This window comes from Corvus cornix, chromosome Z (genome assembly GCF_000738735.6).
Source record: "Corvus cornix cornix isolate S_Up_H32 chromosome Z, ASM73873v5, whole genome shotgun sequence".
Classification (NCBI taxonomy): Eukaryota; Metazoa; Chordata; class Aves; order Passeriformes; family Corvidae; genus Corvus; species Corvus cornix.
This window is the reverse complement of record NC_046357.1, coordinates 48,699,222-48,843,400: the sequence shown is the minus strand read 5'-3', so window position 1 is coordinate 48,843,400 and position 144,179 is coordinate 48,699,222. Positions and strand designations below refer to the sequence as shown.

Sequence of the window (144,179 nt, the reverse complement as noted above, 5' to 3'; positions counted from 1 at the left end):
ATAGATGTCTGGTTTATGGTAGAAGATAACACAGCAGTAAAGTCTGGCTACAGCAAAAGATAGGCTATTGTACCTAATATTCTTAATTACAGAACTGTATAAACAGTCCTATTAAAATCACACAGCTAATCAAGATCTTTTTTTTAACTCAACCCCAAAATAATTAAATTGCATAAGAATTGGAATTCGTTTTTGCTGTGCTCACACCTCACGGACAGTGCATATTGCACTTTCTTTTGCAATAGTAGAAGTAATACAGCTACAGATGGTGTTGCTTTACCTCTGTGTTAGGAAATAACTTTAAAATAGCTTCTTGGTTTGCCTGGTTTGCTTGGTCTGTTTGTAACTGTGTAAGTGCATAACTGAAAGCAGAACAACTTAGATGAAGTAGGCATAATACAATTCTTTGTTTCAGCAAGAAAGCCAAAACTTTACATTTTCTTCTGTGACTGTACCACTCTCTTCACACTTTCCCCGTGCCCCATCCTGCACACGTGATGTCCACATGCAGCTTTGTGCACAGGTGGTGCCCGTGTGTGCCAGCAGCAGAAGGCACAGACCGTGGGCCAGCGCTGCACCCTTGGGCACCGGGGAGCTTGGCTGGTGGATTTGTGCAGATGGACAGTGCTGGAAGAGGCAGCAGATCCTGCTTTTGTGCTGCAAGATCTCAGTGCTCTGAGAGCTCATCCACCAGTCTGAACTAATAGAGAAGGGCTAGAAAACAAAAATATTTCCTGTTTTGTAAACCTGTGCATCTTGAAAGTCAATGCAATTGTGATCTGCTTGCCTAAAAAAATTGTAGTGATACTGAAAGGAATGCAAGAAAGGAACAAGTCAAGGGCATGCTTCTGTGCTGTTTTTGCCTGCTTACTCAATCAGTAATTTCTATATAAAGATCTTTCAGGTAAAATCTACAAGTTAATGAGGCACCACTTGCAGAAGAAATAGCTAGAGTTAATTTCCTAATGATACCTCAGTGTGGCCTCTAGAGTTGAATTTAACAATTTTCCTCTTATTTCTATGAGGAAAAAACCCCCATTATTTGTATGGTTCTTTTCTGAGATACCATCTTGTTGCTCTTATGTGAGAGCAGCATGTTTGGAGATTCCATATATGTATGCAGACTAGACCTGATACCCTTTTTCCTGTTTGGAAGGTTTTAGACATATATATAACAATCTTACATCTTGTTCCCCCTCAGAACATTAGTTTGAGAAAAAGTCAAAACCCTTGAGAACTGGTGAAATCCATTATAGTGTAGTACGTGATTTCCCATTACATTTTGAAAATTGTATACATAAAAAAATAATATATGTGAGTGACTCAGGATAGTCTCCAATGTTTTCCTTATCCTGTATGAAAACTTGCATCATGTATCTATACTCCACACACATTGAAGAGTCTCAGAAGTTGAAAACCTGTTAATCGAAACCTCTAGAATCAGAAATAGGTACAACAGCTTGTTGCGGCTAGAAAAGAGAAATGGCAAAAGGCTTCCTTGTATTTTTCCTCTGGGAATTCTGGCCTTCCCTCTGCAACATTGTCTGTCCAACTGTGTGGTGGGTTTTATGCTCTTCATTGTAGGAAGTTACTTTTGTTTTCTGTAAGAGAATTTGTCCTACAAAATTTTGTTGTGTCTAGTCATTCTATTTTTAGAATTTTTGTAATTCTTTGTTTTGTCCTTCCTGTTCCGTATCACATGAAGAGTTTACAATTAAAGAAGTTTTTTGAGCTTGCTTATTTAGCATGATTGCTGAATGGCAAAACATTATCCCTAAGTTATGGTATCTTTTAGTTTATTCCATGAAATCAGCTGTTTGAAAAGCTTTGTTTATAGCACTACTGAAAGCCAGCAATTTCTTCAACTACACAGTCTTACATGGGTCAGTGTAATGCAACATTTTTGCTTTCTCATAACTGATTCACACAACATTCTCTACCTTGCTAATTTGTGGGAAAGAAAATTTCAACAGCATAGCTATTGGTACAGCATAAAGAAACCATACCTGCAGTTACGTGTATTGTGATCTTTCAGGGTACTTGTACACCTTTTCCTTTTGCCTCACAGTTGGGAGTGTGGTGGGTCTCCTCAGCTGCCATCGGGATCTGTCATGTGGCTTCAAATAATTCCATAAGTTACAGTCAGCTAATGACACACAACTGACTTAGGGAAAAGGACTGGTGGCTATCAACTGTACCAAGGAGTAGCAGTTGGGTATGGATCATAATTTTTTATTGTTTAAAGGTTTGCAATCCATTAATTGTGACATTCTGGAAGAGCAGAAATTATTCACCATGCAACTTTAATTGTGTTAACAAAATATGGGGAAGTTTGGATTGGTTTTTTTTTAATCCCATGAATGTCTAATGTCTGAAGTGTGACATTACCACGTCCTTCTCTAGAACTGTTCTAGGGCTGTACAGCGTTTTTCATGCAGTGGAAGATTTAGTCTTGCTTCCGTGGCAGCTGCCTCCTTTTGAAAGCTTCTTGCTGGTACTTTTCTGGTGGTGGTGCTGCTTCCTCTTTTTTTATAAAACAAAACATTATTGTCTTTTTTGACATTTCAGAATCTTCTTGGCAGCAATTTTAGCACCATTTTCTTTGCTACTAACATACTTCTTATTCTTTTGTTATATATTTATAAAATATGTAATAGGATTTGCAACTTCTGTATCTAATAAACAAATCCTTCTGTAAACAGAGCTGTTTCAGCATGGATTGTGACACAACACATAAGCAGGGTTTTGAGCTGGACTGGGGATGTGCTGACACACAGCTACCCATCCCTTCACAATTCCCCATGTACTACTGTAGTAAGCCAGGGCCTGGCTCTAGTCTGTTCTTGCTGTGGTAACCCTCCCTTAGGGTTTAGCAGAAGTCAGTACAATTTACAGATGATGAGTTAAAAGCCAAGCCAAACCAAAAGTAGCTAGATTTTTTTGCACAGTAAAACCAGGAGTTTTTTGTTTCAGCAGAGAAGGGTGGGAAGGACCATACCCGGCTTTGTAGCTTTTAGACTTTTAGCCACTGAAGTATGTCAACCCATTTTTTTGTGTGCTGCACACAGACGATTTCATTTTCTCTGGGAATTCTGGCCTTCTTTCCATGGCAGTGTCAGTCCAAATGTGTGGTGAGTTTTAGGCCTTCATTGTAGGAAGGTACTTTTCTGTAAGAGAATCTGCCCTGTGAAATTCAGCTGCACCTCCTAATTATGTTTTTAGAATTTTTGTCACTCTTTTTTTTCTTGTTCCTATTCCATATCACATGCACAGTTTACAATTAAAGAGGGATTTTTTTGGAGCTTCCCATCTTTTTACTCACCATGGGATCCATATCAGTCTGGATGCTTTGACAAATGTCACTTCTCTGCAAATGTAGTGTCATCCATTACCTGGGCTCCAGTGTTTTGCACGGACCCTGCTTAATTTTTGCCTGCCTCATTCCATTACTTTTGCTGTCTTTCTAAGTAAAATAATTAAAGTTGATTGGGTGCAGGCTTGGGAAAAGGTGATAATGTCCTCATTATTGTATGCCAGTACAAGTCCCTGCTTAACCTGAGATCAGAAAATTACATACTTAACCAGTCTTTAGCCAGGTTGGAGTCTTTTCAGCCAGTGCATGTATTTTTAGGAAGCCTAACAACCAAAACGAAACAAAAAAGAATTTCTCAAGTCTGAATTAAGACCCTGTATGCAGGAGTAACAGGACTGAGTGAGATGTGATTTTGATTCTGTAGGGAAGAAACAAAACAAAACCACTGTATTTTTGTTATCTATCCAGTGAGGTATAAAGTTTCCTGGAGATTTGAGAAATCCTAATTTGTGGAACTTGCTGACATTTAATCACAAGTCTTATTATCTCTCTGTGTCTGTCTGTCATCTAAAATAACAAAAGGCATCCATCTAGTATGTAAATCTGATCATGCAGGGATCTTGATGCTGGCTTATATTCCTATCTCTCTACAACACTTCCTTTGATTAAAGGACCCCAGAGGCTATTGCAGTTCTGCTGGACTAACCTTATGTTTCTTCCTGTTCCTTGTCTATTCTGTGTGAAGTCTTCTGAGTGGTTTTAATCTCCTAAATGGTAATTACCCCAAACTAGTACCTTTTTTTTTTCCTTAACCTTGGAAATGTGCCTTCTTTAGCTACTCTGGGGTTGTAATTAGGATAATACTCAATTTCATTCTCTGTGCTTTGAAGGATGGAGCTTTGTACACCACAGGAGATGATAAGGCCTGTAGAAGACAGCTAGCTTCTTGAGGGATATCTTTATGGGGCCCATGGAATTACATGTATTGCAAAAGAAGAAATTGGCAGTGTCACCAAAAGCCTTTAAATAAAACAAAATCTGTCTTACCTAGGTGTGGGAGAAGCACATGGCAAAGGACAAGGACAGTCCTTATCATAAAATAGCTGAAAATAGGATAAAAGTGCTTACATTCTGAAGTAGTATTTACCCCAGTCCACAGAGCAACTTTGCTGTAGGTGAAGAATTTGTACTGCCCTACGTACTGTATCTGTTATTTACAAGACCATCCTGCCTACAGCTGGTCTTCCCCGCTTTGTGAGTGTTTAAGCCTTAATGAGTACAAGTGAATGTTACAATCTGAACAGTTTATTTATTTTTTTTTTCCTCTGTGCCCCACTGCAGAGCAGCTAACAGCTTTGGCTGTTTTCTGACTTCACTGTGAAATACACTTTACTTCTACTTGACTGCAGTAAGACATTTGCTAACTGTTAATAGCTGTTAATAGCTTTACCTCCGGGAGACCCTGACAGCCCTTCAGGCCCACACATTTAACCTTGTGACAGAGAGGTAGGTGGGAATTTGATTTCATGTTGGAGCTGGCAGTGCCATCAGGCCTTCACTTGAGAGACCACACCTTTTCTTTTGTCAGAGCAGTTATCATCGAGGTTTTGTGCTGTTCACTGTGCTAAAAATTTATTAAACGAGTAAGTAGGGAAAGATGATTCCTTAGGACAGTGGTTTTACTGGAGGCTGTGCGAACTGAGAATATGCTTCCAAGTAATTCCCCCGATTTTGCACTGGAGGCATTGCAAACTGGGAAGTGGCTGCAGAAAACCCCTGTTCTATTGCTGTAAAACTGTATCATGTAGTAGTTAAAAATACCGATCTTTTCTGAGATGTGTGTGGGGTAACTGTGGCACAAGAAATCAAACAGTTTTTCCTACAAGGTAAGGTGAATTGCTAGTCTCAGGTAGATGGCACCATCCCCTGAGCATGAGTGAAAGAAAATCAAGATTAAACTACCTGAAAGAAAGCTGCTACTTCTCATCTTTAGGCATGTATTTAGTCATCCAGTATTAGTCAGTATAATTACGGAGGCTACAGAAGTAATTCCAGATAGCAAACAGCGTTGAAATGTACAGTTTAGGCTTAAAAATAAAATGATTTAAAATAGATTTTCCTGCAAGTTAAGAGAATCCCAGTGTGATTGTCAGCCACCGCAGTCAGACGCTGCTCTGCACTCAGGGCTTTTTTGGCCTCTCCTGCTTGCTTTCTCCTACCACGTTGGCAAGCTGCAACAAGTGAAAACTCCACCCTTCTACAGGCTGGGGAGAATAAGATTCATAAACGGCAACAGCTGGCGAGTAAAATCGGCGTTCCTCTGAAGGTGGTGGTTTTCCAGACAGCCGCTGTGTGCAGCTGAGAAAGGGGCGGGATCTTTTTCAAGTACGTTAGTTGTGATTTGCTGAATTCGTAGACTTTTCCCCTCAAAACCCCAACCCTCTCTCGCTCTCGCTCTTTTTTTTTTTTTTTTTTTTTTTTTTTTTTTTTTTTTTTGAGAGAGAAAGGGAGAGGGAGAGAAGTTGACTTGCGGCTGCATCTCAGTGCGCAGTCAGCGTTAATCTGGTCCTCAGAGCCTTGCCTGACACCATGAGTTCGGAAGCCGATGATCCCAAGGAAGGTACGGTTTTTAACTTTTCGCAGGAGAGTAAATATGCACGGTGCCTGTCTGAGCATGGAGGAGAGTTTCTGCTCTCTTCAGCTTTCGGGTATTCACAGGGGAGGGAAAAAGGCCTTTGCACAACTATTTGAAGTCCTGCCGAGTTTGCAGGATATGAAGTGACCGAAGTGTTGGCACCCCGGGGTATCTGTCTGGACAGTGGTAATTACCCGCTCGTGGGCTACTCATAAGTGGAAGAAAGTGTGTTTCAAAACACTGGTAGTCAAATGTCGAAAGAGGAAGATTTCTTTCATTTGGAAGCACCGTATTTTTCAGCAGAAGAGGAAGTTGCATGGGGGAGAAGTGAAAGGTCGTTATTCTGGGAATAAGGTTGATGCCATTTACTTCCCTGCGAATGAGTGTGCGTGTGTGTGTGTGTTAAAAGAGAGGAGTGTTCCAAAACTACACCGTGCTGCTGCTGCTTCTGGAGTGGAACGTGTGGAGGGGCTGGAAGTGCTCCAACAAAAATGCAGTTATTCCCTAGTGTTGATCGGGAGGGGGATGTGAGAGGGATTCGGACAGTGGGGAGCAAGCGGGGGAGGAGGAGGGCAATTTCCTGAAAGTGCCTATATACAAAAGAGCATTTATACAGATGAGGGAACGGAGCAGTGGTGGGGTTGTACGCTGGATTTCTTAGAATAGAATTGATGTTTCATGGTTACACATAGTCCTTAGGAGACTCAAACATATAGAAATCCAGTATGGCTGAGAAAAACAACTTTAAAAACTCCAACAGAAAGCAAGCAGTAAGGCAACCTAAGCATTTTGTATTTGGTGAAAACAAGAACTTTTTGGAATGTTTCAGATGGTTTTCCCCTCACAGTCTGTACAGCTTCCTTCACTTGAAGTATAACATCACCAGGGACATCTGTCTGTTTACTTGCTTAAGAGTATTTTGTTAATTTGCAAAAACGTCTGCTTGCACTGAATCAAACTTAATGCTAATAATGCTGGTAGAACCTGGGAAGTAATGAAGCCTGATAACCTCTGTTTTGATAAGAATAATCCTCATGTTTGTCTTCTTGTCAAATGAACAGCTGAACCAAAAGGCAGCTCTTGGTTTGTTATTTTTTTTCCTCAAGAAGGTTCTGTAGTACAGATTTGTTGAAAAGCAGAACTGTAAAAATGATTTCTCTTTAGAAACTTTGAAAAAGAGAATATTGTGAACATTCTCCCTTAGTTTTACAGCAGGAGAGATCTGCTTGCATGCTATAGCAGGAAAGATCCTCTGGTTTCATACAGGAAGCTCCAGACAGTTTTACTAAACTGACTATATCTGAAATGTAGATTTTATTGTTTGAAGAAATGTCTTGCCTTCTTAGATGACTCTGGTTCTTAAAATCCCCTTTAAATAGGTTTGCTTTTCTGTGCATTTCTTCATAAACAATTTGAGATGCCAGGATTTTCATGCTGGAAAAAAAGCATTTGAAGCAGGTGTCTGAGACAGAAAAGAAAGGGTAGCTTTTTGATTAGTTATTTTTAGCTTGGGGAATATTTGGGTTTTGCTGTCCTTTGTTCTTAATGTGTTAGAATGGAAAATGAAACAGTAACCATTGTGTGAAGATGAGGTACAGATGTCACTGAGAAGGTTTTTCAGTCACTCTGTAAATGTATTCCTGCTAATATATTCACATCTTTAAAAGAATAATTTAGAAAATGCATGAGAAAAGGGGCGCTCAGTGTGTATGTGAATAAAAACTGGGATTAACAGGTAAAAATGTAGAATTGCAGCTGTTATGTTACTTTCCCTAGTCTGATTGAATATTTATGGAAGCATAAAATACTCAAAAATACAGTCAAATACTTGTGTATTTGTAATGATCCACTGTATGTAGCGTAAAATAGTCAGTCTTTCGACTAACAAGCTCTGTTTCATGAAGAAACTATATTTTTGGATAAAGAAAATTGATGCTTCACAAATTCAAACTGAATGTGTAGCTCAGTCTTTTGACACTGAGGATATATAATTTTTTAAGTGGTTTACCAAAGAGGAGGTGGTTGATTTTCTCTTTAGGTGCAAGACAAAATGTCACTCTAAAAGAAATTCTGATTTACCCACAAATTATATGGTCCACACAGGATATTAGGAGGTAAAGAGGTCTGTGACTGATTATGGAAGGAGTAGAGGGTACACTTGGACAGTTATAAAATAGTTATTTTAACAGATTCTGTACATCTGAAGGCCAAAGCTAGTGATGAAGGGTATAGTGGCTAATCTGCTACAAGCTAAAAAGTGAAAAGAGGAGAAAGCTACATGAAAAATGTTGGTTTAATGATGTTTGTAAGCATAGGCAGACTTACATGTTTTCCTTAACGCAGACACACTCAAGTGGCCAGGAGCTAGTGAAGAGGTCTGAGGAGCTCCGAAGTTCAGTTGAAGCTTCCAGGCGTGACTCCCAGACCATGTGTTGGAAGCTCAGCCTCAGTGAAAAGGAGAGTTGAGGGTGTAGTAGTAACGCTGAACATTGTGTATGTGCGGCTAATGATCTGACGCTGAAGTGAGAAGTACTTCACTTTCAGCTACTTTATACAAGGGGATTGCAGTAGCTGAAGAACATTGGGATGTCTATAGAAGTAGATTTAGTGTGGATTATTTTTAAAAATCTACATTACAAGATCCAAGATCGCTGGCTTTTACTGCAAAAATGAACTATACCCATTGTTACAATGAAACCCCAAATCGAGGTCAATTTTGAATGGCAAACTCCTAAAGATTTTCTTTTGGTAATTAATCAAATAAAGGTAGAGCATTTGACCTCAAGTGAAACCTGATTTTTTTAACAGAAACGGAGGATAAAAAGACATTGCTAGAAGACAGGCATTACCCCACTATATATTATACTAATTGCTAGTATAGGGTATGCAGCAGTATATGTGGGATTTTCAGCTTCTGCCTTTGATGTCTTCGTGGTCCATATTAGAATGGTAACATGAAACAGGTTTTTTTTCCTCCTGCCATGCTGCTCAGTAACTTCAGAACAATGTTTGTGTTCGTCTGTATCCTACAATGCTGTGGTAAATATGTGCATGTGTCTTATGGCGTCAATCTGTATTGCATTTACAGATTCCAGCAACTGTCATGCTATAAATAACCCTGTCACATTTTCTTGTTTTCATTCCTTTTGCCCCAGATGAAACAAATTGTGTGTTGAAGTCCATAAGAAGAGTATAGCAATTAACTGCATGGCATAATTTCATTCTAGTGTTGATTGGTGGCATGTCACCTACTGTGGAAGGTACCAAGTGGTTTCAGGCTTTGATTTGACTGAATTCCTTTTTGAGATCAGAAGGGAATGTTCTTAATGCTGTTGTGTTAAAACTATGTATCATGAGTGCACCTTTTAAAATACATGCCAATACCAATTAAAATGATTGTGATGTGAATGTCCTTCTTTGATAGAAGGAAACTGTATAAAGCTCTAGAAAACTTCATCTTCATTCTACAAGTCTTATGCAATATATTTAAAAAACAACAGGAGAGAAGTCTAATATCTCAAAGGAAAAGTAAAATAGTAACAGATATCAGAGTGAATGTAATATGTAGCCTGTAAAACAATGGATACTGTATTACAAACACAAGTGAGAGCTTGCATTGCACCTTTATCATATTTAGTTTTGAATACCACATTTCAGGAGAGAGAGAGATCACTGCATTCCTGAAAGTGCTTGGAGATTTTTTTTAGACATGATTAGCATTTTTTTAATCCAAATGAGATTACTAAAGAATGAGCTCACCTGTTTTGTTCCTTTTAGAGCTCAGAACAACACAGGGGTTATAAAATCACAGAGCACTCACTGTTTCAAGAAGCTAGTACTCCCTCCTGTAAGTAGTCATGGATTTGCTTTGACATTTTGCAGTCACCTCTCATGCATGAATGTTTTCCAAGCTAGAATTGTGTTCAATTAGGCAACAAATCAACTGCTCTTGTGCTCCTACAGGCTGCTTACTCTGTGTACAACATTGATTGGACCCTGTAATGTATCATCCTGCATCCCACTAACTCCAAAACTAGCATTTGTTAGAACCTTTTTTTATTTTATGATAGTGAATGGGGAAATCCAAACTGTAGAACTAGAGCACAGAATTAGTACTTAACCCCACAGATTTGACTCACCTTCTGCTCTCACCCCAAAGACTAAAAAATGTGGGGTTCCTTTGTTTCACATGCTTTTGCTTACCCTCCCTTGTAAAAACAATAATCTTCATAAAACATTAAGGCAGTGAAACGGGGGCCTTTTGTTGAGAGTTGTCTGGACAGTTCAATTCAGAAGCAGGAAGAATCACCTGGCCCCAGTATTAGAGATCTTGATTACTCAATTTGAGAACTTTTTTTTTATTTCACAGATAACTTTCTTACTACTGATGAAGAGAATGAAAAGATTGCTATGGTTATACATACCATGTACACAGCTTTGTAAATCATAGCAATGCTTTGACAATTTGGCATTTTGTGCAATCCCTTCTGTAGTTAATTAGAATTCAAGATTAATAGGACAGGGTGATGGGGAAAAAAGTATCCCTCTAGTACAGGAAAGAAGGACAAAGGAAAATAAGCTTGTGAGAGGTGAGAAAGAATTATTACTAACCAGGTGCTGTAATACCTTATCACATATGCATGAGGAAAGCGTTGCCAGAGTTACAAATTGCAGGGCAAAAGGAAAACCAAGAAGGTAAAACCATAATGAAAAAGAAACAATGGGAAATTTAGAGGAGTGAGAGTACAGTACACAGGGAAATTGGAACTGCTAGATTTTTTTTTTTTAAATGTAGTTTGGGGGATAGTTTAATGAATCTAGACACAGAAAATAAAGGGCTGTGAGGACAGGACAACAACTGCTGTGGTTCGTAGCACAGCTGCTGCAGCTCCATGGAGATGTGGGCCCTTGAATCTATCAGTGAGAGTACTGACTTCAGGCTGTTAAGCCATAAGACTCGGTAAGCAGCTCTGCACCTCTCCCCTTCAAAACTGAAAGAATGGTAGTTTTTATGTTCCTGGCCACATCAGGGTCATCTTTGTGATAACCTGTTTGTGAGTGGATCAGATGGCCACTCTGATTGCTTTTCCTACAAGCTCAGAATTTAATTAGTTGAACTGGTGGGTGTTTTTTGTAGAACACATTTGGAAGTCCATATGCAGTAGTTGTTTTCTGCAGGACACTTTGTACCTCATGTATTTATTAATCTGTGCAGCTGGATCAGATGAGGAAGCTAGCTGGTAATTTGAGCACAGGTGACAGGATAAACACGGGCTGTAGCTGATAGATTACTTCAGAGAATCACTGAAACTTAGCAGGTTAATAATTTAGTTGTGATTGTTGGGTTGAATGCTAGATTGCTTTGAGAAAATTCCATTAATATAATTATGCTTATGCAATCAAATCTTTTAATCCAAAATGAATTGCAAGGTTCACAGGCTTAGTTTCAAATAAGATACAGTCCCTTGAGCTATCTGGTTGATAGAGAGAATCATAGATTAACTGAGGCTCTAGGGAATTTCTGGAGGTCACTGAGCACAACCTTCCACTTGAGGCAGAGCCAGCTTTAAAGCTGGATCCAAATTCAAAGTTAGATGAGGTTGCTCAGGAGTTTACCAGTCATGCTGATAGTGTCTTAGAGAGTTGTGGTAGCACCACTTCTCTAGCAACCACTTCTCTAGTACTTCAGTGTTTGGCCACACTTGCTATGAAGGTGGTCATTCCTAATGAGACTTCCTCTTGATACTGCTTGTGTCTCTTGCCCTCTTCTCTTTTGCTGTGCATCCTCAAAAAGAGCCTGGCTCTGTCTGCTCTGTAACTATCTGGTAACAAGTTGCCTATGTTGGTAAGGGCCACTGTTACTTTGATCAAGCCTAGCACTCTCAACCCATCTTCAGTTATCAGGCGCTCCACGTCCCTAACCATGCTGGTGACGGTCTGCAGGACCTGCTTCAATTTGTCAGCTTCTTTTTTGGGGAGATACTGAGGAGCCCAGTACTGTTCACAGTATTGCTCTACCAGTATTTTTTCATCTTCCAGATTTGTTTGTTGTACTGGAGACTTAGTTTCCCAGTCTTCTTTCATTTATGTTGATGATAGCATTTGCTGTACTATAGTACTTACACCTGTGGGTTGTTTTCTTTGGGGACTTGGCAAACTATGGACTACCACAAATGAGACAGAGGTTAGAGACCAGGAGCAAAATCCAGCAAATCTCTGCAGAATCAAAAGAGGTATCTGGGTGAGGGAGGGGCCTTGCACAAATATCTGGTAAAGCTGTATTCTTTACCAGTACTATTTCCAAGTGTACTAACAGGTTAAATGAATTGCTTCTAAGAATAATGAGTGTTTTGTAATACATTATCCAGGACTAGCTTAAGAAAAATGTAATGCTGAAACACTAATTGTAATTTGCAATTTTCATTCAAAAACACGCATAATTTTTTTTTATCAATTTATCATTTGGTCAAATCTTCCACTAAATATTACAGTTTTGGAAGGGTTCTTAAATGCTGCTTTTTGAGAGGCAAAATGCATCCCCTCTCCACTCAGTCATTTAGTGTCACTCTAATAATAAATGAAGGAAATGAAAACTATATTGCAGGTTTCATTGCAAGTTTTGGGACTGATTTTTTGCTACAATTAGATTACAAAGTGTGGTAAGACAAAAGCATTTCATAAAGAGGTATGAAAGATTTTTATGCTATTTCATGAAACAACAACTGGTTTTCATTTTTCCATACTCAACAGAAGTAGTAGGTTAAAATCTATTTCATAATGGCTTTAAAGCAAAAATTACTTTTTTTCATATTTAAAGATTATTTTTTCATGTTTGCATATTGGTTAGGAATTCATAGATCCGGTAATATCCAGCAGTAGAACTGTTGTTAGTAGCAATTGCTGTTTATGAGTTTGTAAGAAAAGAGTGCTTAAACTGACTGTTTCAGTTATATTAATGAGTTGCACTAATCTGAACAACAGCCTTATACATACTGACAATAAGGTGTTTTTTTGTGGTCGGAAATCTGAAAGTTACAGATGTTCATGTTTTCTTGGTTTGCGTAATTGTATTTGATGAGCTGCTTGTGTTTTTTAATGCTAGGTGTACACTTCCTGTTTTGTGGACGCATTCTGTCCTGACTACAGAACAGGATACACAGTGGGATTAGCAATAAAATGCAATTGCCAAAAACTTGGTTGTTTTAACCATCATGTCAGCAAAAGCATTAGCGTTAACCCTGTTGTCATTTGGGGACAGTCTTACTTTGAGGGAGAAGGGGAGAAACTGAGAGACCTGTTCTTTGAGGTATTCATTGCACATTCATGACTGCGGGATGTTTTCTCACAAATTTTGTTCTTATTACTAAGATTCCCTGACAGTGGGAAGTAGAGAGCTCATGTCTCTCGGTGTCATGTTGGACTCAGTCTGGAGAACTTGGGATTCAAAATCTTCCCTACAGAACTGTTTCAGCAGAAGCAATATAGAGGATTGGCTACACACTGTATGAACTAATTTAATTTTCCCTACCTTTTGCAGAATTTATTATCAGTGTTTTAACTATGCAGATTAGTGGTGAAAGATCAGATATTCTGTTTTGCATAGCAATAAGGAAAACCTACCTTTCAGTCAGTTTGACATATAATATACAAATGTCAGAGTGTCTGCAGAGAATCCTGTTCCTGCTGGCAGTTTGTAGTAATGAGAATAAATTGCAGTAAAGTGGGAATAAGCACCTCGTTTATTTGAGAGCATTTATCTTTGAAAAGTTTGAAACCTGAAATTCCAGGGACATTTTCTGCGATGATTTTATGTATCTATAAAGGCCAGTAATTGCAAGTTTTTCTAAGGCATTTGTAGCTGCCCTGGGATTTCAGTGGATCTCTAAGAATGTGATACCCTCAAGTCTCTATCCCAAAATGTTTACATTCATACAGGAATTAATAAAGCACAGACTTAGTGCATGCACAGACAAGCATCCACTTAATTAACTTCAAAGAGATGTGGAGAAAACTTTGAAAAGTGCAGAAACTCCATTGTTTTAAAACCTGAGGCTTTCATGAGGAATGGTTTTTGCTTTTACTATGTCACTTCACAAAACTATTCTACAAAGATTTTATTTATAGAAAGAGTAAAATTTTGGTTTAACATTAACAGAAGTAAGCAGATGACATCGGTGAATACTTCAGCTACTGATTCCAAGGGCTATTTTTTACCAGTTGCAAATAAGAAAATGAATGGATGTTTCTGTTCACTTAAAAACATTTGTTTTAAAACATTCACTGAGAAATAGTGATGTAGACTTTATTTTAGGAACTTGAAACAGTGAATCATAAATTTGAGTATCTGTGAACAGAAGTGGTGGATACTTCAGGAAGGGGTAGGAATAACATTTGACTGGTGCTAAGATGTCCTCATCAAGCTCACAGCCTTGTCCTCAATTCTGGAAATTAGAGATTTAAATTCTGTGATGCAAGACATTGCATCCTGGATGTATGATTACACTCACCTTTCTTTGCAACAAGCAGTTGGTATCAAAATCAGTTGAAAGAGATGTAACTTGCAGTTAAATGTTGATCCTTTTGTTGTGGCTTGTTACCTAATGCCATGCAGTTGGGGAGAACAGCAGTATGATGAGGAAAAGAGCAACTGTTGACATTTTTATTTCAGTGGCATATATGTATTTGAAATTTAGATTGATGGTGTTTCTATTCACCACTTGAGGGCTTTCCTTCTCCAGGGTCAAATTTGTGTTCCCTCCTTCTTACTATGGGCAATAATCTGGGAAATCTCAAGGTACAACAACCTTTCCTGCTGCTGTATGTCCCTTCATAGTTGATCAGTGCTGTCCATTGCTTAGTTGAAAATGTCATTTGATGCCAGTGCAAAGCAAAGAAGCTAAATGGTCAAATTCTGCAGCAGTCAACAGCTGTAAAAAACAGTGCAGTCAAGTCTCATATGCTTTGGCCCAAGAAGTGAATTACAAAGTAGATGCAGGTTTTACAAATCACAGAAGATTTGAGGCTGAAAGGGACCTCTGGAGGCTGTCGAGTTTTTAGTCAGTAAATATACTTGTGACCTTTAAAAATAAATAGGTTACTACTGCTTTGCTAGATAACGAAGTTCTGTGTCTAAATAATACCACTTGCTGATGTAAAAGATAATGACCATGTCAGACATAATGTTTAACCAGAAGATTCAATTTTACAGAAGATTAAGTTGCTAACAGTATTGAAGACCTAATTTTTCTCTTATGTTTTATATTCCATTAGAACTTAATGACATTAGTGAAAGCAAAACCAAACTCTTAAAATATGTAGGGAGCTGGACTGGTGTTTTGACAGGCTTAATCGATGTTTGAGAATTTTGGTGTTGTTAAGTCAAATACTTTAAAGGCAGGCTTGGGTGGCACTAGTGGAAACAAAGAGGAATCAAAGCAAAGCCTTTGAAAGATAAACTGTGTGCTTGGGTCTTGGAGAGCCTGTTCTGAGCTGACAGCGAGGGAGTAGAGAAGTGAAGAAAAGATTCAACCACTGGTTTCACAACTGGATGTTTGGATAAAGGTCATGGTAGTTGTAGTATGGATACAGAAACAGGCTGTAGCTGCTAAATATTGGGAAAAGAACTTAAAACCCAGGGGTTAGTTTATTTTGCTCCTTGTGGGAGAATAAAGTACACATGTTAGGTGTGCAGAGAAAATTACCATTTCAGCCACCAAATGTAGTCTTTCAAAATCATGGATACCATGAGTGGCTGGTATGGAAGGGTAGACAAAGCACATATTCTCTGTAGAGCCACACATTGAATACCATAAAATTTATCCTTTGTGCTACAAGACAGGAAAAAGGGTAGTGAAAAATTAAAAACTGAAAAAGAGATGAAGGGTGTCATTAGTGTCTTAGGCCTAAAGAACAGCCAATATCTGATAAGTAAAACTCTTAGATGGCATATTTTCTTGTGTTTTATAATCTACATTTCAATGATGATATTGGAAATGAATATATCAACCAGACACCTGAGAACTGAAAGCCCTGTGAATCACTACTAGATTTTATGTAGCTGACCTGTAGCTATGACAGTCTTCAGTGCCTTGGAAGTTAGTTTTATATATATACACATATATATTTTTTTAAAAATATGTATTTACACACACACATAAAGTGAATAGTAGCAATCCAGTGTACTTTAAACATAAGAGACAGATACCAAGGGACTTCCATCCTCTCTGTAAGAAACAGTGTAGCTACAGACTGAGAGGGAGAAGAACAGAGAACCAGAACCAGAAATACAGGAAAAACATTATTAACTAGTTTCAAAGACATTGTAAGATCCCTCACAAACTTCTGCGTTCATTTGAACTCTCTGAAGCCTCTTTGACTTTCTTTACATGTCATTCAAATACATGCTCTTTGCATTTTGACAGCCAGGTTGTGACATTTCCTTGTGTTTGAGTTCCCTGTCCCTCTTATGCCAGATTGTCGTCTCGTCTGGACCTTCCAGTTCATTGTATTTTTGCAACACGTATCTTAATCTTAAATTCTACCCCTTGCCCCTGTGTCAAATTTAAGTTTCTCCAATGGATTCCAAGTTCTCCGGGGCTGCTGGCCTCAGAGGTTGTCCTTCTGTGTTCAAGCCAGGAACTCTTATTTTATATGTATATAGGTCCTGTTCCTACAGCTAAGTGTTTGGGGGATTTTTTTTGTGCGAAAACTTTCTTTTTGTCAGGATGGTTGTAAGAGCAATTAGGTACCACTTACTTAAACTTCAGGTTTTGGGTCCCACTTGGCTTAGGGAGCTTTGCACTGTTGCCTTGCTGCAGGTAGGTATTTGTTTCTAAGGCTGGACAAAATATAGAGTACCTGCATTGCATTTGATTGATTGGAAGGAAGGACGTAAGACACGCTTTATTTTCTGTGAAAAGATTTGTCAGTATTAGTGTTCACTGTGCATGGACACCTGGTAGATAGAGAGGAACCTGATACAGCCCTGAAAAGCCAACAGCTGAAATATACAGGCTGCGTATTTAACAGCACTGCATCAGTTGTTACATTCCAGCAAGGATAACAAATGGTGGCAGAGGACTGAAATACCAAATTAAGTTCATGGCACTGCTCTGTGTGACTGTCATTTTCTCGGTTTAATGCCCAACGTATTCTGAAGTATTCTGAGAGCTGTCATCAGAAGTTAATCTGATTTTTTTTTTCCTTCTCTTTAAAGCTACACTGTTAATTAAAATACATGCAGAGGTTTTGGGAAAAATGGCTTTTAGAAGGCTTTTTAAAATTTCTAAATCAGCTACAGTATATGTATCATGTGATGCACAGGCTGGCTGTGGGAAGCACAAGCATGTAAAACCAGAATAACTTGTTGGCACTGGCTGCTCCCATGGGACTGCAAAACTCTGCAACATTCTTATTGGAAATAGCATCATTCCTTGCCACTCTACCCAGCCTTAACCTTCAGGTACATTTTCTGGCAATTCTTGTCACCTCTCGATCAAAAAAATATTTTGTTTTCTGGGTTTTTTAATGGCTTGGTTTTGCTTTTGCAGCTAGAATCTTTCGCTGATGATAAAATTTTGGACGTGTTAATAGACTAATGTTAGAATTAAATAGCAAAATCCAGAAGCATATGACAATATCACATGCGTTTTGCAAACATATTGGCAATGACTTATTCAGCATTTTATTGAGTGAAAAGGAGCTGTTCTAAATGGTGTGTGCTGGCTTTTCTTTTATTTTTCTCATGTTTCTGCAGCTGAATATATGCTCACTTTCAGTATGAGTATGCAGGTCAGATATACTCTGTATTTTCAAAAATGCTTCATTACCCACATTTTTTTCTGAAATTGCTTGATTAACTGTTGCTTCAGAATGACTCACAGCCTTATAGCTGATTTCCAAATCTAGTAAGACTGCTCATGCAATATTTGCCATGCATTAGGCTTGGCTTCAGATGGGGTGTTTTTTGTTTTAAAGGTCTCCCAGTGTGAGTGCTAGAACTAGTGCACATTGCTTGAATAATTAATATTCTCATTAATACGCTCAGTTGATAACAATTATGGCAAGTGAGAATTTAGTACAATTTACTTTACCTGTTAGGAGAACTGTAGGCCCATGTTTCTTATGAAAGAATGCTTTGTATGCACTGAAAATTCTAGTTTAAACTGTTTTCTAGTTAAAATTGGTATTCATATATAAATCCCTCTTTTTAAACACAAGGTGCCAAGTAAAATATTTGATCTTCCAATAAGGACCTTGTGTACATCAATTAAAAAAGTAGAGGTATATGTGAAAGAAGCAAGTACTGTACAGGCCCCTTGTTTGAGGGTGTTTTTCTCATTCCTCCTTCTGCACTTAGCCATTTGCTCTCTAGGTTTTCCACTGCCTGATGGTGCTTGCCCAACCTATCTGCCCTGCTGACATCCTTCTGTCAATAACCTCTGTGGCTGTCCTGGTCACTTCCCACTCCTGCCCTCGGCCAGCTGTGAAGTTGCAGTCCCAGTGTCTGAAGTTGAAGAGTGAAAACTCTGAGTGCTTCTGGTCTTGCATGTCTGATACAAGCCTCAGTTTTCATCAGCTTTTGAAAAGCCAACAAGTGAACAAATGCTTGTGAATGTAGAGACTGGCCTATATACTGAAGTGGCCGTTTGAGAACTGCTGTATTTTTGGAAGGAATTCTGGAAGAATTTCTGGAAGAATTGTAAGGATTTTAACATACCTTTCACCCAGGAAACTTTGAAGCACTTAGATAAGAATCAAAACACTGACTCTTCTGTTAAAAAAGAAAAGAGAAAACAGCATTAAAAAACCTTTTTGAAACTGTGACTCACTCAGTCAAATGGTTATTAAGAAGAAGCTATATATATCATGTGGCAGCTAGAAAAATCAACTTACCTTATTCATATCTGAAGAATTAATAATCTGTATCCTACTACTCAAGTTTTTAAATCATATTGTCATGTAGTAAGTATATTGTGAAAATTGTTACAGCCCTGGTAATAGGTTTAGAATACTTCTGTCTATTTTGTACTTCAGGACTTGTTTGTTCACTGATGTGAACAAGCTCTTGTGGTTTATCTCCATTGGAGCTTTACCTGACTGAAGTCATGTATTTATATATACGAATTCATATATTTATATGCTTCTCTATTTGGTTTTTTTAATGTTTCTGCCCTGTATCATTCCTGAAAATAAGGGTAGACCTGTAAAGACCCAGAAAGCAGAAGGCAAGAAAAGATTAAAAATTCAGTAATTCTCTTATCCCTTCATATCTAGGCAATCTCATGATTTTGGAGGTGCATGACTCATGGTCACATACACTCAGAGAGCATAACACTGTCAATTCCACTTGATTTCAAGTTGCCTCTCTCTGGGGAAATAGTGCTCTTTCACTACAGGAGTCTGACTGAACATGTAATTTGTATGTGCAGGCTTTTAGCTGTAGTTCTCATACACAGTCTATAGAGAGTGTGTCCACACATCCACACAGGATTCCCAGCAGGAAGTCCATTGCCACATTTCTCAATGCTATGTGATAATCTTTTAAATGCTGCCTGAAGCTCTCAGTCAGTGCTGTCTCTTTCTTCCCAAGCCCATGTCAGTGTTCTTTGTGCCTTACCCAAAAACACTTGTCATTTTTGGGCCTTACTAGTGCAGCATGTGATGTGCAAGTCACTAAAATGAGAACTGGGTCTCAGGCAGCAGCATTTCACAGTCCTATTTTCTCTTCCTTCAGAACATATCAACACAGTGAGTATCAGAAAGCTCAGCTCTAGACTTGACCATGGAATTTAACATGGTTCACTGTAATTTTTTGCTGGGTGCCTTCTTTTCCTGCTCCTTCATTATGACAAGTTTAAAAATACTCAGTGACTCACGTAGTCATTGTCAATGTAAGTGAGACTGCGTACACTCAGCTGCAAGTGATGTTGAATCTACCATAGACTGTTGTCTTGTGGAAAAAAAAAGCTGGGTTTTTTCCAAATCCTACCTTTTTTTTTTTTTTTTTTTTGTTTAATTAATTTTAAATAGAGTTGAGACATAGGGTATGTGGTAATAGTGTAATAGTCATTTGCCACAGTATGGAGGGAGGTGTGCTAGCTTCCATGTGAGGGAAAAGTCAGCATTGCAGCCATAAATATGAGCCTTCTTGTACTTTCATAGCAGTCTCCTGAGAGTCTATTAACCACAATTGTCACTGAAAGTTTATACTTCCACCACAGTTTAAGGAAAACCTCTGTATGGTAAAATATTTTGGGAAAAACACATCTAGAATTCTACATGTCCAGTATTTATTCATTTTAATGAACAAAAAATACCATGTTAAACTAGCATACTGTGTGCTTGGCTTCAAAAATCAAGATGTTTCATAATCACTAAACTCACAACTTTCACAGGAGGCTGTCTCTAGCACCTTGTTTGGTCATCTAAATCATGAATTAGGAGATTTTGCAGGTGTTTGCATTATTCCTAAATTGATCTTGTGAATTTCAAAGTAATGGAAGCAGGATTTCCTCTGAGAGCCTTTCCTCTTGGACTACTTTCCTCTGTGGAGGTGTGGCTTTACTGCACATAATCATGCTTATATGTGTAGTTTGTGCAGAAAATGGCATCCCATTGATTTCAAAGGGTTATTTTTTGATTAGAACCTTTTAAAAAGTAAAGTGTAAAACTGCAGAGGAAAGAAATTGGAGCTATAAAGAGCAGTCATGAGGTAAACCAAACTGTGACGTGCTTAAAATTGGTGGGATTACCTGCAGGTCACCAGAGAAATGACACTATTTCAGTTTAGAGTGCAAGGATGTAACCCGTCGATACAAAAGGTGTGGTCAGATATCCAGGCCAGCTACTGCAATCACTTTCAGAAGGTGGCTACATACAGTCATCCCTAAGTAGTTGTATAAAGGTGCATTTTCAGGTGCTCATATCTGAAATTGCAGTCAGAAGTTTGAAAGGGGGTGCCTGGCAGCCTTCACATTGGGAACGCTGCCCTCCCCAGCATGACCTGTGAGTCAGGCACCTCTGATACACTGAGCATCTCCACTTGCAGATACCAGGTTAATGTTTTAACCTCTTCTTGACACGTCACTTGTACTCTCAAGTCACAGGACCTTTCTTCTCCCTCCCTGTCTGTGAATTGTCCCAGTTGTCAGTTGGCAGGAACAGCCCTAGTGTTGCACTGCTTGCTCAGCGCTGCAATTTCCTTTCAGCTCTCTCTTCGAGGAAGTGAAACCATTGTGATGTATTTTTGCATTTTGAGGTGCCAAAGCAAAATGAAGCACTGCAGGCAGGAGAAAAAGGTAGCTGAGAAGAGCTGCTGTTACAGCGAGGAGGAAAACCCCATATTCACTCTGTGATAGCTTCTGACAACGTTTCAAAGCACATGATAAAGTGTGCACTGGATTTACCAGAATAAGTAAGCCACAGGCCAGTCTTCACCTTGGGTATTTTGCTTCTCTTTTTGCTGTCAGCAATAAAAACTGCAATTACATTAGATGAACAAGTAAGTAATAGTTTTACTGTTAAGGTAGTATGTGTGTTCACTCTGAAGAAGCTCTATAATCTTACTGCTTAAACTGAGTTTTATTCAAGCTGTGAAATACATTTTAAGTCTGTCATTGGTAAGGAGGAAAAATTCTGATTATAAAATACAAACAGTTAGCAAGTTACTTTTTTGGATTGGCTGAAATCCTGAAGTATGAAATTTACATATTTAGTAATTAAATTAGAACCCATGTAACAGCATAGGAAAATGAAGCTAACTTCTGGGGTATTTATAGCAAAGGAGATAGAAAGTAAGCCATGCTGGATAGCCCCAAAACTTGGACAGATTTTAGAAAAATACCATTAAGAGTTCAACAGCTTTTGGAATGGAGCAATTCCTGTTTTGGTTAGCAGAGGTACCTACATATTGAGCTGTACTTTGTAAAATGTAAATTATGTAATGTAAGATTTTTTTGTTGTTGTTCAAAAACTGTATGATATTTAAGAAACTGCCATGTTTTCAGTTTCTCGTAACTGATACTTTGCATGTTATGATGTTAGGACCATTCCTGAGTGTTTGCATGGCTTTCTGGAGATAGGTTATGTGGATTTAAAAAGATAGAATTGTTCAGGCTGGAAGTACAGTGGAGCATTCGCTGTGATATTACTTTATAAGAAATAACGCCTACAGCATCCTGAGAAAGAATGCTTAAAAATACAGATATATTGTATCATGTAAGTTTTTCACAACTGCTATTAGTATGAACATCTATATACGTGTAGTGTGTCAGAAGGAAGACGTCATGAGCATTAATAAGAAGACTTTAAGTAAATGAAAGTTATGAAACAACAATTGATATTCCTGATTTGGAAGGTAAAGAAAAAGTTACCATTCATCGGTAGATCATTGTAAAGCATTGGCTGTTGAGTTCTAATATTTGACCACCCTTTGGAAAACTTGGATTAGTTTTACTTTAATAGTAACAGTTGCAGTTTTAAATTTAAAAACACAGTAAGCGAATTAAATATTTTCAGTTCAGAATGACTGCTCAGCATCTTTAATGTCTTCCTGTATCTTTGTGGTTGAGAAGTGTGTCTGTCTTGTGATCTTGAGTGCTTTGCCCAAGATAGTTAACAAGGGGTTCTTTGGTTTTTGAGTGTCCTCTTGTAGTAAAGATTTTAGAAAATGTGCTCAGACACTTCACGCTTCAAAACAAAATACTGATATGCACTGAAAGTTTTAAGAAACAAACCTGCTTGAAAGTTTTTGGGATGGTAATAAAAGGAGCTTGTTATTAAGTTTCTCAAAGATACTCTTGAATTAAAAATACAGATTTGTGTTTCATGTCCTGAAGGACAAGTTTCTTCTATTTGCTGGAACCCCTGAGGCACTCCGCGTCTGAACACACCCAGCTGCCCACATACCAGCAGTTAAGAGGAAACCTTTTCCAAATTCAGGGACTCACTGTCTGACATCTGCAGAGTTGATGTTTTCATTAAAGGAAAAAAAAAAAAAAAGAAAATATTTCCAGTCCCTGTGTTTGCTAAGCAAACATTTCATATGTATAGTAAATGTAAACAGATGTAGCTTTCCTTTGGCCTGTCTGAGACTCCAGGAGAGCTGCAGCACAAAGGCAGCCATTTCCTAGACAATTCTACCTGAAAATACGAACTCACGTGTGTCTTATTGGAGAGAGCCCTGCCAAGGAGTGTGCTTTAAAAAACTGTTGCTGACAACAGAATGTATGGTAAAATTTCACAAGTCAAGTTTGTGAAGGGCTGTTTGGGGTCTTTTAAGTATCTGAACAAAATTACAAGCCAGTCAGTGGGTTTATTCATGCAATAGAACATAGTTTTAGAGGTGGAAATCTGTTCTAGGATCTGCTTCACTGGTCACAGAAAGATACTTTTAAAAGGTTATGCTCACAAGTGTTATGACAATCCCTAGAAAGTTAATTTCTTGCTTTTACTCCATTAAGTATAGAACATAGAAATGTTAATCTGTTCTTGCTCTTCTGAAAACTAGTGTCTTCAGATTGCACCCAGAGAATCTCAGTGTTGTTTGCTGACCATGGATTTTTGCCTTTCTTTTATATTTCTACATGGATATCTATAGATATGTATAAAATAGGTATCTAAAAAAAAAAATTAATAGATGTGTGGTGTTTGTGTTCACTGATCATGTAAAATGCTAAGCAGGAGAAGGCTTTATAATGGTCACTTCACTGAATTATTATCTTTATTTGAGTAGCAGTCGTTATTTGTTATGGCATTGGGATAATCCTGGTTTCCGATTTCATTATGAATGCGAGAATCAGATTAGATTTGTGACTCACCTAATCAAATAGGGCAGTTTTATTGCCTCAGTTTGAAATTCCATCTACCCATATATAGAGAGATCTTCTAAACCATTTCTGTGCAGGTTCAGTTGGTATTTTCTCAAAAGTAAAACAGTCTGAAAGAATGTAAACCTAAAGAGAAAAAAGTTTTAGGGATTTAAATATGGGGTTTTTTTCCTGCAACTGTGTTGCATTATTTTTGTGACATTTAGTAAGATTAACTTACTGAATATATAAATATGGAAATATTCGTCAACTTGCTGTCCAGAGACTGTCTGGAAGTACTGACTGTGTACTTTTTTCTTCCCCTAGTGGCCACAGATGTCTTCAACTCCAAAAGTCTGGCCATTCAGGCCCAGAAGAAGATCCTTGGGAAAATGGTGTCCAAATCAATAGCAACTACTTTGATCGACGATACAAGCAGCGATGTTTTAGATGAGCTTTACAGAGTAACAAAGGAATATACACAAAATAAAAAAGAAGCAGAGAAGATCATCAAAAACCTCATTAAAATAGTCCTCAAATTGGCAATTCTCTACAGGAACAACCAGTTTAATCAGGATGAAATAGCATTGATGGAGAAATTCAAGAAGAAGGTTCATCAGCTGGCTAAGACGGTGGTCAGTTTCCATCAGGTGGATTATACCTTCGACAGGAACTTTTTGTCCAAATTGTTAAACGAATGTAGAGAGCTGCTTCATGAAATCATTCAGCGTCACCTAACTGCGAAGTCACACGGACGCGTCAACAATGTGTTTGATCACTTCTCTGATTGTGAATTTTTGGCTGCCTTGTACAATCCCTTTGGACCTTATAAAACCCATTTGCAGAAACTTTGTGATGGGGTCAACAAAATGCTAGATGAGGGGAACATATAAGTACTTGTATTAGAGGTGCTGCCTATGAGTTATTTGTAGATGGAACACTGTTGATTTATGAAGGAATAAGGGAGCATGCAAAGAGGTTTTTTACATTATGACAAATCTTTCCTAAATATCTTTATTAATTGATTTCTTATTATGCTCTATCTGTTGCTATTCACAGTCCATCTGGAAGAAAAACTGCACATGACCTTTTTTATTGTGCTTTGCCTATGGAAACAGCTTTATAAAGACAATCAAACAGAATGGTTCAAGTAGAGTAAGAGTCTTGCAAGATAGATATACAAACCAAAACAATATGCTGTCAGACAATCTGCATCTTTCATAGATTTACAGAATTAATTCTAAACTATCAGAATCCAGTAATGTTGGTAACAGATTATCATGGTGATGGTACACTCTGTAATTTCTTTCATTTACTTGTAAAATAGACATATTTGATTCATTTATAGTCTTTTATGCTCTCTGCACAGATAACAGCTTCCTAGTGTTGCCATTATGAAGCATTGAGTTTTAAATAAAATCAGTGATGCTGTCACATAGAGTCTTAACAGCAGGCTTGTGCATCTCCAGCTCAGAGGTGAAAACTTCCTGTCTGCAAGGCAGGATCTCTCAAGTAGAGATCCTTATAGACCTGCACAGGTGCTTGCTTCCTTTGATTACATGGGGATTATTTGAGGAATAAGCTACAGGAAAACAGCCGAACTGGGGAAGAGTATTCCCAAGAAACCGCTTGTGGTACAGAATTTTAACTCTGCCTATGATAAGGTAAAACACAGTGACTTCTCTGTGCAATTCCTTAAGATATTTAGAATTCTGCTAGTAGAATCATAGAATCAATCATTTGGGTTGGAAGGGTCACAATTCTTTTCAAAAAGATGTGAGTCAGTATATTTGATATACTAGTCTGATGAGTATGGTGATGTGAATTCACCAAAGTTGATAAATAAATTTCAAGCTAATTTGCTTTGTGTACAATGAAACTAGAAAGAGAAATTAGTGTTATCATTGTGTTACATACCATTTAACTAATGGAAAAATGGAATTTTGAATAAATTTTTTCTTCTTTTCATACTTCCTACCTTTTATCCTTCTTTTTCTTCCTCATCTTTTCTCTGCCTTGACATTGGGGATAAAAAATGTGACTTTCTAGACACTGTAATGTACTAAAAGCATGAAGTTAATACATTTCAAACAGCCAAAGACTTTTTGTTAGGAAGCATATAAAGAATTTGCTGTTTATTTAATTGCCAGTGTTTTTGCTGTTTGCTGTGTCCTTTTGTTTTAATGAGTAAACCAAAGAATATTTGCACTCCAAACTTCTCTTGTCTTTTTTTCCCCTTCTCATATTTTTAATTCTAAATTGTGCCAGCAACAAAAGCGTTGCAGCATCTGACATATGATTGCAGCATGACTTGTGATTTTTAAGAGAGAAAACTAAGTTTTATTCATGTTAGGTTGGTCATTAGGCTCTCAATATTTCTAGAAATGTGCCAGAGAAATGTGTTCAAAAGGTGAACTCATTTTATTGAAGCCACTGGTGTTCAGCAGAGAGAGAAGATTGATGTACTACTACTCTGGAAACAACCGGGAACTGATGTAAGGATAGTACACCAAAATTTGCCGGGAAATAAATGATTAGGTTGACATCTGAAGGAACATCATGTAAGATCCCTTCCCATGTTTTATGTACACAGAAAATACACTGTGTTTCTGTCCATCAGAAGTCATGTATAGGGATGCAACATCATGGAGAAAGTCGCACAAATTTTAAGGAGTTTAGTTTCTGGTGTATTTATTTTATCTTCCCACCTAGAAAGAGAAAGCTGTTTGTTTTCTTTACCAATTCTTCCTCCTGGGAGGGGAATAAAAAGGAACTTGACTTCTAGAAATTAAAGTTTTAGCTACAAATCCTATTTTTAAATCATGTCCTGATTTTCCCAAAATAGCATAGTTTATAATGAATGGTAACAGTTACTGAAAGGAGGGGACAGTACCTTGTTTAGAACCATGTGTATTATATGCGTGTGCTGTGTAAAACACAGAAGATTCTCTTTGGCTGTGACCTAGAATATTTTGATTGCTGAAATTTGAATTTTCTCTGGGATAAAAATTGCTGAAATAATCTTTGTACTTTGATAATTAACACCTACTTACATGTATATGAACCATGTATATTTTCAGGACCCAGGACCTTCTTATTGAGCTGCAGTACCCAGCCATTTATTGTTAGAAAAAGTGAAAATTGCCCATGGAGATTTGATTATAAGCATGAAAACTTGACAGCCAAGAGAACTTACATTTAGCTCACAACTGAGTTACATTCTTCTGAGATGCTGTAACAATGGTTCTTGTCTGGCATTCATTTTGAATTACAAAAAAGGGGCTTCCATAAGTATGAAAGAAACCAGTTGTGTTGGGTTTCCAAACACCTACCACGTACTTCTGACATGACATAGCACTCGAGCTGTATATTTTTGCAGTAAATTTATTTTACCTGCGGCATACATAAATAGTAGCTTTAATTATGAAAATTCAGAAATAAACTGACAGCATTTTTCCTTGTAGTACGCTTGTATGAAGGCATTGACCCTCTAGCAGAAACTTGACATAGTCAGGATTTTAAAAAAGGTTACAGGGGTACTGTTAAATTACAGGTAGCATAATGCCATTATATGTGGTAGAGAATTGATAATATTGTGTTTTTAAAGAGTAATAATTATTAATACATTAAAATCCAGTCACCATAGGTTCATTTTATAATAGGCTTTTAAATCTCAGTACCTCACGTGTTGCATATTTTTAATGTCTTTTCAACACTTAATTAATATGTAAAGCCTAATGCCATCAAAATAAAGGTTGAAGTTCTGGAAGTTAAAACTAATTTTATAGCCTTCTAGAGGCATTGAAAAATTTCTAAGTCAGACCTTGGATACCTTTTGCAATATGCAAACAAACATGATCTCGTCCATACAATGAAAACAAATTTTAGGGAGGTTATGGCCATTTTGTGTGGGCCGCCTTAGAAGGAATTCACTGGAACTTTTGCCACCCCTTAATTATGTTTGTATGCACAGACAAACAAAAAGAAACAATTGGGTAAATTACAAGTCTTATTCCTGGTTTTGAGTTCTCTTGAGATTTATCTCCATTTAGGAGGTACAGAGATCATCAGGAATCTGGAAGCTTTCAGCAACTGATGTGGGATGATTTGGGTTTTGGGTTTTTTTGTTTTTTTTTTTTCCTAAAAGGAAAATATCAAATCATGTCTCTTCTAAAAAAAGATCCAACCCCACCCATAAATTCCTGTAAAACAATGGAGTGAGGACATGGCCAATTGCTTTCTCATATCTCTCCCTAGTGAGATTACATTTTCCCAAGAAAATAGGGAACTGATTGTCATGGCAGTTGGCTTCAGTCACTTTCCAGCTCCTTCTAGCTGTAATGGCTATAATGTGACTATTTAAAGGTAAACTGGAATTCTGCATGTAGCTCTTAAAGGGAGCAGAATGTGCTCATTTTCAGGGTCTGGCAGAGAGAGACCCACACCACCTCATGGACAGAGAGGACAGCATTAAGAAAAGGATGGGTAAGTTGTATGTCGTATGGGCTCGGATGGTCTCTCTATGATGAGCACTGGCTGTCTGGTGACCTGGTACCACAGCTTTCCTTTGCCTTTGCCTGCCCTTCTGAGCAGTTGGAACTACTCTTAAGACAGATCAACTACTTTCCTACTGTTTTTACCTCAGGATTACATTACACTGTGTATGCATCTAAGGATGATCTAAGAGTAGATAGACTACGTTACCTGCTTCACTTAATGAAAAAACACAAACACCACTTTCCTGTTTGGTTGGGTTTTTTCTAAGGGGGGGAGTGGTGGGTTTGCAATGTAATTTGATCTCTGAAAGAATAATCTGCATCTTGATTTAGCTGTTAATACTGTTTTGGCTATAATCTGTACCCTCATCAGTGTAGTAAGCATTTAGCTGTGATTTCAATACATGTACTTCTGAGCCTTTTTTTTTTTTTTCCAGAAGTGCTTTTGAATGTATTAGAGACGATATACTTCATACAAATGAGATGAAGATGCCTGTTTGCATATCCATTTGCAGAAAAACTTTGGTACAACTGCTCAACTGCTTTTTATTGAGATTTGGGCAGGTCATGCAACATTCATGGTTAAGTGGCAAACATCCGTGCTCTGGATAAAACAACTGTCAAAAGAGATTATAGTTGTCCAAAAAAGTTCTGTAATACCTTACTTCTATGTTTTTCACATAAATGAAACTTCTTTTGGGAAGGGAAAGTTTCCTATTTATCTTAAAACCAAATTGCTGTGCAAAACCACACTGTGGCTATTACTCAAAGTTTAGACTTAGTAATGTAGTTATTTCCAGTTTGTAAAAAAAAAAGACACCAAAACCCAACAGAAGAAAACTTACATTTGGAAGAAGTTCTGACATAATTATGCATTCTAATTTTCTAATCTTTTCATGCTGAATTTTGCATACTGCAGTTGAAATTATGTTACAGCTTTGTAATTCATATACACTATTAATATTATAGGCTAACGTGATTTTTTTTAATGTCTATAAAAACAAAGGAATAGTATCTCCATACAGGCTATGTCAAAGACCTTTCTCAGTTACAATAGTGCTCTGTCTGTGTAACAAATCAAGATTTCTTATGTTTAAACTACAAATTGCTGAAGTGGCCCCTCTTTTCTCAGTACTCAGTTTTATTATTTAGAGTTCTGTTTTCTGATTTTAAAGTTGAGATTTATGGGCAAGACATTCCTGAATCAATACCCACTTTTTCTTATGAGCTTGGGAAATACAGGTGCTGATGTACATCTTCTAACCATCTGTAAATTTCTACTTGCTAGCACAGCACCAGTTTCTGGAGAAACACCCCTTATGGCACTTCTTTCTACTAGGGAGCAAATTGAAAAGAGGCGTCTTATAACTTTGGGATATACCATAATTACACAGTATCAAACAAAGAAGCAAACTATAATGATTAAGAATAATGTAATTAAGAAGGTACTTTGCTTGCCCAGCTTTCGCAAGCAATCAAAACTTATTTGCTATTTGTTGTTCTCCCCTGTGGGAAAGTCTTGGTTTGGTAGGTGGAGGACAAAGGCGGAGCTTCCTACAGTTACTGTGATTTAGATTTAAATTACTTTTACATGTAAGGCCTTCCATTGTTTACTCTCAAAATCTTAGTAGTGGATTTTAAAATCACACTTTTCATTGGCTTCATGACAAATTAATTCCTCTTTCAGTTTGTATTAAATATTTGGGTTTTAAATGTGCTTTTATTGTGTAAATAAATATGAGCTGAAACAAAATAGCAGCTGGCCTTGTGCATCATATCATGCTTCCTAGATACCTGGGGGTTTTTCCTTAGTCAGTAGGTGTTTTGTGTCCTATAAAGAAACTTCTTAGTGGATATAATTCTGAAGGTTTTCATAAATTCAGGTCACTCTAAGAGAAGAATTGTTGGCTTTTCACACACTTGTTCTCCGGTTTCCGCTAGCACCTCATGGCAACCCAGAGCTCTTCATTTGCAAGATATTTGTGGGACATTTTGAAGTACATTTTTTTTAGAATTCATTTATTGTTGATTGTTCTGGCCAAGCTGCAGCTAATGGTGGATGAAAAATGTTGTTACATTTAAGTTGTGTGAGGGTTTTGTAATACAGGGAGAATGGTGGTGCAGATGGAATAAATCAGCTCAAGCAGGGCCCACATACCACCAACCCCTCTTCTTTTGTGTGCAAGTATAAATGCACTAGTTATGCTCCATTACTGAACAGTGTTGAAAAACTACTTGGCTTTCTTGAGCAGGATTTACTCTTTTGTTTGGGGAATCTATTTCAGTAGCTGGGCTTGGCTAGGGTTCTGAGAAGAAAGTCCCCTGGCTGTTGATAGCCTACTATTAATTAAGGGTTTCTGTGACATGAAAGGACAGCCTTTCCCCATTCCAGAAGCACTGAGCTGATGTCTTCAGCTTACTTCACTGACCGGAATGGAGATACTGTGGTTTTTTGCTTTGTTTGTTAAGGGGTCACTTTAATTTTTGTGGAGAGTCACAACTATGTATGATCTGCTAGGCCTACTAAGAGATTGCAGAAATAAAAGAGACAGAGGCTGACTGGTTTATTACCCCATGAGGCTTTGAGCCAGAGGGGGAATTAAGTGCATTGGTCCAGGGACATGACATGAGATCAGCTGTTACTTTCAAGAGAGCTGGTTCTGTATCTTAAGGATCTTGATAATTCAGCAACCGAAAAATTATCTCATCCTTGGAACTAAAGTGAGTCTCTTTGCCCAACTAAAGAGCTGTCTCACTTACCGGCTGCCTAACTTGATTGCAATGGTATGGACACTCCCAAAGGTACTTTTGCTGTGCCATCATATGAGAAACTACTAGGCAAAAGTGGAAAGAAAAGCTCAGCATTTTTCTGGGAGGAAGGGCTGTGATCAAACAAAGATCCCATTAAGTTTGCTTTGCCATCCACACTGTGATAAGGACTACTGCCTGCTGTAAGCACAGGCACAGGCATTTGACTTTGGCTAAGTAAGACATTTCCAGTGTATGTGATACCGCAATCTACAATTTACCCCAAAGCCAGAACTGAGAGGCTCATGCTATAAAATACGGAAACAGGGAAGGAGGCCCTTTGTAAAACAATATCAAAGAAAACTAGTCTTTGCTACTGTTTGGAGCTGGGAGAACCTTGGCTGGGGTATTTTGACTTCTCATCTCATTTCTGATAGGAGAGCAAGTGCTGAAGAGGAGTACAATCAAGCTACAGGAAAGGCATTTATGTTCCTAGTTGGTTGACTGTTCTCCATCTTGCTTCTAGATAGAAGGCAATTCCATACTTCATGTATTCTTGACTAAAATGGTTCTTTACTTAGGTAGGGGAGGAATTCTCACCATGGAATATAGACAATCTAAACCTGTGGAGTTTTGCTTTCATTTGCATTCTTGGGGTGTTTGGAATGGAAGCTGGCAGAGTGGGTATTTCTGAGAGACGACAGGAACTCTGCTGTTAATCTGGGGGAAATGAATGTATGTTGTCCACAGAGAAAACTTCTGTAAAATTGGAATTAAGAAATGTTAAATGTCCTTTGTGGCAGCTTGAGAGAAGAGGCCATTTTAGAAGGCACAGTTTAAAAGTACTTTACCTTTTGTGCACTTTGTGTTCATTACAGGAGCTGCCTGGATTTGTTCCTGTGAGGGTACTGCAACACGATGTATCAGACAACGAAGCCTGTGGAAAGAAATCTATATGGACTGATTCTTGATAGCTGTTTCAGAGATGTTTATTTCTCCAGCCGCATGGCCGGGGCTCTGCCAAGGAACCCTCACAGTCTGGACTGAGGGTCCTTGCCCACGCAGGGGAACACAAACCAACAACAGGGAATGAGGCTGACCGGGGCAGGGAAACCCCGTGCCTCCCCCCAGGGCCCCTCTCCCAGGGCCCCATGGCAGGGGGGAAGGGCCTCAACATGGAGTTACTGTACAAGCAGAACCTCTTGGAATTTTTAGCTGTTCTAAATCTCACTATGGCTGTTAATTCAGGAAGCAACTGCATCAAATCAGTTTTCTCAGGAGGCATTTCAAGTCTTCCATCCATTCACTAAAGATTCAGCTCATGTGCAGAATTTGTTTACATGTAACTTGCTAGTAGTGCAAACATGCACCTGATTTCCACAGAATGTGACATATGGTTATTTGCCAGTCTTTCTACTTCTTGTTTTAGTTCTCGTTTTTTGTCCTTGTGGGTTTTTATTGTCTTTTTTTTTTTTTTTTTTTTTTTTTCTTCAAGGAGACCAATTTAATGGATTTTTCATGAAGAATCATTTAGGACGAAATAGTGTGGTTGTGTTGTGGGAGTAACACCATAACCTTTTGCTGGCACCTCTCTAACATCTCACCACAGGATGCATTTTCAAAGCTGTAGATGTGCATAAGCAACTAGTTTCTGCTTCAAAAGTTTGTTCTACTACTGTGTTACTTCATATCTGCTCAGCAGTCCACCGAGCCCTGACTGACCCAGAGCTTTGGTCTCCCTTAAATCCTAAGTCTCTGACGGAATCCAATGGAGAGCTTCCATAGCGCTCTGCTTGTGCCCCCTGCATGAATTTTCCACTTAATTGAGTGGTATGTGCAGCAAATGCCAAAATTAATGTTTCTTGCCAAAACAGGGATATGAGACCTCCTGTGATGTGTGTTGTTGACAACAGCTATAAAAATGTTTGCATTTACATTTGCAGTTGGTGCATAAGAATGTGTGCACTGTTAACTACGCAGTAGGCTGCTCCCCAACATCTCATCAGGAAAGCTGCCTTTCAAGTTTGGAGGGTAACAAACAGTGGATTCAATGGCAAAAAGACCCCACTTACCAATTGCTGTAGGCTCACAGAAAAATAAAAGAAGACAAGAGAATGCAAGCTGGAAGGGAAATACTGCTATATGCTGCTCCTGCAGAGGAAAGGAATTAATAGAAATATTATGTTCAAGCTATGAAGAATTCCTCAGTGGGGGTTTCTAAGTAGTTTTATCTAAACACTTTTACTGAGAGAGTAATTACTATGATGAGCCAGGCCATACAGTTAGTTTCTGTGAGATAAACATGTGACTAGCTCAGTGCTTAGAGCCCTCAATGACCAGCTCAGGGCCTGAGACCCCTCAATGACCTCTCTGCACTGGCAGCCAGAGAATGGCTGCAGAGAGAGAGAGAGGAAATGGGGAGGATGACCCGGCTGTAAGCAAAGTGTCTTTGGTCCCAGCAAAAAACATGGGTCTTCAAAACCTCAGGGACTTATAGAGCACCAGGGCTATGGGCAGGCACCATCTATTGGAGGCCATGCTTTTGCAGTATTCAGTGAAAGGTGCTACAGTTTTTAACATGGATTCAACATCTAGCTCCTGGCCACAGCAAGAAACGTCTCCCCCTTCAATCATGTTTGTAGAGAAGTCTTTGTTCCCAGTGAATAGGCCTCTGCAAATCTCCATGAGCAAAACCATTAAGCAAGCAAGTAAAGTGCTTGAAAATGATCTTTATAATCCAAAAAGATTTTTTAGCAATGTTAAAAAATACAGAATAAAAGCAAGTCAGTCAATTCTTTTATTCTCCCTGAATAAAAGTTTTTAAGGTGCTCACCATCTCCAGGAGCAGACAGTAGAAACCATTTCCGAGGGGATTAAGGATCCCACAGGACCCACAACACATGCAATCCCCTAGTTTATAAATGACTTAGAAAAGAAAAAAAGCCCAACCCAATTATCTAACCTGTTAGTCAAAAGATGCTAGAACATACACCAAATTTGTTTCAGTGCACAGCATTAAAATTTACTGTTAATAAAAAGAACTTACCTGCTCTAGGCATTGAAGCATAACAGAAAAGAAACACCATCACAGTCAGTATTACCAGGTACTCTGTGGGTTTTTTGGCAAATTTTTCTAGTGAAAAATGTTTAATATGTCAGTATAAATGTTAATGACAAACATATGTTAGTCCACACTGCTCACTAAAAGACAAAATAAAGCAAATTTGCTCCTTCTTTTTGAACTCACTTATTTTGTTACCAGTTTCAACCAGTTTAAACCCTGTCTGGCTGAGTTTGGAATGTGGATATCCTGCTATTGCTCTCACACTCACTGAAAACTCTCTATGGCACCTGATCTTGATTTGTGGCTTGACACCTACTGTGTTCATGTTTCCACCTACCGTCACCTCACTTGGGTAAGCCTCATACCTTTTTTCAGACTGAAACAGAAATTTTCTGATACCTGTTTGACTTTTGGAACAAAGCTCTTCTGACTGCTAAGGAAACCCATCAAACACCTTTCCATCCTGAGTGGTTCTTTGTATTTTGCATCTTTTTAATACAGACAAGTTTCACTTTAAAAACATAAAATATAGAAGTGATGTACTGTTTCTCCAGTGCACTTTCTTTTGTGTTTTACAGGAAAACCCCCCAATCTGTTGAGGAAACTCGTAATTGTTTTGAAGTGTGAGCTCTCTCTTGATTTTAATCCCAGTCTATGCACAAAAATAAGGTAGCTGTAAAAGTTCCTGACTTGTTAACAAGGCCTGTTTATTCAGTATGTAAAGAACAAATTCTGCTATAGAAGTACCTCATGGACTGATTTTATTTGGGCCATATAACCACTAACTTCCAGGAAAATTCAAGAGTAAGTCCGGTCCTTGAATAGCCCTTTATCTATAAAAACAGGACATGGAAGACTATGGAATGTGAAAGACTAGAGCTGAAATGGCTTCCTCAAGATCATGAAAGATCTGGTGCTGGACAGAACCAGCACTGAAAATGGACCAGGTTCTCTTAGGACTTGTTTATAGAAGTGCCCACAGATCTGAGCTGCTCTGGAGTGATACGGTTACATAGGAGATTATGCAAATAAAATTGGCACTGTAAGGATGACCACTCAGTCCTTGTGGGTATTTCCGGTCTTTACTAGACGCTGCTCTCACAGCATCTTGGAGACTTGCCTTTCTTTTCCCAGGTGGGAGCCCAATCCCACACTGTAGCAACAATAAACAAAATATTGAGTGTTGAGGCTGAACCAAAGCTCACAGATGTTAAGGCCTCAATCTGTTACTTCCTCAGGAAGAGCAATTGCAATCTGACTCACAGCTCTGCCCTCCTCCCCCCCAGGAAAGAGCTTCCTCCTCCTGCCAAGCACAGCACAGCCAAACAACAATCAGCGGTGTTCTCTCTGCAAAATACACCCAGTTGCACCGGGCCTCTCACTGCTGGGAAATTTGCTCTTCTATTGAGCTCCATTCAAATGGCATAGACAAACTTCAGAAGTTTAATTAGTTGTGAGGCTATTTAGTGCTGCGACAGAAAAACACACCTCCAGTGCAATGGGTTGTTTCTGTGCACATTCAACAATATTTCCCACACTTAAAAATTGTGATTTATTGTAGACTATTTATCTGATGCATGTTCCCTTGCCTGCCTCCAGAAATGTTTATCTTCTGTAGTTTCCAGTCGTTTCCCTGTGGGTGTTACTGTGCATGTGGGCACTTGGGGCAGTCTTACCGTAGCACGAGCTCGCTCTAGTGCCCACAGTGTGAGTTGCAGATGGAGCTTTCAAACCCCTGCAAGCCGAACCGTGTCATAAAACCGCAGACCATTCGTCTCTGTTCCTACTGTTTCTAAAGGAGTGAATACCACAGATGATTTGAGGTAAGGATTTATAATTTATTCTATTTTGGGAGCCTCCAAATAGCTGTCACTCAGGAAACTATCGCCTTTCTTTAGTGTAGACAATAAAGCGTTTACAGCCAAGAAGATAACCGGGCAGCAAAACCAATTTTTCTTTTCTATTAGCTCCAGAAATAATCCAAAGTTTACAAGAAAGCTTAATAATGAACTAAAGTTCATCTGTGCAGAGGGAATATGTAGATGATTTCCCCAAAAAATAATTCTGTGTGTTCCTTACAAAACCCTGTGTTCCCTGAGCACTCCCCAGATTTAAGCATTGTCCCTATGAAATGCCAGAACAATGACATTCTGAATAACACTGTCTCGCACAATACCCGCAGTAATATAATGATTAAGCATGTACATTCGTACTTAACTCACTGGCTGGTTCAACTAAACACAATGCACTCTGCTACTCTTCGTGCCTCACTCTGTTCCTCTGCTTCACCATGGGGTCACTCCCACAGGCTGCAGGTCTCCATGAACTGCTCCAGCATGGGTCCCTCCCACAGGGTGCATTCCTTCAAAACAGGCTGCTCCAGTCACCCACGGGGTCACAAGTCCTGCCAGAAACCCTGCTCCAGTGTGGACCTCCAGGGGCTGCCTCACTATGGTCTTCTCTACGGGCTCTGGGGAATCTGTTCCTGCAGCTGGACCACCTGCTCTCCCTGCTCCTTCACCGGCCTGGGCATCTGCAGGGCTGTTTCTTCCTCAGCTTCCCTGCTCTTTCACAAATGCAAAAGGGCGTTTTATATTTTCTTAAAAACGTTCCCAGAGAGGCACCACCAGCACCCTCTCTGAGGTGGGTCCTTTGGATCTGGTGGGAATGCTGTGCCTGGCACTGGCATCTCAGGCCTGTTCCCCATGGCCGCCCTGCAGCCCACGGGCACCTGCACCCAGCACCGCCCTCCGCACATGGGCAGCCAAAGAAAGGGCGGTGTACTGCACTTTAACTGCTCGATATAGAAAGTTCCCACAACCAGGGCTGAAAGCAGTGATTTGGATAGGGAAATAGTACATAGAGCAAAAAAAAAAAAAAAATTGCACACCATAAACTGTAGGGTTAATATAAAAGAAGTAACTGTGGATTAACTTCAAACGGAGGCGTGATGTCTTACACCAGGGCAGCCTGGTCTCACAACCCAGCCTGGCAACGGCCTCGTTGGACACGTGGATATGTCTGACAGGACAGCCCGCTCCTTCCCACCTTTCACAACCTCTTCCCTTCCCTCCTCTATCCTCTCCTCTGCATTGCTTCCTTCTCCTTCCTTTTCCTTTTCTTCCTCCATCCTCCCCTCCATATCCCTTCCTTTCTCCTCCCCAGCTCTTCCTTTCCCCTCTCCATCCCTTCTTCTCCTCTTCTCATCCCATTGTATTGTGTGGAAAATCACACCATGAAAAGCCAGTGTCCACAAAGGAGACAGAGGAGTCCTCCAACTTTGTCTGAATAAAGGGAGCGAGTCCACCGGGGCACACGTCGGCGGGGTTTTCTCTCTCGAGGTTTCAGAGGGCACAGCCTCCTTTCATCCTAAATTCCCGGCCGCATGTCACCCTCTTCCTTTCCCCACTGGCTGCGGTACTAAGAAGGTACAGCCTTCCCGAACGGCCTACCACATATCCCCCCTTGAACCTACTGTTTTACCCCAAAGTTCAGAAACTCAAGCTTGTGCAGACCCTTGTCTGTTTCGGGAGCCAAGCTGTCTGGGTTCTGTAGCAGACCTGCTGCCCAAAGTTACTAGAGACATTAAAACCCATTTCCAAGATGTTAACACCCATTCATACCTTCGCCAATAGAATTGTTTGTAAATACATCAGCACACATCTTCCCGATCACTTTTCCCTCCCCATCCTCTCCCTTTCTTTATCCCTTCCTCTCCTCATCCCATCCCATCATATCCCTTCCCTTACTTTCCACAACCCTTCCTCTCCCCTCCTTCCAGCCCTTCCATTCCCCATCCTTTTCTTTCCCCTTCCTTTCCCTTTCTCGTCCCATCCCGTCCCGTCCCACCGCACACTACAGTTCCCAGCGGGCTGCGGTGCTGGCGCATGCGCGGTGCCGGCGCGTCTCCCCGCCCCGTGGCGCTGGGAGGGCGGGGGCCAGGGCCGGGGCCGGGCAGTGGGGCCGAGCGGCGCAGCGGGGCTTGGACCGGCAGCGCAGCGGGGCCGGGTGGCGCGGAGCGATGGCGGCGGCGGGGCTGAGGTTCGACGGGCGGGTGGTGCTGGTGACCGGCGCCGGAGGAGGTGAGCGCTAGCCGGGGGTTCCTCACCCGCGGGAGGCGGCGGAGTTGCTCGGGGACAGCCCGGGCGGTGCGGGCTCCGCGCAGCCGCCGCTGCCCGCGGCCCTGGCAGGTGCCTCGGGGGCGGCCGGTCCGGTTTCGCGGGGAAAAGCGGGTTGTTTCCCTCAGAGAAGGGAAGCGGGGCTGCGGGGGAGGCGCTGTCCCTGCCGGCCCCGGCCGTGCCAAGGCTGTGCAGAGGTCACGGCCGTGCCTCCTGCTGCCCTCAGAGCTGCTGCCGTCCGAGCGCGGCCCGGCACTGCTCAAGTTGGTAACCTCTCCGAACGCGTGATTTGTGCTCTTTAAACACGGGGAGCAGCGCCGTTGCTCCCCGGTCAGCAGTGGATGTCCTGGTATCCTAATTCCTTCCAGTTGTGCCTTGGACCTAGTGGCTGAGGCGTGTGACCCGTGTGGGTTTGGCACAGTGCTGCTCCAGCAGGGGTTTCACGTGTGCCACCGGTGCTGCAGAAAGCAGCCGCCCACCTGTTGCTGCCTTCCCCGCCCGCGGTGCTCCCAGGAGCCGGCCTGGAGGCAGGTGGGAGCGGGCAGCAGAGGGGAGAGGGAAGGACTGACCTCTGGCAGCAGCAGGGCTGGCCTGCGCTGTTGGTGGTCTGTAGGCGTGATCTCTCCAGGGAACGTGGTCTGCAGTGGAATGCTTGGTTTTGCCAGGAAGTGTTTTTGTATTTGTTATTATGGCGTGGAGTTGGTTGGTTGAGGTTTTTGTTGTTTGTTTCTTCTCCCTTATTTTTTTTCCTCTCTCTGCATCCATGCTTTGACTTTTGCCTACTATCATAGTTAAGCAAAAATACGAGCTGTCAGTGTGGATGGGTGAGAGACAAAGTTAGTGCTTACGATGAGCTGCTTAGGAAACTTGTTCTACCATACTCTGAGAAGGTTCTGCCCTCCTGACAGTGGAGTTTTGCTCTCATTTTGTGGCACTGCACATAGCCAGAGGAGTCATTTTGGGGCCCTAGATTAAGTGATATCTTGTGAAGAAGATGTTTTGGTAAGCACTGAACAGTCCATCTACATCATCTGAAGGTGACCAACTTGATAATAATTCAGAGCAGGTTTTTTAATGGTGCTTTTCTGCTTTTACTGCATCTATATTTATGGGCTTTTCCGTTTATAGTAGGTTTCACTGAAGAACAGGTTAAGACCTTGCGTAATAGCAAAACAAGGTCAGTGTGGCAGTAGCAAACCTTCCAAAAAGCATTGCACCAAGTAAAAGTTGCTTGTCATAAGTGTGTGTACAGTGACCCTTGTACTCCTAGTGTTAGACTGCTTGAAAATGGTTTGTTAATAGAGAAAACTCCCCTTGGATGTTTTATTTCACAACAGCTTCTTAATAAGTGGTTGATTAAATTTAAGCCAAGATAAAGGGAGGTCCTATTATCTATGGATTAGTTCTCCTTTTGCTTTTATTTTATTTACAACACTGTAGTTAGACTGCATTACTAATAGCATTGTTCTTCAGCGTTGATTTTTTGGATGCTGGTGAACAGATCTAAGCTGGGAATTTATTTAGACATGTGTATCACTAATTTGTGTTAAAGTGATGCCTGTTTTCACATACACAGATACCTAAAAAGTGTTTCTTTTCACTTTGAGCAGATCCTTTGTGAATTACTGTTCCTGCCTGTGTTGGGCATTGTTTGTGCAACCTATCTTGGTTTTTTTAAAATTAGTTTTGATTCTGAAGCATTCGATCCTTGCTTAGCAGTTGAGAAGGCCAGCACATATAACTGGTCTGGGTTTTGTGCACTTCTCATTTGTGTGGCTTTTCAAAACAAAGACAAAAAAAGATTTTCTTGGACTTGGGTTACATGAGGCAGTATGTGTATGCACCTCACATGTGATACTCTCTGTTGCAGAGGCCTGAGGAAGCCTTAAGGAAATTTTCAGCTTGTTGCTGTGAGATAAGTGTGCTTCAAAACAGTCTGAACAGTTCTTATTTTTTCCCCCCATTGTCTTTTGGAGAACTGCTTTGAATGTCCTGGTGAGGGGCAAAGAGATACTGTTTGCATTCTGAGAAACTTCTTTCTGACTGATCATCTTGTGATCATTCAAATGGCTTTTTCTTTTGAAATTAATAAAAAAGGATCATTGCCATTGATCCAAATAACTTTTGACTGGTACAGTGGATAATATATCTGTAAATCATTTATTTTGATGAATGTTAAACACAACTAGAATCTAAGCCAGAGTGAAGATCCAAGAACCTCGCTTTCGTATGTGATGCAGAAATTACAGTCTTCTCTTAGGATAGGCAAACTATGTATGTGTTTGATTAACTGAGGTATTAGGCATTTCTTTGTATGTAAATGATTTTGTCAATACATCTTCAGTCACAGTTAAATTTTGTTTGGTTTCTTTTTCAAATAGTAACTTTAACTAGGGAAGTATCTTATTCACTTAGAATGTAATTAATTAACTTGAAACATGCCCTCCTTCAGTGTTACATCAGGACATTAGAGGTTCTTCCTTTCAAGTGTATTTTTCTATCACAAGAACAAACTCAGCAGCATACAGCTTTCCCAGATGCTTCTGTTGAATGCAGTAACAAAGAGTAAGCATGGTTTATTTGGATTTTTTTTTCCTCTTGACTGGAGGTTTTGTTTACTATTTATCTGTTTGTTTACTTTTATATTTTGTTCTTATAAAAGACTTAGAACTCCTGGGGGAAATAATGTTTTACTTTGAACCTCCAAGGTGTTTGTGTTGAATTGGTGCATTTTTCTTAACACAATAATTTTTGTGTAGCTTTTGTCTGAATTGTGATCTGGGTAACAAAGTCACTCTTGTTTTTAACTTTTTTTTTTTTTGTTTAAACTAGGTTTGGGCAGAGCATATGCTCTGGCTTTTGCTGAAAGAGGTGCTTCAGTAGTTGGTAAGTTTTATCTTAACTAACTTGATCTAGGCAGTAACCTTTGCCTTTTCACATAGCTTGCATTCAACAGTCCATGGCCTTTTTGACAGTAACCTTTGCTATTTAATGGTTTTCTGTCTTATCTTTTGCTGTTTAAATTTTGCTTCTAAGCTTTATTTTCTTATGAAACAAGTTGCCTAAGTTTGTCCAAGGGCTTACCTTTGCTGGAAAGCCTGTTGGAGTCAGATAATTTCCTAGATTTGACTTTCATCTGTGCATACAAGTCTTTACCACAATCTGAGGCCAGAGAATGTGTTGTCCTAGGTAAATACTGCTCAGAAGCTTCCAATATGACCATGTGAATATGCGAATATGTTGCCTTATAGTGCCTTTATAAATTTTATATCGTTTATAAAATTTCATAAAAATTATTTGGTTTTACTTCATTGATTAAAAATGAGTATGTGTGTAGACAACTATAAAAAAATATCTAGGTTGTTTTTTCTTTTTTTTCTGGTAATTGCCATCTTTGATACTTGCTGTATTTACCATGGACGTGAATAATTTATGTTGAGTTCTTATTTAGCAAAAATTATGTCACTAAAGCAGCCCAAATATTTTGTGTTGACTCTCTGTAGCTGGTGGTGGTCTGGCTTTCCAGAATGATCTGAAAGAAAATGCATTCTGTTGCCTGATCACAGCTAATGCTCCTTTATCTCTTGGCCTTATTGTGTAATAACTAAACAGTAAGTTAAGAATTGACTGTAAGGGCAACTTCTTGTTTCCTTTTGGAAACTTCACAGTTCAGCTTGTCTTACAGTATTACCTCTACATGCTTGTATTTGTTTCTCTTGTTCTCTTACGATTCTGAATTCAAAGAGTTGAGAAGTTACTTGTATAAACATTTAGTGTTTTAAAACTGGAGCAGATTGAGACTTATGCCTTGTGTCTTTAAAACAAATTCCCTTTTTAAGTTATGGAAATGAAGGTATGTTGTAAGAACATACCTTCAAACCAAATACTCCAGAAGAATGTTTTCAGTTGGAAGGATAATGCTAGGTTCCAACATGGCACCTTTGTCCAGTCCTGCATCTCTGTTGAGTGAGTGGCCGTTGGTGTGTTAGACTTACAAGAGCAAGCTAGGTGGAAAACTCCCTGTTCTCATCAACCAAAGGCTGCCTGCTACCACTATTTTTTGTCATTCTTTCTCTCTTTCATGCCTGTCATCAGGAAAAGTTGAAAGCAGGAGGAAAGGATCGTTTGCTTTTTTCTTGCTTCATATGTCATGTCCTGACCTGCTGTTTCTTCCAGTCTGAGGGCTCTTGTGTTGCTGTTTCAGTTTAGCTTAGAGTCATGCTTTTGAAACATCTCTCCTGATACATTATTTTATTTGTATTTTTGTTTGCATAGTGAAATGGTAGTGAATTACATGAGTCCTTTATAAAACAAACTGGAAGATGCAATCCAGAAGCACACCTACGTTGTTCATGTGTGTTTGGTTTGTGACGCTAGACTACAGCAAGAAATGAGCTGGCTTATTTTTAAAAAAACTTGCGCTGTATGTGTCAGGTCCTCAGCACCGTTTCACCCTTCAGGCTTGCTTCTGCTGCTCTGCTAATGACACACTCATAGCCTCAGAGGAATTCTTCTCTGAGGTTCAGACTATAACCATGCTCTGTCACAACTACTGCAGTCTCTGGCTCTTTTCTGCTGTATGTTTTCAACTGAAAATTGCATGATGTAAAGCTTGGGCTTAAAATAATGTTATTTGTCTATTTTGTTGTTAGGGTTTTTTTTCATTGCTCTAACACTCTCTTGGAGTTATTATTTTCAAAGCCTAGAATAGCTCAACTCTTTCTTGCATACTCATTTTTGTTTCAACTCCATTAGTGCCTGTGCTTGGCCTAATGTACTTTTTTGCCCCTGAAAATTTTCCCAAATATTTAATTAAATTTTTGTCAGCAAAGTACTATTGAAGTGTAGGATAAACATATATAAACTTGTTTGTGATAGAGAGCTGTAAGGTCTTAAAAAGACTGAATGGTTTGTATATATATTTACCACCAAATTATTCACTCTTCTTTCCCAGGACAAGTTAGAAATTCTAGTGTTGTTCCTGACTCACTTTACTTTAATATCATGGATGTTGCAGACTGACCAGTCAGCCTGTGTTGTCTATCCTAACACTTCACTACACTTAGAAATCTTCCTTAGTGCCTCACTTGAATTGTGTTACCTGCATGTTTGGATTGTTAGATATTGATCTGTTAGCTTGGAGATTCTGTCTCCTTTCTTTTTTTGCATCAGTCTGTTAAGGTACTTGTACTTACTGCTTCAGGCTGGGCATCTTTGGGTCTGGTTTGATGGTTGATTGGTTTTTTTTGGGTTTTTTTTGTCATGTTGTATCTGTCCCATTTTGATGCTCTCTTCTTCTGGACTTTGGCATGTTCATTTACATAAATTTTCTGCAGTATTTCTACATTTCTCTTTAAGTGCTGCTCACAAAGCTGCATATAGGATTCCAGATGAGACTTCTTGATCTGGGTAATATAGAATGATTTTGTGATGTGTCATGCAAGCTGTGTTCCTGTTTACATGGAGAGTTTAAAAAAAAAAAAGCATAAAGTGGGTCTATTTCATTCTGTGCTAATACAACAGACTTGCCATTGCTGTTTATCATCAAGACCAGCAAGAGCATCCTGCATATTTTGTGGCTTTCACTGTGTCTGGCTTCTTGAGGTTAGGAGGCAGAAGCTGGAATTCACCATTTCAAAAGATCATTTAGCAAAATACCAGTGTTGCATGTAAATTCAGTCAGTTCTGGCTTTCTTACAATTCCAATTTGAACCCCTTTGAACAAAACTTCCTACCATTTTTTGAAGTTCTTTGTCCAAATACAATGTTTTTGGGATTTTTTGGGAGTGTTTTTGTTCCCCTGGTAATTCCATGAAGCTGTTGGATGTGCAAATACAGGAGTGCAGCAGAGTGTGGCGATGGTACGTTCCAGCTGCTGTTAGTGATGTGTCCCCCAGTGCGGAGAGCAGCCCGGAACAGCTCTGTGTGTCAGGTGGGCCTCCTATCCCACAGGAGCAGGATCTGAAGCTCCAGAGCAGGCACTTCTCACTTTGTTTAGACTGCTGGATCTCTTATTTAGTGGTGTTGACTAGTAACAGTTTGGCTACTCTATTAAACAGGAACAAAGTCTTCATAGTCTTGCTTACAGTTCATGCAATAGTTAGAGACTGGAATAAATTGCCTGTGATTGGGGTATAATCTAGATCTTAATCTCTGAGCTACAACACAATTACAGAGGTAGCCTGGGCAGGGCAAGCAGGTTGAATACATGGTGGAGGGGGAAAAAAAGTTCTATTTTCCATGTTATTTAAAGAAGAAGAAATAATATATGTTGCACTGCTTTTAAAAAAAATAATCATGTGTCCTACTATTTTTTTGTTGTCGTCTCTGGTTTTCAGTAAGATCCAGATGCAGCAGTCTTTATTAATACTCCTTGTAACCTCCAGTGTGATAATGAGGTAAGGACAGACCATGAAGTCTTGAGTGTTAACAACAAAAATTTCATTTCTTTGTCATGCACAGTGAATGATCTTGGAGGTGATTTCAAGGGATATGGCAAAAGCTCCTCAGCTGCTGACAAAGTTGTCGATGAAATCAGAGCAAAAGGAGGGAAAGCAGTACCCAATTATGGTATGTTATTTTTCCAGATCAGTGTAATGTTTTATCTGTAGGAGTAGTGGACATGTTAAATAAAAAGTTGATGTTTCTTAGTGAAAGACTACTACCAGCTTGGCAATAACATATAGATTAAACAAATATAATATCATATGGAGTGGGAAGACAGATGCTAAAAGCAAGTGCATCAATTGCTTCTTTTAATTAAGATTTGTTCACTAATGCCCTTCTCTGTTATCTGATTTTTTGACATTGAAGTATTAAGCAGCTGTCCATCTGGAGTTTTCAGCAGCAAAATGGGAATGGATGATTCTTGCTTGGTTTGCTTCATGTTTTTCTTGCGATGGCAAGTGTTGTGCCATTTAGCCTTACTTTGTGGGATTTGCTTTAGGCCACGTGCAGATAATGGCTGAATTTGAATTTAGTTTTCACTGGGGTTGTACACAATTTATTTTTCTTAGCTCTGTGGAATTAATTGTTAATATCCTGGAAGTGCAGTGTATCCAGTTAATTTTATTTGAAAATTTGTACTTCTTTCTTACAGATTCTGTGGAAGATGGTGAAAAGCTTGTGAAGACAGCCCTTGAGGCTTTTGGGAGGATAGGTACAGTTGCTTAATTCATGTTGAAACTTGTTTGCAAAGGCAAAGCCATTATAAACAGTGCAATTAACAACACATGTATGAACTGTGTGATAACAGTAGTACACACCAATCCCGATGCCTCTGGTCAGTGAAATGTGAATAAGGGGCTTTTAGCTTTTAATCTGAATGGTCAGCTTTTCTGGGTTTTTTGGTGGTTTTTGCTGAAGTTTAAAGCTTAGTATATGATTCTTCTTTTCCTGCCCTTCAGAATTTTGGAGCTCCAGTAGTGGTTAACAATTTCTGTCACAAAACACAGAGTCTATGAAGTGTTACAACTAGCTGCATAGAATTAGCATAGATAATGTTGCTTTCTGTTTTGGAAGCTCTTCTGCTTACATAATGTCAAAATGCATTAAATGAAATGAAAAAAGAAAACCCTGAGGTATTTTATCTAACAGTTAAAGTTCTTTTTAACCATGCAATTGCCACTATTTAAAACCACTTGGTGATTTTAACTCAGGGTTAAATGGCTAAAAGTACATGTAATCAAAGCCAACAGGAACCTAATTAAATATCTGACAAGAAATTGTTATGATCCAGGTTGCTTTATCAGCTTTGTGACTCTAGTTCCTCCAGGTATCATTTGGGCTGCTGCAACAAAGATGGTGGCACAAACTGCATAATTGGGGCGCTCTGAAATTCAAAGCTGGCTTCAAAATGGTACAGGATGGTTGCATCCTGCCGTTATTGGATTCTTAAGTGGCCAGCACTTCATAGCTATGCCTCCCTGTCAGGCTTGGTCCCATTGATGTCCCTGTTGGGTTGAGACTTACCTGTCCTGAAGTATTATGTTGTAATTATTTTCCAAGGGTAGAGTTCATTAATCAGGACAAGGAACTATAGAATATATGGAATATAATGTGTATGTCCAGTGTTCTTGTCTGTATATATTTAGAAGTGGGAGGAAAATAGAAACAGGCTTGTATTTTATCAGTGCATTGAATTAGTTTCCATTTTTTAATTTCAGATATTGTTATAAACAATGCTGGGTGAGTATACCTGACGGTTTTGTCCTTTTTGAGTGTGGGCTGTCCCTTTAATATAAACAAATGTTGATCTTGTGTTTGTTTTGTTTTCCTGATGTTGCATTTAGGATCCTAAGAGACCGTTCATTTGTTCGGATAAGTGATGAAGACTGGGGTGAGTTGATTTTAAAATGGCTTCAGAATGTACTTTCTGTGTGAAAGGTGACAGGTACATCCCTCCCACTGGAACAAGAGAGAAGAGAAGGCGGGGAAGGCTTACCTTTTGCCCTGCAAGCTTAGTGACAAGCTGCTCGCGTTCAGTGTGCAAACCAGGTCTGTGCTGCAATGTGTGGTAGGTGTATGTAGTTCCAAAGGGCTTTTCTTCCCACTACTGGTTGCCAAATGCAGTAAGAAGAAGAGCCATGTGATGACACAAAATAGTTTCTATGAGCAGAACATTCCTCGGGTCAGCACTGAGTGGCTGAATACAAAACAGGCTTAAAAGACTCTGAACTAACTAGAGAGGAAAGCAAGCTCATGTGCCATGAGATGGTGGATGGTAGTTAGCCAGTGGAGAAGACTTCTGCAAAGATAGTCTATCTTCTGTAGTTCTTCTCTGAGTCTGCTTAAGTGCGGGAATTTTGAATGGTTTTGAATTCTGTACAGGAGGGCCCCATCCAAGAGGCAGTGTATGTGGGCAGCCCCCTCATAATCAGTGTATGTTCAGGCAGGCACTAAAAAATGGCTTGTAAAGAGAAAAAGAAAAAGGCCCATCATTCTTTTAGTAACAGTTTCAGAGTGTGAAAAAAGTGTGTTTTTTGTCATGAAGAAGAAACATGTTGCATTTCAAGTTGGGAGCCAAATCCTGGAATTATTAAACTGATATCAATTTGTTCCTAGATATAATTCATAGAATTCATTTGAGGGGATCATTCCTGGTCACCCGAGCTGCATGGAATCACATGAAAAATCAGAAATTTGGCAGGTAAAAATGTGTCTTCTGTTTTGTGATTTTCAGTAGGGTGTAACAGACTGATGCATGCCCAAACAGTGAAGGAAGAGTCTTGCATTCTTTTCTTTCACTTTCTCGGGGCTGAAGCAAAATAAGTTGAAATGTCTTTTCTGACTATCCCAAACAAAAGTTGTAAGACTATAAATATACCATTTCTATTAATGAGGACTGGTTAGAAGCATTTGGTACTTGTGTGTTATGGCAAGTTTAAGGGACTCTTGTTGTGCTCCTTCTTATTCAAATGACTGGTACATGCAGTTCTGCTTGTAGGTTGTGGGTGTTTTTGTTTAATGTTGGGTTGTTGTGGGTTTTTTTGTTTGTTTGTTAGTTTTAACTGTTTAGGCAAATGTACTTTTCTTAAAAGTTATGGGATTGTTCTTAGTCTGTTTTGGTATGTATTAACTCAAAAAGAGTGCAGTGAAATCAGATCTTCTAAATTTTTTCATTTTTGTGGTTTTATCAAAAACCTTATCAAAGCACTGATATGATTATATTAATCTTAGCCATACCCACATACTGAAAACTGTGTGAGCTGTTTTCTCATCCTGTGACCTATATAACTTTCGTTTTCATCCAGGGAAGTGAACTGTGAGGATAGCAGAAATCTTAAGTCTGGGAGTTGAAAATTAAATTACTTCTTCAAAAACAGCTTAAGTCTAGAGTTGCATCCTTTTAGGAAAATGCTTCCCTTGTCTTCTTTTCTGTATTTTCTCAGATAACAGTGGTAGTGAGTGCTTCTGCAGTTTATGTATAGACATGTGCCACCTGCAAAATGCTTGCTTTACATAGAGTTTGTGGCTTTTTTTCATCTTCATCATATTGAGCCAGTACTTGGAACACATCTCTTTACTTAGACTAAAAAGCATTAGATTATTGGCAGTGAGGCAGATAAAAAGAATTAAATATGTTGATCCCAGCTACGCAGTATGTTTACAAGTAGATTTGAACAGAATCTGATAAGGCTTCCTTTAAAAGTGAATATGTAGACCCATTTCTTTTGAATTGAGATGACCTGCAGCACAACTTTTGCTTGCCTCAAACCAGCTGTGAACTACAGTGGTTTTAGAGCTCTCACGTGAGTAGTTCATTCACCTCCGAAGGAATAATGGGGACAGCAAAGAACAAGACTTTCTTGTCTTCTTCTGTCATGCATTTAATGCCTATTAGAATTCTTTGAATGTGAATTCTGTGAGAATGGACCTTCAGGTATTACCAGGTAGATAACAATAAGGGAAATAATTTTCAGTAAAGTAATTTTCTTCTGAGTGCTGAAACATTATTAGCTGTAAGAATAACACCACCTGAAAACTGTTAGAAATGAAAAGAAATTACTTTTCTCTATACTGGACCCAGTGTCACAGAGTGTCCTTCCTAGTTTTGCAGTATAACTCAGAAAGCCTCATGACTTTGTTCATTTTCTGCTACTCTGACAATGCTTCAGGATTTGTCAGATGATTGCTATCCATCAAATATTAAATAGGTACCTGATTGTTAGCGAAAGCAACAAATAATCTTTTCTTATTTGCATACTTTGTTTTGTGGAATATGGAGACTATAATGCCAAAGCTGGAAAATGCTTTTTTGTGGAATCAAATCACTTGAAGAAATAACTTAATTTTTTTCCTCTCCTCTCCCCTAAGAATAATTATGACATCCTCAGCTGCTGGAATATATGGAAACTTTGGTCAGGCAAACTACAGTGCTGCAAAACTTGGCCTTTTGGGTCTTGCAAACACAATTGCAATTGAAGGTCGGAAGTATAACATCCACTGCAACACAATTGCTCCTACTGCTGGATCCAGGCTGACCCAGACCGTCATGCCACAAGGTGAATCATTTAAAATCTACATGTTCTGATAATTTTTAGTGAATTGAAGCACTACAAACTTTCTTATCTCTTAGAAAATGCAAGTTCTTCACACTTCATATACTACAAATTCATTGTTCCTACTGTATTTTTGTCTCTGAACTGTTACTTGCTTTGTCTGTTGTGAGGAATTCTTACTTTCTGCCACAAGATACGAAGCAAGTTTTCTCATTTGCGAAAGCACTTTCATGTGGCAAGGCTCTTCAATTGTAATCTCTTTCAAGATCCTCCTACAGTGGTGGAAAGGCTTGTTTGTTTCATCACATGTGCAGTCAGGCATGTGCACAAGATGTCTGCACTTGTTACAGTGTTGTCTCATTGCAAAATACTGAATTTTTGCACAACATGTCATGTGTGTACTTAGTGGTTCCATGATCAGCAGGAGATGATAGTGAACTGAGTTGCCTAATTTTTCCTTATTGCACAGGTACTAATCTTTGAATGTTTGAACAGATTTTAACAGAGTATTGCATTGGGAAGTCAGTGTAAGGAACATTTTAGGAGACAGTTGTGTGTAAGTGTAAATTTAGTATAAATAGACTGGCTGATTACTTTGGCAAATGACCAGAAGAAAGAAAACTAATTTGGAAAAAAAAAAGTCTGTAAAAGGAAATTGCTCTCAGAATATCTTCTGGAATTAGCCTATTTCATTTTGCTCCTGACCTTTTCCCTGATGATAGGCAGATTTCAAAGCCAAGGAAATCATCACATTTGTCAGACTGATAGACAGGCTATTGGAGAGTAATATATTCTGTATGTTATGCACAGATTGAATGCTTGATTTTGTCTGACTGATGTAACCTGGTTTAGATCTAAATACTCCAGGTGGTCATGACTCTAGCAGTCTTATATGTTGTAGGTTACAGTGATTTATTGCAATTTTTTATAGAAGATCCAAATACATCGAGCATGCAGTATAAAATGGAGTACAGTAGCTGGCATGTTCGGAAGATACTTAATCTACATAGGATGATAAAAACATCTCATAATTTTCTTTCTTAGTCATTTTAAGAAGAGTGGGATCCTTTGGTCTCTCTGTAAGATACTTTCAGCTCTGAGGATTCATTTGTTATCTAGTTCACTCCATCCCTGTCCAGTTTTTCAAATACTCTTAAAAGATTCGAACACCTTTGAACACAACTTTAAAAGCATTTTCAGATGTCTTATCAAATTATCCTTGTTATCTGACTCTTTGTCTTCAGGTGTCTGCAAGCACTTACGATTTTTCATTGCTGTACATTCCCATACATTGTTATATATGTTCAACTTGGTGCACATATTGTTGTTCTTGCTTATAACTCTTAAACGCAGTTTGCATCTTCTGTATGGTTGTGGGGTTTTTTTAACTTCTACCACCTATTTTTTAATAATTTTAATAGTGGATTACAAGCATTAATGCTAATAGTCTAGGGCTAGATTTTGAGGCTAAATTGTGCGTGGCATAAAGTGGAATACTTTGGAAAAGCCTAAGGGGTTTGCTATGCACTTACAACAGCCATTTTAAATGGAATTCAACTTCCTTCTACTTTTATGAAACTTCTAAAAATGATATTCTGTTTACTTTAGTTTTGCTACTAAATAAGTACTCACAATGATAAGCTTTCTCAGCTCTTCATCTGGGAAAACCTGGCTATAACCGAAAATGCTTGATGACCTTTAGCTGAGGAACAGCTATATATCTATTGCTGTTGAAAGTATAATATTCTAAAAGGTGAAAAAAGATATTAAGCAAAGTTATTATTCAGACAGTGGACAGAATATGTGATAAGAGCTGCCTGGAAAACCATACTGTTCCATGACAATGTCTCAATTTTCAGATAGCTTTCTATTGTGCCAGATGTCAATGAAAATCCCAAAATAGGATTGACATGTAAATTTAGCAGGGCTGATAATTTCCTGTACCATTTGGAAAAGTCAGCATTTCCAAGTGAGATAATTCTTAAACAATCAGCAGCTGCAATTATTTTCATAATGTCTTGTCTATATAGCTGACTAGCAGACTAAAAGGAAGATTGCTTGGGTACATCTGTGTCAGGATTATGTGTAGCTGGCTTGTCCTTGTGTCAGGCTGCCTGTCGGATGGAAGTTTAGGAAGGTTATCTGGCTTTGCAGTTGGCATGTAACAGTGTTTGCAACAGTTAAACAGGCTTTCATCTCTCTGGCTGAGAAGCCATGTCATGGGGTTTGGCGGCATATATGTATCTCACGAGTTGTTCCTATTTATTGAATCTTCAAATGTTTCTTTTAGTTTGTCCTTTTGTTTCATGACACAACACTATTGATTAAATTCTTCTGGCGCTGCTGTTCAAAAGAGGGTGTTAGATTAAATAATGTGGTGAAACTGTAGAGTACTTCTATTTCATGATTCTCCTTCTAATTTGCTCTAGATCTGGTTGATGCTTTCAAACCAGAATATGTTGCTCCCTTAGTAGTTTGGCTTTGCCATGAGAGCTGTGCTGAGAACGGCAGTCTGTTTGAGGTAAGTTTTTTTTTTACTTTCATATCCCTCTTTCCCTTCCTTTACTCCTTTCCCCAAAATCAGTTGTTTGTTTTATCTTGTCCAGTCTTAAACTTCTTGCCGAAACTAAATCACCATGTGTGAACTACATACTCAGCATAGACAGAAGAAATATTGATCTGTTGTGCAGTATTTGACAAGTGCTTCAGGCAGTAGCAGCCTTGTCAAATTCTGGTCTGTGCTCAAAATGCTACCAATTTGATTGTTAAAATTCTTATTGTACTCTTTTAAGGTTGAAAAGATACCAAATTCAAAAGACATTTTTGTTTTCTAAATTATTCAAATGTAGAAAGTAGCTTGCAGGAAGAATTAATTACTTAATTATGATATTCATTATAGATATTGGCATCAAACTGCTAACTCATATTGGATAGAAACTGTTTTGTCTGCATCATATTCAGGTGCTTAACTAAACTGTTAAATACAACCAGCAGTAGTTCAGAAATTTTTGATATATTGAGTTTGTTGTGGAGTATAGTTTTGTTTCCCAACGTTACCAAAGCTTTGCTTTGTGAGATGTCATAAGCTGATAATATTCTTTTTTTCTTGGCAGGTGGGAGCTGGATGGATTGGAAAACGTAAGTTCTTTATATTTCAGGATTGATCTTGTGTTTTGAATTGACATTGAGACTGTGCAAACTTTCTTTAGTGTTAACCTGTATACTCAAGACATTTTTTACTCGGCAGAGAAGATGAATAAAAGCCTGGGGTTCTGAAGAAACTGCTTATATTCAGTAAAAGTCACAAATTTAACTTCATGTGGGGAAAAACTGGTAACTTAGGTTTGTGCATTGTTGTGCTTTTGAACTAACAGTAACTGAAAATCTGCCTAAGTAACTTTAACTCTTGGATCCCAGGCATAATTTGAAGTAGAATTTGTGGTGCTAAGTATACATTGCTGCCTTTTCTTGATAACTTTAATATGATATAAAAGTACTACATGCTGATAAACAGGCATGTTTTTTAATTTTTCATTTCATCCTTTTTCATTGCTTTCCACCTTTACTTATGCTTCTATTAAAATGCTAGTGTATAAGCATGTAGAAGCAATTAGTCTTCTTAAATAACCATTAGCTATGCTACCTATGTATTTTCCTTAGTGACTACCTCCAGTAACCGGCTTAAATATGAATGTAAGGAAAGCTTGCAGACAATACTGAGGACTTACGAGAAGAAAAAATATTCAGTGTGTGAGATGTCTTGACTTTTTTCCTAAATCCATTGAACCTAGTGCAAGCATTATTTTCATGAACCGTTCAACTTTTCAGCCTACATGAGTATCACCAGTAGGTTGGAAGTAGGGCTGTTAATTCAGGAAGTCATTTTGTTTTCTTTTAATTTTTTTTTTCCCCACTTGATAACCATTTTGTACCTTTCTAACTAACTGCAAGTGTTCTGTGTAACTGGAACAGTGTTTCCAAGAAGTGTGGTGAACAGATTTAAAGAAGCGGAGCAGCAGCACAAAATGTCTCGGTGCACTTCACAAGGAGTTAGCTTTTAATACAGCTGAAAATCTGCAGTTTGATCAAGGAAACCCACAATTTTTCATCATTATAATGGCTATTGTTGAAGTTAATGAAATGAAACCAGGTTGTTAATTAGGTACCAGTTTGGCCTTATTCATTGCTGTTTGCTAATTAAGGGCAAACCCTGGTTAAGTATTAGAATTACAATCCAGGAAGTCTGTATCCTTGTGGAACTAATTTCACATTGGCCTTACCAGTTTCTCTCAGGTTACAGTATTGAAATACAACTTCTGAGACCATTTAGAGGTGCTGGCTACTGGTATTAATGTTATTTTATAGCAAACAAGTGATGTTCACTTCTCCCCAGTAGTTTTCCATGCTTTCTGAAGGTTCCTAAGCATTAATAGTCAAAGTCCTGTCAGAAGAGATAGTCTGTAGATACATACTAGCTACAACTTTTCAGTACACAGTATCCCTAAAACTAGTATTTCTGGAGAATAGTAAGTCTGTTTAACTACAGTGAAATTTAAAACCAGTGCTATTTCCTTTCTAAATGTTAGTTGAAGCAGTGAGCCCTTTAGTCCAGCCAGAAGTTGTATTTGTGAGTTACTTTGGAGTACTTAAAATGTTTCCCTTATTGCACCATCTTGAAGGTAGTTGCCTGGATGCAAGTTACCTAAAAACCAAAAAACTTTTGTTTGTTACTTGAACTCTCTGGCTGATGTTTCCCATTAGTGCGCTGGGAGCGATCCTTGGGTGCCATTGTCAGAGGAAAGAATCAGCCAATGACGCCTGAAGCAGTGAGAGATAAGTGGGAGAAGGTGTGTGACTTTGATAACGCCAGCAAACCCAGAACCATCCAAGGTAAGGGAGACTTCTGAGAGTTGGGGCTGTTCAGCCTGGGGAAGTGAATGTTCTAGGGAGACCATATTGTAGCCTTTCAGTACTTTACGGAGGCCTGTGAGAAGAATGGGAAAGGTGGAACAGATGTACCCTGCTGCATAGGACAAGGGGTAATGGTTTTAAACTAAAAGAGGATCAATTTAGATTAGCTATAAGAGGGAAGATTTTTACAGTGAGAGTGCTGAAATACTGACATAAGTTGCCCAGAGAGGTGTTGGATGCTCCATGCCTGGAAATATTCAAGGTCTGGTCAGACAGGGCTCTCAGCAAACTGATTTATTTGAAGATGTCCCTACTCAGGGGAGTTGTGGGAGGTGTTGAACTAGCTGCCATCTAAAGGTCCCTTCCAACCCAAACTATGCTTTGATTCTTGGTGGATAGCTTGAGTAAGCAAAGCTTAGAAGAGAATGCTTTCTTTCAAGTGTTTGCTGAAACTTCAAAATCTACAGAACTAGTGAATTCTTTTGTAAATGTGTTACATTAATAATTTACTGCTTCATTATGGTCAGATCTTTCTAAAGAAACTTTTGTATTCTTGCCTGTAGAATTAAGATATGATTTATCTTACGAGTTTCTAGAGAAGTTACATCACTGAGTCAGACTAATGACAGTGTTTTATTTGATTGTACCTGCATGCAGACAGAATAGAGTAATAGAATGTGTTTTCCTTTCAACCCTGGAATCTTGGTTTTTGGTGAACATTTCACTGGTTAAGTCTTGGAATATATCACTGCAAAGAAGTTCTTACTGTGCCTTATGTTCTTGGGGCACATCACTCCCTTGGCTGGTGACCAAAATGATTTTCTCTTTCAATGCTTTGTTTACCTTTCTTGTTCCTTGCCAGCATTTAAGAATGTAGGGCAGGAGGGAAAAAGGCATCCTTATGTACAATGCCAGTTGAATTTCCAAGATATTTAAACGCACAGTAGATGTTTAAGCTGTTGGTTCAGAAATCTATTAGGACATTTTGTTAAAAACCTTAGGGGATATGTTTTTAGATGCCTGTACCAAAACCGTAATAGGAGACACTTTGTCCTTTCTGTCACATCTTGGCACACTGGGGAATGTAACCATCCAAAGAGTAGTTCTAGGTCACCTTACTGATCTTTGGTTTACAGATACCCTGTTTCCAAATGCTTGCAAGTTCATATGTGTTTTCTGTTCTGCTATGGAATGGTATTTATAACAACATAATTCCAGCTTTATCACTTCTGATCTGTTCTACAACCTGTCATATGTACTATGTTATTTTTAGGGGTTGCTAGCAAAAAAATGTTGTAGATGGGGATTTCTTTTCAAAGTTGCTTCAGCATTAGATACGGTATTTCACAACTGCCAGTTGATGCTATGAGGAGAAAAAAGCTGAAGAAGATTTTGAACTTCTGAAGTAAAAGTGCTCGCAATACAACATGGCAGGTTTTTACAGTCAGGTAATCGTAAATGTTACATTGGCATGAATCTTCCATGCCTTAGCTTCTGTTTTGTTATGAACTTAGCCGAGATAGAGGTTTTTCCTTCCAGTACCATCATGCCACAGATACTGAATAAAAACTTGTGCATTAATTGTTGTATTGTGTATTTGTGAGAATCAGCATAAGGGTTGAGGACAATTCTTAAGTTAGCTGAATAGAATTTTTAGTTCTATTAGAATTTTTTTCTACTGTCAAATTCTCCACTTTATTGCTTGGAGGTATTTGACTGTGAAATAAATGAAACTAATTAGAATACTTGCATTCAAAATTGAAAGGTACAATAGCTAACATCTGCAAGTTAAAACTTCCTGCAGATTTCCTTAATTTGAGTAATTTGATGTTGTGAAGAGCATTTGTGTACTAAGCATTACATGCAGTAGAAAAAAAATCCAAAAAAGCAATTAGATAAAGTATTTGATTATAATGTAGTAGAAAACCCTGTAATTGGAGATGCTAATCTTTAGTAATACTGATAAGAGAGGCTTGACTTTATAACTTTGTATTCTGTACGTAATCAGAAAGACCAAATTAAGTGTGATGCAGAAACTTCTGGATGTGTGGTGCAGGTTGCAGTAGGCCACAGTTGCACCATGCACTGTGTGTTGGTGTCTTTTCTCCTTGCCTCCACAGTGTACTACTTGCTCTTGTGTCTTTGTCTGATTCTTCCTCTCATGAAAAGGGAATAAGATTGTGTTGTGGTAGAGGCAGAGGACAGCCATTCCTGTCTTGCAGACTGCGTACCGTACACAGGATTCTGTAGTATCTATGGCACAAGTTAGTGTGTTGTTCTCTTACTTAGGGAAGCAAAATTTGTATAGTGTCTGTGACCCACATGAGGCACTCGTCTCAAGTTTCTCTTCAGTTGTGAAGATGTGAGTCAGTTTCAGCTAAATCTAGTATTCTATAGGTCTGTAATTGGCTCTTAGAAATTTATGTGCATTTTTAATTCTCTTAGAAGCTATTTACAGAAAACAACTCATTGTCTGACTTGTGGCACATCTTAAAAGCTTACGTCAGACATAGAGTAAATAAATGTATAATATATCAAAGGTGTGTGTGTATATGTATGCACACTTTGTGTGTGTATATGAAGACAGAATTTGCATAAGAGGAGAAGTGTTCCAGCTTCAATGTCAGCTTTCCTTATATATATTTACAGAAGGTTTAAACACTTGTGCTGTTTCCTCCATTGTTAAGGGATATGGTTCATATGCAATGTCCCCGTATTGGAAAATGAATCTTTTGGAAACAGACGGCCTTTGTTGTGACTATTTTCAACCTTTGTTCTCCAGCTTAATCTTTTCTTTCTGTCTGCTAATGATTTGCTGTATAATAACAGGCCATTCTGAGGTGGTGAACGTTTAAGGTTTTAGAGTTCACTGATAGTATAGCCATTTAAAAAATACCCCTATACCAATAATAAAATAATTGCGTTAATTAAAATGTTTCCTATTGGGTTTGTTTCTGCCCAAATTATAGCCGTTGGTATAATTGTATATTTATTTGGTCTTAAAAAGAACCTTACTCAGTATGTGGAGTCATGTATTAAAAAATTACAAAGTGTCATAGTTAAGTCTACTGCTGAAGCATTAATTTCAGACATCCTTGTGTGTTTACTGAAAACTCATGTACCACTCTGTGCTTTCCTCCTCAGCCTTGCACTACTCAAAATTAATGCGAAGACATCCTTATCAATGTCCAAACATCACTTATCGGTGACTTTTAATGTTTCATCTTTCTTTTTGGGTAGTCTGATATTGCATTAGTAGCTCATAACAATGTATTTGATCATAACCTTAAGTCCAACTTCTTATGCCAAGCAGCAGAAGTGCAGGGGAGACTGAAACAAATTAATGTGTTGGGACATTACACTTGCATGCTGCTGCCATAGTCCCTGGAAGATGTAAAGAATATGTTAGCACCGGGGTTCTTACCTGCCAAAGTTATGTAACTTAGTAATTCAGGGTGGGGGAAAAGAGAAATTAACATTTTTTCCCCATCTCTTTATTAAAAAAATAAAAGCTGAACTCCCCATCCCCCATCACAGTTTTGCTACCTGTATTTGATGATGTCTAATAGCTTGTTCAAGCATTTTCAGGTAACCCAAAGGAGTAGGATCTTAAAAGTAGCTTTGATGTCAAAATATGAAAACCACCTTGAAGAATAAAGAAACATAAGGAATAGCGTACATTTTTTGCTGATACCTCTCCAAAAGTTTGGGCCTGGAACCACAGACATATCTCACACAGTTGATGTCTGTTACAGATATAAAGAATAAACCCAGGAGTACTTAAAAGAATATTCCATATTTGAAAATCAATAAATGCGTTACTGAATGATTCTGGTATGATCCAGTTCACGTGCTTTTGCTGATTACAAATACAACAGTAGGCCAAGGTCTTAAAAAAAACCAAAACAATTTTATGAGGCCTTCAACAACATACATTTCAAAAGTTAGAAAAGTTGGGAATTACCAACTTATCAGCCTTACCTCTGTGTGTGGGAGGATCATGGAGAACAGGGAGCTGATTTGAGACAGCCAGTAGAGATTCACCAAGGGCAAATCCTGTCTGACCAACCCAATGGCCTTCTGTGATGGAATGACTCCATCAGTGAGTAAGGGAAGGGCTATGAATGTCATTTGTCTGAACTGGTGTAAGGCCTTTGACACAGCCCCCTTAACATGTCTAAATTACAGAGATGCGGATCTGGTGGAGAAGGTGTTTGTTGGATGGTCAATGTCTCAATGTCCACAGGGAGATCAGTAATGAATAGTGTCCCTTAGGAGCCTGTATTGTGAACAGTACCATGTAAGAGCTTCATCAGTGACATAGGTGAAGGGGATTGAGTGCACCCTCTTCAAATTTGATGAGGGTGCGCTGGGCTGAGTGGTGCGGTGACACACCTGAGGGATGGGATGTCATCCAGAGGGACCTGGACAAGCTTGAGGAGTGAGCCCATGGGAACCTCATGAGCTTCAACAATGCCAAGTACAAGGCGTTGCACCTAGGTTAGGGCAAGCCCCAGTATGAAGGATGAAGGCATCAGGAACATCCCTATGGAGAAAGACTTGGAGATCCTGGTGGATGAAAAGTTGGACAAAAGCTGGCAATGTGCACCTGCAGCCCAGGTCATTTGTATCCTGGGGAAGGATACACAGGAAGGACATAGGCCAGCTGGAGCAAGGCTAGAGGAGGGCCACAAAAATGATCAAAGTCATGGGATTCCTCTCCTAAAAGGAAAGGTGGAGAGAGTTCGGTTTGCTCAGTCTAGAGAAGAGAAGGCTTCAGTGACACCTTTTTGTAGTCTTTCAGTAGTTAACTTTTTGGCAGGGCCTGTTGCAATAGGATGAGATTTAATGGCTTTAAACCAAGAGAGGGTTGTTTTAGATTAACTATAAGGAAGAAGCTTTTTGCAATGAGGATGCTTAAACACTGGAAGAGTTTTCCTAGACAGGTAGTAGATGCCCCATCCTGTATACGTTCAAGGTCAGGTATGATGGGGCTCTGATCTAGTTGAAGATATATCTGATCATTACAAGGGAGGTGGACTAGCTGACCTTTAAGGGTCCATTCCAACCCACACTATTCTGTGATCTTAGTATTCAGCCAGACACTAGCCAGCTAACCAATTTTATAGTCCAGTCGTGTCATACATTCTGGAAGAAATGACTCCTTGAAGAGGAGATTGTAGTATTCTGCACCATTATTAATGTACGGGTTGCCTTTGTACTGTTGGTCTTAATTATGACATTTTGTCAAAAATGCATGCTTTTAATCTTTGGGTCTCACCATGAAAAGTGATCTTTATATTCCTGCATGTAAATGGTTTGTGATCATGCTAAGCTGAGGAAACATTCAGGTTTGCTTGGAGGTCAAACCTATATTTTCCTGTGAAGATTTTAAAGCAATGTGAAACCTTCCTTTGATTCATGCAGAAAAAGTAGGAACAGTCTGTTACTTCTGCCAGTAGCTTTGTACTGCTTTTCTTTTATTCATTTAATGAATGAACAAAGGGATAAGGAGATTACGTTTTAAAAGGTTCTTATAAATTACAAGTCTCGTTTTGCACATTTTCACATTATGCAAATGTCATAACCTCATGCCATATTGTGACAGAGCTTGTATCCAAAGAGGAAACTTGTCTTTGACAGAAGAGGTGACAACATATGTTTGTTTCCTAGCCGTTCCTTTTCTTCTTAAGATTCAGGCCACAAATAAAATGTTATGATGATTCTGTCAGTGAGATTGGTAAGCAAGAGATAGTTTAGGAAAACAGGATTCTGCAAGAGGGCATGCAGTTACCTTGTAGGGTGTTTAGAGTAGTGCTGTGTGATAGAGCAACACGGTGTTAGTCCAAGCAGCAATGCAAGTCAGTATGGGCACAGGGGTTTTGAAGTGGAGGGCAGTAACTCTGGGTTAAGGTAGTTAAATAATGATTTTGCACTCTTCTGATTTAAACACATTTTTATTTTTCTGTGCAAGATTCTCACCACCTTTAGTTTGATTCTTTCTTATGTTTAATACTGATTTTTGCCATACTAAGCTTCAAGGAACAAGCCGTTCTTGATGGCCTGTGTTTTCCATAGCTGAATTCAGCCATGCATCATCTCATTTATAATTTTGTCATTATTCAGTCTCAGACTTACTTGCTTTTCTATCTATCTGTCTGATCCAGGAAAGAGGGTAACAGTCAGGAGACTTAGACCTGTGACTGGTATTGCAAATAATTTTCATTATAAGAAAATCAGTAGTAATTTTCAGATATTCGTTTCTCAGACAGTTGAAACGTATAGTGCTCATTATCTTCTCCTTAACACATTGATGTAGGTGTCATGGTTGAGTGGTGGGTGCAGAACTGATGGAACCTGTGTGGAAATCACTTATCCTCTACTTTGTGTGGATGCTTGTAAAATGCAGCACTGTGCTCAATTTGCAGATGTATATTTACTGTGTTTAAAACTGAACTGAGAAATACCAGTCTATGTCTCATTTGCTTGTGTGTATGTTGTGTGTCTGTAACTGGAGTGTGTCATGCATGATTATCTAAAAGTGAGTTTTTTTCAATTCCTTTGTCTAGAGTCTATAAGTGTATTGAGTGATGCTCTAAGTCAGATAGAGTCTCAAGGGAATGTGTCTATGAATGCAACAAGATCAGTGGTCTCTGCATCTGTTGACACGGTAAGTACATCTGTATACCAGATGCACTCAAAGCTGGGTGGAAACCTTGAGCAGAGAGACTTGTGTTGCTGGCCAGCTTGTACTCTGGATTGCTGTCTGCAAAAAGAAAGGTGTGGTTTAAACTGAAGCGAGGAGGCAGAATAAAAAAACATCTCCAGACTCCAGTCTCTGTTTTTCCTATTGATGACTGGAAAATGTACGGCTGAATAGACTGGATAATGCAGAATCTAACTGCATGTAAGTTCTGTTAAGCCTCTTTAATTAAGGTATTGTTCAGAAAAGCAGGAGGGCTTGGGTGTTGCTGGGCAGTGTCGTTTTGCTTTGGCTCCTTCTCTATAGATAATTTTTCCTCGTTTCAGTCTTACTATGGTGTTAAGTATTTCATTTGTGGTTTGTTTTAGAAAAAATCTTAGGCACTGCTGGGAGTGCAGCTGTATGAAGTTACACCATTTATTCTTGAAGTAGATTGCTTGAAGCAAAGTATAATGCCTTGCGTATGGGTTGCTTGTATTGCAATGAATACATTAATATTTTATGGTATACTCTATGCCTACATGTGACTGTAAAGAAAATGCTCAAATGTCAAGTTTGTGTGATAGAGAATTATAGAAAGAATGCAAGTTCAATATTAACTATTTTTAATTTTTATTTTATACTGACTTCTAATTTCCAGACAGGCATTGTTGGCCGTGAATTGGCTACCAACGTGTATACATATACTCACTTGGAGCCTATTCTGTATGCACTTGGTGTGGGAATGTCAACTAAGGATCCAGACCACCTAAAATTTCTCTTTGAAGGAAATGAAGAGTTCTGCTGTTTACCCAGCTTTGGAGTCATTCCTGCTCAAACTTCAATGTTTGATGGTGTTCCTTCTCTTCCAGGGCTAAATATTGATCTTGCAAAGGTATGGAAGAGTTAAGTAGCTAATTTTGGTTGTGTGTCATGTAACTGAAAGGTGTCTTCAATTAGTATTTTTGTAATATTGTTAAGTTCCTTTTGTTCTAGAAAAGAAAAGTCCAGTGTTTTGAATTCTTACATCCAAAGAATTAATTTACTTCTCTTGTATAATGTGTCTTCCTATGATGAGATGTATCATGAATTTGATACTCAATTTTAATTTGTGTTCACTACATTTTTTTTTAAACCACAAAAGCTTAAAGCTTTATTTGAAAATATTCTGAATTTCAAATATTCTATATTTGAAAATATACTGGGGATGAAGTTAGAAAAGCAGAAGAATAAAACTTGGTTGTTTTTTAAATTTGTTTGCTCTGAACATTTTCTAAAATAGCTGTGTATTGACTTGGGGGAGAAAGCAATCTATTTATTGTTGTTACAGCACTGTCTTTCTTTATATAGATGCTGCATGGTGAGCAGTATCTGGAGCTTTATAAACCATTACCAACCTCAGGTCAGTCTTTCTGTGTTGCTGATTTGTTTTTTCACTATGACAACAGTTCCTGTAGCCATATTGTAAATAGAAATAGGGAAGCTTTGTTTCAAACTGTATTACTGCATATAATTTTTACAAGGAGTGTGGGAGAAGAGAGGCAACCTGTTATATTCCTGAAGGAGTTCTGAAACTATGTTTTTGAGATCAAGTGTTGCTTTCCTACAGTATACTTAGTAAAGTATGCTTAATCTTTGATACAGTAGGCAAATATACTACATGTCTATGTATTATTCATCTGATACTAATTACCAGAACTGATAAATATTTCAGTAAGGTGGTATCATAAAACTTCTGGGGTGTTTATCTAATTCTTCAATGTTGATTGTGTCAGTGTGCCTGTAAGAGGATAAGATTTAAATTATGTATGTAAAGAACAAATGGACATCTTAATGAGGTGGCAAAAAACAATTACTTTTGTTCCTGTCAAAATTCTCAAGGTATTAGTTACTGCAGTAGCAAATTCTTTTCAGAGATGGCTGAGTTTTCCCAGATTACAGCCCCTGAGAGTTGCTTGTTAGACTCATTCAGGATATGCATGTGTCTGGATTTCTTCATTAGTAGTTTTTAAAAATTTTTTGAGAGTGTAGCAGAAAAATAAAATTGCAAGCTATAAATAAATGGCAGAATTTCTTGTTGAAACAAAAAAGAGGTATCTGAAAGTTACACTTACTTCAGAGAAGTCTGATAATTAGTAATGGATTGCCAGGATTTCATAAAGGTTTTTATTTTTACATTCTGTAGGCTGATTTATAAATACATGGTGTCTCTAAAGCAATAACTTCTAGTGACAAACTTCAGAGACCCCTGTGCCCAGGCTCTGAGCTGAGCTTCTCTTCTGTAAGACTGTGGTTGTCTCAGCCCTCTTGAAACCTGTGGACAATTTTTAAATGATTGGAGCTGTCTTTGAAGTTAGCAATGTATTTGAGTCTGAAAAGGGAAGTGTTTAGCTCCAAATACATGAACTATAGCAAAATTCTATTGAAAAAAAACCCCTAAAACTTAAAAAAAATACCTGAAGCAAAACAATACTCAGATCTTCAAACCAAGATTTGCAAAGATTCCCAGACACTGTTGTTACAGTCATGATGATTATGTTTACTATGACTATTACAATGATTATGATGATGTTGATAATAATAATGAAAAAAATAATAACAGCAATAATGATAGTAGTAAGAAAGATAGTTAGTAACGAAGCGTAAAGAGTGATCTGTGGGCTTCATTCCTGAAGCAAAACCTTACAGTGTGTCCATGTTCTTTTTTTCTTACAGGACAATTAACTTCAGTTTCAACTGTTGCTGATATTCTTGACAAAGGATCAGGCGCAGTCTTGCTGATAGATGGTAAAACAGTTTATGGCTTTTGAAGGGGGTGCAGTAAAATTTATTGGGCTTCATTTTTTAACTAGCTGTGCCAATAACTGCCCGCCCTTCCACGGGGGCTAAATAAGACTTTTAGCTTATTAAATCTTAGTGAGATGTGGCTCTGTAATTGTTCTTGGGCAGTTAAAATACTGAAATAAGAACACTTTCTTCCTGTGTAGGTAAATAATGCACCATGCAAAATGATCAAAGTGTAATTGTTCTTGGGTAGCGAGCATACTGAAGTAAGAACACTTTCTTCCTGTGTAGGTAGAATAACGCAGTATGCAAACTGATCAAAGTTCTTAATAATGCTAATGCTTCTTCCTGCCTGAAGGCAGCCAGTTTATATTCCGCCACCCCACAGTAAGGGGTGTGTGTCTGCATGTTTGCATGTGTTTTGTGGGCAGTTTTGCAAAGGTTAATAATATCTTTATGTTGTGTAGATTCATCTGCAAAGTATCGATCTTCAAGACCATGTCCTGCATTCCTTTTTTATGTCTACATTATTCTATTCTAAACAAAACCCATATCTTTCCTCTTATATCCAAGTTAGAGGATCAGAATGTCTCCAGAAGTTGATAACTTGCAGTTTTCAGAATCTTACTGTCATTAGATGTGATTATGCCAAGGTCCTTTGGGAAAACCAGACAGCAAGAGTAGGCTAACAGGCAGTGAATCTTTAAACACTGTTGACTTTTTATTCCTTCAGTGGTCAAATAAAATGGTAAAAGGTTTTTACTGACCTTTCCTCATAGCTGTGTTGTGGTTTCATACGGGGCTAATATGAAGCCTGTCTATTCCTGCAAAATGCAAAAGTTCTTTTTGTGAGCAGAGTCTCAGTGGTTTTTAAATTTCTTCTGGAACTGGAAATAAACATTATTAACACAAAATGCTGTGAATTCCAGTCTAAAGTGTAAGGGAGTGAAATAGATATGACCTGGAAATAGGAAGCTGAATTTTAATTCAGTGTAAGAAGTATGACTTGTTCAAAAGAAGGAACAGGAACAGGACCTTAAACTCTGGAAACTCTTCTCATACGAGATACTAATACCACTTTTTGTATGAGTTCATAATCTACTTTACACACTGGGTATTCTCAGTAGCTTTTAATGCATCATATTTTATAGTACAGTTCTGTATTTAAATAAATTGTTAATGCAGTCTTGAGATGCTAAAATAAATCTAATTTCAGCACTGTGTTGTCAGATATTTTTAGCACCTTGAATGTTGTCACCATTTTGATAGTTTATTTCTTAATTTTAATGCTTTTATGTAGATAAAGTTCATGATATTATTTGGAACAGATCATTAGTCTTCCCTGCTCAGGAAGTGACTTGCAACAATGCAGTGTGAGTGTGACCATTGCCCTCTCAGTTGTTAAAATGAGTTTTGTCATGTGTCCAGCTGAACTTGTCTCTTGTAACAACATAAGCTAGCTGTATGAAAAAGGAGATTGAACACAATATATGACCTTCCTCTTTTTTGTCTTTCAGTGAATACCTATTGTGGAAAGGAGCTGGTGTGTTATAATCAGTTCTCTTTGTTTTTTGTTGGAGCTGGAGGATTTGGTGGAAAACGAACATCAGAAAAGGCCAAGGTAAATCCACACATGTCCATATTTAAAAAAAACCACCAAACACATAAAGATTTCTGTCAGCAGTGCAAGAAAAATACTTGCTATATGAACTAGGAAGTATAAACCAGCATTTAAGCAGTGTGGCTGTGCAAACTCAGATGGAATTTAAATACTTTTGTTCTCTGCAGAGCCTGAGTGAAAATGTACTGTTCAAGGCTTGGGAAACGAGTGGTTTCATTTTGAGAGTTAGGGAGAAAAGTGAATTGCTAAACATTAAACAGATGAGAAACTCCTACATCAAAATACTTGAAATGGTAGAATATCCTAATGGCAAGCAGTGTTAGGGTTGAGCTTGCAGTTTCTAGAAAAGATCTCTAGGTGTAGCTCTTTCTAAATCAATGTGTTTGCATGAAAGACGTTTGGAAAGCATGAAGAGGGAAAGAGAAATAGCATTATAGTTTGGAGCTGAACTTTTTTTTTTTCAGAGAGTTAGCAAGTAGCAAACAATGTCACATGAACACAGTGTCTCTGTCGAAATGCTTGAAGTAGCTATTAGGGTACTTGACATTGTCCCCTTCAATACTGTGTTTGAGGGCAGTGTCAGCAGGGACTGCATGTTGTTATTGTGAACTAGAGCCCTGAGGCACTACAGTAATAATCAGTTGAATAGAGGGTATGTTAAACTCAGCGTTTTTGAACATTTTTAATGAAATACCAAGGTTTCATACATCTGAAATACTGTAGGTGATGTTCTTTGGGATTTTTGCATGTAAACTTACAAGTTTTTTTATTTAAATCGATATCAATTTTATCAAAGTTTTACCATATATAACTGTACAAATCAGGTCCTGAAATGCCTGCTGCTTCAAAGAGCCTCTGTTTGGTATAAAAAATTTCACAGGAAATTATTGCAGACAGTATATAGAGGTCTTTGAAGGAACCCTTAATTCTTCTGTAATCAGATTTTATAAACAGTGCATGTAACAAAAGCCCTTTGAGAGTTAGGGAGAAAAATGAATTGATAAACGTTAAACAGATGAGATATTCCTACATGGAGATATTTGAAATGGTTCAAGGCTAACCTGTAATGGTGACATCAGTGAGTCCAGTGTAGTGCTTTTGCACTTTTTAGTTAAACTTTTCACTTTAGGCAACTGCAATTTCTTCACTCTATTTAGTGAAGTATGAGAATGTTACATACATTATTTTACATTTAAAAATATGAAGAATACTGTTTCAGGCAGCTCCTTCCTGTGATAGAAAAAATCCTCCAGGTATAGTCTCATTAGGACAACACAATGATACAGCAATTTCAACAGAGGCATCTGCATGCAAGAGACCAGTTTCAAATGCTGAATTTTCCTGCTTTTTCCTTGCAAACCTTCCCATTAAAAAGAGTTTCATGCCCCTCTGCAAGAAGAAATGCCAAGCTGATGAGACATATGTTATAGTGTGTCTTTTTGGCACTTTACACTTCTATTGTATTTGAAAATTGTATTGCAAGTCAACAGGAGCAAATTTCCAAGGTGAGGTCTATGATGAGCAACATGGTGTTTAAGTCATATGTCTCTTCTTGAGTTGAGGGTTTCTTGACCTGCAGGTATAGGGCTTTCATTGATTATTCATACATTGTCTAGTTTTAATGGCTCATTAGGTCAAGTTGAGTTTCTTTAAACCAGCTGGAACTAGATTGGCAAGCCATGCTTGTTTTGAAAGCATGTTTAGGTAATGTTCTTGTTATCAAGTGGCTTGTGTAGGTCCACTGTGATTCTCTGAAGTGACAAGAGGAGTGCTGTTATCCAGTCTTCCACCCTGGAAGTGGTCTTGCTCTGCTGTTAATATACATGGAAGAGCCTTTTTTTTTTTTTTTTTATTAGACATGAAACTACACAGCACTTGGTTTCTTTTGATTTCTCATTTCTTTGGTAAAGACCTTACGCAAATTCAGATAAGTAAAATTACTACAGGTGAGAATCAGTTTGCTTCCTTTAATTTTGGAGCTTATGCCTGTTTCTTTCTGGACTTTTTTGTTTGTTTTGAAAACTCAAGTAGAGGAGGAAAAAAGATTTCAGCTACGTTAATAGCTTGAGTTGGTTATTATGGTTTCCTTTATGTTTGTCATGATCTAGGATGTTCTCTGTCAGTCTGTTGGTAAAATTTATATCTTCAAAACTGAACTATGAAGCTGTAGATTGCACAAGGAACAGCTTTTTTGCGGTAATGTGGGGTTTAATATGCAGTATGTAATTGCAAAAAAAGTAGTAAAAGAAAAGTGCGTAAAACAAAAAGAAGCTGGAACCTCTTAAAGGGGAAAAGTAATGCAACATAGTCCGTGGGTGAGCTAGTAAATAATTTTGTTCTTAACCGTGCCTTTAAAAGTAGTATTTTAAAAGCTTCATTTTTCTTTCTGTGTTCGAAAGCATTTTAATTTTCTGTGAGACAACTGTTTTTTCTAAGTGAATAATTCTTGCTTGAGTTGTTTTGGATAATTTGGAAGAAATGTTTTCAAACTTATCAGGTGTATCATGTAACTGTAGGCAGGATCTGATGCCTCAGGATCACTATCTTTGTAAGGCTAACCTTGATAAGAGACCTTTTCTGGATGAAATACCTTCTATTTTCCCATAAGTGTAGAAAGGATAGGAGGAGCTTTAACAAATTGCTAAATATTGTTTCTTTTTATACATAACTGGTATAATCTGGCATTAGGTATGGATAAAAGATTTATGCTGTGAAATATTAATAATACTGTTACTTTTGCTTTAGTTAACTGCAAATCCACCCAAGAGACCTCCTGATGCTGTAATTTCTGATGTCACAACAGCTGATCAGGTAAAGCTTTGTATGCTTTAGGTACGGAAATCTTTGTTTTGGTTGGAGAAAGGAGTGTTAAATGATGTTAATTAATAGTTCAGGTTTTCTGGTATACCTGAGGTATTTATATTCTTTTTTAGTTATGTTTTTGTGTGTATAGATGTGTGTGTATGTATTTATAAAGCTAAAATTTTTTCTAGCTTATGACTGTGTTCAGTGTACTGTGTAAAACACTCTTTTCTTAAGACTGACAAAATTTTATAATAGTTTATCACAAATTTTGCATAGAAGGAGAAGATCAGTGTTTGTATTCTGTTTTATTTTTGAAAAAAAAGGTTCAGGCTTCCTGAAATTTGTGCAAAAAAGAAAACAAACCCAAAAAACTTATTTTGACTCACAGTGTTGAAAAAGTTAAATTTGTGTAGTAGGAGGAGTCAAGGGAAACTTGGAATACTGACAGACACCTGTCCAGGTGTATTTCTATTTGTCCACATTCCCACTGGTTTACAGGCATCTGCTTTCTGCCAGGCAGAAACCTGTGCAAAGAAATATGACCTCTCTCAGGGTAAACATGCAGGTGTCAGACAAACAAGAAAGGAAAGTGTGGAGCTACCAACATTGGGACACTGAGTGGTGTTTTCAAAAGCAACTTAGTCATACCAGGTGGCTCTTCCTGATTATATATGGAGTAATTAAGTCTCATCCAGCTTATTCCTGTGCTTGGAGTCCAAGTTAGCCCTACTTCAGCTGGGAAAGAGAGCCAAGATTAGCATTTCTGATTCTGTCACTGATGTGTTAGCTGCATCCTAAAATTCACAGCATTGGTCTAGGAGGTACAGGTGTCTAATTCTCAATAGGCTTCATTGAAAATTGCCAGGGTGAGCAAGGAGCAGGAATGGTGAGGGAGTTCTTTTTTCCTGGGAGGTGGCTAAATGTAGTGGAAGGTTGCTCTACAGCAGCTGACCCTTTTTTAGATGAGCTACAGCATCTCTAAAGGTCCAGTATTTAGAAGTTTTTATTTTGAATGTTAGAAAGATTCTTCACTGCATGATTATATTGGAATTGATTTCAGGTCCATGAATTTTTACAAGATATTTGTGATTGCCTTGTTCATATGGTAATTTTAGTTTCTGAGCCTTAAACCCTTATGTCCAGAATTGTTGTTGTGCGTAAAATGCTGAAAGTTCATGAGATAAAATATAGTAATGACACTGTAACACGGAACTTGGGAAACTTTGCTACTGCAAAATTGATTCTTGGAAATAAAAGTAGCAGAGAGTAGCCACTTCATTTGTTTTTTTTTTTTTTTAAGATCTTCTCTGACAGGTAGATATATAAAGAGATTTATTCTCCAGTTAGAGGAGATAGAGCCAGTGGACTTTGATAATCACAAGAAAGCTTATGTACCAAATTATTCAGTAGCATCTGTGTTTCAGTGATGATGACAGGACAGGTATACAGGAGGGGGGAATGTGTAGCACTCGGGAACTTTATGGGCAGATACAGACTTTCATGTGAATGACAGCTTGGGAAAATGCTTTACACTTACCAAGACTTTACATTTGTGTGTCCCTGGAATGACACATAACTGCCCAAAATCTTCTTTAAAAAAATGGAAGCTGGCACACAAATTACTTCAAAGTTTCTGAATGTCTTAGTGTTTACATGAAAAGTGTGTTGGCAGAAATGACTGTTGGCATTCAACTGTTGATACGGAGTATAAGAGACTGGAAGAAGTTTGCAAAATAGCATTTGACTTAACTTAAACGGTACAAATGTCCAGTGATAATAGTGACATTCAGTTTTTTTCTCATACCATGAATATGTGGCTAAACTGCTCTTCATAATTAGCATTTTCCCCCTTAACTTTTCATATCATGATCATGTAGTAAACCATCTGATAAATAGACTTCCATGCATATTTTAGAAATATTTACACACCTGTTTTTCACTGGAGATAATGACTCATTACTTTGAAAGTTTATTCATTCCTAACTACTGCAGTGCTTTTTTTCCAAGAGGAAGGTCAGACCAGATGAAGCGCTGCTTAGTGAAGAGGATACTGGGAACGGAGTGCTAAATAACTGGTTTTGCCCATCACTGTGTGTTCAGTGGAAGAGAGGGTACAGCCACCTACAGTTCCTAGAAAAATCTTTGTGCTATGTGACCATTGAGAGAACAAAGTAATCCTTTTGGTTAGTGGCATCATAGCAGGAGGTATGATATATGTTTATCCCTCTTAGATCTGCACCCATTTCTGGGAAGTTCTTTAAACTCCAGCCAGTGCTTAGGAATGAGTTGCAGTACTATGATGTAAGCTGCTTAAAGGTGAAAGTGATTAAGAAAAATTTAGAAGTATCTGATCTTCTAAAAGCCTTTAAGGCTTAAAATTGCATCTTGCTGAAGAAGGACATAAAATATTTCTTCTGTATTCATGAGTTTTTCTGCAAAGAACTAGATGACAATTTTTCCATCTTGCCCTGTAGAGATGTGCATGTGTGGTGACATTTTTGTGTCTTGTTCTCTTTCTATAACCTGAGCTTTGCTTTACTAGACACACTGCCATAAATCTTTTGAATAAAATAGACCTTCTGACAGAAGATCAAGACGTCTAGAGGGTGTTTGACTATTAGCCATTAGCAAGGAATGAATCATTCAATTTCAACCCTATAGGGAATGTTTAATGTAGATACAGGGCTTTCGTCCTGACGGTTTTCAAACTGGGGGCTTAAATTAATCAATCAAACTGATTTTGCTGAATGGTTACTAAAGCAATGAAAAATAACTGGCAGGGAATGACCTGTGTCTCTGGAGAATTTTGTCTACATATAGCTTTCAATCTCTTCCTAAATGTAGTGATTTCTTGGGAACTCATTTTCTGATGACACATAAGGTAAGCTGCAGTGGTTAGTAAAATGGATAATACCTTAAGTAATGCAAGTCACTTTTGAGGAAGAAAACAAATAAGGTCTCTTGAATTTGTTGTGGACTTTTCTGTGGTTTGTTAGAGGGTTTTTGTGTTTGTTTGCTCATGGAAAAACTCACAGCGTTCTGATATTCTACATGTTTCCTTCCAAAAAATTGTTCTCTTTTTTCAAATGTCAGAAATAATATTCAGAATGTAGTGACAACGAATAAACAGCATAACAGTAGCGCATAGAACGAAATTTTTCGCCAAGTCATTTCAGTTTTACTGTTCTCTGTTTTCTCTCACCTTTTTCTGAAAGCTACTTATTTTGTTTGCTATATGGCAAAACTAAAGCTGTAGTATGTGGAATTTGCAGGACTTCCAAGTTTTTGTTAATGTCAGCTCATCTCAATAGAACATCTAGTAATTTTACAAAATATTTGCTGGTAGAAAAATTCTCTTTGCTTGCAACCGTATCATATATTTCACTGAAGCATTCTCCCGCATTGAATTCTGACTCTGTGTGCTTGTTACTTATATCGATACAGAGGAATAGACATGACAAAAAAGTAAAGAGGACCATTTAAGCAGGCTTTGAAAAACATGGTGTCTCAGCCTGTAATGCTTTTGAACCAGCTGTGTACATGCAACTGTGACCCCTTTAAGACTCTGCAATGCAGCGTCATGTGAGCTATCATGTGGGGATTTCTGCCACAGCAACTTTTCTATGCGATTTGGGTATCTCAAGCACACAGTACTTCTGTTCTGAGTCTTCCAGCATCAGGCAGTTTGGCCATTCTTTCTTTCAAGAATTTTTAAATTCTTCTTTAGAGCTGATGAAACTGAGCCTAATACTAGTCTGTTGAAGGACCTTATTTATATCCAATCATTTTTAATTTGGAAAACCATGTGTAGCGGGTTGGGTTTGTAACCGGGTGGAAACACCAATTTCGTGTAGTGGTTTGGTCCAAAATACTCATTACTGTTTGTCTTCTGTGAGATAAGATTTAGGAGAAACACAAAGCAGGCACCAAACTTGAAAGAATATAAAGAAGTTTGTTAACAGACCTAAAAGAAGAAAAAAAATTATACCACCTTCAGAACTCTCCTCCTCCCCCCGCCTTTCTCCCTTCTCCCACTGACAATGTAAAAAGACAACCCTTAAGATGTTCAGTCTGTTTACCACTTCCATAATAACCGTTCAGTCCATTTAGAAAGAGAAGTCTCTTCTTGCTCGTGCTATGAACATGTTACCACAACGAGACAGCCGCCCACTTCCAAATAACTCTGTTCAGTCCATTTAGGAAGAGGAGTCTCTCTGCTTGCATGTGAGTCCCTTCCCCCGACTTGCAGCTTTTCCCACAACTGCTTTCGAGGGTTCACTCTTGAAGGTTTTTGGGGTACAACTTTAAGGTTGAGCCGTTCAGAAACAAAAGTTCTCTTCACCCATCTCTGGGAGCATTTCATCTCTAAGAACAGAGGCCCTTCTCCTTCCCTGGGAGCAAAGGGTCCTCCTCATCTTTAGGACTATCTCTGGGAGCATCTTTAGGAACTGAGGTTTTCTCCTTTCCCATTTGGAGCAAAAGGTCTGGTCCATCTCTCCCTGTCCAAACTTCTCATGAAATTACAGCTGCGTCAGCATCTGCCTATCTCAGTGCAGGTGCTTTTGCTTACGAGTTGAACACTCCACCCCCCATATCTTCATGAAATTACAACAGGATACTCTGATATATCATAGCTTCACAACAGAATTTCAGCTTTAAGCATCTCCTCTCTCTTCCCTCAGGTTTTCAGCTCTGAAAGGGTTAATCTCACCTCAGCCTTGCAGTGGAGGGGGGGGGGAAGCCAAGCTGCTCCGGCTGCACAGAGCAGGGCTGGGGGGGGGGGGGGGTAGGTGGGGGGGGGGTTCCATGGCTGGAACAGGTCCATCGGCTCCAGGATGGCCGTGGCCCGGCCCGGCCTGGCCCAAGCAGGGCCTGGGCTGGGCCCACTGGCCCCCACAGCCACCTGTGCCAGCGCTGGAAACAAGAGAGAGCTGTGGGGGGCGGTTTGTTTATTCTTAAGTGTGGATCACAGAGGTGGTCACAACTTTAAGTGGCTTAAAGAATTGTCCATATTCCAACTGGCCAGCTGATAGTTTCTGTCAGGTCATAGAGGAAGCTGTAAGAAGAACATCACTTCCGAGACTTAGCTTGCTAACCTATGACGCCATGACAGTGTTTTAAGCGTTACAGATATCTAAAAAGATAAAAATTCCAAGTAAAGGTTGCAGTTTTTGTAGTCTCAATCTGCTTTGTGTGCAATGTTTAATACAGTTTTTAAAGCAGTGCAATACAGTTTTCAGTGATGCAGGCATGGAATGGTGTGCTTGTTTCCCTCTTCTTCAGGAACTCGTTCCACATGCAAGGAGAGAGCTGTAGGCATGAGCTGAGACAGTGTAGGAACAGTTTTCCTCTGTTATTTGTTGCAAGAAGTTATGTTCTGAGAAGGAGTTATGAGAGGAAAATGATCTCATGGTTAGAGACTGGTTGAAAATGCAGTTGTTTGACAATGGATTTTCTGTACTTTGGTTGTGGGCAGCTGTCACCCAGATATCCCAAAACACTCAGACATGGGTGCTCCTGAATCAGTGACTGGTAGGACAGGATTAGATGATAAAATGTGGAAGATGAAATTTGTGAGTAGGACTAGCGGGAGGATGTCTGAGCGTCGCAGGCTGAAATGAAATCCACAGGGGCTATGTTCTGAGTTTGTACACTGTACATCAAAAGTGTGAGGTGCTTTAGAAAACAAGGCATTCAAATGTTGTGTTGGAGAGCTGGAATTTGTTTTTGCTGCTTACAATTACAGCTTTTTTTCCTTGTAGTTTCTAATCTATAAAGCGGGGATGTTTATAAATGTTTGAGGCATTGTAATTGTACAAAGAATGTTTAAAGGAATGGTATATAGCATCGGATGGTGATTTTTCTGGATGTGATACAGTGAGCAGCATAGAAAAGAGACACACATATATATATATATATATATATATACACATTATCTATATTATTGAATATGATTCTTTATTTATTCAGAGATTTTGAGAAAGATTCAGTAAATAATACCTAGACTAATAAAAAAAACCTATGTAAAGCCTTCTGTTCCAGGTATAAATCTAGCACTGATTGACAGGATGTGAAAAATTGCTGGTTTTTAGTGGTTTGGGGTTTTTTTTCAAACATACAGTTATCTTTCATTTTCTCTGAAAGAGGAGAAAATAAATGGCCCCTGTCCTGTTTGAAGTAGTGTTATCAGGATCCTGTGAATAAGACTACAAGAGTCACCTTCCCCTTCTGAGTCATTCTCAGTCCTGCAGTCCTGCTCATACTGCAGCTACCTGAGTTTAGGTTTTCACTGTGTCAAACTCAGTTAAAATTACAGTTCTTAATGTAACTGGAAAGAACTGTGAAGACAATTATGCAGAAATCTAGCTTGTTGTAAAAGGGTGGACTTTACAATAAAAACTTATTAAAAAGAATTCTTGGAATGAAAGAGAGGCGTGGGAAGCATTTAATGAATGCTTAAGGCATTATTAAGCTAAAATCTTCTGTGAAATGTTTTCTGTCTGTTTCCAGCAGGTCCATTATTATGAGGCTTTGCTTTATGTCTGAGGATAGTGTGATAAGACCCTTACAAGCTTCTGTGTGGTTGGAATGTGAATCCTTACCTGTGGAAAGCCATCTTTTGTTCTACAGTCTTCATATGTGTTTTAATCCTAAGCGTATGTAAATATATGTGGTTTTAGAGAACATAGGGAATGATGAGGGAAGAAGCAGGAAGACCCAACAGATTGACACCCGGTTCAAAGCCAGCTATTAGTGGCAGAATTTTGGCTTTTTTGATCATGGGTCAGTTTGCACAACAGCAGGCTTGCTGTCAACACATGGGGTACACCTGTCTCAAAGGGGTAAAAGTGCTTTTGCACAGGAGTTAACAGAGCTCATTAAACGAGTTTTAAACTAGATTTGAAGGGGGAACAGGGTAAAACTAGTGTGACTAGAGATAAGCACGAAGGCAACATGTCAGTATTTGAGGGAAGGTGTGCTGGTGAGGTCCTTTAGTCTGCTGTCTCAGTGGAGATGGAATCTGTGTGTCAGCAGAGACAGAAGAGTTACTGATATGTTAGAAAACATGGAAACACTTGAGAGCATAATGTAGAAATTAGGTTTTCTCCCCCACAAAAAGGTGGTGGGATTAGTAGCCCAGCTGAAGTGCATCTACACCAATGCACGGGACATGGGCAACAAACGGTAGAAACTGGAAGACGTTGTGCAACAGGGAGTGGTATGACATAGTTGCCATCAAAATATGGTTGTAGAACAAATTCTGATTTCTATCCTGTTCTGTCCAGACTGTAGTACAGCATTGCCTGAAGGTGTGTAAATTTAAGTGAACTTCAGGCAATAGCACAAAAGAGCCTCCTCCTGAGACATTCAGGTGATTTTTTATCTATTTGTAGCATAAATAATTTGTTTTGTGATAGAGCAAATGATGTTATGCAGGTTCACAAATATGGAAAGAATGACAGAAAGAAAAGTACTAAATAACAAAGGATGATACAAGCTAAACAAAGGGATGTGAAACCTTTGCTAGGATTTGATAACCTTTTCCTCGTTTGTTTAGAAGTTCCAGTGTACAAAGATGGTACTTTCAGAACCATTGTGTAGTCAGTAATGGTAATTACTTTGAAAGTTTGTTACATGTTATAATACTAATGTCAAGGTTTATATAACCCCCAGTCCTCTGTGTTTATTCCTGTTGGGAAGATCAGGATATAATTTTTTTAATCATGGAAATTTTGACAAATAGTTGAGGGCTTGGACTATGGTAGAATTTTGTGTGCTAAGGTGATAAAAGAAGAGAAGGTACTAGTCTGGTAGTCAATTTGTTTAAACAAGATGGTCTTCCTTACCAACTTTATTACCTCCCCGTATCGATACATATCTTAGTAAAGGCTATAAAAATTGTTATTCCATTTGAAGTTCCCCAAAATGAAGTGATTTGTCCTTTTAATTAAGAGAGGCATTGCTAAGGGAAAGGCTTTTTGTATATTTGCTCTGCTACTGAAAAATTACTAATGTTTTGTGAAGTCTCTGTCAGAATATGTAAGTTGATACTAAATTTGAGAAATGCTTGATACGGACAAACAGAAAGTACATAAACAGTGTGGGGTGGGGAGGTTTTATGTGCAGTGAATTACTTAAGTACTGTGCTAAATTTGAGCCCTTGAAGCATCAACACTTCCAGTTTAACTGGAAATTTTCACTGTTCTTAATGTGAATGAGAGCTCACTGGCACATGCAGAGGCAATTGCTGCTGTTTTTTCTTCACGAGTTGGCTTGACTACTTTTTAAGCTGTATAGTATAAATAAAGTATAAATACATATGTGTCCATGTCCATACATGTATTCATATATACACACATATACTTGGTAAGATAAGCTCTTGGGTAGAGCTATTTTTCTACCCAGTTAGAAGGGAAAATACATGGATAGTTGGCTTCCTTTTTCATTAGCTTTACCACTGACCTTTATTACAATCTGCAGGAAGACTAAAAAACTGGCACAGACAGGTTTGATATCACCTTTTCTTTTGTAGTCTGGCAGAACTCCTAAATTGTTAGGAAATGAGACTTGACAGTTTGTGCTATTAACTGGAGAACAATTTAACCGTATTATGACTGACTTCAATCTAATGCTCCACATAAATGAACTCTTGTAATCCTCCAAGGATGCATCTTTGGTTGGTTGGTTGGGTTTTTCCTTCCCACCCCAGCCCCCTTCCCCCGAATGCTATCACTTGTGAAATGTCCTTATTGGAGGAAAATAGAAAGTAGAGCTAATAAGGCTTTAAAACAGTTAGTTATGTTTTCATGTTGACTGTAGTTTATATAATGAAGATTTGCCAAAGATCATGGTAAAAGAAATTTCTTGGCAGACCTGATTTGGCTGCACTGGATCTGAAAAAATCTACTGTAACTGTTTTATTCAGTACTGCCTGTGTGTTTTTTGATTGTGACCAGTGCCACTGTAGTTATTGAAAATATAGACAGACAAGTATCATTTCCCAGATTCATATTTAACTTCTAGTTAAATACATTGACCACATTTAATTCTCTGAACACAGTTGTTTTCTGTTACATTTGTTTTGTTAGCAAAGCTTGTGAACAAATTTGTTAGCAAATACTTGTTAACAAATATTTTTTACTACAGTAATTTTGAAAAGCATTTGGTAAAGGTATTGTCTCCCAAGTAGTGTTTATTATAACTCTAAATAAATGGCTAGTTCTTATTACAGCTTTAGTAAGCAACAGCTGCATAGCTAGATTTAAGTTGGGTTTTGGGCTTAACACAGAAATTTGTCTTCTTTTTATGATACATAAATTGAATTTTCCAGTACTGCAACTAAATGTTATTTAGCTAGAACTAAAATTTATTACAACAGCTCTTTTGTGAAAATAGCTTCCTGACAGTTTTTGTAAAAACCCAAATTAATTGAAGAATGAAAGAAAGACCCTAGGATTTTAATTTAGCTAGGAAATTCTTTAATAATTTAATATCTGCCATTTTTTTCTAATTCTTGAGTGGCAATTTGCTGTTAGATTTTAGACTCTTTTGAAAGAAAAATTTAGTAATGAAGGGGGATAACCTACTTCATAGAATTCTGTTGAAGAATTCTCTTTAGATTGTCAGTTTTAAATTTACTTGTTTGCAAAGAAGCTATGGGTCCCTTACTAAAAATCTCTTTCATAGGGATCTAACTTTGATATATTCAGCAAATTACTTGCCCTCTCTTTGGTCCTTTTTAGAATGTCAAACGACCCAACTGAACTTCAGTCTTACACTAACATGAAATTTCCAGTCTTCACTATTTTCTTAATAAATTACAGGATTAATTAGAAGGTAATTAAAAAAGAAAAAAGACGTTATAATAAATACACCTTTTTGGCAAAAGTAAAATTACAGTTAGAAATTTGAGATCCACTGATGTTATCCTACTGATACTTTTTTTTCTCCAAAAGGAAAAGTGTTTCAAAGCAGTAAACAGATACGTAAACAGCCATGGAGGAGTATTAGCTTACTGTTTGCCTTTCTAAGATTTGCATGCTTATGGTATGGTGGAGTTTAGGATTTTCTTCTTGTTTTTAATGCGTGGTTCCAGCTCTTAACAGAGAGCAGTGATGAGCTCTTTACATTCCACCTTAACTGAGGCTCAAAACAATTGCTGTATTGCTGCAAGTTGCTATGAGAAGTAAGAGAAAGGTAGAGCTTGGTGTTAAAGCTGTAGTTAGGGGGAGAAATGACCCGAATATTAACAGATTAAAAAATAAAACAGATGGATTATGGTTTAAAATTGTAATTAGAGTTCAAAACCTCTCTAGTTACACTGTCTGCTTCAGACTCGGTAGAAAAACAGCATTAGACATATACTGGAAAATTCTTCCTTTCGGGAATCTTTTTTTTTATCCTTCCCTTTGAGAAATCTGCTATCTTTCTTTCCTCCAAACAGAATGTAGTACAGTTTACCCTCATTTGGATAAATGCAACCATTTTTTGTAGTCCTAGTTCAAAATGCTGGGAAAAAATATTTACTGACAAAGGGTTCCAGAGGCCAAGAATGTGCTTGACTAAAATACAATTTGTTTTCAGTTTAAAAGCTTTTTTCAATTAAATCCATGTTCAATTTGTATATGTCATCATAACTAAGCTGCTAAATTCTTGGAATCTTCATTAGTTAATGTGATGTACTGATTTTCTCTGTACTTCCGGGAAATTTTTACTAGAGAGTTCTCCGCTATAATTTAGTCACTGGATTTCACTGTAATCTGTTGACCAGAGAAAAAGGTTTTATTTCAGAAATATGCACAGGTTGGCTCTCATAAGATGGACTGCTGGCTGTTCTGCATGTACAGCAAATACTAGATTTGATAATGAAAACGCTAAAGCTACACAGGGACAGAAACCTGAAGTACAGTAGCCATGTTCTTCATAGTTTCTCGGGTTTATTCACATTCACAGTATATAAAAAACACTAAATCTGTATTTCTCTACTTTGTAGTAATGAAAGAGAATATTTAACATGAAGCAGAAGTCTTCTAGAAAGTTTGGGGTGTTACTCTGGGGTTTGTTTTTTTTTGATACTGGAATCAGCTGCCCATGAATCTGCTATAAGAGAGGTGTATCACAATTTAAAAGGAAAAAAAAATTAAGGATATTTCTGATCTCTGTAAGATGAATCTGTTGTTGGAAAAACATGATTGTGTGTGTGTTATAAAAAAAGGTCATATATATACTTCTGTTTTACATTGTGGATAAACTTTTCAAGGAAAACTCTCTTTAAAATTAGACTTCAAGCTGAAGAACGCGTGAACAAATTCTAGAAAATGCATTGCTTCACTGTTGCCAAATTTTAGTGAAGGTGGATCTGTATTTCAGCCAAGTAGGTTATTTCTTCCTCCCATTAAGCACTTGTATTATTTTCCTATGGACTAAGACCACACATTTCCCTAGAGCTTTGACAATTTGCTGTACAGTAGTAATTATTTTCCATTTTACCTGCTTTGTTGTAGAGTATATAATGAGTAAAATAGATTGTGATACATTTCTTAATCTGTCATGAATTTCCAGGTGACTCCTGCTTGTTCTGACTCCTACTTGTTCTGACTCCTTCTCTGTTTCTGCAGGCTGCCTTATATCGTCTGAGTGGGGATTGGAATCCTTTACATCTGGATCCAAGTTTTGCTGCTCTTGGAGGTGAGCTGAGGGAAATACCATTGTGTTCTTATTTGGATGAAGGATAATGTAAATGTATTTTTAATCTATTTTTCACTGTGTACATATTTAACAACCTGGAAAAAGCAGTGCTTGTTTTATAGCTGTTCTCAGAGTCACCATTAAATATCTTCAAAGTTCTGCGTGACACTTCAGTTTGAAGCATTGCTTCTTGTAGCTAGAAATGGGGAATGGTGCTTGGACTTCACTTACAATGGAAAAATACTTTCTACCTATTTTCCTTTAGATCTTGTTTATTGTCACTATCCTATTTTTACAATGTCTGTTTCACAAGCAGAAATAATTGACTATCAAAGCTTCTGAAGGAATCCCATAAATTCTATGATGTATAGTTCTTTCCATCGAAATAATTTTGAGATTATGTGGTCTCAGTGGAGCTCTTTGTTCTTCAGTGTAATCTTCTCAATCCCAGTAAATCCAGGAGGGCAGGAGAGAGGGAGCTTGTTAGCACTTCTTTCCTATAAAATTGCTTAACTGCACCTCTTGCTAGTGCATTAGCTTCTTCATTTGCATAATTCAACATGCCAAAGCACCAGATCAGAGGCTGCACTAATTCTTGAAGAGATCTAATTACTGAAAAAGGGTGTTTTCATAACATCCTGTTGTAAAGTTATTTTTTCAGACTTCTTTTCAGGCCTTGCAAGTAGTAGAGTGTGATTATCCCACACAGACAGCAATTTGATTTACTTAAGAATGGTATCATCATAAACATTACATGAAACTACTAATCTGTAATAATTAGTCAGCAGTTTTCTGGTGAATTTCTTTTTAATATGCAAGTATCACTGGATGGTGTTGTTACCAAGATAAATAGAGCAGAGCTATGCTTCCTTGTTCGGATCACGCTTAACATTTCTGGCAAATTATCTCCTTTCATAAATGCATACTAATTGTTTTGTATAAATCTACGTAAATTTGTGTTCCTAAGTAATGATTGTCAAATATTAGAGTCCATGAAGAGATTTCCCTGGTTTGTTAAACCATTCTGTTTGTTAATGGTGTTGGTTTGTTAATGATGGTGATGGAGGTGAAAAATACATCTTTATAATTGAAAACCCAGTGGTTTGAGTAATAATGATAATAATACTTTAAAAAACTTACAAAAGAAGAGGAGTAGAAATCTTCTACCTGCTCACACAAAGAGCACTGGCACTTAGGGAGAATGAAATTAACTCTGTAGATGAGGTGTCGCTTTGTCTCAACATAAAACTGGTGCACTGGATTTTGGAACTATGACAGTACCCTACCTATACTAAATGCAAGTACAATCAAAGAAGATATGACTGTAGAGGTATTCCATGATTTTTTTTTTTTTTTCTAGGTATGCGAATGCTTTTTTCTTTGGGCATATTCACACACCTTCTTGTCATGTAACAATCTCTGTGAACGTTCTCTTTTACTGGCTCTCACCAGTGTGCACTGGAAGCAAGCATTCAGCATAATGCATTCAGGTCATTCCAGGAATATTGTTAAGACTTCCCATGGGTAATGTTTCAGAAGACATATATGACATGAAAACACCTGTTTATATTCCTGTGCCTTAATTCCTGTATCTTGTATTTCCAGATACTCGAAGTGAAAGCAACATTTATTTTGGTTTTGTTTTAGTCTAGATACAAAATAACTTGAATAACTTACGGAATTTTTCTTTGAGTATGCATTAGTTTTATAAAGAAAATACTGGGAAAATAGAACTGGATATATTTGGCTGTTTCTGAATTCTGAATAGAGTGGTTGGCTTCAGATTCTTGCATGGTGTATTGAACTGAGTTATTAAAGAGCTAGATGTCACTACAACATTCTGAATGAGAGATACTGAAAACTGATTATGTAACAAGAGTGCAGTAATCAGTTTTAAAATTGACTGCATGGTAGCTTTGTGCTTTCAGAACAGTGCCCATTGTACACAAAGAAGAGTGCTATTGAAAGTGTGCATACTCAAATATTTTATGGGAAAGAAATGACAGAATGATCAGGATGGAGAGTTGGAGAGGAAAAAAGGTAAAAGTTTTGGGTTGAGATAAGAACACTTTAATAACTGAAACAAAGGAAAATATTATAATACTAATGTTGCTGCTACTACTTCAAATAATAATAGAAATGACAGACAAAAAGTGAGGAATAAAACCCAAGAGAAACAAGTGCACAACACAATTCCTCACCACCTGCTGACCTACGCCCAACCCATCCCCGAGCCATGATCAGTGCCTGGACAGCTTCCCCCAGTTTATATCCTGGACATGAGGTTCTATGATAGAGAATGTCCTTTTGGCCAGTTCAGGTCAGCAGTCCCAGTTATGCTCTCTCACAGCTTCTTGTGTATCTGCTTGGTGGCAGATCATAGGACACTGAAGAGTGTTTTGCCTATGTTAGGCACTATTTAGCAACAGCTAAAACATCATTGTATTATCAACATTACTGTCGCACTAAATTCAAAGCACAGCACTGTATAGGCTACTAGAGAAGAAAATTCATTATCCCAGCCAAAGCTAGGATGGACTCCTTGTGGCTTTTTTATCTCTGTCTTGATGGTGGTTTCTTTTCATCTTCCATTTCTCTGCAGGCTAGACTTTCTCCTGTCTCCTCTTTTTATTTTGTTTGTTTGGTTTTGCTTTTTTTTTTTCCTCCCAGCTGTTGTCCCTTGGGAGAACATTTTGTGCTGTGTGGGTGCTATGAGAAGTTGTTTGGAGCTCAAGAAAAACAGACTCTGGCACACAAGAGTAGCAGATGAGTTCTGGGCAAAGCAACTAGTTTCAGTGCCAAACCTGGACAGATCTGTCTGGATTCCATGGTCTGTTGCAAGTGTGATCAATTACTGTTTACCTGCCTTGTCAGGTCAGAACAACCTGTTAAAGGAGTAAGAATATACAAGCAGCATCTTTGTAACTTAACTTTTGCACTTTAGCAAATCTGAGGCCAGTTGTCAAAGGTTTATTTTGTCAGATTTTGGCAGTACTGGAAAAAGATGCAACACAAATATAGAGCTTATCCTCTGCCAAGGTTGAGCTCCTGCTTCAAAGCATAGGAGTGTGAGGAAACTTGACAAAAATATTAATATAAGAGAAACAGAAAAACACTGCAAATTTTCCTTCTTTTTAAAATTTCTAAATAAAGATAAATTAATCCTGAAGTGGGCATTATATTAGAAGACTTCAACCAACCATGAATAGGAATTCAAAACAGAAAGTATCAAATAATCTTCGTATTGCCACTTTTTAATGATTACAATACCTCTTACCCTTGATATACATGCTTTCATGTAACTGCTTGTCTAGTGTGCCTATGCCCGTGTACTAAAACAGACAATCTCCTTATTTTTCCTTTTTTCACTTCTACAGACAGGGACTAATTCTACTTGTGAGTCTCACAGAGCAAAGGCAGTGCTAAGAGTGCAAGTTGTCAGCAAGCACTTTCCTTTGTCCAAAAGTAGAGGAAACAATAAATAGTGACAGACACTTTTTCAGTGAGATAAATTAGGTTAAAAAGAAAAAGGATTAAGAACACTAATGTAGAAAAATACTATGAATAAAGTACAGATATTAATAGAAGCTGCATTCAAAGTCCTAATATTAAAAACGCTAAAATGTTTTTATTTTAAATAGGGTTTAAGAAGCCTATACTTCATGGACTATGCACCTTTGGGTTTGCTGCAAGGAACGTTTTGAAGCAGTTTGCAGATAATGATGTGAACAGATTCAAGGCAATCAAGGTCTGTTTGTTCATTCTTTGCAGTTAATTTTCTTGATTTTTTTCTGGTTTTAGTCCCAAAAGAAATCTTCAGTGTGGGGGAAGTCTTACACATATCTTAACTTCCAGAATTGCTTTTACTTATGGCTGCATGCATTTTAATGCCTCTGTCCTGTATGCTTACTTAAATATTTAGGCTTTCTACGTTGATAGTTGACTTAATTTTTCTCTTTACTTTTTATCATTTCATTAGGGCCTTTGTGTTTAAGCTTACATATGACACACAAATCTTTTCGCAACCCCACCTTTTTTTTTTCTTTTTTTTTTGTTTTTAGGTTCGCTTTGCAAAACCAGTCTATCCGGGGCAAACTTTGCAAACAGAAATGTGGAAGGAAGGAAATAGAATCCATTTTCAGACCAAGGTCAGAACAATCTCTTCATTGTAGGCTCCAGAGAAAGATGTATTGGTTAAAAAACTGGGGATATGAGGGTGAGCAAGGAAAGATGACTCATTAAGCACACCATTGGCAAAGACTTTGTAAAGAGATGAAGTAAATAGAATGAAATAGTCTTACTTACTTTATGGTGTCACTAAGATTCTAATAGAAGTACCATTATAGTCATAGGACTTAATACCCTCATATTAAATGAGGAATCTTTCCATTCTGTTGCATTTTTTGTGTTTGTCCACTGGGGAAGAGAAAAAAGCAGTCATCCTCAAGTCATCATAGTGTGTACTTGTTTTCTGGAGTTACTCATAACTTTTTGTATACATCTTTTTGTTTTGTTTTACATTTATTTATCTTAATCGATTCCTGACAGTTTATGCAGGTAAATGTGCTACAGATTTAGCTTAGATTGAGTTAAACTTAAGCTGCAGCTACACAGAACAACTTCCTGAAAATGGAAATTTCATAGCAGTTGGACATAGTAACTACAATAAAACAGAGTTTACACTCTTACAAAGTATGGGTTTGCATTATTCTATTTTCTTTGTTCTTGCTATTAGCATTTTATGTGGGTATCCTGTAATCTTCACCTCCATGTCATAGGCTACTTAGTGGGAGCTAAGGGCAAAACTCCAGGTAAAGGGCAAAAACTAAATGTTCATCACTTCTGCAGCATTGTATGACATTGTCACTTTCTTAACCTATGGTTTGATACTGGTATTTATCAGTATTTGCTTTGGCCTGTGCAGTGCAATTTATATTGCTTTGCTGGCCAAAGTTTTGCAGCCTCATCTCTGAAAAATTGTAGCCAGCTGTTGATTAGTGAGTAGGGCAGCAAGTACAGTTGCACCTGCAGGGAGGATTGGGCAGGCAAACTCAAACAAGGAGAGTCATCATAGGAGCAGAGGATTGCTGTTTCCACAGGAATACAGCTTTCTGGGATATAAATTGACTGAAGGAGGCAGATTATGTTTGCAGACCTGATGAGCAGCTACAGAATTCCAGAATGGTAACAGTGCAGAGACTACTGTGTACGAACTCTCCATCTCTAATTACTAGTAGTAAATAGTTTGGTGTCTCATGTGAGCTTTGGAGATTACTGTAGCTATATTTAAAAGGTACTAACACCCAGTCCTGACAGAATTTCTAGAATTGATATATTAACTTTTCCATATACCATGTTAATTAATAGAGTTCATAATAAGCTTCCAAGCCCTTGTAAACAGAGTGAGTTGTTCTGTTGTGTTTAAAGGCTGAATTTGTAGTAATGCTTGGTTTAGTAATTGCTAATATGTAGAGTTTGGTGAATTTTGCTAAGGTTTTTTCTTCTTCCACAACTTAGGAGTAACTGATTTTGGATAGAAGTTACAAGGTTTAACAGGATTGTAGAAAACCATCTTAAACAGTTATGAGTTGTGCAGAATTTTGTTTCTTATTGCATGCTGAATTTTTCTGAATTAAAGCCATTGTGTTGAAATAAACTCTGGTTAAATCAAACTAAAGTGGACATACAACTTTGATAGGGTGGTTTGAATCCATTTTCACCATTGTCTGAAGTGCAGTGGCAGCAGGTGACAAGCTGTTAAGCATGGTTTGAGTGATTGTTAATGTAGTGCCATAAACTGGGCTGTGATACTTGATATTCCTCCAGCTTGGCTATTTACCATACACCTCTATATGCATAGTCAGTGCATCAATTTGCCATCTTCTGTTAGCTGCTGTAAGTCAGTATGGTTTGTCACATCCCTCAAAGAGACAATGCCAAATTGAAACCCAGTTTCTTCTCTGAATTAACTATTTCAAAAAATTAATCCAGGAGGGAATTCAGGTATTTTCCATCATTCTTTTTGTAATCTTTCTTGTTTTACAATGCTTAAAAAGCTGTTTCTACTGGAAGTTGCAGTATAAGGCATGTGGAGATAGTGAAATTGTCTAAATGGACTCTTGACAACTGAATATCTACCTCAAGGAAAAACATTTTAGAACAATGTCTTTTTAAGAACTATTTATGAAGAAATATTGTCAGCAACTTATAAACACTGGAGGTAAATAAGGTTTTTCAACTGTTTTGTGAACAGAGCATCAGCAATATATATCTTGGTACAATTTCTCCAGAGGCAAATAATTACTTTGCTTGAAGAGCTGTTTGAAAAACATGGTATAACAACTTGCCTCAAGACTACACCACATTTATGAGGTGGTTTTTTTCACTCTGTAACTTTTATGTTTTCTCTTTTCATGTCTGATTTTAAAATACCAGGAATAATACTCCTTAGATGCCCTTCTGTTGTGACTTTTTGCAAATACATCACCTCTTTAATGCATTTTTTTCCCCTCCACTACAGGTCAAGGAGACTGGAGAAGTTGCCATTGCAGGGGGCTATGTGGATATAGTACCAGCATTGGCTAAGCCTGCTCAAGAGCCTCTGATGGTAGGTGGAAGCAATAGAAGTCTTAACTTGCAGAGAAGCATAGTTAGGCTTTATTTTTGCGAAAAACACAGGAAAAATATTTATGTCTCTTACCAGTCTTATTTATTTGCAGTATTCAGAGGAGTTATGAGTTCAGAGATGTTAACACGCATGCCGTTTAAGATACAGATGTAAATTGATCTGTTTGAGAGGAAAATTTCAGTTGTTCTGATGGCTGATGTAGTATGATGTACTTGATGCTAACTGAACTCTCAGGATAAGCATTTTGCTGTATGTTACAAAACAAAGTGGGGCATGTACCAGGGAGGGCCCCATGTTTTGAGCACTTGCATAACTTAAAATTGAAATTATTTCGTATAATTTGGATCTGTATTTGTAGAACAATGATTCTGTTTTTATTTTGTAGATGTTGAAGATCAAACTCTGTGTGGGATGTAAAAGTGTGTGACCTTTCTCAATTTTTTCAGAGACACGGGGAGAGTGGCAGGGAAGCATTAGCATAAGTGAAAATGAGATAATGTACTCACAGAAGTTTTGTCATTGAATCATTTTGAAATAAGACTCTGAGAGCTGTTTGTACATGTGGTTAGGTCTAGCACAAATACGCAGTTTATACTGTGTATATTTTAAGAAATGCCCTGCATGCACGTATGCCTTAAGCCTTGGGTACCAGACTTCCCGCAAAAGAATTGTACATGCAGTTGTGAGGATGACCGGGGTTCCTAATGTGGTCTAAAAGTCGCTTAAGGCAGTGCATAATGTGTTGCCTTAATAAACTGTTACGTTTTTTCCCCACTGATTCTTGCCTGCAAACAATGAAACTTTAATCCTTTGAAGTTTATGAAAGACTGAGATAGTGACATTCATATAAAGATTGTGATCACAGAATGACGAATAGTGGATGATACCTGGGCTGCATCCAAAGCAGTGTGGCCAGCAGGGCAAGGGAGGGATTCTGCCCCTCTGCTCTGGTGAGACCCCACCTGCAGTGCTGCGTCCATTTCTGGGGTCTCCTACACAGGAAGGGCATTGGCCTGTTGGAGTGAGTCCAGAGGAGGGACATCAAGAAAATTAGGGAAGTTAAGCATCTCTCTCATGAGAAAAAGCTAAGAAAATTGGGTTTGTTCAGCCAGGAAAAGAGAAAGCTTCAGGGTGACCTAATTGTGGCCTCTTACTACCTGAAGGGAGACAAAGATGAACTTTTTACAAGAGCATGTAGTGACAGGATAAGGGGGAATGGTATCAAACTAAAGGAGAATAGGTTTAGATTAGATCTGAAGAACAAATTCGTTACTGTGAGTTTGGTGAGGCACTGGAACAGGTTTCCCAGCTGTGGCTGCCTCATCCCTGGAAATGTTGAAGACTAGGCTGGGTGGGGCTTGGAGCAACTTCGTCGAGGGAAAAGTGTCCCTGCCCCCTAACAGGGGGGTTAGAACTAGTTTATCTTTAGGATTCCTTCAAATTCAGGCCATCCTATGATTCTCTGATTTTTCCAGGAACTTGTTTCTTTTTGCTGCTTGTGTTTAATCTTCTGCTGTTTGGAATTGTTGAATGAAGTTCAAACTTTTAGAACTTTTCTGATCTACTTAGATTTTCTTGTTTTTTTAAACTTGGGCATAACAGGTGTTTTTATTTAAGCTTATTTTGAGAAATTAAGGTGCTTTGACAGAAATTTGCTGACAGGGTCAGACACCCACCAGGGAAACCGGCCTGACTGAGTGAAGATTGGCAAATTTAAATGCCATTGGGAACCCTATTATATAATGAAAAATGTTAGGTTTAACCAAAGAGGTGACAAGGTAGCATCCTGAGGAGTTTTTTGTTCTGCTGTACAGGTAGGTACAGTGAACAATTAAAGCTCTGAGACCTTCTTTGCTCCAGTTCCAGTTAGACGAAAAATGTCACTGAAGTAGCTTCCTAAAGTGTAGCCTTTTATCCAGTATAAATATTTGTTAAAAGAAAGACAGTGAAAGGCTTGCAAAATAATGCGTTTGAAAAAGTTGAAAATGTAAGTGTAGCTAATCCCACTCTCAAATTTTGTCTGCACTGGAGTTTTGACTGTGTTCATAGTGCAGTATGTTTTGAACATTTTCCATGTCAAGTTAAAGTAGTGTACTGGTAAAAACATTGTTTTGTTCTGAAAACTAACATGACATTCACCGTGGAGAAAGTGGCAGTGGTTATCCTCCAAAGGAAAAAAAGGGCAATTTAGAAACTCTTAGGGCGTTAATTAAAAAACATGTCTTAAATTGTAATGATAAATGATAAAAACTGCAAAAGCAAGATTTGAAATAATTTTAAATGAAAATTTGAAATGAAGAATATTCTGCTTGAATGTATTTTTTAGTGCTGATGGTCGCTAGAGGTAATTATTTTGTGGTAGAGAGGTAATTGCTTTTAATAATTCTGCTCAATTGCTTTTAATAATTCTGCTATAGATCCTTTACAGCACACAATTTTTGAACTAAGAGACATATTCAGTACCTTTTAACAAAGTTTCAATTTTAAATTCTTCATCCTCTTTTTTTTTTTTAAGACTGAAGGGCTGCAGAGTAACCTTGTGTTCGAAGAAATTGGTCGTCGTGTAAAAGAGATGGGAAATGAATTGGTAAAGAAAGTAAATGCCATATTCCAGTGGGACATCACTAAAGATGGAAAAACAGCAATGCAGTGGAGTAAGTTGTAGCATTTATATAACTCCCTGATGCATTTTTATGAAGTGGGATTAATTCTATTCATTCTAATTAAACTAATAGCTTGGAACTAAGCATAGCGTAGTAGATAAATATACACTGGGACCTACAGGTCTGAATGCATTCTGGGTGCACAAATGACAAGGAGGTCAGATAAAATTTGCAGTTACTAACCTTTCTAGGAACATACTTCTGTAACTTGCCTATTTAGATGTAGGCAGAGGCAAACCATCCTTTAGAACTTTTGTGCATTTCTATTTACATTTTACACATTGGATTTCCACTGCACTTAGGAAAGCATGCAAAATTAGCCTAGTAGGAGTATTACAGTAATTAGTCTGCTGGTGATGTACATGCTAACTGATCTAAAACAAATAAGTAATTATTTCTACTGAATTGTTCTTGTCACTTCAGTGAAAATGTAGCCCGATTTGTTTCCATTTAAATTTTCTGAGATCAAGGTTTAATGGAGGCATAATAATGATTTCCCATTGTTTAAGCATGGGACTAGTTGATGACAAGAAACAAAAGCCTGTAATAGCAATGGGTCAGAGCAGAACTGTTTCCTGATTAAGTGAATAATAGAATTGTGTGAAGTGGTCTGATGGGGGCACAACTACGTTCTCAAAAACCTTTTCTTCTTAAATTCTGCTTTGCTCTCTTTATAAGGATATGTATTTTTGAAAACAACCCCCAAATCTAATTTTATTGATTGGACAGATTTTATTATCTTTGGAAATTTTTTTTGGTTTTTAGTTGACATGTCTACTGGTCTATTGGCGGAGTGTAAAGTTTTTCCAAGGGAAAAAGCTTAGTCAGGTTGTAACTTCCAGACCTTTTTGTGGAGAAGTGAAAGTCTTTGGGTCAAGTCTGGTGCTTAGACTTCTTCTTTTAGATTGGTCTCAGTGGTTGGATGTAGACAAAAGAGTTTTGGGGACGATGCAGGTGAAGTGAGCTGCCTTTTGGCGGGCTGAAGGAGGAGACTCACAGTAGGTCAGATCAGGTCTGCATTATGTTTTTTTCTGTACACTGATTTTTTTAAAACTATTGTTACATTTTTACAGTAGTCTGTTCTCAAAAAATTGTATAAGAAACTGCTTGTCCTCTTACAGAGCAATTTAGAAGCCTATAATCTCACTTTATCTTTTCCTGATGTTAACCAGCAGAGATTCTGAGTAGCAAGACTACTGTTAAGTTTCAGGAAAAATACTATACATAGGTTGACCAGGATAGTTATGTTCTGTTTGCATTGCTTTTTAAGCAGTTTTTGAGGGTTAAGGAGTGATTTCCATTTGGATAGAAGTTAATAAATATTCTGAATATACCTGTGTAGATTATGCCACCTGACTGCCGATACATCAAAATGAGACAAGGGAAATATTCAATAATCCAACTCAGAAATCCTGTCTTAAAATTCATTACTGCTCTTAATCATTTCTACTCTCTGCAGTTTTCCATTTTTGCATGAACTAATGTAAATTATGGACATGGTTTGAACTTGGATAGAAGGCTTATGAAGTTTTACTTGTGTTTTTGCTTACATTTTTAGATGATAATTAGAAGTGCATAGGTTAAACTCGTGAATATTTAAAGTGGAAAACTTGGGGTTGTTGGGCAATCACTCTATACATCAATCTCGTCTATTGTTTCATGCATAACTAAATTTGATATAAGTGATGGTCATGTTTATAATAACAACCAGAAAATTATTTCAGGTTGATTGATCATTGACTTTAACTTTGGAACTGCTTTATAGATCGCCTAAATTCAGTACTATGTATGTCCAGAGAATAGAGGGACAAGTCACTGGAGGAGAAATTGGTTGAGGGGTGTTCCAAGACACGATTAAAATTTCTCACTCCAGAAGTTCTGAAACTGCAAGTTGCTGAACGCAGAACGAGCATACTTAGAGATTTAGGCCTAAGCAGTGCCCTTACCTGCCTCATGAGACCAAGTTTTATTAGAGTGGAAACAGGTGAATGTTTTTGCTATTGTATTCAGATCAAGAGAGTGCTCCTGCTTTGAATAAATCAATATTCAGTCTTTTGTTCTCTCCTGTTTCTCCTAATGAAGCAGTAGGAGGAAGGTACTGCTTTCTTCCTACTCATATGTCCCTAGCTAAAAGGGATTAAATAGACATAACTTCTGTTTGTCCCTTTACTTCTGTTCCAGTGAAAATTTTCTGTACTATAATAATAATTTGGAAAAACCTTAAAGCTCCCTGTGGGATAGTGGGTGGAGGAGCTAATCTAATATTTTAAACATTTCCTGTTGCTGACCGCTGTTGAGAGCTGAAATGAAACATTTACAGAGTCTTGGAAAAGTTACTGTGAATATTTTTACAGTGTGGTCAGTTCCATCAAGCTTATGAATTACTGCAACATCTGTGGTGTAGTAAATATGTAAGACTGAATGTAAATATCTAGGTGACCCAGCAGGGTGTCTGCAGAAAATGTTGTTTACTTTTCCCTTCAGGAGTATTGGTATGCTACTACGTCCCTTGTATATCACTCTTTTTGTAAGAACTTCCTGTGTCATCCTATTTCTGTATTTGTTTGTGTTTTCTGAATATTTTTGTGTGTCTTTGAAAGTACTTATAGGATGAAGAAAACAGGAGTTGGTTAGTACTAAAATAGTTAAAGCCCTACCAATAATCTAAACTTTCATATTGTCAATATGAAAATAGTTAGGAAAACTCACTAGCAGAATGTCAGGAGCTATGACAACTGTAGTGTCAGCCTTCACTGTCCTTATATGGATCAAGAGCCATCTACTGTTGATGTCTATTCAACTCCTATGGTACATTTTTAATGGCAAAGTATATATGTATCTGCATGATGGAATTTTTATTTTGGGAATATTTGAAAACACTTTCCTGCCATTGAAAACCATATACCCAAACAAACACAAAGCAAAATACCTCCCAAGAGGTGAGTACTTCAGATTTATAAGCAGTTGCCAACTTAATTCTTTTTGTTTGTTTGCATATCTTATGTTATTATTCAGTATTCAAGAGCATGATCTTGTACTGTCTCTTCTACCAGATGCTGGTATAATTTATTTTCCATGGTTAATGTGGAAGAAGATGGTAGTTTATGAGTTTACATTCAAAGGAAGACAGCTTTCTTGCAGTTAGGATATTGTCAATAATCCAAAAGATTTCTGAATTTATGTGATCTTTAGAAGATCTCTATCTGATCATCAGCAAGACTTTTGTAATGCAGATGAGTGCTGACAGTTCAGAATATGTAACATTGGCAGTGTCATTTGCTGACTTGAATGCTTGACTTTTTCAGTTGTTAGTGTAATGTAAGCTTCTGTGCATAATTAGAAATTTTATTGACAAATTAATTTTTTACTTTAGAAACTTAAAATGGTAGTAAGATGTTACCTTTGCTATAGCTTGAATTTATTTCTATGTCCTTATTTTGACTGGTTTTCAAACATGCTTCAGAATTTAATGTTACTCAGCTCTGTTAAGTAGAATTGCACTCTTTACCATGTATTTAAATTTGGCCTGGTAGTTATTAGTTGATCTTCTGTGTACAAGCATTTTAAATCATTTTTGTAAATATTATGCTGCTAGATTAGATCAATTCTGAACTATCTTTCTGTCTTTTCTAAGTAAAAGTGCCATTTTGGAGGGTTGATCCCATAATGTAAATAGCAACAAGAAAGCAAAAAGGAAAATATGACGTTAAAATTAATTTAGAATTTGGTTCACGTAGCTAAATATTACATACTTTTTCAGTGTATGGTCAAAATTCTTGACAACTTATCACTGAAACAACTAATATGTGAAGAGGAATATTATTGTGGCTGAGTTTTTTGTTTTGTTTTAAGCCATGACTTGATGTTAATTAATTCATTATCTATCTCCTTTTCAAGCCTCTCTTTTTAAGGGCCTCCCAGGCCTTTACAAGCAGTGTTTCTGATTCTTTTGGGCTACTTGCTAGGCTTCTTTCTCTTATTACTTTGGATATATAGTTCTGTCTTGTGTTTTAATTTTTTGACTTGTCACCTTTGCACAGCTTTTGTGCTGTTGTGATAACTGTGGCATTTGACAGTGCTGGAAACAATCCGGGCCCTGCAAGCCCATTGCTGTCTTACTCAATGATTGTAACTCCAGCATCTTCTGCTAATGTCCTTTAGCCTCTTAGAGATCTGGGAAGAAAGCAGAAGAGAGAAGGCAGCAGCCACAGCTTGAGTGCTGTGTCCAGTTCTAGGCCCCTCAGTTCAGGAACGGCACTGAGGAGCTGGAGCATGTCCGGAGAAGGGCCTGGAGTACAAGTCCAATGAGGAGTAGCTGAGGGAGCTGGGGCTGTTTAGCCTGGAGGAAAGGAGGCTCAGGGTGCACCATATCACTCTATACAATTTCCTGCAAAGAGGTTATAGGCAAGTGAGAGTCAGTCTCTTCTGCCAGGTAGGAAATGACGGGACCAGCAAAAATGGCCCCCAACCATGGGATTCATGTTGGACATCAGGAAGAATTTCTTGATGGAAAGAATAGGCTGCCCAGGGAGGTGCTGGGGTCAGTATCCGTGAGGTGCTCAAGAAATAACTTGAGTGTGGCACTCAGTGCTATGGTCTAGTTGTTAAGGTATTGATCTGTCAAAACTTGGACTTGGTGATCTCAGAGATCTTTTCCAACCTTCATGATTCTCCGATTCTGTGAAATTTGTTCTCATGTATGCTGTCATTCTGCAGGAATGACTTTTAAGGAACTATAAGGAACCAAAAATTCTCTTTTTTTACTGTATTTACATTTATTTCTAGTGTTTTAACTGCAGTTGTTAAGAGACCTTCTGATCTCTACTTTCTGCAGTAAACCAGGATTTTTATAAGTTTAAGTGAAGGGAAATTTGTGAGTTGAATTTGGCTTTTGTTGTTACAGAGACACTTCTTGATGGAGGCACTAGTATTATAACACTAGCCTGTTTAGGCAGCAGTGGACTTTCCTTTTACGGAGTGCTCTGTGGATGGTGTGAAGGCATGGGGAGGTGTAGAACATTTGACGTGCACTCAGGATATGAAATTCTGGACAGCTCATCTGCTGTTTAAACAATGTTGAACTGTAGCCCCTGACAACTGGCCTTAATTAGTGGTATTTTGCAAGCTGTTCTAAATCAAGAGGATGCTGAAAATCCTTTTAAGATGACAAAGCAAGTATCAAAACCTAAGTCGTAAGTGTAGGGGTACTGAAGCTACCTTCTGTCACTTTTTAACAAAAACCTTAATTGACACTCACCCCAGCTTTCTCCAGTTTGCTTCACTACCTAAAGCATGCTTTGCTCTCTCCTGCATATTTATTACTGTACAACAATTGCCTTTGTTTTCAGGGGTTATAAAATATTAATCTTTTTTTTTTTTTAGAGTTAAGGTACTTCATTTCAACTTCTCTTTTCATAGAGAAAAGTTAATGCTGTTGAGATCTGTTAGCTGATAGCTAATGGTGCTCTAGAACAGTACTCAGATGAGTTTGCCCATCTGTTGCTTTTCTTTGTGTTTCTGAAGTTAGTGCTGAAGGCAGGAGATGTTTCTGTTCCTTTCTAGTTCTCAGAAGAATAAAACTTTGTTATGAGAACTGGAAAGAAATCGTTACATGTAGTCGGTTGTGGATAGCTGACAAATTAAGGTGAAATTGCTCAATAATTTATGATGCAATATGACTTCAGGCAATGAAGAATGGATGATAGTTGTTTTCTTTTGCTTAGAAGATGAGCCTTATATTGCCCTTGTTTAGCCACTGTAAAGCAGAATAAAACCCAAACTAAACAAAAAAAAGTCTTGACTGTTTTTTCTCCTAGGAAGTGTAAGGCACTCTTCAAAGTCGAAACAAAATCTGTACACCAAATACTAGATTTTTAGGTTTTTGACAACCTGCTATAAAATGTCAGTGTCTTCTGTTTTGTCTAGTGTTTTAATTTCTATATATGTGAATTTTTCATTCTTTTTATTACATCTCTTACAACAGCATCTTGTGGATGATAATAATTCATAGATTCTTAATTATTGTAACACTTATGTATCCAAGCAACAGTTTGAAGGAAAACTAGCATTTCATTCACTTGAACTTCTTGATTCTACTTTTCTGCCAGATGTGTAATACTAGAATTTTACATATTTAAGAAGGCAATTAGTTTTTAAAATGGGCTTTGGCTTTGAGGTTAGTTTGTGTTGCCACACAGTAAGGGGGAGTACCCATACCCATGTTGCAAACATCAGCCGTGTGAATGGCTAGCAGAGCTCTAGCTGTAGCAGCCATGGAGGGTCTGCATGTGCTCAGGAGCAGAGGACACTGGAGGCACTTTTGGGCTGCTCCTCTTTACTGGCAGCACTGGAGCTGCAGTGGCAGTGTGGAGGGCAGACCTGGCAGCTACCCATGTCTGCAGCCACCTGAGCTCTAACGTGGCTGCCCCAGTGCCACATCCTTATTGAGCTGGCTGCCAGCTGCACTGGCAACACGCTAGCTATGGCCACAGAGTGTATCCAGCACGTGTGTGCAGACAACTTGCATAGTCCTGCATCGAGACCATTTCTTGCTACAGCAGGCAGCTGTGTTTTGTACATATATATATATAGCTTTATCTCATAAAGTTGTATTTTACACGAGGGCACTCTCTCTGGTCATTGGAAAGCTAGGATTTTTCTGCTCTGATGCTTGGAACCTGTTCTGGCATTCAGCTTGTGTCTTTCATTGCTAGTTTATTTGTCCATGAGCCAGTGCTCTAGTCTCAACTGTCTTGAATATTCTACAGGTCAAGAGGGAAGAAAATGGATTGTGTATGTTTCTAATCCTTCTGTTTGTTTTCCTGCCCTGAAAAAAAATTGAATGAGCAAGTTTCTGTGGTAATACTTCATTCTTTATAAGGAGGGGAGTTACTTTCCGATGTATTTTGGATCACTCTTTCTCCACAGTGGCACCTTTTTTTTTCACCTTTTTTTTTTTTTATTACTTGCATTAGAGAGGTCAACTCATTTATGATGAAGCCTACAAAAATGAATGGATAAAGTAGCAATAGAAGGTTCTCTGTGTTTTTGTGGAAAAGACAGTTTTGCTGTCACAGAATGCTCTGCTTTTGTGGCTGCTCAGTAATTTTTTTTCATTTTTTTTCTTCCTTATCACAAATTTTAATATTCTTTAAAAAGAATACAGAAGCAGCAGAAATAACATTTTCACCTTTTTGGGAAAGGAATATATGACTATATCGGTCCTATTTTTTTTTTATTTTTTAAATTTTTTTTTAAATTTGGGATTTCTAGTAAGGATTAACTTGATATGAGGTTAAGGATTTGAGGTGATCAGCTTGACTTCGGTGTCCAGCAAGGTTATGGAGCAGGTCATCTTGATTGTGATCACTCAGCACATACGGGACAACCAAGGGGCCAGGATCACAGCCAGCACAGGTTTAGGAAAGGCAGGTCCTGCCTGACCAACCTGGTCTCCTTTTATGACCAGGTGACCCACCTGGTGGATGGGTCTACCTCAGCAAAGCCTTTGGCACTGTTTCCCACAGAATTCTCCTGGAAAAGGTGGCAGTCTACATCTTGGAAAGGCATAATCTTTCCTGGGTAAAAATCTGTATGAATAGCTGGGGCCAAAGAGTGGTGGAGCCAGTCACTAGTGGAGTTTCCCAAGGCTCAGTATTGGGGCCAGTCCTGTTTAATATCTTTAATATCATCTTTTTTGATCTGGATGAGGGGATTGACTGTCCCCTCAGTCATTTCACAGATGACACCAGCTTGGGTGCAAATGTTGATTTGCTGGAAGGTAGGAAAGCTCTGCCGAGGGATCTGTATAGGCTGGATCAATGGACCAAGGGCAGTTGGATGAGGTTCAGCAAGGTCAAGTTTCAGGTCCTGTCCTTGGGTCACAACAACCCCAGGCAGTGCTACAGACTGGGCAAAGAGTGGCTGAAAAGCTGCCCAGTAGAAAAGGATCTGAGGATTTTGGATGACAACTGGCTGAACATGAGCCAGTGGATGCACAGATGTCCAAGAAGGCCAATGGCATCCTGGCCTGTATCAGCAATAGTGTGACGAGCAGGACCAGGGGCAGTGATTGTCCCCCTGTACTCGGCACTGGTGAGGCCACAGCTCAGGTGCTGTGTCCAGTTTTGGGACGCTCACAACAAGAAAGACGTTGAGGTACTGGAGTGAGTCCAGAGAAGAGAAATGGAGCTGGGGAAGGGTCTGGAGCACAGGTCCTGTGAGGGAGCTGGGGGTGTTTAGCCTGGAGAAACAGAGGCTTGGGGGAGACCTTACCACTCTGTACAACTGCCTGAAAGGAGGGCATAGGCAGGTGGGGGTTGGTTTCTCCTGCTGGTTCCACAGCCAGCGACATGACAAGAAGAAATGGCCTCAAGCTGCACCACAGGAGGTTTGGATTGTACATCAGGAGAAATTACTTCACAGAAAGGGTGGAGTCCCTGGAAGTGTTCAAGGAACAACTTGCTGTGGTCTAGTTGTCAAGGTAGTGATCAGTCAAAGGTTGGACTCAATGATCTTGGAGGTCTTTTCCAACCTTAATGATTCTGTGATTTTGTAAACGTGAAAGGTTTACCTTGATTATGGGTGCCGTGATTATGCAATGATTGAAGGTCTGGTTGTGCTTTGAGAGGTTACTGTTAATTGTAGATACTGACTGGTAAATTATGGTCTTGGGATTTGGCTAGGAAATGGAGAAGGAGAACAAGGACTGTAATAATGTAAGTGATATATCTTAATGTACAACAATGCAACGACTGTTAATTATGTACTATATTCAAAATAAAATGTGTCATTATAACTTTTCTGAGTCACTACACCTTTTTAATTTTTTTTTGTCATCTAAAATTGACACTGCTGAGACTGATGGATGAGTATTATCAGTAAAGTATGTCAAAATTGCTTTTCAGCCAGTACTTAGTGAAGAAGGAGAAGTTGTGTCTTGGGTATGTCAGGCTTTCAGCATTTGGGTTCCTTCTGGAGCAGTGTAGGAAGGGTAGGGACAGGAAAAAAATCTAGTGCCAGCAGAATGAAGTACAAGAAGGGATTCCTAAGGTCCAGAAGTAATTCAAAACAATTGATTAAGAACTGTAGGCATCCTAGACACGTCTGTGGTTTGTGAATTAATCTGTTGGGCTTGCTGGCATTGCTGTTTGGCTCAAAGGGAGCAGTTCCTACACTGGCATGGTGTGTAACATTGCCAGCATTTGGGTAGAGCTGTATTTTAAAAGCACACGGACAGTTAGGCTTGGTTAACTTAGTGTGAGAGCTGGTATCCACTCTCAGAGTTTGGTTTGTGTGTGCAGCTTGCACGTCATGATTCAGTAGATGATTTTCTTGATTTTTGTTTTTCTAATAATAGTCTGTGCCTGCGTAACCTACAGGAGTAATGTGTAAAGGCTCACATATGTTAGACTATATAGCTACTGTTTCGGATCACAAGGATGTTACACAGCCCCTACCCACAAACACAAATGTATAGATAATTCATCTGGTACTCAGTAACCTTTTTAATTTCTTCCCATATTGCCTGAAGTTAGTGATATGCATTAAATCTGTTCCATAAATTATAATTTACCTTAAAATCAACTGGAAAATAATAATCCAGTACGTCACTTCTCACTGAGCAATTTTGTATACTTAAGTCCCCTTCTAGTTCTGCCATAACTGGATAAATATTACTTTCAGAAAATGAAAGACTTAAATAGACTAAAGCTACTCTCAATCTTTATCGTTTCCCTTACCCTGTCAAAAAGTTATTTGGAAGAAATTTGCACATAAGAGAGTTTATGCAGAAACAAGTCTCCATGGTTAGGTGAGGGCCCTAAAATTCGTCCATGAAGAGCAGCCAACTTGACAGCCATGATTCTGTGACGAGAGACGCCATGTCCTTGCAGGACTATCCACATGAATAATGTGTGGGATGGATCAAGAGGCAAAAGTGTAAAGGAAAGATGGGAATTCGTAAAATCTGAGAATTACTTGGCACAGTACATCCTGTCAAAATACTCTTCTGAACAAATGACACAATACCTGATAGTGTTAGCTTTGTAATAGATTATTTTGGCAGGTCATTTGGCATGGGAAAAGAACACTCTGAAGCTACAGACACTTGGAGGAATTTTTGTCTTTCCAGAAGAGAAAGACAGATAACTGGCAAGGCTTTAAACACTCCTTGCATGAAGCAGAATAGGCTATATTATATTGCCTGTGGGACAGACCAGGGAAAATGCAGCAGTGTGTCTGAACACAGCTACGTTTGTCTTGTCTGACTATAGGATGTTTTTGAACTTGAGAGCTTTATTATTAACTTGAACATTTTTGCAATAATTGCACTAATTAATATCTTGTGCATCTTTAGCATCATTCAAAAATAGTTTTTACCATCGCTGCAAGAATTTTAAATGGCAGTCCTTGCTGTAAACACCCTCCCCTTTAGTACAGGAATAATTTTTTATTTTCTTTCATTGATGAAGAAGAATTAAACCTAATTTATTTTATAAGTGGCTGATAGCTCAAGATTTATGTTTAGACTGGATGTTTTATGATAATAGGTAAGGAAAGTACTGTTCTTAAGCCTGAAAATTTTATCTTTATTAAACTATCTTTACTTTTATTTCTCAGCAATTGACTTAAAGAATGGCTCTGGAGCAGTGTATCAAGGACCTGCCAGAAGTTCTGCTGACACCACCTTCACTCTCTCAGATGAGGATTTCATGGATGTGGTACAGCAAAAGATCAACCCCCAAAAGGTAAAGCCTGGGTGTCATAGACATACTCTCTTGTATGTAGACATATTGCTTGCCTTAAATCAAGCTGTGGTTCATGACTGTTTGCATTCTGAAATTCTAAACCCTGGGATGTTTTGAAAGTGCAGACCAGAGTCAATGAGGTATAAGCACATCAGTACCTTGTACTGAATTTGCCAGAAAGCATGAGGAGACATTTATGCCATCTTTGTCATGTGTAGACAAAGATAACCACAAAGGGCTAAAGCAGGGCCCTGGTAACACCAAGGCTGTGGGTTTGATACCTGTGTGGGCCATTCCCTTTATAGTTGGACAATGATTCTTCTGAGTCCCTTCCAACTCAGACTACTCTGTGATTCTGTAACATAAAGCCTGGCAGCACAAAATTAATAGTTTGTTTGCTTCCTGGTTCTTCACGGTATACGATTTGCAAGCTTAGATTTGTCAGTTTGGTCATTCAAGCTGTTTTGATTCTTGTGTTGCAGGAAGTTGATGTTTGTTGCAATGGTCTGATTTATTGCTAGTACTGCAGCAAAGAGAAATGTCAAGACAATGCATGCATGTAGATGGTCAAAATTCCCCCAAACCAGGGTATTTTTCAGGGAAAGAAAGATTTAAGGAAGGTCTAATCTGGGTCTGCACTTTTAGCTTGTTGGAGTAATCAACTGCTTAAAACTACTAATTTTACGAATAAAACAGCCTTGTGCAAAAGTAAATTAAACTGTCACAAATTTAATATGTCAGCTTACAGATTAAAGCTTGAGCAAATGAAAACTTTAATTAAACTCATCATATATCAAACAGTTCTTTTTCTTTGATCCCAAGCAGAAGTTGTTGGAGACTTTGATTGTGAAATTGGAGACTAATGATCATGGCAAATGTTTGTTATGAGTCTTACATATCGCATGAGTAAAATCCTTTGTGACCCTCTGTATACAGCAGGCATAAAGCATAAACAAGATGTTGATGTCTAATCATCAGAATGCTAAAGAACAGTGATTGCAATTCAGGAATATCATCTATGCATAGGTATTACTGTTTCCTTTGAGTTTCTGTGAAATTTTTGATTTGAAGAAGCTCAAAGAATCCATTAAAATTCTTTTCTGCTGGCTCTTTCTATTCTTTATATGAATGTATTTCAAGGTAATGGAACTACGCAAAAGCACATCTAAAGAACTTTCAAAGAGCTTTCAAACTGCAAAGCCACAGCAAAGCAAAACTAGTTTTAAAAAAATACAAACTAGATTGAAACAGGGTATACAGCTCTTTGAAGTAGGGACAATAAAAATGTAATATACCAGCATTGAAGTGAAAATACTGGTTGATGTGTAACTCTGCAAATGCAACAAAGTCTTGCTTATTTCCTATTTGTTGTAATATGCTATGTACAAAACCATTGCATTTCTTCAGCCTATGTGTGTAATGCATTTTGCAAGTTTGTGTTTGTATTTGTTAGGAATTTGAGTGTGTAGCTTACATTTTCATTAGGTCTTTAATTTTCATTATATAGCCTTTTAATTCCATTTTTTCATTTCTTATAATGATACATGGGTATCTGCAGCATGAGGGGATGATGCTGGGAGCTTTATCTTTGTGCCCTGCTGAAGTTTTGCCATCAGCTTCTGTGAAGGCATTTGTCTTACGCCTGGAGAAGTCCTCTGTGCTATATGTAGAAAGGAAGCAGAGGCCACTGAAGTTGCTTTGTATTTATTTTATTTTATTTTATTTCTTTCCCTGAGTGACAGACTTGGCCTTGTCTGCACTATAGATAAAAAAATCTGGTTCTGGATGGTATTAGAAATGAGCAGTTTTTGTTAATAGCTGATAACCATTAGGCACTGTGCACTGAAGGCTTTCTCCTGATGGCTAAATAACCATTCTTATCTTTGTTGTCTTGTTTCGTTCTAGCAGCTGTTTGGTTTGTGAGTAAACAATTGAATACATGCCTTTTTTTCCCCCCCCTCTTCTGTTCCTTTTAGGCATTCTTTTCTGGTAAACTAAAAGTGAAGGGGAACATCATGCTGAGCCAGAAATTGGAAATGATCCTGAAGGATTATGCCAAACTCTGAACTGCTTGATCGTCTACCCAGCAATGAAGAACTTTAGAAGATAAAAACTCAATTAGTTCAGAACCAATGATTTGCAGGCTAGTTAACATCAATGTACTGATTCATTATACTGCTAATACACAAGCTGATTTAATCGCTGTAGACAGAAGTTATGAAATGAACATAACTGTTACTATTGGCCCTTTTTAGTTTCTCAGCAATGGTAGAGAATCATACTTTTCTCATTGCACATCTTTATCTAAATAAAATGTATGTAGTTCTTACAATGAAGCATATATTTCTATCTTAATTCTGAAGAAAATTAAACCAATAGACTTCTTTAATATCTCTTTCTATGTGTCTGTCAGTCTTCATTCATGTTGCCTTAGGTAGATTTAGCTTCTATGAGTCTGTGTGGTTTCTTATTAAAACTAATGTTTTGTGTCTCAAGCTCTCACAATTCTATCAAAATGGAAGATGGAAGTAAATTCCATTTATTTACATTTTGTCACTATGTGGTTTTTTTCTGCACTGGAAAAAACTCTTGGAACTTTGGAACTCATATTGATTAGTCATTTTCATATGTTTTTCTTGTAAATTACTTATGAAGTGGTTAACCTTAATTCTTTAGGAGAAACTTCTTCATGTGAGAGGCATTAACACCAAAGGCGATCACTGTAACCAAATTGTTCTTCATGTAGATTCATTCTCATGAGTGCCAGCATGATGGCAGCAGGGAAAGATGGAAGTGAGTTCCTCATTTTGAACCTATGGCCAGAACTGAGTTAGCAGCTGTGGCCATATGTTTTCCTGAAGAAAGTATGCTCTTAGTCACTGATTGTCACATGAACACTTGGAAATTTGATTTCATCAGTGTGACCAACATTTTGTGTGCTCAGTTATCTTTTTTTCACCGTCAGACTGTGTTGAAACTTTTTGAAGATGGAAGAATTCAGGCCATCTAAGGCTTTTCTTCTTGGTCAGAGGAGGCCTTATTTTAGAAGATGAAATTTTAAATTTTTTTTTTTTTGGTCCCAACACTGGTAGGTACTTCCATTCCTTGACTTTTTGAGCAGACTGTAGCCATTAAGAAACCCTATGGGGCTGCAGATGAGCTTGACAGTTTGAGAATAAATTGTGCATGTCTAATAATAAATCATATTCTCAACAAATTTATTTCTTCACAGCTATACTATCAGCCAATTCTTTGGTTCAGGTGTGAAAACATGAATCTTAATTATGTCAACAACTATCCCACATAATTCACATCATGAATAGATGGGAAACAGAACAAGTAAGTTTTCTGTCTCAAAGAGGCCATCAAGTAGAAATGATCGAAGAAGTGTCCTCTTACCACTTAGCATTTACTTTTTTCACAGCAGTCATTTTCATATGTAGTAGGACTTAATAACTGCTTGTATTGCCCAGCTTCTGTTTATCAAGCAGGTTTGTGTCAAATAGGTAAAGGTGTCTTCTACTAGTTTCTCTCAAGATATTGTATGAGAAAGAGAGATTTATTCCAGCTTTATAATTTCATGCATGTACCTGGTATACCAAACATGCCATTTTTCTACCTACATCTTTCCTGCCTATAAATCTATATATAATGCCATAAAAATATGCATATTAAGAAAAAGGAACTGTGAGTAACTAACTTTGAGACTAGGAGGGCAATTACCAATACATCTATATAGGAATATGGTATTTATTGTAAGTTACGTGGTCTCTATAATTCACAACAGGTGATTTTTTTTTTCAACTCCATAAATGGTTTGAAATTTGGAAGTACTGCTCCACAAGGAGGGAACAGAGTGCTAATAGCCTTTTTTTTCCTTTCCTCTATTTAAGTGAGAAGCAAAAATATTCAGGCGAGGGAAATTGAAATCTGTTGCAATTTAACAGGTTGGAGATTACTAAAGAATGTAGTTTTACTAAACGTGTAGGTATGTGTTGGTTGGGGATGAAAGAATTACCCATTTATAGCTACTCTTGTGATTTCTACCCTGCATAGTTTCAGCTGGACCCAAAATCCACATGCCTCAGTAGTATCCCCAATTCTGGCCTTAATTAAAATCACGGAAGATACACTCCAGAGTTACACTGCTGTTTGGCATCTGTACATCCTTGGCTTTACTCTGGCCTCAGCTTTCTCCTGTGCCATGAATTGGTCATAGATGTTAACCTTGAGTGGAACAGAAAGTCCTGCTCTTCCTTTTGCTTCCCATACCCAGGCTACCTGAACACGGCTCTCGGTATTGTGATAGTCTTTTCTAGGAGCATAACTCAGGTGTTTAATTCTTTAATCTGTTTTATGGCCTGAATAGCCACTATTGATTATTTCGGCATCTTGGTTTTATTTCTAGCCTGATGTATTTACCCTAAGAATGTTCTCATTAGCTGATCCTAATTAGTAACTTGATGTGTTTACTGTTGAAGGTAAGGTCAGTCTGCTGTGTTGAACATACATGATGTGGTTTGGAGGTTTTGGCTTTTGTTTTTTTCCTAGTACTTGGAAACTTTCTGTTTATGGTTGCTAGCTTTTGGGAGTAGTATTCTCAAGAACAAGTAGTTAACTCAGTATTTTTACAAGAATCTATGGAAGGGGATGTTAGCCAGTTTGGAAGGTGGTAGGTTGAGCATGAATGATTCTCAGCTGCTTTCATCTAGAACAGTCTTTCTGTTTCGGAGTATTGTCTTTCAAACCTGTCCATATCACTTTTGTCTGGAGTGGTTTTGGAAACCTTTCCTGTCATATAACTGCAACAGTACCAGTGTAGTAGTGGCAGGTCCTAAAGACATGCAACAGCAACACATCATGTTGTTTCAGGGTAGCTGCTTCTTTGAATATTCTTTCTTTGCCAGTAATGAGTGCCTTGGATTGCAAAGCCACACTTGTTTACCAAACAGCTCAGATCAGTGTTCTTCAGTGATATTGCAAAATCTAGTAGAAAATAAGGAGGCTTTTGCAAGCATTTCAGCAGTAAGATTCTTAGCAGTGCATATACTCTCTTTAATGTAGAGTAGAAGATTGTCTGTCCTTTATTGCCATGTGTGCCGTACAGAGTTTTGATTAGTAGTGTGAAAAAGGTGATGTCTGGACATGAATGTAAAGTCTGGACATCAGATTTCATGACAATGAGATAATGAGATAAGAATTCAGTTGTTCATCTTTCTGGAACAACTGAGTTACTGCTAAACATGGCACAGTATCATTTTATTTTTCTTTTTCCTTCTCCTTACATTCATTACAGTCTTCCTGCTGGGTTGCAATCCTCCAAAAAGTAAATTGTGGCTCTACTGGCATATGTCCTCCTCAGTCATTTATGGGTTTTCTAATTAAAGAAGGAGAGCAGTAATAATGGATGGGGTAAGTTTATGCTTTCTAGTCAGTGGAATTGTTCTTAATTAGTTTATTTCACAGGAGTTCAATACACCTTCCAGCTACCATCAATAATTACAGTTAACAGCTCTTTAAAAGTTGACAAGTGCATTCATAATCAGAGAATATTAAAATGAGTAAAAGTGGGGAGGAGCAGAGGCATGAGAAGTGGTGAACTTGAGCAACTACAGACTGAGGAACTTGGATGCTTTCTCCTCTAAGGCTTATTCCCGTCTCCCTTTGAGGAGCTCACTCCTAAGGGTTATTTGTATTCTAGTTCACTGGGCAGCATTCCCTGTAGAAGGTTCTTCATCACTCAGGAGTTAGTTCATTAAATTAAAAAGCTTTATGAAAAATGGAACGATCCAGTGGTATAATAAATAAAGTATTACATGTTGGATAAACAGGCATTTTTAAATTGTTTAGTATACTTAAAAAAAAAAAAAAAGACTCTCTAATATAATGCAATATACCCCAGCAGAGGTTAATGTCACTGAAATTATGTCTTCTATTTCTTTCCACAACCCTTGGGGGCAGAGCAGCATTCAGAAGGTGATGACTTTGTTTTTACATAACACTGCCTCCTTCTAGCATGAAAAAAGATCTGTGTAGAGAAAGGCTAAGTCTCACTACAGCGTTTCCTTTCTGAGCATAATCTTTGAAAGGGTAAAGGGAGAAAAGGAAATATTAATATCTCCACATTCCTGCAATTTTTTTTATTCTACTTCAGTTGGTGCAGATATCTTCCTACTCGTGTGAGAATGAGTTCTCCACGATTCATCTGCATAAGAAATTTTGTCCTTTAGGCTGTTTGCTGTTTCTCCAGCAGACTGACCTAAAAAGCATCAGACATCAGCAGATATGAAGTCAGTTAGGAAAAATAAAATAGACTATGAATGTGGTTTCATTTATATGACTTCAATATTAGCCTCATGATACAATTCAAATGTTTCATCTGTCTGAAAATCAGTTCACTGAACTGGCATGATAGGATCTTAGATGAGTGGGTAGGCTGAGCTCTGTAAGAGGTGCATCTGTTTGTATCTCAGTGAATACTATCAAAGTTCCCATTGTCTGCTAACTTAAATCACATATTGAAGGGTCACTGTGTCTTAAAGATAGAATCAAGCAAGGTATAATAATATGTAAAACTGTCCAAATTATATGGTGTAATGGTGCGTGCATCTTTCTAAGAGCCATTTTAGAATACTAATTTTCTTATATTCCCCTATGCTACATTTGCCCTGATGATGTCAAGAGCCTGTTTTCCACTGGAATAAAAAATGTGCATCACATTAGCTGAAAGAACAGTTGAGAATACCCACATTTAAATAAATATCTCATTTAGGTTAAGATTAAATGTTTCTGAATTTTTAATTATAGAAGCATATAATCTCATACAATCATAAAATAGTTTTTAAAAAATTTCAGCAAGTCGGTGTACTGAATTTGTCATTTCTTTTTAACCAGTTCTTCCCCTCTCCCTTTTTCTGCCTGTGCTCTCTTGCATTTTTCCAGTTCTCTTGTGAAGGCATGTCAGAAGAAGCACGAACATAGGTTAGCGTAGCAGTCAGTAGCTTGTGAAGACTTGGATTTGGAACGGGAAGCAACAGTCCATTGTGGTAACCTAGATTTTGTCTGGATCTCACTCAGTGTTGGATCATCACAAGTGGAGTTGCTGTAAAAGTCTTAGAGTTATGACTCCAGCACTACTGTAAACTGAAAAAATGGAATAAGTAGAAGCTTGTGTTCCTAGATAAGTTTGTGTCTCTAACCATAGCCCACACAAAAAAGAATATGTTACTGTAAATGCTAAAAAAATAATCATAGTGAGTTGCTGAGGTTTCATTGCATTCTCTAACTAACTGAATAGTTTCCTGTTCCTGCACATTTACAAAGAAAAAGAAAGGAACATACTCATCTCATACTATGAGTCAAAGATTCTACAATCTGGTTAGTGTTTCCAAAATTATTAGGACAGCAAGTACACATAGAAAATAGAAACTGAATTGCTGTGCCATCCAATCAATGTGCCTAGGCTACATTTCAAAGCACTACGCAAGTGTTTTTCTCTTATATTGCTCTTTGTGTGCTGTTCTTTACTTGCAGTCTCTCCATTGAGATGAAGCACATCAGATTTGTGAAGCTGCCTGGCCTTTCATGGAGCTGCCTGACCCTTCTGTTCTCAGCTCCCCAGTGTCTGCTTCTCTTCTGGCCAGAGGTGGTCTGTGCTCTGCTCAGTTCACCCTTCTGCTGCGTGAATCTCAGCCTGATTTTCGTGAACAATGGGCAATGCAATTCTGGATATCTGCTGTAACCTTATCTGAGCTCATAATAGCTCTGGTGCTGAGAGCATTGTAATCCTGTTAGGAAATGATGATAAAAGGTAGCAGAGTTTCTCACTGAATATAATACATGTGGGTTTTTAGGTGTTTCTTTTTTCATGAAGATAAAATGAGTCCACCTGAAGACTGTATCAGGGAAAATACAACCTTCCTGGCTCAAAACGTACTTTAAATGAATTCTTGATTATTTTTTCAGTCTGTTTTTCACATGTGTGACTGTTCCAGTTTGGGCAAATTTAGAAATAAATCCTCTGAGAGAAGGCACAACCACCCCTCCCCCACCAGGTTCGGGAAAAAATAAATTTTCCTCGAAGGAAAGTGAAGAAGATAAAACTATTTATTTAACAAACACATGGGAAGGAAAATAATGTTAGATGGTAAAATCTTTCGCGGTAGAGGAAAAAACCTGGGAAAGTGTTCGAGTCCTCCCTTTGGTCTCCTCGGAGCTGGGGCTTGGGCCGGGGCCAGGCCCTCTGTGCCCGGTGGAAAGTCCTCCCGATGTGCTCTGATGTTACAGCAATCAAGCAGTCCAGTAGAAAAGGGGAAAAATCCGGAATTCCAGAGAAGGAAATCCAAAGTCCAACTCTCAGTCTCTCTCCGGAGAACAAGAAGAAGAAAAACTGGCCAAAAACTGACTGGAAAAAACAAGCCGGGTGCTTCCTCCCTCCCCTGCCCCAGCTAGGGAAAAAAAAACCTGCTATCTTTTTGTAACCTTGAACGAGCTGCAAACTGCTTTGAGAAAGTTTTGCTCAGTTTTTTCCTTCCCCCTTTCAGGCTCAGTTTAGAGGCATAGAAAGGCACAAAAATTAATTTCTGGGCATAGGCAGCGATATGGGATACACATCATAAGGTCACCCCAAGACAGTGACCAAGCACAACAAGCAAAACTATAAATGTAGAAAAGAAGAAGGAAAAAACAAACAAACAAAACACACTTGTCATTTTTCCTTTTCTGAATTAAAAAGAGTTTTAAGTGGGGAAATATGTTGCCTGTGTGGTCTGTGACCCAAAGCATTGATTCAGGTGACTTAAGCAAATAGATGTCATCTATCTCTAAGGCTGCCAATGTTCAACACTGACTAAGGTCCAGCTTTGCTTTACAAAATTCTTCTGATAGCTGATCTTACTCATATCTGGAGGAAAATCAAACATTTGATCATTTGTGGTCATTCTAAGTGTGGGATTTGGGGGGTGGGGGGGGTTTGTTCTGTTTCCAGAAAAGATGTTTTTATCTGCATGCCTTTTGCAACTTCAAGTGTGTTGATTAATTCCAGGCCACTTAATGAGCCTGCAATTTCAGTAGTTTTCGTTGTCAGAATGTGAGGACAATGTTGTTTATTATCAAAATACCTTATTTTTAAGAAGATACCAATTTACAGTCAGAATGGCATGCTTTTATTTACTTTTCCAGTATTCCAAAAAGATCTGCTGAAGCCACTCATCAGAGGTCAAGCGCTCAGTTAATCAAGTCCCTGCTTGATGGCGTGAGATCATGTGATGGCCTCTTGCTATTTCCTAGCAGGATTATGATTAGTGAAGGAATTTTCATTTATTTATGGCAGTTTCTGTAACCACAGTAGACAGTCTTACTAAGATAGGCCTTGAGAGTCTGGGGCACACTGGGAAGCTTTCTAGTGAAGGTCAAGGAGACCTAAGGAAATTTTTTTTCGTAGTGGTTTAGACATCAAAGTCTGTAATGTATCTTCATAGCTCTTCATGTAACAGCTCTCCTATAACAGCTTTGGACTCACATGATTGTAATGCAATATATGTAAGTGTGTTTCAACTCTAGGCTCCAATAGTAAATGTATCACTACAGCCAGTTAGAAAGTAATTTTTGTTCTCAATTTCAGAAGTCTGTAAGAAGCTTTCATGGTTTCCGAGATTTTGTAGCTAGGGTAAAAATTATATAAAACATTGTTTTTGGGGGCTGATAAAACACTATTTTAAGTAGACCAAAATGAAGACATTAACCCATACCAAGCTAACAGTACTCCCACATAGTTTGATCTTCCCCACCCCCAAGAAGAGACCAAAATTGAAAGCCCCAGTGGGGTCCAGGGTTTTGAAAAACTTCTAGGTGGTAGGTGCAAAGCCTGCTCTTTACATATAAATTTAGTCATCATGAAAACAGTCTGTCTGTAAACATTTTTGCTATGCTCTCTACTCCAAGAGGTTTAACATGTATATTTTATGGAGCACTCTGTCACTCTGTTGCTAGGTGATTGACAGAGACAACCAGAAGACATGTACATGATGTTATTTTCACTTATTTTTTAAGTATTTCCTGAAAGAGCCAGTCTGTACTTTGATGGTGTAGTCACTGATTTGATTGCCTTAGAGTTGTTGTATGAAGGGCAAATAAGAGCAAACGGCAAAATATCATAAATTCTAGTGAATTTGCACAGGGCTGATAGTGGACTGAAGAAAATTCTCTTCAAACCACCTGTGGGGTTCCTGGCCCCTCAGTTCTGCTACCCGAGAAGAGTTTGGGTAGACAGTAATTTTCACATTTTCTTCTAATACTTCTTACCTGCATTTTTAGCATTTAAGTGCATTTTAAGGATTATTTTGGAGCAAGGCAAACGTTGTGTCAAGTAACTGAAGTAATCATGGCACTACAAACCACTTTGAGAAACATCAGTTCAAGACTTCTCAGTTCTGCAATTATCATTTAGTGAAATCCTGCTGATGCAAAGATGAGCATGGGTGTTACCAGTAATTGGTAAACTCAATGCTGTAAATAATGCTTGGTTTGCTCATCAAAAACACTGGATTATCAGTCTTTGACTCCAAGCAACAATGCACCTTTAAACAATGTACTTCTTTGCCTTTTTTGGTGGTCATGAAGGAATATGCAAATGTGTACAGTTTGAGATTCTGATTTGATTAACAAGCATTGCTATGTAGATTGGATTTCATTAAAATGTACATTAACTATGTGTGTAGCCTGCATCTTGAAACTGCCAATTCCTTCTCTGATGCTTCTAATATGAAGTAGCGGTATTCAAAGACATACAAAGAGTCCTGATAATCTCAGATGGCAGTCTTGAGACTGCCAGTTAAAGCCCATTCTGATTCATCTGTTCAGCAATCTGGGAGCTTGTCTGGGCATTCAAGGCATGGAACTGGAGAGAAGGAGGGTAGGCAAATGAAGCTGAAATTTTAGTTATTTGAGGCACAGATGTATTGTCTGCATGAAATTAAGTGCCTCTGCTATGGTCCTCTCACAGCTTCATCATGTATGGAAAGCATCAGATGCATTGCTTAAACTTTTGAGACCCATGTGGTAGTATCACCATAGACACAGATATTTCATCTGAACACACATTTCAGTGTTGCCTTCCATGTAGCCACTTCTTAACAATTAAATGATGATGGAAAATATGTGTCTTGTCCAGAAATGTTGTTTGTATCTTCTGCAATTGGAATATCAATATTGCTTTCATGGTGTTTTTTTATGGATAAAATGAAAGCAATGTTCTGATAAAAACAATGACAGGCACAATGCTACCTGTTGTTACCCACCAAAAATCTGTGAAGGCAATGTTGTGTTATCCAAAAATGAGTGAAAAGCCAGAAACTCTAGGCAGCCTAATTAGTGCAGCAAGTGGTTAAGCACAGTAGGACTGGTCAGCTGTACAAATCATTAATATAGATGGAGTGTTTTAGCAATATTATTTAGCTACTGGGATAACTGAAGTTTTAAAGGGTCATCAAATGTTGTGTTTCTCTGTGTACTCTATTATGAGCGTAATTGCTTTCACTGATTGCTAATACTGTTACAAAGTAAGAGTGGAGTGATGCTAATCAATGGTTGCACAGAACCAGAAGAATAGGCTGTGATAAGAAGTTCCTTGGAAGTTTTTGTTTAATTAAAAATCCAGCTGGACAGAAAGAAGAAAGAAATCACGAGCACTGCTGTAGGATGCTTCTTACAGATTTGTAGGTGAACATTAACTCCATTCTGGCACTACAGTCTGATGGAAAGCTTTCCTTGGGGGGCTCAAACATTAGTGTTTTCCTCCAGTACAGCTCTATGTGATTTTGCTAAATTTCATTTTCATTCATACACAGCAAGATAAAACTTGAATAATAAAAAGGTTCCAGATGTATATGTCTTAACTTGAAGTAATTACAACATTATTCTTCTAGGTTGAAGTTACTTCTGGTTAAAACAGTTATTTTGTACCCTAAATTTTCTAAGTGTCTGGTTTCGAGAGATCTTAAAACCAGCTGTGATGTGTAGGTTTTTTTTTTTTGGTAGAGCTTTTTAAAAAGCTTTTCCACAAGGATTCTGGTGTTGATTTGGTACTAATAATTTTGTTTGGCAGTGCTTGCCCAGTATTTATCTTCCTGCTGGTATCGTTTACATAGCATTCATTTTCTCAACTTTTGAACTCATCTGAGTGAGGGACAAATTTGGTACTTGAAAACTACCTGACTTCCTCATGGCCACATAACAGATGAGTGCAGCAGGTTCTTAAACTAAATTGCCAAAGTTCTGCTCTACTGTGCAAAGAACTGTGAGTTTGTTTATCTTTCAGTTTCCCATTTCCTCAGGAGACCCATGGGCTAAAGATACTGAAACAAGAAGTGTGTAAGAATTCCAGTCTTTTTAAGACTAAAGGTATATAGTAACTTTTATAAAACTTTTAATAACTTTTCAGATGTCTAGAACATCTGAAAATATCAGGAATGGATGGACTGGAGTTTCTTTCCAATAATGGAAAAATAGGCTTTGCTTCCAATGCTGAATTTCTTCATTTATTACTCTGATAAATGTTGCATTAATAATAATCTCTTAAATATTTAAAATATTTTCCCAATATGCTGATGACTGTGCCCTGCATAAATGTCTCTTTAAAGTGATGCATAGATATCTGTCACAGAAGAACTAATTTAAAAAAGGTTCTTCAGCAGCAGCAGGAATGAAATCTGAGGGAAAGTTTATAAATCCTTAATAACAGGAATGCATTAAATCTCCTCCAGGAGGTAAAATGAAAATTCACCTGTTAGATATAAATTTAGTGTTTATTTAGCAAAGATGATAACTACGTTGTTGGAAAGACTAATTTGTAACAATTCAAGGTAATTTCAATGGTAGATTGACATGCAAAAATGGTGCTGAAGTGCTGCAAGATTTCTTCCTGATGTTTGTATAATTTTTGAATTCTCTCTCAAGTGGTATCATAGATGCCATGTGTAGGTGGTAATAACAATTTTGGTGGTTTCTCACTGAAGCAGCTATTGATTATTATTTTCTTCTTCAATTTTACAACTGTTAAAATGGTTCACTGAGATATGCACTTTATGTAAGTCTTACTGGGATTTTTAGCAAGTTCTTCTTGTGTATCAGCAGATAATACAACACGTGTCACTGTTCATTGGACTTCAGAGAACAGTAGTAGTGCACTAAGACCATATGCATTCACAAGAAGCAAATAAAATTTAGATAATCTGATCAAACTGGAGCTGGCACATTGCTGAGTTTAGAAAAATTCCCTGTTAGATCTAGGTAAAATTTCAGTAGCTAAAACTTACATGCTTTGTGATCAGAGGGAAGATTTTCACTGTTAAAGTGTCTTTTACAAAGTCCATGGTGTTTCTGTTGTATTCTTAGACATCTGGTTTTGTCTGTTTAAGATTCAATGCATATATGAGAGAAATCTACTGATAACCAGTCTGTAATTTTATTGCACTAAACTGAGCACGGTAGAAGCTGCACTAGGGAATGAGTAATCTTGCCCTGAAAACAAAGAAACGTGTAACCTTATGCTTTTTCAAATATCCTTTGTTAATAGCAGCAATCCTTTCTCCTGCAAAATTTTGATTGTCTTATTAAGCCCATCCTGTATCAAATACCACAGTGTCACAAGGGACTGGGTTTTTGCTTCCCTTTTATCTCCCAGCTGGGAAAACTTGAGATATGCCCCCGTTTATTCCAAGGGTGAACACTGCAAATCATGAGATCTGGGGCTTCACCTGTCCCAAGGAAGCTATCCCAATAAGTTCTCGAAGTATCTTGCTAACAAATTTAACTCTGCCCTCTTGTAAGGACATATATTCTTTCTGGTAAGAGAGAAAAATGGTGCACTTTTTTGTCCTGTTGAGATGTCTCCAGAGCAAAATCCAGGTTGGTGATTCTCAGACTTACGAAGCTGCAAGTAATTTTTTGAATAATTGCTTTTCTCATTGATATATCTTGATAGAAGACTTCTCTCATCATGATAAAAGTCAGAGATTAAGAAATACGTTGACGACTTTGAAGTCATTGAAAGTTCATGGTTTCCAGAGAGTTGTATGGACACAGCACTTTGCTTTAAGAAGGAGATAAAAATAAAAAAATGGATCAAATTATGAACCCCCAAGAGTAAACTAGAAGAGGATATAACAATATGAGCTGTTGTGAGATCGTGTTTAGTTGCTAGGGTACAGCCACATTATATTGGTGTTATCTGCACGGTGCTATTTTTCTAACATGACAATTATTAATATTCCCTGACTCCAGTAAAATCAATTTAATTGACTTATATGTTGAGCAAATTGAAAGAATCAAGTTGAAACTCTTGTGTGGCTTTATGGTAACAATATCTGTGCTATTATCACCCTCTGTTTTGCTATACTCACATTTCCTAAAGGCACTACTGTTCCCATAGCTGACCGTTTCAGAGGATGGAGAAACAGTTGTATTTTGCCATAACTTTGATTCCAAGAACATTACTTTTGTGTTAACTGTTAAATTACTTGGATCATCATTTCAATCATCATTGCTTGAAAGAAAATCTGAAAGACTAAGAAGCCATGAAATTTATATGCTCTCTTACAATGCCTTTCTCCTTCATATTTTAAATACTGTCATTAGGGAATTGTATTTTTAATCTGAAGTATTACTCAGCCTGAACGCTGGTTGGTCATGATGAACATTCTTGTACTGGACATGGTCAGATTTGTTCTGCTGTGTGTCACGGGCTGGGTGGTGTGATTAAATTATACCTGTCTGAGCTCTTAACTGTGAAGGGAGAATCTTCCGCTTTCAGTTTTGGAGAATGTAAACTATCCAATGCTGTGAAAATCCAAGCAGCTATGAGAAGGCCTTGAAGTCTTTAGATGAGAGGCATATTTTAATTGCAGTATTATGCATGCTTTTCTATTCTGTCATTTCAAACATTTTGTATAATAGATTTTCAATATTCAATACAGGATTAAAAAAAAAAATTAGGTCATATAAAATAATGATTTTTATGAATGAATCCTCTTCAAACACAGTGAAGTGCTTCCAATGTCTCTGCATTCATTTGGTGAAAAATTTGGAAGCCACTAGCAATGTTTTTTTAACATACTGATCTGGATTATGAATCCATTTTTTAGTGACTTTTTTCAGCTTTTGTTATTGTTTTTGTATTTTTTTTTAATATGAAGACAATCATAGAATCATTTTCATTGGAGAAGACCTTTCAGATCATCAAGTCCAGCTGCACACCTAACACTGCACCACTAGAACATGCTTTTAAGTGACACACCTACACAAATTTTAAATACCTCCAGGGATGGGGACTCAGCAACTTCGCTGTGCAGCCTGTTCCAGGGCTTGATAACCATTTTGATGAAGAAATTTTCCATCCTGTCTAAACCTCCTCTGGTGCAGCTTGAGGTCATTTCCTCTCATACTATCACTTCCTGCTTGGAAGAAGAACTTGAGCCCCCACCTTATTATAACCTCCCTTGAGACAGTTGTATGGAGAGTGATTTGTGCTCCAGACCCTTCCCCAGCTCCGTTCACCACCTCCCTCTGGGCCTGACCATCCAGCCAGTTTTTAACCCAGCAAGGAGTACACCTGTCCACAGCATGGGAAGCCAGTTTCTCCTGGAAATGTTGTGGGAAATGGTGTAGAAGTCTTTACTAAAGTCTAGGTAGACACAACCACAGCCTTTCCCTCACCTACTAAGTGCATAACATTGTCATAAAAAGAGATCAGATTTGTCAATTTGCTAGATAGGGGGAAACTGTGAAATTGAAGTTAGGAAATTTGTATAAAATCTCTCTGAAATTTTAATGCTATTTGATACTGGGAGGGAACCTTAGTAAAAATGGTGTTAGCTGCCCCAGACCTTGTCATATCTCTTAATATCTTTCATTCAGAGCAACCTTTTCTTCTGCATTTTCCTTTTCCTACTAGGTACAGGGGAAGACCATATTTCTGTTATACCTTTGCAGGCATTTCTGCAGCCATAGGGCTGCTTGGCAGAGGGATGTCCAGGGACTTCAGAGTGGCGTGTGTGAGCTGGTGAGAAGCAGACCTCAGAGTGGGCCATGCAGCTTGTGCTGACCTCTGTAGTCCTGCTGGCACCTGTGGCAGCTCAGACAAAGATAACCTGGTGTGTTTTTGCCAAACTGTGGTCACTGTCCTGGCTTTGATGAAGGCTTGTTCTGAAGACTCGACAAAGCTTTTTCTCTGTGGAGACAATGAGATTTATGTGTACCAGCTGTGTGGTTTGAGTCTGTTGTCCTGCTTGACTGAAAACTGCAGTTCCTTCTTTTCAGCTTTAATGCATGTGGATCTGAGATCCTACCCATGTATCTGTGAACTAACACAAGGCTTTCCTCTGATAACTGGGCTGGGCTTGCTACTTGCTGCTTGGAGGGCAGAACAGTGAACATGGCATCTGGCAGTCAGAGTTTTGTTAAGAGATCTGAAAATTGGAAAAATTGATTTGTTTTCATTATGCTATTTGTGTTATTTGTGTTATTTTAACTATTCCAGTTTGTTCTTAATTATGTCCTTGATGTTAAGCATTAAGGAGGAAGCCTTTGGTAGGATCATTCTATTGGGAAAAATGCCCTGGCTGCCTTCTCCTGACCTGATGAACATAAAGGTCTCTTTTGGTCTTCTGATCTTTATACAATGCAGAGGGAAATGCTCCTTTGGGAGCAGCAGGTGTGAAACATTCCTGCAGCACTGCTGCTGGGGTAATTTGAACACGTCTTGAACACAGTTTAGAGTGGTTAACAATGACATTGTACTCTGGGAGATGTTGATATAATTGTCAAAACATTTGAAGTAAGTCCAACAGACTTAATGCTCAGCATTGGTCACATTGTGAACATTGCTCTTTGAATATTGCTCAGGTTAATGCAGTTTGATGACAAGAATGCTGGCAATTTGTTTTCTCTAAATTAAGGAAATGATAGCATAGTGAGTTCAAAGTAATTCTGGGTTGGAGCGACTTAATAAAGTTGAATGTACTAGTGTTGCTTCTTTGTAAACCTAGACAACATCTCTTGATTTAGAAACAATTTGAAATATTTCATGCAGCAGTAGCAACACTACACAGCATATTTTCCAGCTGTTAATTGATAAGCACTATCAGCAAAGTGAGCTGCACTGTACTTGCTCAGGTAGCCAGAGAGCAGACTGACAGTCTGAGCAGCCCATAAATTTATGGTGAGGCTCCTTCCCTGAGAACAAACACTGCTTATAAACATTGGCCCCAGAGAAGCAGAGCACTGTGGTTGGTGACACACATGTTGTCCTCAGGATTGACACCTCCTCTCCGCTTGCTTTTCCTGTGTCTGTTTGCTTCCCATGCCTGTGTGATCCCACCTTGCTACTTCCAGCTTAGTCCAGCTAAACCTTGTGACTAAATACAAGATGTGATTATAGCATTTGGTCTTTTCCATGTGTGCCCTGTTGCTTCTGAACTCAGCCTTGTGATGCAGAGACATCTGAACTTCCATGATCACAGCAACATCTATGCGTACCTGGGGATTGTGTGAAACCCAATGTAACCAAAAAGAGTGATACTAATGGCATCTCCTGTTTCATGATGGAATTTTTGATATGGTTGTTTGCTTTCTCTTTCTGTCCTTCAAACTAGTTCTATCCAAAAGTGTCTCTTTTTTGTTTATTTGGGAGCAGGAGGTGTGGATACTTGAGGGTGAGGCCCCTTGCTCTTGAAGGCAACATGAACATAAAAATTATTTAGAATAATTAATGGAATTTCAAGTCTTGTGAATTAGCTGCATTTGAGTAGTCCTGTGCAATAGTTTACCTCATGAAATTAAATAACATATGGCAATTCTGTCAATGGTATATGTAGAACAATATGAGTAGTTTCTGATAAAAGAAGTGAGAAGAGTTAAGTCAATTATCCACTTTATTTAATGGAGTTAAAATTAAATGAATTTATTGGGAGACTGTAATTTGATGTTTATCTATGTCGTGCCTACCAGAGTGAGGTCATGCATTTTAACAGTGTAAGTTTTAAACAGCAGTGAAACACAGGCTCTTGATTATAAAAGGCCTGTAAAAGCATGTAGATTGATACAGGCATTTTGCTGCTCTGTCTGTCAAAAATACTTAAGAATTACCTGCACTGTGGTAATTGTCTACAAAGCAAAAGCACATGTTAAGCAATTGAAGGTAACAAAACACTTTAAAAGGAATTTGGAGTGATATGTGGCATAAACTGGTACTTAAGTGTTGCTAGATAACAGGAATGGCTCAACAGCTTAAGTGCTTGGGAAAAAAAGAGCTTTAAATTTCTTAAAAATCCTTTCAGTTTCTTAAAAACTTGCTTTTGACAATGGGACAGACAGTTTTTACAGTTGTAATTTTCTCTGTATTTTTTTTAATGAGTACCACTTCAGTAGGCAATGATTTGCAGGCAATGTGATAGATGATGTCTAGTGACAGGAAACACCTCATTCCACCCTGGATGTGAGTATTTTAATGAAAAGCTTAGCAAAGTGACATTTGCAGCAGGTGCAAAAATACTGCATTGAGGAGAAAAAGGTATTGGTAGGTTACTTTTAGTATTGACACATCAACAGCAATGAGCACATTTAGAAGGTATTTTTTAATGTTAAAGTTGTTTATTATAACCACTTTATTATTATTCTTCATACCTTCTGCTCTTCTCTCTTGCCTGAACCATTTTTTCCATCAATTTTCTCTTACTTGCTCCAGCCTTGACAATGCTTCGATGTTCTATGTAGGCATTTGTTGAAATGTTTATTTTTTCTGAACAGATCTCCAGTTCTGAGGGAATTAGCACTATTAGTACTTACCTAAGTAGTACACTGTTGAGGTCCATTATCATATTTCAGATTTTTTTTCCCTTCCCCTGCAAAAAGTCCCTGCAAATATTTTATTAGGTGTGCTTAAGAGGGATGAGGACACAGAATAATTGCTGCACTTTCAGTTAACATATTCTGTTTTCAGTAGTATATCTATGACAGCAAAAAGTAGCAGGATGGAAAGATTTCTTTCAGTATAGCTCCAGCTGCAGACCTGTATACTCTTTTCAAAGTTAACTTTCTGTTTCCTCTATAACCATTGCAGAAGCGTATGGATGGCCCGATTATGCTCTTTCAGGTTTTTTTTTCCCCTTATGTTTTAGTTATTTCTGAGGGATTACATAAAAGGAGGTTTTTCTTATCTACAGTAAAATGTAAATGTAATCAATTCTGATTGAACAGCCTTTCAAGTTGACTTTCTTCTGAATCCTGGGTAAGTCCAGTTCTTGCAGGATAATGCTATTCTCCCTGCTGATCTGAAAAATATGCTGGCCTGTTACTGTGAATATTATTTCTTTTGGAGAGAAGAGAGTAGTGAAAGAACACAGATCATCTAGTCTTAAATCTTCTTGCAGAAACAAGAAGTAGGTCCCTCTGGATTTCTCTTGGTGCAAGAAAGAGACTGCTAACCTGAGATACAGTCATTGAAGAATGTACTTCACAAGCAATGAGAGACTCAACATTTCTAGGAGGTGGCGGGGCAAAATGCTTGAGGTACACAGGGTGGTTTGAATGGGGCATGCAGCACAGGCAGTGACCAGACACTGGTGCAAAGAGCAGTAAATTGGTCTCTATTCTTTGGGTCACTTTCCATCATCCCGAAGAAGCTGCTTTGTTTCTTGAAGGCAAAGAGAAGAATTATTTTGATGAGCAAGGTGGCATGATAGAGATTGTTTCACACTCTAGATGCCCTCAAGATATCACTTGCACCACCCCATGATGAAGGTTGACTGGCTGTGTGTGTATCTCCAGGTCCAGGTGTGCACATCTGTGTCATTCTGTCTTCCACTATGCACACTGTGTGTTCTGTTACACAAATAAATAATTCTATCACCTTGAAAAAGTCGTGAGCTAGTTTCCTCTCCTGGAAATACCTTTATCTCTGGAGGAGGAAAGTACAAAGCCAGAACATCCCAATTCCATCATTTTTTACAGCATCTCAGCATGTCTGTTACCAGTCACTGTTTTATCTCCCTTGCAGGACATGTATACTGTATTCTGAACTTTCAGACTCACAGGCCTGTAATGTCTCTGTCCCTAACAGCATCACCATTATTCTTACCCCATTTAGGTGAAACCGTATTTACTTGGATACAAGCCTGGTGAGCTAATTATCACCAGCCATCTCTGCAGTGCTCCCTGGAAAAAACTTTGAATTCTTCTAGCTTCCTTGGCTTTGGACAGCAGTGGCAAGCAGAGGCCCTCAGGAACTTTTGATTTCCCTAATACCTTAAGTAATAGTTTCTTTTTCTCCTTATTCCATACTCATTATTTTTCCTAGGCACTGTTGTTTTGGTTTAAAATTAATGTTAAGGCTGTAGTTTAGCTGAAAACAATTGTGAGAGAGGAAAGCATGACTTCAAAAACTGCTTGTGTTGCCAAGTGCAGTATTTAATTTGGCTTTGTTTCCTTACTAATTATCTCTTCAATGAGGGATCTCAGAACTTTTTGTCATGTTTCATTATTCCTTGTTATCATAGTTTACAGCCTGAAGCAGGTGACAGGATGCTTGCCTTCTCTTTACTAAGTTTCACCTTTTTAAAAGGTGTTACATTTGATTTAAAAAAAGATCAGTGTGTTCTGACTTGAAGCTGTACTCATAATTGGTAATTTGGTAAAAACTATTAAGCTATCTAGCTGTTGATAAGAAAAGTGTCTGTCTCCTGGTTAAAGGTGAACCAAATATTTTTTAGCAGTATTTTAAACATTATAAATAGCCATGGTACAACTTTGTGAAAGCAGAAGTGAGTAATCTTGTCTGTATCTACTCTTTCCCTCCTCTGAAATCTTTGGAAAGCTTCATTAGGACAAGATTTTGGTCTTCAGAAGACAGGATATAATATTAATAAAAAATAATGGCAATAGGAGCAACGCACTTCCTGGACTGTGTGCTCTCTGTTCCGTAAATGTCTGACTTTCTAGACGTCTGGCAAAACAGCCTGTGATTCTTCCAGGCCACTTAATAACAATCTCAATTGTCACTCTGCAAACTCATTTAGCATTTCAGACCCAAAATTGTTCTTCTTTAACCTGGTATCATGAAAGAGATCTTTTTTGATGCAGTGTGGTAAATCCACTCACAGGAATTATTTCTCTACTTGAAAATACTAGCATTTGTTTTTCTCACATTCCAGAGGGCAACATAGACCTACGTCTAATGTTGCTCTCAACATCTGTTTCAAATATTTTTGGAGAGAGTTCTCTTTTTTTTTTATGGTAGCTTGTAATGATCAACATCTCATGCATGGCTGCTTTTATGCCAGTAAACTGAAGGATAATATGCCTATATAAGACTGTGTCAGCTGCTGTTAAAAGCTGAAGCTTGGGATGTGAGGCGATTTTCCAAAGCTGGTGTCTGACCTTGATCTGTAGTCATAGTTGAAGTGTTTAATCTCCCTGAACTTCATGACCCCTCAGTCATGCAGCATTAGGCAATATTTTGTAGGACTTAAAATTTTTTTTGTAATCCTCAAGTTTTATTTGTTTTTTTCCTTTCATTTAAAAGAATATTGATCAATGACATTTATTTAACAAGGGGATAGACTCATCTAGATTCCTGAAAATTTAGAAATGCCATAATCATTCCTGTTTCTAGTGCATTTAATATTGCCATCTTTTTAAGATGAAGAAACTGAATGGAAGAAGTCCATCATGGAGACTGACACAGGAGGAAAGTCCTCACTGTCTTGACATACCTGTTTCACTTCCACCCATCATTTCTAATGTCTTTTTTGGGGATCATCACAGGAAGAAACATCTGTCCTGACTTTTCCTTGTTGCAATTTAGATGCACCATTTAATTTCCTCACTACTGGAGAGTTTTTCAGTATTCCTCTGTAAGGAGACAATATTTTTTGTTATATTTGTTTGGTTAAATTCCTTTTCTAGGTAGGTCCAACTTAGAGCAGCTGCTTGTGTTTACTGAAATTAGAGCTGAGTCTTTTTTGATGGGTCTTCTTTTCAACAGGCATACAATTTCAATAATGTTGCTTTTTTCAATAAAATCTCCAAACAATTCTTTAAAATAATAAACATTTTTATCAGTGGAGCATTTTGATATTTTAATTTGAAAGTTTTTGTTTTGAACTGACTTTAAAAGTTGTAGTAAACTAATTTCATGTATCTAAAGAGAATTTTAGTATATGAAAGTGCATTTGTTTGCAAACGTCTTGTTGCCACAAGATGTCTCTGTCCTTGCATTCCCTATAAATGATCATGCTATGTTAAGTCACAGCTGAAAGAGAAGAAATTCAATGGAACTTAAAAAATATTGTAAACCAGAAACAATCTTCAAGTTTTAATTTTCTCTTGGTCAGTTCTGAACTATAAATTAGCAGGAGGTTTATATACTCAGAGTGTTACTCTGAAATTATTGTATAACTATCTGGAAACATTAAATGTAATCTCTCCTTAGATTTAGAAGGTGGTAAATTGATTTTATTTTAGTCTGCACTTTTATAATGGGTATTTCTAGATCTAGCCTGCAATGACAGTCTTTTGTTTGAATAAACTGAAATAAAGTAATTGGAATAAGTAAACAGGAAACAAGATTGAAGACATTAGAGTCAAAAGAGTGCTTAAAAAAATAGTAAAACCCAATGGGACAAAGAGAGGAAAACTGATAAATTGCATAATCGAGTTCAGAGGAGCAGTTTGGAGAAAAATGATGATTGCTTTAGTTATCTCATGAAATCTATCCCCCTCCAATAACAAAGTCTAAAAATTCATGGACACAGTATGTATCTGTTTTCTCTCTCTTTTCCCTTCCCTCTCAAATCTGTTTCTTCATGACATGCTACTTCTCTGTCAGCTGTGACTGTAATTAACGCTCACAGTGGGACTGGAGAAATATAATTGGAAGCAAAGAAGAAGGTCCAGGAACTCCCATCATCTGCACTTAGGGAAGCCAGCTTTGCATCCCTGCCTGCTTCCCGTTGATGATTATTCGTGTCCAGGACACTACAGATTTACAATTCAAAGACTTTAGTCTCATGAGGCTTAATTTTACAATACTGCATAACAATTTGTGAAGTTTAAGAGATCTTCATATTGAAAGCTCTCTTTAAATAGGTTGAAAATGCCTCCTAAGCTACATAAAATAGCTTTACAGCCAGTGAAGAAAAATAAAGCTAAGTGTGTGACTATTCTTTTTGAATGCCAATGCTGTTGGAAAAAAAATTCTGACCTTTCTACTGCCTGCCTCTGTCAGGAGAGCTACCCAAAGCCACGTGAAAGAAAAGTGTCCTCCAAATTTACCTCTGGCTCCATTCCAAGTCTTAGATGTGACAGCCAAGTCCCAGGGTAAGAAATGCTTCTCAACATCTGCCCTTCTAGACTGCTGTGCAGAACGGGAAGGATGTACCCCCAAACTTAAATGCTGCAGCAATCAGGTTTCCTTTGTATAATACGTGAGGCCTGAAATATGTTAAGTGTGTTCAGAAGTTCTCAAAATATGGCTCTTCCTTGCTATGCTAATCAGGCACTCAGGAAAAAAAGCCAACTCCTCAGAATTTGAGACTCACAACTGTTTAAAATCTTAGCAAATACCACAGTATATGTATATTTTAAATGTCAGCCATATCTTTTCTGGGGAGATTGGGTTTTTGCAGGAGAGAGTAAAGAATATCAATCAACTGTAGCCCAGTGACCCCTTTACTCATCGAGCTTATTAGCAGATGTATGTGTAGCTTTAAATCAGTGGCAGAGACAACTGCTTTGGGAAGAACCTCCTTGAACCATGGAAAGTATTTTAAGTGTGTAGAGGCTCCTGTCATTTTGCCTTTCTTAATTTATCTTCATTGACTTGTAAATGAAACTTGATCTCCTTCCAGATATTTTTGTGGGGCTGTTTATTGGTTCTTGGGGGGACTTAAAAATTTACTGCGATCAGTTTCCTGTAAAGGATTGAAGTTTTCACCTTTTGTTCACCTTCTCTATCTGTAATCTCTGCCATAGTCTGGCTTGCCTTTAAAAACCGTACCCTTGATCAACTTGAGCAGCCTTTTCTGTATTGATTCCCTATCTCAGCTTGCAGGTAGTACTTCTGAATATTATCACTCATGTAAATAGCTTCATCAAAATTGATTTATTAGTTTTAGTGGTATTATAATTGTTACTCTCAGATGATATCCCCATCAACTAAGAAGTCAGGAAAAAAATCTGTTTAAGCTGTGCTGCCCATGAAAATATTGTCTTCTGAAGCCCTTGCAGAGCTTTGAAGATCATCCATCTAAGAAACAGCAAGGGTCTAGGAGATGGTTGAAGTTGGACAGGAAAGATCTGACCTACCACTGCTTTTTTTTCTGTCAGATTTCTCTTTTCAGCTCCTGAGACCAAGCAGAGTCTGATTTATTTTGTATGCTGCCTTTCACTGTGGGAGAGTTGTTAGAAGTTAGCTTTTTAGTCAGCTGCTTGACCAACACCAGATTCCTGTAATAATTCTCTTGCACTCCAAGCTTATGACGTAAATTTAAACACATTTAAAAGCATATAAAAGTAACCATTATTCTGTCAAGTTTTCTTTAAGCTTTTCTTTTTTTCTGTTAAGCTTTCTTTAAGAATCAATGAAGATATTTGCTGGGCAGAGAAGACTCATTCATACTTCGGCAAAATCTAAAGGTGCATATTGTTAAATTGCTGCTCTCATTTGAGCTCCGTGTGTTTTATCTGCTTTCAGTATTTTGGTCAGTTTGCTGGTACCAGATTCTGTTCAGCCAGAGCAGAAACAGGAGCTGCCAAGAAACAGGAGTGCCAGCAGCCTCAGGAGTTTTGGTCATCTCTGCTCTTTCTCAGAGCAGCCTGAAACTGGCACATTTTCCCCTCATTTCAAAGTCTTTGCTCACTGCATCTTGCTGGTCTAGAAACTGTCTCCTTCAAGTGCTCACTCTAACCATTCTTCTTCTTTTCAGGGGGCAATAAACATAGAAGGGGAAGGGAAAAAAAGAGTACAATATTCTACAGTGAAATTTTAATAAACTTCTTTCTAGAGACAAAATCTTTGGAGTTTTTTATGCTTTAAGATGAGAAAGAACTGTAAATAGAATGGAACACATTTAGGATGTGAAAGTCTGTGTTGTTAAGTTTGTCTGTAAGAAACCCAAACTGGAAGATGTATTTTTTCAAACCTGCACGTAACATCTTTGAGAAAAGGTTATATGAAAATGTCTTGAAATAAATAGCTGTTTTCTTAGCACATTATTCCAGTTTTTGGGGGATCTTAAATGTTAGCATATTGAAAACTCAAAGCTACCCACACTGACACATGGTTAATTTTGTAAATTCAGCCTGTAAGACCTTGGAAAATGTGATCATCTAGTCTGAACAGTAGTAGACTAAAGTAATTTTGTGAACTTCAGTTATTAGGGGAAAAGAACTAATGTCAAATGGCCAGTCAGGGAGATTCTGTTATGATCTGCAATGCAGTTTGGTACTGCCTTTAAACAGCTTTAGCTTCCATCCACTTGATGATGTTATGTTTATGTTACTTGTGAGATGTGGAGATTTTGTAAGTTTTGTTAGGTACTTACAGTGTTCTACCCCTCTCTTGGAGATATAAAGGAGACTGAAATTCTGCAGTTTGTCATTAAGTGTGCTTTACAACTTCATTATTTTTGGTGGATTTTTCAGATTTCCTTTGATTTACCAACTTTCATCCTAAACTATTGACACCAACTTTGAATGTAGTTGTAGAGTGCTTATGGTGGGTGATTGAAGTCCTCAGCATTTCTCTGTTTATACAATCAGGAAGAGCACTTGCCCTCTTGACCTAGGAAGTGCATGTCCAGCTTTTTACTAGATGTGATTCTTAATCCTGTTTGGAGTTGCATCTTCCCAGTGTGATTCCCCATTTTGTGAATATTTACTTCACTCTCATACTGCTCCAGTTTGGGCTAAAATAAAATACAGACTGTAGCTGTGCTCTCTGTGGTAGCAGAGAAACAATCTGTGATTTCATGCAATCCAGGATGAGGCATTCATTAATGGTGTTGCTTTCTCTGTGAGGTTATGAGCTGTAATTCTTTTTTTCATCTATTTAATTTCTGTTATTGTATTTTGTAGCCTTCTTGTTTATAATTTGGATCTTCTTGTAGTGTTATGTTAAATGTTTTTTAAAGGTCTGACTAGTAGTGCATTGAGTACTTTGTGGTGGGTTGGCCAGCTCCCACCAAGCCACTCTGTCAGTACCCCCTCCTCAAGAGCGCAGGGCAGAAAAATATGACAAAAAGCTCATGGGTTGAGACAGGAATAGGGAGGTCACTTACTAATTACTGTCATAGTTAAAATGATCCCAGCTTGGGGAAATTAATCTATTGCCAGTCAAAATCAGACTAGAATAATGGACAAATCTAGAAAACACCTTGCCCCTCCCTCACCCCCTTTTCCAATTCTTCTATCCTCTCTGCCACCGAGCACCACAGGGGGTGGGGAATAAGGCTTGCACTCAGTTCATCACTCTGTCTCTGCTTCTCCTTCCTAGTCATGTTCTTCCCCTGCTCCAGCATGGGTCGCTTCCATGGGGTGCAGTTATTCAGGAACAGGCTGCTCCAGCATGGGTCTCCTGTGAGGTCACAAGTCCTGCCACCAAACCTGCTCCTTGGTGGGCCATCTCTTCACAGGTCCATGGGTCCTGCCAAGACTCTGCTCTAGTTTCCTGTGCGGTCACTGCCTCCTTCAGGCAGCCACCTCCTCCAGTGTGGGGTCCTCCAGGGATTGCTCCCCCATGGACCTCTGTGGGCTGCAGGGGCACAGCTGGCTCACCATGATCTTCATGGACATCAGGGAAATCTCTGCCCCAGCCTCTGAAGCACTTCCATCCCCTCCTTCTTCACCGACGTTGGTGTCTGCAGGGCTGTTTCTCACATTGCTCTTCTCACTCTTCTCTCCTGCCTCCTGATGTGCTAGTGCTTTTACCCTGTTCTTAGATATGTTACTACACAGGTGCTTCCAGTATTGCTGAAGGGATCAGCTTTGACCAGTGGCAGCAGCTTCTGGCATCTCCTCACAGAAACCACCTCTGCAGCCCCCTGCCACCAAAACACTGTGACATAAACCCAGTACATATCTACATGTATACGCTTACTGCTGCAGGACAAGAGGCTGGACATGATCAATGGGTTTTGGCAGCCCAGAAAGCCAAACATGTCCTGGGCTGCATCCAAAGCAACGTGGGCAGCAGGGGAGGGAGGGCATTCTGCCCCCCTGCTCCGCTCTGCTAAGACCCCACCTGGAACACAGCACAGGAAGGACATGGACCTGTTGGAGCAAGTCCAGAGGAGGGACACCAAGATTATTTGGGGGATGGAGCACCACTCCTATGAAGAAAGACAGAGAATTTGGTTTATTAAGTGAGGAAAAGAGAGGGCTTCAGGGTGACCCAATTGTAGTGTTTTAGTACCTGAAAGGAACTTACAAGACAGGGACTATTTACAAGGATATGCAGTGACCGGACGAGAGGGAAGGGATTCAAACTAAAAGAGAGCACTTTTAGGTTAGATTTTAGGATGAAATTCTTTACTGTGAGGTTGGTGGGGCACTGGAGGAGGTTTCCCAGAGAAGCCGTGGTTGCCCCATCCCTGGAAGTGTTGAAGGCCAGGCTGGATGGACTCTGAGAAAACTGGTCTGGTGACAAATGTCTCTGGGCATTTGAACTAGATAATCTTTAGGGTCTCTTCCAACCCAAACCATTCTGTGATTCTGTGATTCTATGAGCTGTGTATATTATATTACAAGATAAGATGTGTTTGTAGTTGGAGTTGGTTTTGAATGATCCTGTGTCAGACTTACAGTTTTTCTTTTTTCCTCCTGGTTAAATAATACCTAGGTTAGTGAATCCATTATTTTGACTTCAGTGACATTTCTCAGCTCCTTAAAGTACAGTGGGCTCTCAGACTTGCAGGAGTACAGCTGCATCCAGAACATTTGAGTCCCTACAATGGGAAACAAAGAAAGACAATGTCATATTTTTGAAGTTTTTCCTCCTCTCTCTTGGCTTCAGAGTTACTTGGCAGCTGATGTTTCTTAAGCCATTTTACTGTTGTTTATGCATCTTCAGTCACAGATGCTTTGAATTATCACTCTATCATTTTTACAGCCCTTCATTTTCCACGCTATTTTATCTGAACCCTGTGGAGGATGCTCAAACCACTATGATCAATTTGCACCAAGGGCACAGAGCTGTAGTATTATAATAGGGCTAGCCATTAATGGGATACTATTTGCATTTGTTTAAAAGAAAAATTTGTTCCTTTGACTTCCTGTTAGCAGTTTATTGTGAATTCCTTTGATCATTCACTGCTTTCACTCCTGAATCCATTAGCATTTTCTATATATGGCTTTTACTATCAGCCCATTTTCCTAACCCTCTTTCAAGAAACACTTAATTGTTATATTTAGTGCGCAAAATCGAAGTAGAATCTCATCTTTAGAGATTGTGCTTTTCTCTCACCTTAGTTGGAACTTGTTTCTGTAGACTTTAACTATTGCCTGATGTTTATTGTAAGACATTTATTATATGATGACATGGGAAAACGTTAGAAATATGTGTTCTATACAAAGTACTAATAAAACCTATATACAGTTCCAAGAAATGTTTGTGGGTTTCTTCTTACTGGTGCTTCAACTTTGGCCTTGAAACAGCTGTAAATTAGAAAAGTAACAACATTGACTTATATTGTTGTAAAACTGTTCTGAGTTTAGTTTAATGGCACAAGAAGTTCCTGCCACCAATTTAGTTTTGTTTTGGCTGTATTACAATGTACAATAGTGTGCAAAAGTTTGTTGCCACATTTTGGTGTGAGGGAGGTACAGGCTACTATGCCATGTTTATTCATGCCATGTCTGTGCATTAGTAGATTACCTGATTTCAGTATTAGGCTTGTATCAGTCATAAGCCCATGACAGCATTCCTGTAAGTTATGCAAAAATTCAAGTAACACCATGATGCTTGTGGGAGAACAGGCAACATGTGCTGGAAGAAAGTACTTGTCAAGCAATCGTTTTGTCAAAAAATCTTTCAAAATGTTCTGAACAAGTTTGTATAAACTGAGATCATGCTGATTTAGTGCTTAATTTGGGTTGCTTAGGTCAGTATCATGTTTTTTTGTGCAATAACAGCCTTGTTAAAAAATGCAAACATGATTGCAAGAGGATCATCTGTTTTTAATCTTAGACATGGTCATAGCTTGTAGAAAATCAAACTGACATTTCTATGACTATTTTTTTTTCATATAGTGAAGAACCATCAGCTTAGGATTCTTTGGGCTTTTTAACAAGGCTACCCAGCAGGTTTTTTTAAGAGGAAATACTGACCAGGAGGAGGCTATTTGTATCATATCACTGTCATTTTCTGGAAAAGTATATGCTGTCTTGTGGGAGAAAGATGGTTGGAAATCAGCAGCAGGGTGTAGGAGTTCCTAGTGAGGGAAAGACGCAGGCAAAAGGGAAAAAAAGTAAGGGAGTAATTTTGGGGCTTACTGGAGTGACGACTGCATGTTGAAAAGGCAGGCTAACAAAAAACCCCAAACTGTGTTGAGAAGTTGGAGGGAATTTGAGCAAGGAGGTTGGCAGGAGAGATTAGAAATAGATCACAAAGACCAGGTGCCACAGGGTAAACTGACTGCAGTTTATGGAGTTCAGACTAAGCCATGTAGCCTGTGAATGTCCAAGCCCTTTTCCCTGTTAGAAATGCTGGGCTCAGAAAGTCACTGTAAAGAAGGAGACCGTACACAAAACAACTCTTCTGTTGAGGAGTAAGATGTACTGGACTTTGCAGGAAAAAGGAAATGGAGATCAAGTAGGTGGATGCCTTTGTTTACTTTGCAGTAATTCTTTGTGTCATGACAGAATGCACCTCACAGAAAGTTTAGAAATTTCTAGTCACAAAATGCAATCCACTGGTGTAATATTTTGTACTACATTGTGTCTATCTAAGGAAAACCTGACTTACATCTTGAATTGCTGTAAACAGTTGAAAATTTGCAATATATTTTCCAAATGGTATTCCAAATGGTATCCAAATTCCTAAAAGATTCTGCATCAGAGTTACAGTGTCATTAGCTGTGATACCCAAAATGGCTTTTTTTTCTTTTTACTTTGTTTGGATTACACTGCACTCTTTTCTGAAATGGGGTAATTTCATACTTTGGATTTGTGAAGATGTGAAAATGTGAAATCTCACATCCTGTTATTTCTGGTTTGTCAGTTCTGGACATCTCTTGCAGACCAGTGCTTTGCTCTCTGAAGAGATAGTCCTTTCTGCATTGGCACTTTATTCTGTGTTCTTCACACCATTACTTCTGGCTTATGGACTTCAGAGAGTTAGGAAAGTGCTTGTCAGTTGTTGTTTTCTGTGACTTGACCTTCACTTTTTTCCAGAGAGGGTCTTAAAGGTGATGAGGAGAGAAAACTTAAAATTCTGATCTCACACAGAGCATAGAAGATGTGATCAAATACATCGGCTAAGAGGAACTGGTGATGTACTCAGTTACTAAAAGAAACTCTATTCATTTGAAAAAGTAAATATAGTTGAGAGCCTCTAAACATGTAGGAATCAAACACAAGGAAGCAGTTAATTAACAGTTCAGTTAATCTCATATTTCCTTGTCTTAAGTCAACCAGTATTCAGCACCAGAACCTTTTCCTTGATTTCCTCAGTTACTCCACCTGTCTATTCTGACATGGCCTGTGCCTTATTCTTTTCTTGCAGAGTCTCATGTTTCTCTACATATGCACAAAGGTGAAAACTGCAACAAGTCAATCCTCCTATTTTGGCATTTAATGTCAGCCCATGTAATCAAAATTCCTGGAGAACTTCCAGTGTGACTTGTGGTTTGTGTGATGGCTTTTATTTTTCCCCCCTCTCTAGTCAAAGGGACATTTCACTGTTCCCTTGGGCTTGAGATAAACGGTGTTTTCGTTTACCGGTTCCAGACTGGTTTCTCTCAAGCCATAATTACATTCCTATTTTCCATACTTTATAAAATTGCACATTGAGAATTGAACTGTCAGTGCTGGTTACACAGGTATTGAGGAAAGAAAAAAGTAAGGAAATGTATGTGCAAGGGTTTTAAAAATGGAAAAGGAATTCTTGGGTAAAAGCACCTCTCTATTCCTTTAGGCTTTCCTGAGACTCAGAGCAATAAATCAAGGAAGAAAAGTATTTTGTTTAGTAGAAAAACTATAAAGACTTAGCTAATAATCCAAGAGCAAAATTTGATGGGGAAGAAGTAATATTCTGAATAACTAAGAATGAAATTTAAACTATAGAAAAAAGTTTAGCTCTCAGATGAGCTCAACCGCCATATTCCTAGTAAACATTTCCTGTTAAACTCCATATATACTTAAATTTTCTGGTGCTGCATGATGGTTCTGCACAACTCACTTTCTTAGTATACTATATAATTCTCTTACATATAATGTAGGAGGATTTATGTATCCTAAATCAGGTTAGCCTAATAACACCTAGTATTTTATGTATTTACTGAACAGAACAATCAAACAGCAATCATAACAGTGTATGCGAGAAATAACTTGTACTTCACCCTGGAGGAATTCATGTAAAGTGTATTGCTTCTCTGTTCTTTTCCCCTGATAGAAACTTATCTCAGTAATTAATTGTATACTGAAAAACATTGGGTAACTGTAGGTTACTTTGCACTGCCCTTAGATAATGCACCCTTCTGCACTGCTGTGCTTAAGCAGGATTAACAGAGGTAGCACAGTAGCCACAACACTTTATCCTTATTAGTAAAATATTACAACTGAGTCACCCTTACAAACACTAATTTGGTTACTTTTAAAAGCCCGGGGGGATGGCGTGCAGAATACAGTGTCTTGCAGGGCTGTCATAGTTTGCTGAAAACCTTGAAAGCAGTGTGAAATTTCATATTTTTTCTTTTATCAACATTTCTTCTTTTACTATAATAAGGATCCTATTAAGACAGCCATTTTGCTGTCCTTTAAAACCTTAATGAAATGATTAAAAAAAAAAAATCACTAAAATGTCAAGCTGACATTAATTTTCTTTATTGTCCAAGAACTTAAATTAATCAACATAATGTGCTGCTTTAATCTGTTGCCTCATTTTCTTTTATATTTGCTTCAGTGCTCATTATTAACAAAAAAAAAAATTAAAAACTTTTATTAATATTTTATTCCTATTGTTTCTCAGTCAGTATTGGAAAGTCTAATTTTATAATGCAAATTAAAGCTGTTCTGCTATATGCACAAAATATGTGAAACAACTCTCAACGTATAAAAATATATATAAAAATGAAATTGTGAAGGCAGAACGATCAGTGGAGGAATTTCTTCTGGTCTTATATGGTTGTCACCATTAATGAGAGGATGGGCTTGACAAGACCCTTCTAGCCTGCTGTGTCATGCTGGAACAGGAGGCTGGCTGTCACTGAGGTTTTCTGGAGCCAGGAGCAGATTCATTCTCTCACACTGTGCTTTGAGGCCATGGTGCTGTAGCCTGGAGAAAGTCTGAGCTTGTAAACACCATGAGGAAGAGGGCTGAGAGCAGCTTCCTGGGAATAAGCAGGCTGAGCAGTGGGAAAAAATGCTGGTTATAAAAAAAAAGGCTGTTAAGGAGTATGAAGATTGATAAAGAGACTGATGAAAAGCATGGTAATGGAGAGGGGCTGATGTAGCTGACAGCCAAGAGAGGTTGATTGCCCAGGGTGGGGACGGACTTCTGTTCCTCTGTGTCCAGGCCAGGAGGGCCACCACTGGCAGGCTGTTATTGCCTGCCTTTCTGCCTACAGTCTCCTGAACACTTGGGACAAATAATAATCTTGTCTCAGCCCTAATCTGCAGAGCATATAAAAGTGTATCAGAATCTGGGAGAGGTGGAAGGCTCTGCTGGGGTGTGCTTGTGGCGCTGCCTGGGGAAACCTCAATAAATGCGTGTGACTCATGAAACAGCTGTGCAGGAGGCTGAGCAGAAAACACCGAGCGCTTTATTAATGCAGATATTTTGCTGTGCTCAGGACCTTTTCTGCCTCTCATTGCATGGTGTATCCTGCTGTGTCATGGAGCTCTTTCAGGTTTCAGCCTGCTTGGCCTCTGTCATGCAGCTTGCTGCATTTGCTGTTTAGAATGCAAGCTCTGTAAATTGTTATAGCTGTCTAACCTCTCACAGGACTGTTGCAGGTTGCTTATAATTTACATGTCTGCCACAGTCAGGCTGTGGGGTTTCTATGATAGACAAACGTTTTGGCCTCTTTTTTTCTGGAAACCCCAAATGGCTGAACTGTTTCTGATCATGAGAACAGGGAAAAATACTGCTTGTTACTTTACATCGAATAAAAAATTTATGGTGTTTTTTCTGAAAATGCTACAACATCTCCAGGCTTTGATCTGGGAACCTGAACTCTGTCAGTGTGGCTTTGTCAGGTGCCTGACATTTGGTATAACTGTAAAAATCTGTCCAGATTTGTCTTTTTAAGCACCACAAATAGGCATTTTGAAGAGAGACTTGACAACGACTATGTTCACTGAAGGTTTTTCCTAGTTCTGAGTATTTTCCAGAAAGTCCATTTAGTGTTATCAGTGACTGCATATGACTAAGGTGATTTTCTTTGAAATGACTACTGGAGTGAAGAGAGGTTGGCAACTTAACCATGACCCTTTTCCTACTGCATAGAGTGGTATTATGTTCATCTAGGCTCAAGGAGAGCAAAGGAAAGGGAACAAAAGTTAGAAACAAATTTAGAGAGGAGCAGGTTAGGGCAAAAGAACCTAGTGAGATGTCAGCTGGGGTGGGAATGTAAGAAAACTCTTGCTGTAAGTTAAGTACTTAGAAGAAAACTGAGCTAGGGATGTTCGGGAAGAACATTCTCAGCTTTGACAGGGAAAAAAGTCTAGGACTGTTTGTCTGAATTGTGAGTTTTCAAATGTAGGCAAATCTTACCTGTGTAAACTGCCTCTCACCAACAATGTAGAGATATCCTGGCAGTAGTATGAAATGAGGACTAGATGAAATTGATGAAATGGAGGACTAGATACTGCTGGTGTTTTTGTGAAGGGGTCTGAGACTGACACCAAATATATGGTACTTGGACTTGCCTGCTGGAATCTGAGGCTGATAAATGACCAAATAGCCAGGACCTGACAAGACAATAAAATATGTTTGATATTAGAACTAGCTCTGAGCTAGCTAATATGGACTGTCTTGAACAGTGCTGTATGGCATGATTATGTATGTTTTGCTCTAGTGTCCAGTGGGTCATGAAGCTTTTTTAGAAAAGGTGCCCTTCAGCCTGGTTGTCCTTTATTAACATGAAGCTTCACTGGAGTGCTCTTCTAAGTATGATTTAACTCCTTGGCTTTTGGGGGAACACGTCTCACACAAATAAGATGAAATTTCTCTCTTGTAGTAGGTTTCTTTCATAGGAAAAGGGTCTGAGATGAGTTCTGTCTATATTGATAGACATCTAAAGGTCTATGGATTTGCTTAAAAGATCTGCAGATGGATATAAAATCCATTGATCTATCCATCCATTATCACATGTGATTTACTTTCAAGATCTGGGATTCAAGCATTCTGATATTTGGAAACTTTTTTCCTAATCTCAGCAATCTGTATACAGGATTTGCTCTTCCTGAATTTGGTTGTCAATTTATTGCCATAAACAAACCAAGAAGACTGATGTCAGCTATGCATTCAGAAATACCACACTGTTGACATCACTTGATTCACTTTTGTCTTTAATTTGAGTAAGATATTTGCTGTGTTTGAAGCCCTGATTTTGAAAAAGAATCACATACTGATAGTTTCCATGGCATAATATGTTTTAGTATATTGGCATGTGCACCCTTTGAAATAAGACAGAAAGAAGAAAATAAATTTGGAGTTATTTTTGCATGTTGATATTTGAAATTATTTACTTCAAAATATTGTTTTGCATAACAATTTAATGTTTGTTTTTTGGATTTTTGTCTTTTTAAAAAATGTATTTATCAGCATAGTAAGCCTTTCAGCTTTTTTTTTTCTTGACACATAAAAAAATATTTTGCTTCATGTGATGAGTCAGTAACTTTATGGGGTTAGAAAATTTCTCCCTGATAGACAACTCACCACTTAGCAGTTGAAACAGGGGAAATTAGAAAGTCAGTTACAATTACTTTTCAGCAGATAGGAGGGCTGGAGGAGAAGCAAGAAGTAGGGTGTACATACAAAGCTGGCACCCAAGATTGACTGAGAGGACCTTCTTGACTCCTTTTTAGGATGATATGCAGGAGCTAAATATCTGCAACAGCTTCATTACCGTATATTGCCATTCACTTATTTGAAGCACCCTGCCATAGCTGCACACGTATACGTTGTCTAGGGGCTAAGTTAGGAGAAAAAAAACTCTGCAAATTTTGATGTTAAAAGAGGCGGGAACAGCTTGAGAGCATTTCAAGAGGAGGCCTTTGCTGACCTGAGCATGGAGCTGTACAAGGCATTGTATGTTACTGTGCCTTTTGAAGAAATGACTTGGCCCCAGGGAAGATGCAGCCTTTTACCAGAAAGGTTTTAAACCAGTGAAAGAATTCGTCAAAGCCAGCCTATCAATGCCCAGTTTTTCAGTCCTAATCTCTGCTCTGGAAAGGCTGCAGAAAACAGTAGATTTTCGTTCACTGGGCACTGTCATGTCTTTCAATGAAAATTTTATTGGTATGTTTAAAAGGCTCTAGCTCATTTGCATTATAAAAAGCCTTGTAATCTTATTATGCTGATAGATACACTACTTGTGCTTAATTGATAGAATTAAGCAATTATATTTTTTTATGTCAGAAGTGCCTAGATTGAAAAACCAATGTGCTGCAGCATGCTAGATCATATTTTTGATGCACTGAAGAGCCTAGTCTAGTTAACAAGGCACTTAGTAGAAAAAACCCTTTTATTTAATGCATATGAGTTTAAAAACAAGCCCAGAAAAACAAGGAATATATTAATATCCATGCACTGACATCTAATTCAGTTTATGTCAACTCAGTTGAGAATGGATTTATATGAATTTAAGGAATTAATATCCATATCCTGTTACTTGGATCTGAAATAATTCATCGCTTTGTGAGCAAAGATCAAATATACAACCATCATGCAATTAAAAGGTTAGTTATTATGGCAAAGGTACTTACTGTGCTATACAATCTATATGTAATTGGATTTTGCTCTACTACTCCTAAGAGGAAGATGTGATATATGTGCTCTGGGATATGGCCTAGAATTTCTCACCTGTGATTATAGTGCATTTCTCTACTGAAATTGGATTTTTTTTTCTGGCAGAGAATAACTGGATTCAAGAAGGCAGCTGGAGTATCAACATTCTGGGCAGTTCAGATCATCTTTATCATGTCTAAGAACATCAATAAATCTTCACCCTGTCCTACACAGCCTGAGATAATAATTGGCATCTCATTACCTTTTCTTCATATGAAGAGCTGAGTGAAATTTACCCTTATGTACTGTATGAAAAGGGTGGGTGGATGGCTTTTTCTGGACCTTGTTGTGTCCTTGGACAAATGTTTAGTGTGCTGGTTTTTTGTAAAATTTCCCTTGTAGATGTTCAAAAAAATTTCCATTTTCTAAAAGGAAGATTTTACTTGAGATTTGGCTGCTTTCAGTTATAAATGCCAGTGAAATACAAGATATAAAAAGAAACTGGCTCACAATTGAAATACAGTATGTGAACCAGTCTAAACAATTAATCTGTTAATCATATTTAATATTTTAAAGCTCCCATTTCTAACAATTGTTTGTTGCCATTCTTCTGACATTCTTGTTTCTCGCCCTAGGAAATTGCTTCCATACCCTCAACAATACTTTTTAGGTTAAGTTGTCAAAGAAAAATAAAGCCTGTACCAGACAACTTCATAAACATTTAGGTTTCAGGAAGATGAAGGTATGTCTAGCTACTTTCTTTCATTATGCATCACTCTTAGCTACCCTGAATGTAAGAATTTAAATATTTTTGTATATATTAAGATTAAAACACCAAACCAAACCAAAGCTGTAAAAGAAGTTTATTGCATACCACCACTCTGATTTACGAGTATCTAAGTATTTAGTAGTAGAAATAAAATGTGTTATTGAATCATAATAGTTAAACCTGGAACTTTTGATGCTTATTGATCTAAACGAGAGATTTCGGAAAAGAGACATAATTTGAAAGACATATGGTTTGAAAAGGTTTATGACATCTAAAAATGAATGATGCATATACTTTGAATTTCTTTGGCAGAAATTATCTTTGTATGAGGTGATAATTTTTGGCTCTTATTTAACCAGGCTGAGAATGCCCAAGAAGGAGAGGAGAAACTTGGTAAAACAATATATCCATCAAAACTGTCCTGAAGGAAAACAAGACGAGTTAGTTTTTCAACAAAGTGTTGTGTCAGGGAAGGTTTAGGTCAGATATCAGGAAAAGTTCTTCACCCAGAGTGTGGCTGGGCACTGAACAGGCTCCCCAGGGAAGTGGTCACAGCACCAGCCTGACAGAGTTCAAGAGGCATTTGGGCAATGCTCTCAGGCACGTGGTGTGACTCTTGGGGTGTCCTGTGCAGGACCAGAAGATGGAATCAATGATCCTTGTGGGTCCTTTCCAAGGCAGGTTATTCTGTGATTCTGTGAAAAGTGATCTTTTCCCTTAGTGGTGAAACCAAAAAAAGGTGGGAATCAAACTTCTTAATAGAAGAAAAGAAAAAAAAAGAAAATAAATGAAAATATGCTGGTGATATTGTTAGATGTAAGTGAAAAGAAATATTGTATTTACTGGGAAACAAAGCATTTCACTTTCATTTACGGCATTTCAACAAGTCAAATATATGTAAATCTCTGAGTAGTTGCTATTAGAGGCAATTAAAACAGAAACAGTTCTTGCACTGTAATTTCTCTTATATATATATTAGAAGCTTGTGCTATGAGCAATAGGCACATTTACTGAGGAAATCCTCATCCCTGTAAATGCAGTAAAGAAATTATGTGCACAGACCAAACCAGAAAAATCCTGGCTGTGATCAGTGTCTCCAAGCCATATGGCAGGCTCCGGTCCCAATCCCTAATGGATAGCCTCTTTGACTTCAGTAGGACTGCAGGGTGATGCAGCCCACACTCTCTGCAGCTCATTTATTAGCTAGGTTAGTGCCCTCAGAGTATCAGCCCTATCAGCCTTCATTGCTACCCTTTCTTTTGCATAAGAGGATGAACTGCACAGTTTTATTGCTGTCCTGAAGGCAGCCTACATTAGCTTACAGCTTGTGTACTGTTAATATTCTGAAGTAAATGAATTCTCTGCTGTTTTGTGGTTTGATAACACACAGATGATTATATTGAGAGAGAATTCATGGCTGAATTCTGTTAGTTAGTCAGTACTGAACACTAAATCTTTTTGTGGTAGGTTTGTCATCTTCTTTCCCTTTTCTTTCAGTGGAAGTTTAATTTATAAACAGATGATTTCTATTCTTTGCAAATAAAGTACTGAGGAGTTAATAATTTTCTTAGTAATTTTCTTCTTGTGCATCCTGTTCTGACCATTATATAAAAGGCAGTTTCTTTTTTATCATTCCTAAAGAAAATATAAGCCCAGAGAAAAACAAACCCATTTTGGCCAGGTTAAGGGTATAAAACCAGATTAACCTCTCATTGTAGCTCATTATTTTTGCATTAGCATGTGTCCTTTTATTTCTCTATCTCCTGAATTCAAAGAAATCCATGGCACACTTTGATATCTTTCCTCTGTTTCTGTAATTTTGAGACAGCTCAGGCTAAGCTGAGAGCATGCTGTTGTTGATGGGGCAGGCAGGCATTTTGACTGTCCTGTCTCTGACACCTTTCCTTAACTTCAAACTGCCTTTGGAAAAGCTTCCCTGATTAGCTCTAATTCTAAGAAACACACTTAAATCTCTTGATCAGCCTGAAGATTACTCCTCCGTAACCTTTCCTTGTGTTTAGCAAGTGGGTTGGTTTGTCTGCTGAGACTTGTTTAAAGCAGTCACATGTGTTTCTTCCACTTTCGCTCATGAGGCAGTTTCTGCAGTTCTCCCCTGTGTAGACTTGACTGCAACTAGACACGTCTTAGTTGTTGTTAAACTAGAAAATTGCTTTATCCTGGAAAACACTCAGGCACACTTTTGCCAGCGTAGGATCAAAGTGGAAGAATGCTGTCAGCTGGTGATTTATAAAATCCAGCCAGCTCAGCTGGTGCTCATAAAGAAGCACAAAAGCATAAAAGAAGCTCATGTTATCCCAGGTGATATCCCAGAGACAGGTAGAGAGCAAAATGATTTTAGAACCCTGATGTTTCTGTAGATACAGCAAATACCATTTTCTGGCTTTGTAATATCTATGTTGACTTGAAAACTGTGTCATACAGAAGTCCTCTAACTCTTCACATATAGGAAAATACATAAACATCCAGCTATTTATTTGCTTGCTCATGTTTCTGAAATACTCCATCCAGGGTAGGGTAGTGTTGGGATATTCATGCTTTAAAGGCAGGCAGAATATACTTGGTTTCCTTGAGGCATCCTAAAACGTTAATTTTTCCTTTAAACCTTCATCAAATGGGATATTCGTTTGTTTGTTTGTTCTATTGCTTTTCTTTTTTAGTTAGAAAACTCTGGTTTTGGTAGGAAATATTGAAGTGTAGCTTTGCAAAATTCTTACCTGATTCACAAAGTAAAAATAATGACAATTTGCATGCCATGTAACCAAAAAATGTGTATATAATTGCTTATTTTAAATGCTGACATGGTTATACCTGATTAGTATGGAATTTTGTGAAATTAGTTTTCGTTATAAATCAAGTTAAGTCTTCCCCAGCTTTTTCTTTGTTCTCTCAATCATGATTTTGAACTGAGCTTAAAACTGACTGACTAACCAGTACAGGCTGGCTAGAATCCTCATTTTTTGGAGCAGAAAGGTTAAGAGGACAGATGAAGCAAAGGCAAATGGTATCTTCTTACTACTCCTTGGAGATCTCACTACTAAACATCTCCCACACCTAATATGTCATGAAATACCTGCTAATGTCCATACAGCCTCTGTGGCATTTAGCACTCTTCATTTTATGTTGTCTGGTTTTGAAGCCTTATAAAGTGTAATGTTCTGTAACCTTTCAAAGACATTCATAGGTGTGATGTCAATGTTTCCCAAGTACTCAGATGTCGTTATTGTAAGCCTGACTTTTGTTTACAAAAGCCCAGCTGCAATTCATTGCCTTGCAGGGAAAAAAAAGGGGGGAAAAAGTAGTATTTTGCATCTTAATATTTTCTCTATTTTCTCTTTAAAGTTCCATTCATCTTTGAAAAGTGAAATGACCTTTTTTATGTACATTTATTTAAAGTACTTTGATGCATCCTGAACCTTTGCGGTTATTTATCTTAACATTTTACCTTGTGCTAGCTCATTGGCTACTATAGTTACACAAAAAAAATCCCTTCCACTCTTGATTTTTGCCTAATCCAAATTTAAAATAATCTGTATGATTGAAGACTAGCCTCCTGGTAGAAAACTGTGATAGTACAGTTTATATGTTAGCAACTTGACCATAATTATAATTTCTTTATGTTTTTGCTATTCCTTTGGTGTGATATTATTTTCATAGGTAGATGTTTTTATTCTAAAGTGTTGTAGTTATTCTTTTTTTGTCCACTTACCCATTTGGAGAATTGAAGAAAAGGTTGTTTTGTTTTTTTTTTTTAAATTCTCTTTTATATGTCTTTGCAAGTTGTTAACCTTGCTAGTCTCTACTGCAGTTTTGATGAAATCTGATTGAATACTGAGTAGGGAAGGCAGCTCCCAGTTGTGTCGTCTTCTCCACTCTGCTGTTTGGAAATACAGAGGCAGTTGAGAAGCAGCAATCATTTTCAGTGATGCAGTATGCCTGGACAGGAAAAAAATTGCTCTTTCAGGTGAACTTTTGTCTATTGTTTGAACACTCTGAGTCTGCATGCAGTGTAAGAAGGTTTTCAGTGTGGGGTTAAAAAATGTTATTAGTGATAAGAATGACTATTTGTTGTTGGTGGTGTGAAATAATGGATGTGCTGTTACTTCTTCTGCATCCATGGCATGGTAACATCTTCCTTGAAAAAAAGCATGGACAGCAGCTGTTGACATGTTAAAAACTTCTAGTAACAATCACTGTGTGCTCATAAACTGATTCTTTTAAATAAAAATAATGGTTAAAATTCTATAGTTTCATTACCTAATTTTTGATACAGACAAAATGTTTAGCCAAGGCATTTTTTTTTCACTACTAAATGTCACCTTCTTTTGGTATGATAAAATTCCTTTTTTTCTTTCAGTTTGCTTCTTTATTCTCTAGCTTTCTGATTTTTTTTTTTCTGCTTTACCATATATAATCTTCTTGCTCCTTTCTTTCTCACAGGAAGGATGGTGAATTTTGACCAGAAGCACAGCAGCAACATTCAGTAGAAATACCTGATTTTATTTCATTTGAGGTACGTTGATGGACTGTGTTTTAAAGGGTTTATAGGCTTATAGAACAATAGGGAGATGGGCTTTTTTCTTGTTTTGGTCAGCATCACTGAATTCCAGTGTGATGCTCAAATCTGATAAGCATATGAAAGGCAAATACGCCTCAGTTTTGTATGTAACTAAACAAAAAAGGAAAAACAAGGTCTGTGGGGATGAATCCTAACTTTACAGGGTCAGTAAAATTTATTGTGTTGGAAAACACTTTTTAGTTTTTCCTCCCCGGAGGTTAAAAAAATAAGCTTACTGGCGTGAGTGTCTTTGCTTCACTGCTTTGAGATCAACTGTTTTAGGGAAACAGAATATTTACTTGAGTGAGTGCCAGATTCCTTTGACAATCTCTGTTTAAATTAAAATATGATGGATCTAATCCATAGCCTTTTACACATAAAAATGTATTTGTTATTTAATTTATTATGCTTATCGAAATATAGACATTAATGACAAAATTGCGATCATGGAAAATGGTAAAATGCAGCAAAATATAAGAAAGATTTTTTCATTTGGCTTTGCCTTTTTTTATTTTTTTTGTTTGTTGAAATGAAAGGCTATTGGAAATAGAAAGTCTGAGGTGTCTGAATAAACACCAGATTAACATTTAAACAATGTTTTTCCAGTCAGCTGTGTTTGTAGCAAGGCTGACTTCAATTAGTTTTAAATTTGACAGGAATTCCAATAAGTGGTAAAATAGGCATATGAAAGTTTCTGGAGGAATTGATCAGGGTAAGTTCAAGAACATTGTAATTCTTTACTTTTGCTATTTGAATGAGTAAATATGAAATCCCCTCTCCTGCCCCTTTCACCAGAACCTTTAAGAAAAGGGGCATGAAAATCCTGGTTCCTTGCTAGGATTTTAATACCAAAATTTAGCTGCAAGAGACCTCCATCCTTTGCTGCGTAAGCAAAAAGTCTTTAAAGCTGGCAAAAAAACCCCTTCAGGCACTGCAGGAAATGAGTTCAAATGGTTTACCTATTTTCTTTCATCTCATCTGCTGAAAATAAGATACAACATCAACTTTTTTGGTTGATTTCACAGTTAAGGAAAAACGTTTCATTTGTAATAAAATTTTCTTTCTTACACAAAGAACATGACAGCACCATTCTTATGGATTGTAAGTGCTGAATTATGAATACTTGAGATTTTTGTATTCTTTTACATTACACCTAACAGTTTTTTTTAGTATGGAGGCAGATATATGTAAATGCACGCCCTTTATCTCTAGATACACAGTAATATTGATAAAAGTGGGACTTAGAGAAAAAGCTGGGGTTTTAGAAGTAGTTTTCTTTGAAACTGAGAGAAGACTTGATCAGACCACATGGCCTAAGAGTATTTATTTAGGAAATATAAGAATTGCTATTTTAGGACAGTGAAAATGTCCTTGAAATATATAATTACATGAGGGAAACTGCATTGGCATGGTATTTCTCCATTGATATTTTGCTTGGTGGGTTTGCAGAGGAAGAAACTCTATTTTTATTTCTACAGCACTTCTACTAAAATTTTGCTGAGTCTCTAACCCCATGTCATCTGTAGTAAGTATTGGTTTTCTTTCCTAAATTCTGCTTTTCTCTAAATCATTTACGGGAACTTAGGTATTAAGGGAATTAATCTGTATATATATTTAAAACTCTGTTGATCCTTGTGATTTTTTTCAATTAAATACTGTGTAATACACAGAAGTTTAAAGAAAATGCAGGCAGCTGTTTTGTGAGACAGTCAAATTATTTGCAGTAACCCAGAGGCCAGGCACCAACTAATGATACTAATTTTTAAATTCTTCTTGGAGCTTTGTGCTTTCTGCTCAGATTGGTCTGCCTTGCCAATGGACATACACTTGGTGGGAATGATGTTACACTAAACCCACCTGAATTCCTCCAGAGAAGGAAACTCCAGAGAAGGAAAGGATCAGAGCAGGGACAACACACTCCTGTGTGCACCTTCACGTGGCGAGTGGCCATTTGGTGAGATGCTGTTCTGTCCATGCTGCTGAGGCTGGCTGTCAGATGTGAAGCTCTGCAAGATATTCCTTGCATCTTCAAGAGACAGTTCATTATTCCTTCTCCTTTGTATGACAACAACGAAGGGGCTTTATCAGCAAGTAATGTAGCTGTGCTAGTAACAGCTACAGCCATTTTGACATCCTCAGATGCTCAATTGATTCCCCCCCCTCCCCGGTACTTACAAAAGAAGGAAAAGTTTCTGGTAAGGTTATATGAAAACAGATGCTTTCCTTCTTGTCTGTAATTTGTGGACAATAATAATGAACTTTTCACATCTTAAACAGTCATTTATTTTTGTTTATTTGCTACACTCAGAGCACCTCTTTTGGGCTCAAGCCATGCTTGGTTTTCCTGCTTGCAAACAAGAATCTTAGCAGCTCCCGAATCACAGAATCACAGAACGGGTAAGGTTGGAAGGGACTATAATGGGTCATCTGGTCTAAGCTGCCAAATTTGTCTGTCTGATTGTTGATAGATCGCATAGAGGGCTGCACTTTTAATTCCATTTGCAGTGCCTGTTACTGATTTATTGTTGGCCATTTTCCTGATATGGTCTCATTCTTTCCGCAAAGCTGACTTTTTCTAGTTTTACTGGTTGCTCCTTTATGTGTTAGTCCTTTTCTAGAAGGCAGTTTTTCATTTTCCACTGTTGCATTTTCTGTAATGGGAACTTGCTGTGGAGAAGGAGGATTGTATTGTATGGCCTACCTGGAAGGTTTCCATGCTGAGAAACACTTAGTGCACTCATTTATATAAGCAACCACAAATAAGAGGCATAGATGAAAGAGAAATATCAAAAGACAGGTTTTGCTTTGGGTTCAGATCTAAAGTCCCAGACTATTCCTGAGTCCTGTATGTACTGCCTTTGAGTTTGCAAACACACTCTTGAAGTTCAGCACCCCTCATGGCT

At 38.0% G+C, this 144,179-nt stretch overlaps 2 protein-coding genes across 5 annotated transcripts; both read left to right on the top strand.

Annotated features, from left to right (window-relative positions):
* Positions 1-5,674: 5,674 nt before the first annotated feature.
* Positions 5,675-25,970, top strand: TNFAIP8 (TNF alpha induced protein 8). 4 transcript variants are annotated; one of them, XM_019286932.2, is made up of 2 exons: positions 5,675-5,698; positions 24,083-25,970. In XM_019286932.2, coding segments are annotated over exons 1-2 (567 nt in total). In that variant the 5' UTR covers positions 5,675-5,697; the 3' UTR covers positions 24,649-25,970. The 4 variants fall into 4 exon arrangements, with proteins under 4 accessions (XP_019142477.1, XP_010399579.1, XP_010399581.1 ...); XM_010401277.3 differs by lacking the exon at positions 5,675-5,698 and adding an exon at positions 5,796-5,933; XM_010401279.2 differs by lacking the exon at positions 5,675-5,698 and adding an exon at positions 17,324-17,409.
* A 12,069-nt stretch (positions 25,971-38,039) lies between these two features.
* HSD17B4 (hydroxysteroid 17-beta dehydrogenase 4) lies at positions 38,040-102,257 on the top strand. The gene is made up of 24 exons (XM_039566969.1): positions 38,040-38,145; positions 41,014-41,067; positions 44,644-44,751; positions 45,281-45,340; positions 46,347-46,368; positions 46,473-46,519; positions 47,245-47,329; positions 48,997-49,184; positions 51,611-51,702; positions 52,295-52,319; positions 53,943-54,071; positions 60,662-60,762; positions 61,436-61,669; positions 62,125-62,176; positions 63,490-63,561; positions 65,076-65,179; positions 67,925-67,990; positions 79,603-79,672; positions 83,314-83,420; positions 83,734-83,820; positions 86,193-86,279; positions 88,816-88,954; positions 99,584-99,711; positions 101,688-102,257. The coding sequence occupies exons 1-24, from the start codon at positions 38,085-38,087 to the stop codon at positions 101,775-101,777; spliced, it is 2,208 nt and encodes a 735-aa protein (XP_039422903.1). The 5' UTR covers positions 38,040-38,084; the 3' UTR covers positions 101,778-102,257.
* Positions 102,258-144,179: the final 41,922 nt, after the last annotated feature.

Excerpts from the sequence above, each read along its gene's own strand:
- HSD17B4 (XM_039566969.1), top strand. The coding sequence starts at position 38,085 with ATGGCGGCGGCGGGGCTGAGGTTCGACGGGCGGGTGGTGCTGGTGACC. Across the intron at positions 65,180-67,924 it reads GAACATCAGAAAAGGCCAAG|TTAACTGCAAATCCACCCAA; the intron begins GTAAATCCACAC and ends CTTTTGCTTTAG. Across the intron at positions 67,991-79,602 it reads ATGTCACAACAGCTGATCAG|GCTGCCTTATATCGTCTGAG; the intron begins GTAAAGCTTTGT and ends CTGTTTCTGCAG.
- TNFAIP8 (XM_010401277.3), top strand. The coding sequence starts at position 5,903 with ATGAGTTCGGAAGCCGATGATCCCAAGGAAG. Across the intron at positions 5,934-24,082 it reads AGCCGATGATCCCAAGGAAG|TGGCCACAGATGTCTTCAAC; the intron begins GTACGGTTTTTA and ends TTCTTCCCCTAG.